Source organism: Symphalangus syndactylus, chromosome 19, assembly GCF_028878055.3.
Source record: "Symphalangus syndactylus isolate Jambi chromosome 19, NHGRI_mSymSyn1-v2.1_pri, whole genome shotgun sequence".
In the NCBI taxonomy this organism is placed as follows: Eukaryota; Metazoa; Chordata; class Mammalia; order Primates; family Hylobatidae; genus Symphalangus; species Symphalangus syndactylus.
Genome location: NC_072434.2, coordinates 45,412,048 through 45,537,618, shown reverse-complemented (window position 1 = coordinate 45,537,618; position 125,571 = coordinate 45,412,048). Strand labels below are relative to the sequence as shown.

At 39.9% G+C, this 125,571-nt stretch overlaps 2 protein-coding genes, 1 long non-coding RNA gene and 2 other non-coding genes across 7 annotated transcripts in view; 2 read left to right on the top strand and 3 right to left on the bottom strand.

Moving 5' to 3' along the window:
* Positions 1–4,418: 4,418 nt before the first annotated feature.
* Positions 4,419–74,214, bottom strand: C19H1orf141 (chromosome 19 C1orf141 homolog). Of its 3 annotated transcripts, none has more exons than XM_063613322.1 (7): positions 64,960–65,034; positions 63,513–63,670; positions 47,496–47,608; positions 12,822–12,891; positions 11,925–11,992; positions 8,313–8,494; positions 4,419–4,476 (listed from the first exon to the last, which is right to left on the bottom strand). In XM_063613322.1, exons 1-6 carry the CDS (start codon positions 65,032–65,034, stop codon positions 8,346–8,348), a joined length of 633 nt encoding a protein of 210 aa, XP_063469392.1. In that variant the 3' UTR covers positions 4,419–4,476; positions 8,313–8,345. The 3 variants fall into 3 exon arrangements, with proteins under 3 accessions (XP_063469392.1, XP_063469391.1, XP_063469390.1); XM_063613321.1 differs by lacking the exons at positions 4,419–4,476; positions 8,313–8,494; positions 64,960–65,034 and adding exons at positions 9,078–10,177; positions 70,386–70,471; positions 74,168–74,214 and having other exon boundaries at positions 11,806–11,992; XM_063613320.1 differs by lacking the exons at positions 4,419–4,476; positions 8,313–8,494 and adding an exon at positions 9,078–10,177 and having other exon boundaries at positions 11,806–11,992.
* Positions 18,999–19,131, bottom strand: LOC129459080 (small nucleolar RNA SNORA31). Its single transcript, XR_008649888.1, has one exon. It is a non-coding gene; the product is annotated as a small nucleolar RNA SNORA31 (small nucleolar RNA).
* Positions 74,215–114,989: 40,775 nt separating the features above from the next.
* Positions 114,990–115,141, bottom strand: LOC129458994 (5.8S ribosomal RNA). The gene has a single exon (XR_008649820.1). It is a non-coding gene; the product is annotated as a 5.8S ribosomal RNA (ribosomal RNA).
* Positions 115,142–120,466: 5,325 nt separating this feature from the next.
* LOC129458826 (cell division cycle protein 27 homolog) lies at positions 120,467–122,011 on the top strand. The gene is given in 2 exon segments (XM_063613582.1): positions 120,467–120,587; positions 120,590–122,011. Coding segments are annotated over 2 exon segments (1,062 nt in total). The 3' UTR covers positions 121,531–122,011.
* A 2,817-nt stretch (positions 122,012–124,828) lies between these two features.
* The window catches only part of LOC134731934 (uncharacterized), a 7,133-nt gene continuing 6,390 nt past the window's right edge, over positions 124,829–125,571 (top strand). Inside the window, exon 1 of the long non-coding RNA XR_010114661.1 lies at positions 124,829–124,935. This is a non-coding gene — a long non-coding RNA (uncharacterized lncRNA). The remainder of the gene's footprint in view (positions 124,936–125,571) is intronic.

Below are 125,571 nucleotides of genomic sequence, written 5' to 3'. Positions count from 1 at the left end.
ACTAAAAGAGTAAGTCTAGGGTCAAATCCTGCTTCAGCCATAAGTTTGTTGTAATAGGCTGACACCTTTACTGTGCTCATTGTTGAGTCATTTGCATATATTCTGTGGTTCTACTGAGCAGTAAACACAGCTGTATGGAAGAAACCATGAACTAAGGGGAGGCCTAGTCTCACTCTTTGGTACCCTGTGTGTTAGCCTAGGAATACAGCAATACAACCATTTGCTTAGACTGATGGCTCTCTAGGGTTGGGCTTTCCTAGGGTGGAGCACTGGACAGGTAGTCAGCTTTCCCACACCATTACATGACGGCAGAAAACAAATCTCTTCTAGTCACTGTTGCATTTTTAGCAGCTAGCCCAGTGATGGAACACAGTAAACACTTACAAACATTTTTTGTTTAAAAGTTGAACAGTAAAGAAGGTAGAACTTTAAAGTTCTAGACCTGAAAAAGATCATCTAAAAACCTTAGAAAAAAAATTATTTAAAAAATTTCCGTTATGCGGTAGGGAATCTGAGGCCTGAAAGATTGAGGGTCTTGCCCAGAAACCATGAGTTATTAACAGGATCCGTTGCAGAACCCTGGCCTCTTGTATCTTCATTCAGTGTGGTTTTTTTTCCTATATTGGGCTTCTCCCCTCAGATCCAAGGAGACAGGTAACCCCAGTATGAATTTCTCACAGCATGGAGAAATTCAGAGATGAACACAATTCTCTATCACCCTGTGGGAACTGAAAATTTTAAGTGAATATCAGAGTTACACAAGGAAGTAATCTCATATAACAGCTGCAACTGTTTTGCTTTGCTCCTATTCTTGGAACTGGTGGGCAGGGTGAGGTCAAGAGTTTGAGCAGAGGAGGAAAGTTTGGAACAGCCACTGTAGAATGTGTGAGGGGAAGACAACAGGAATTGAATATGAAGATTGTTGAAGGCTGGAAGAATGAGGAAGAAGTTGAATAGGATGACTGTCCATGGGCCAGTTACTCAGCATGATAGATTTATTTATTTATTTATTTATTTATGAGACAGTCTTGCTTTGTCACCCAGGCTAGAGTGCAGTGGCATCTTGGTTCACTGCAGCCTTGACCTCCTGGGTTCAAGGTGATACTCCCACGTCAGCCTCCTGAGTAGCTGGGATGACAGGTGACAGGCATGCACCACCGTGACCAGATGGTTTTTTAGTAGTGTTTTTTTTTTTTTTTTTTTTTGAGCGGGCTCTTGCTATGTTGCCCAGGGTGTTTTTGAACTCCTGGCCTGGCCTCAAATTATGCTCCCACCTTGGCCTCTCAAAGTGTGGAATTACAGGCATGAACTACCAGACCCAGCCAGTAGGGGAATTTTAATAAATAATTATCCAGTCCCAACTTTCAAAAATGCTGAGTTTGAGAAATCCTGCCCTGGAAAAATTTTAAGTGTTTAGTAGTCACTTGTGACTAGTAGCTATTAACAGCCTTGATAATAGAACATTTCTAATCGTCATTCCATCAGACAATTCTAGTCTAGAAGATTTTTGAGACTCTTTTTACCTCTGAGGTCCTAAGCAAAACAGTGAAAGAAACAGTAAAAACAGCAAGCTAGTAAGGCTCAATCTTACTATCCTTACTAGATAGACAAAAAAGACAATGAAAAAAATAAGCAAAAAAAAAAAAAAATAGAACTGCGTTTGAGGCATTAATTTCCGATTAAAGCCCTTAAACCTGCATAGTTCTTTACCGAAATAGAAAGCTCATATTTTGATTCTGCATTTATTGTTCCCACAAAAGTGTGGTATTTGGATCAAATGAACTATTGTCTCTCTGTGGGCACGTTGACAGACTAGATGCTGCTTTGTAATCTACTGCTGTGCATTACTTGTCTGACTAATCCTATGCTTCTTTCTTGTTATCCTGCTGTTATAGCTATAAATGCATAGTCTTACCTCTTTTATTGGCAGACACTTTAGAGTGCAATAGAGAGTAAATGGGATTTACACTTACTATTATCCCCTCAGCTTTAATAATGACTGGTTTTAATTCTCCCTTTGAATGCTGAAATAAAACACCTTCCTGCTCATACCACACCTGCATCCAATCCTGGGCACCTGATTTCTGGAGAAAAATGAGATGTCTCTGGTACTTTCAAATATCCGAATAGCTTCCAGGCAGAACAGAAATGTTTTTAAAAATTATCCAGTACTTAGAAATAAGAGAGGTGATTACTGAAGGTCCTTTCAGTGGAATGCTGGGCAATTGTTTGATGGATACTTGATGAATTAAGTTTATAAGTTTGTGCACCTTTTGATCGACTATTTGAAGGAGGTTAACTGGTGGAAAACCAATAGCAGTGCAAATGATTCTTGCCCATAGCAATGCAAATGGAATTTATCTGTAGAGATATAATTGATTTTCCCCTAGTAGAATAGATAATTCTAAAGTTTTCAATTTATCACCTTATAGGGTATTAACCAGTTTTGCATGTATTAGCATATTCACTTTAGTATTGACTGCCTTGACTACATAAATCTGTCTTTATATTTTTCTTCAAACTAGTTTTAACATCTTACTCTTTATTCAGTAATGGGTGGAAAAAAATCTTTGACACATTCATGTTACATTTCTATGACAGTCGTGCTTTTTAACTTTTTGAAAAGTATACTTAGAAGAAATCTAACTTGGTCAGGTATTGCTTCTGGATTAAGTGCTCCTTAATTGTGCCCCGGGTGCCTCTTACCTCCCTAGCCTCACAGTAGTGCCAGCCTTGTCTTAACCCCCAACTTCTGGTCAATTGTAGCCAATGGGAGGTAGTACAGGTTCAAGAGGGCAAGGGGAGAGTGAGGTTCTGGTATCTATCACTCCAGATTCTTCCGTGGGATTTTGCCTTGGACAGGCAACATGCCGCTGTCTATTTTGGGATTCCTGCAATCTCTTCTTTCCTTCAGTGTGGTAGGGCTGGGGTGGTTGCTAGCTACATTATCTCTGTGGTTTTCCCACACAATGGTCCCTTATTAAATTCCACTTTTGTACTACCCAATTCTGTTGCAAGGCCTGCACATAGAATGGGCTGCTTTTAGAAAAGTAACTCCACTCCATTCCAGGGGTGTTCAAGCCAAGGCTAGATGGTCAGAAGACACTAGTGCCATGAAGGAATTCTCTGCTCTGGGAGAAAGCAAAACTGTGCAACTATGATTTCTAAATATGGAGGCTGCATAGGTCTACAAAAAGCTATCTTGCTTGTGTGTGTGTGTGTGTGTGTGCGTGCGCGCATATGTGTTGTGTGCAGGAGTGATGGGGATTGGGAAAGAGAAATGTCAGAAAGGAGAAACATATTGTCGTGTTACTATATATGTAGCCAAGGGAGGTTTGTTGATGGTCTGGAAGAGACATGTAGGTTAGTAAAAGAGAGGGCTGAGGCCGGGCGCGGTGGCTCACCCTTGTAATCCCAGCACTTTGGGAGGCCGAGGCGGGTGGATCACGAGGTCAGCAGATCGAGACCACGGTGAAACCCCGTCTCTACTAAAAAAAAATACAAAAAATTAGCCGGGCGTGGTGGCGGGCGCCTGTAGTCGCAGCTACTCGGAGAGGCTGAGGCAGGAGAATGGCGTGAACCCGGGAGGTGGAGCTTGCAGTGAGCCGAGATTGCGCCACTGCACTCCAGCCTGGGCGAGAGAGCGAGACTCCGTCTCAAAAAAAAAAAAAAAAAAGAGAGGGCTGAAATTGAGGGAGAGATTTTGCTGGATTAAATTGAGAGACAGGACTAGTTGGATTTCCTAGGCCGACTAAGAATTCCTAAGCCTAGCTGGGGAAGGTGACTGCACCCACCTTTAAACACTGGGCTTGTAACTCAGCTCACACCTGACCCATCAGGTAGTAAAGAGGGGTCACTAAAATACAAATTAGGCTAAAAGCAGGAGGTAAAGAAATAGTCAAATCATGTATCACCTGAGAGCACAGGGGGAGGGACAATGATTGGGATATAAACACCAGGCATTCAAGCTGGGAGTGGGCAACCCCCTTTGGGTCCCCTCCCATTGTATGGAAGCTCTATTTTCACTCTATTAAATCTTGCAACTGCACACTCTTCTGGTCTGTGTTTGTTCTGGCTCAAGCTGAGCTTTTGCTCACTGTCCACCACTGCTGTTTGCCGCCGTTGCAGACCAGCCATTGACTTCCACCCTCCAGATCCGGCAGGGTGTCCGCTGGGTTTCTGATCCAGTGAGGCGCCCATTGCCGCTTCTGTTTGGGCTAAAGGCTCGCCATTGTTCCTGTGCAGCTAAGTGCCCGGGTTCATCCTAATCGAGCTGAACACTAGTCACTGGGTTCCACGGTTCTCTTCCAGGACCCACAACTTCTAACAGAGCTATAACACTCACCACATGGCCCAAGGTTCCATTCCTTGGAATCCATGAGGCCAAGAACCCCAGGTCAGAGAACAAGAGGCTTGCTGCCATCTTGGGAGTGGACACCACCATCTTGGGAGCAGCCTGCCACCATCTTGGGTGTTCTAAGAACAAAGATCCACCAGTAACAAAATGTGTCAAAATTGGTGAATGTTTAGATCTGCTTTTAAAAAATGTGACTACCTAACTGTATGCTCCGAGTAAGAGTATACCAGTCTTGTGTTCAGGTATAGATTTAACTTGGATATGCTAAGAACTGAGTACTCTATGTAACAGAAAAAAGTTTCCGGATGTGCTGCCTATAGTATGATCAAGATGGTGAAATGTCATCTCAGATTTAACTGTGCAATATTCTCATAAAAGGCCTTCTTTGTGGTAGAGAACCTGTGTTAAATTTCAGTCCCCATGCTAGAACAAGTAGAGGCCTATGCTCAGCCCTGGCTGTTTTTTTTTAAATTTTTTAAATTTTTTAATTTTTATTTTTGAGACAGAGTCTTGCTCTGTCACCCAGGCTGGAGCGCAGTGGCATGATCTCAGCTCACTGCAACCTCCACCTCCCGAGTTCAAGTGATTCTCCTGCCTCAGCCTCCCGAGTAGCTGGGACTACAGGTGTGCGCCACCATGCCCAGCTGATTTTTCTATTTTTATTAGAGATGGGGTTTCACCATGTGGGCCAGGCTGGTCTTGAACTCCTGACCTCAAGTGATCCACCTGCCTCAGCTCCCCAAAGCCCTGGGATTACAGGTGTGAGCCATTGCACTGGCTGGTGCTTTAAGAGCTGGTATAGGTATGGAAATGGGTGAGGCTGGCCCAGGTTACCAGAATCTCAGTTCCAGGAAAGTGCAGCTCAGCAAGGAAGAGAAGATTGATGACTTGTAAACAGTTTGAATTGCTCTAGTGGTTCTCCCTGCCACCCCATCCACACTCACTGTGGGCTAGTACCTGTGTCAGATGCTGGGGATCCAAAAATCACTAGTAAGACATAGGTTTGCCCTACAAGACTTTCCCACCTCTGACAATATCAACTGAGTGATCTTTTAAATCTTAAATATTATGTAATGAAATCAATATCTTTGACAAGAGGCCTTTTGGGAAAGCACATTGGAAGATATGTGTTGGGGTTTGAGGGGACTAAAAAATAATGCCTGTCTTCACCACCCAAATTTGAAAGCAATTGATAGATGCAGCAGGTAGACTGATTGCAATTATAACATAGTTAAATGTTTGTATAGTATGGCTTAGGTTCAAAGATGAATGGACTTGTTTGGGACACCGTTCTGCCTCCCCATCTCCCAGTATGGAATTGCCCATCCAGTTGGAGATTCAGTAGACCATTTGAGTCTACTGAATGCACACATCAACCAAAGAATGCTGCTCCCTCTAAACTGGGACAAAAAGTGAAGAAAGTAATCAATTCTCTAGTGCTTACAATCTTTTAATAGATTAGTCTTACAGTTCAGAAATGGGCTAATTGCTGTCACCCCAAATCAGATTTCACACTCATCAGTGGGGAAAGGTAAGTAATAGATGGGGTGGAGGTTATGAGTGTTTCTACAGATAAAACTTTCTTCCAATGGGAAACAAGTGGAGTGGGGAAATAAATGTTCATTCTAATTTTCCCCTACCTTTTGATCTTAATCATTAAGTTTATGGTCAATCAGGGTCTATCACCTCTTGGAAAGGAGATGAGCAGCTACGAGGGAAGTCTTGCCCCCACCTTTTGAGATTGCTTCAGTACTGTGCCTTTTTGGCTTCTCCTAGGAGTGTTGGTGAAGAGTGTTAACTTTGTAGCCAGAGGTTCTTATTTCAGATAAATACATTTTAATCTTCATATTAATTAACTCCAAGACCATTATGTGTCAAGATAAAAACATTTGGCTGCTAGGTCCTTTACATGGGTTATTATTTTTTCTAGTTGGCTCAGGGAAGCTCAGCTCTGTTTATTGTAGTACCTTAGTGACCATAGTTCTGTAAGGGGTGGAAGGTAAATGTGTTGCCCACTGTGGGCTGGTACTATAAAAATGTTAAAAGAAAAACTTTAGACAAATTAAATTTCATAGTTTATCTGAACAAAGAACAACTCGTGAATTGGGCAGCACTCAGAACCAGAAGAGGTACGAAGGATTCTGCTTAGCATTGTTAGTAGGAAGCTTTTATGGGCTGAACACAGAAGCAAAATAGAGAAATCACCTGATTGGCTACAGCTAAGTGTCTGCCTTATTTGGGCTTGGTGTGATGAGTTGGCTGCCTATGATTGGCAGAAACCTGGCTGAAATCTGGCTGCTTGTGATCAGATGAAACTCAACTATTTATTATACTCCTAAGTTTCAGTTTGCTTATGTATGAAATTAGGTTGCAGTTTGTTATATAAAAACTCAAAGTACAGAGACAACCTCTGGCAAATGGCCTCCGGCTTATTTAATTTAACAGAAGTAAGCAGACCACAGTCCCCTGATGAGGCATTTGAAAGAAAATTCATGGATCTCTGGTTTCCCAGCTATCTTATAGACATAGTGGCTCCTTTTTGGCATCCTAGGGGCCAATAAGACCAGCAGCATTTACAGAGGGACATAGACAACCTTTACCTAGAGTAATCCACAGATCCCAACTAGTCCAGGAAACAGCACAAACTCCATCCTCTCCCTGGAACAGAGACTGGCCCCCAAGGCCATACTCAGGTCTCAGCATCAGAATAGAAACCAAGTCTGGCCTTGCACTCTGCTGCTTGAAGACCCTAGTAGCTGTTTAGTTTAGGAGATGATAAATTAAAGCTGGAGTAGAGCTTAGGTTGTCATCTTCTCAGAATCCACTGTTCCTTGTTCTTGAGCTGCTTTAATGGAGAATCCTTAGCCAAATGTAATTTTAAAGTTAATTTAGTGCCTTCTTAAAGGATACAGCTCACAAGCTCCAGCAGAAACTCCCAAAAATAACTAATACAGAAATTCTTAGTAGTAGTTTCAGCCCACCTTGGGTTAAAATCTGAATACTGTAGTTTTTAGCATTTAATTTAGAAAAGATTAGAGTGAGAGACTTTTGGGAGTATCTTTTTAGAAATTACACTGGCTGGGCGTGGTGGCTCACTGCTGTAATCCTAGCTCTTTGGGAGGCCAAGGTGGGTGGATCACTTGAGGCCAACATGGTAAAACCCCTGTCTCAACTAAAAATGCAAAAATTAGCCAGGCGTGGTGGCACACACCTGGTGTGTGCCAGCTAACTTGGGAGGCTGAGGCAGGAGAATGGCTTGGACCTGGGATGCAGAGGTTGCAGTGAGCCAAGATCACGCTACTGCTGCGCTCCAGCCTGGGTGACAGAGCGAGACTCCATCTCAAAAAAGAAAAAAAAAAAAGAAGGAAAAGAAATCACACTTACATGAAGAGCAGGCTTACAGGGAAAGGGAGGGAGTAGAAAGGAAATTTCTATTGAATGCTACAAGGCTCAAAGTACTAGATGCTATTTTATTTAATCCTGAGAATAGCAGTGTAATAAATTATTGTTGTCTCCATTTTAAGGTGGAGATACAATTTAACTGAAGAGCAGTTAATTTACATTATTTGCCCCAATTTGCTCCTATCTGCCCTATTCCAAGGCCCAAACTTGTTTCTCTGATACTAAGTATCAACAGAAACTACCATCGTGACTAGTACTAATATTAGGTATATTTTCTAATTCTTGTTATTCTGATTGTTAGTGCTTAAAAAGAGTTTGTGTTTTATGTTCTGAGTTGGCAGTGTAGTTAGGGAAGCTGTTCTGCTTTGCAGTAAGTATGGATGGAGGGAAAACAGGCGGATAATGTATAACAGCAACCAGAAAAGAGTGAAGGGGAAAAGAGAAAGCTTCATGACTTGGAGCTGCAGCAGCTCCTCCTTTTCCCAGCCAGCAATTGGAAGCAAGGGAACCTGGTATGCCCCTCCCCTATCTCCTACAGACCCGAGCCCAACACCTTATCTCAAAGCTTTTTTCTCTCTCTCTTCTCTCATTCACACAATCTCCAGGTACATCTCTCTTCCTCCATCTCCATTTTTCTCTCCTTGTCATTCTGTGTGAGAGTCCAAACCTCCCTCTCGTTGTGAAGACACTCTTGAGTAGTACTGATGATGATGCACAATAAGGAAAATCTCCAGTCTGAAGTAGAAGCAGAGGAACCTAAACCAGTTTACCTCCTCACCCTTAAATGTTCCAAAAGAACCCCGAAAGCCTTTTCTTAACTTAAATGCATTTAATTCAATCTGTTTCTCTTCAAGTAGTAACAGTCAAGATTGAAAAATTCTTTCCTTACTCAGTTTTCTCTTTTAGTTATTGGAATTACAAAATTATTGCTTTTTGCGATTTTCACATGAGCTCTCTGGGATAAAATTTTAAGTAAGCTTTTGTTAGTTAATTTTGGAATGTATTACTTCCAAGATTATTTTTATGTGAAATACATTTCTGAATTCCAAACAAATGGATTACAAATAAACTTTCAAAATGCACCTTGTTTCTAAGTTGAATTCAGCCTTTAAACTGTTTGGGTTAACGAGAAACAGTAAAATAGCAATGTAATAATATACTTTAAAATGTTTAATACCTATAGGATTTGCTACCAAAATTATTTAGATTAAGGATAGTTATTCTTTTATTTAACAATTCAGAGAAAAGTTAAAGTTTGCAAACACATTATATAGTAATGAAGTTCCAACATCTACTAACAACAATAAAAAACTATTCAAAGTTTCACAAAGCCTTTTTAATTGCATAAATTGCCAATGTAATACTATTGATGATGATTTGCTGAAATGCTGATATACAATTAACTCCACAGTCATCAAATTAATGCTAATTTGTCTTATTTGATATTCAATTATAGAACAAGAGTATTGATGTTATTTGGCTCCCAACAGCTCATTTCCAGAGTCAGACTATGCCTTTCTTGGTCCTGAATCAGAGTTTAGTACAGGAAGGCTGATGATTGAGCAATCTAATTGAGATAATAGAAAGTCATGAACTAGATCCTCTTGGTGATAATTATTTCCTAATTTTGTCCTATTATTTTCTAAAAATGTTGATTGTTCTTGAACAGACCACTGCTGACTTGTAATTTTAATGTCTATGCTTTGCTTTCTTATATGATCAATTAGAACATTACTATTTGGATAAGAATTTCTTTTATAATTTTGGAACTTGGATATTTGCTTCTTGTTACTCAAATATTGCTGCATACATGATATTTTATGAGGCATTTAAAATTTCACTTGAGAAGCTTAACAAATTATCCAGTGGTGTTACATTATTTAGTTTATATATATATTTAAAAGGCTTTGAGTAATATTTGACAGGTGAGGCACTGGAAGTGGGTATGCTCATTGGTTTTCCTACAGAAAATGTTCTTTCCAATTTTCCAGTTTGGGTACTCATTTCATGAATAACAGCTTTATCAAGGTAACCCACAAATTGTTTTGTTAGACTAGAAAAATTCTGTGAGAAATTATAGACTGCATTCCAAGATCTGTTTTCTAGTGTCTGCTTATTAGTTTTCTTCTTTAGTTTATCATCTACAGTTGTGTGGCCCGCTTTAAAAGACATGGGAATCTGTATATCTTTTCTCTGTACTGTAGGCGTGGTTTTTTGGGGTTTGAAAAGAGAAATAGATTGATTGCCAATTATAGATTTGAGGATTTCACAATTTCTTTCTAAAACGAAATTTGTTCTTTTATGTGGGTAAATGTTTTCATTTTCCAAAGGATGAGAAGAAAATCTATTTTTTGTCAAAAGTAACATTCGCACATATTCTGTGTCATGGAAAATTATGGGATTTGTGTCCTTTTGTTCCTGTGGATTAAAGTAAAGAGTAATTAGTCGTAAGTTCATCGAGTCAAGAAAGCTCCATATATTTTAAAACATGTAAATAAAATTGTAAAATATTCTAAAAGTCACTACATACAAATATTTAATATGAACAGTAGCATTATTCAAATACATGAAAATACTGTACTTGTATGTAACATACATCCTTCTTATCTTAATATTCTATAGAGATGTTAGTGATAAAACTTGAACTTTTGGCCTTAAATTTTTTTGAAATAAATTGGAATATGAAAAAATTAATATATTTGTTAAATATCTGAGGTACTGCCATTGAGAAATAAGGTAGTTGTTCTGGCATTTCTTAGGTTTCCATGTTCTAGAAATTAAAAAGCATACCAAAAAATGGATTGAGTCAAAGTCCAGAAGAGACATAACTGATTACAGGCCAAAATTACAAATCTGGATATTCTAGTAAATAATTCAAAAAATTAAAAATTATCTCTACAACTGTTATTATTGTACCCTAATACTTAGCACAACATGACACCTAAAAAGTGCTCAATATATATTTGTGGAATAAAATAGCCAAAGTAATAGATTGACTTAAGAATAGATCATTTTTATTGCAGTAATATCCAAGTCTGCTATAGTTACTGAAAAGATGACAAAGATCTAGTTTTGCAATCCACTGGTGATGCCAATATTACCTATTTAGCCATAGTAATGGATCTTTATAATGTTTTTGGTCTGTCCAACACCTTAGGGAATTTTCCACTTGACAAGTCTATGTACCCTTAGGTAGAGGCAAGAACCATGTTTGTCGGCTTGTTTGCGGTTAGGGCACAGGCATTTGCCCTAGGCTCTGCCATTCAGATACACCTATGAAGTCTTCAGTTCAGAGAAAGCAAGCACTGTGAAAAAGTATTGGGAAAACTATTCTAGTGAGGGTGGTAGGAGTTATATCTAGCTTTGAATGACAGCAGTAGCAAATGTCTTAGAGTATTCCCTGCTCAGCATCAGAGTTGTAAACTTTTATCTGTGACAATAGCATGGGCCTCAGTGGGGCAGTCTGGGGCTATATAATTAGATGATTCCTGACTAGACAGCTTTCGAGCCATACTGCCTCTCTAGAGAGCATGAATTACTAAATAGCCTTTAATAAATGCACTTTCTGGTTGAAAAAGCCAAAACAGAATGTTAGAAAAATTGACACATGGTCATGGTCCCATCATTTTAGAACTGGGGTCTTGTTATATTGCCCAGGCTGGATTCAAATGCCTGGGGTCAAGCAGTTCCCCTGCCTCAGACTCCAGAGTAGCGGGGATTACAGGTGCACACCACTGCATTCTGCTAGATTGGTACAGCCATTTTTAAAAAATGCTTTTTATTCTACAGTTCTATTATAATCAAGCAAATTTGATAAAGCCTTCTTCATAAAGAAAAACACTGAATTTTCAGCTGGTGTAAAGGAATCCCTGGTTTGGGGGTTGTGCAAAGTGCATTAAGAACTTAAGTGCTGTTATCACTTTGGAATATGAAACCAAGAGGTAAGAAGGATTTATCAAAGATTCTGGTCACTAAAATATATTGGTGATTCCCGTAAGTCATATGACTACACATATTTACTTAACAATAGATGATATGCTTATTACCATGTGAGAGGTTGCCGTCTTTGTTGGACTAACGTTGATTACCTTGGCATGTGGATTTTTCAATTCATCCTCAAAGCACAATGGGAGCAAGCTTTTCTTTCTTACTGACCTATACTTACTTAATTGATCATTTCTGACTGATTTGTTTTCTTTTATATTAAAATCACTCATCGGTGGAGATTTTTTTCTGAAAATAAACACAGTTCAGGGTAATGTTCATGGGGCTGATTACAGCTTGTCAGTTCTTGTCTGCCTCCTTTTATCCCTGGAAGTCACTGTCAACTTCTGCACCAACCTCTCTCCCACAGACTTTCAAACTGACAAGATCATCCCGTCCTGCCTGGTTTGTGGGAGAAAACAGCAAGAGTAGGAGTGGAAGCAAGAGAGTCATGTATATGCCTCTTTAGATTTTGAGTGGGGACGAGTTGTATTATTACGTAGGTTGAGGAGAACACCAAAGGTAGAGAGGTATTTGTAACATCCTATGTTGAAATTCTGGAAGAAGCTTCACAGGGCAGCTTCATGCTAACATAGGGTGGCCCCAGCTTTGTTAAGAGGATAGAATAGTGTGGTCAGGCAGAGACAGGATATAGTTTTTAAACTGAGTTATACCTAAAGTGGTTGTTCATTATTGATTCAAACAAAGTTTGAAACACACTGTATTAATGATTTTTTTCATTATATAGAGATTGAAGGGTTCATGAGAAAAATGAGAACTTTATCCAAAGAAAGCTACTTTTTCATGTCCATGTTGTCATGTAAGTAAATGTGTGTATTGACTAAAAAAAAAAAATTGTATTCCCTCTATTCATTTTTCCATGCCTTTCTCTCCATTTGACAATCCTCAAGGTCTGGATGTGATATCTAGTGGCTAAGCAGTCTTGGACCATTCATTGGATTGTGCTATGGAACTAAATAATAAGGCAGAATAAATTTATTCTTGTCAATTATAAAATGTTTCCTACTAGAAACATCATTAAACAGAACAAAACATTAAGCATTTTAAAATAAATTACCTTTTATTTCTATCACCTTCTGAGTGACCAACAGAATCCAGTGGTTTCCTAGGTTTTTTTTCAATTTGAGCTGAAATTTTAAAAGATTTTCATAAAAGACACATAGATATTCTGACATTTAGGAAAATATCTTGCACAAAATATTTTACAATTTAAAATAACATATGGAAAGCACCTAGTATAGTGCCTGGTCTGTAGTAGCTACCCAGCAAATATTTCTTGAGTGAACTAGATAGAACTGGAAAAGACTGAGATCAAAGCCCTAGTATTTGGCTAAAACAGATCAAACATAAAAGTGGTGTTGGAGATTTTTTTGTGGAAGAAAGGCATCCCTAAATTTTCAAATCTCTCTGATATGTGGAGTCATTATTAACCAGTAGGAAGCTTCAGACGTTTATCACTTGGTAGGGAGGGAAGACAGTTTGCAGATATCAAGCAGATCTTGCCATGTGGCATGAAGTAAGCATCATCCAAGGTTGATCTCTTCCAAATATGTCTGGTGGCCACTCCAGCATTTTTCTAGATACACATGCTATTAGCAACAGTTTTAGCTTTTTCCTTGTCCTCAAGTAGTTTATATTCTAGTGCAGTACTTCCCAGTCTTTCCCATATAATGGCAAGCATGCTAATTAATATTATTTGTACAGTATACTGGAATAAATGCTTGAGTCTGGGCAGGCTACCATAGGGCCGACTGAGCAGCCTTGATGGCCAAGGAATCAATATTTCAGCACACCTATAACCCCCTCCAAGCACAGCAGGTTACCACAGTACTATTTGAGAAGCTCTGTTCTAGAGGGAGGAAATGGTCAATAAACAAGTAAACAAGGGGCATGGTGGTGTGCCCCTGTAATCTCAGCTACTCAGGAGGCTGAAGTGGGAGGACTGCTTAAGGCCAGGAGTTTGAGGCCAGCTGGGGCAGTATAGTAAGACCCCCATCTCAAAAAAACAAAAACAAAAACAAAAAAAAACCCCGACAGCAACAAAAGCAAGTAAACCCACCAACAAATAAATGTATAATATAATTTCGAATAATTTGGAAGTATTTGCAGAATTCAAGTACTATGGAAGAATATAAACATGGTACTTCACCTAGGGTGGCTATAGAAGGTCTCTTTTAAGAGGGGATATTTGAGCTGAAATCTGAGTAAAGAGAAAGAGGCAGAGGAAACAGCAAGTGTGGAGGTCTCAGTGTGAAGCCAGCATGGAATGCTGAAAAAACAAAGAGGCCAGTGTTGCTTGGGTGTGGTGAATTAGGAGGCAAGAGCAGCAATGGAGTAACCAGTTAGGAGGCTGTTGCTGTTGTCTAGATGAACATGTTGGTGGACTCGATAAGGATTGTAGCAGTGTAAGTGGTGGGAAATCGTTGGCTTCAGTTTCTACTTAGAAGGAGATCCAACTTTTTCCCATTTGCAGAAATGGGATAGGTAAGAGAAAAACAGGCCCACTGACTGAAACAAGGTGCTGGGTTAAGGATGCCTGGCTTGTGAAAGGAGAATAAAAATCACTCCTTTCCATTGCCAATTGGCTAACCCAGAACTAAGTCAAACCACACCAGAGATGCGTGACTGAATCTGCCAATCTGCCATATCCCCAACTGTCACCCTGGCAGAGGAATTCCATTCACAACTCTAAAATCTGGTCTGGCCTGAGGGTCACAAGGTCTGAGTAATGGCAACTGCAAAACTTCTGGAAAGGAAAGAGTGACATATAGTGAGTGGTGAATAAGAGACAGAGAACCTTCTAAAATTCTAAAACCTATGAAAAATATTGCCAGGTGCAGTGGCTCACACCTATAATCTCAGCGCTTTGAGAGGCTGAGGTGGGTGGATCACTTGAGGTCAGGAGTTTGAGACCAGCCTGGCCAACATGGTGAAACCCCATCTCTACTAAAAGTACAAAAATCAGCTGGGCATTGTGGCGAACACCTTTAGTCTCAGCTACTTGGGAGGGTAAGGCAGGAGAATCGCTTGAACCAGAGTTGGAGGTGGCAGTGAGTGGAGATCATGCCATCGCACTCCAGCCTGGGCGACAGGGGGAGACTCAGTTTCAAAAAAAAATTATAATAAAAAATATGAAAAATATAAATTTTAGAAAGGCAGCCAACAAAATCTACAAGAGGGTCAGCAATACAATTAAATAGAAGAATCTAAAGATAACCTGAAAACCCTTGCCATCTTAAGATATACACCTCAATTTTAAGATGTATATTAGCATGTGTCATAGTTTAATTAACAGTGTCAATTGATGACCTTAGATTTGATGAAATATGCTTAGAAATTTCAAAGGTATAAATAAAAAATACTCACAGAGAATAAGCTAGTATTCGATGAAAACAGGTAAAAATAAAAGGTAAAAAAAAAACAGGTCAATATTTTAAAAACCAGAAATCTTGGAAGTAAGAAATATAAATCTAGATTACATGGACAAAGGGAGAAGTAATGAACTGAGAGAAAATGTTGAGGGATTCGCCAGGAATGCATAGAAAGATAAACAAAAAACCTGAAAGAACAGTTCAAAATCATGAAAAACAGACTGCAAGTCTTGGACATTTATCCAATAGCTTTGGAAGAAGAAAATAGAGGAAATGGTAAAGAATCTATGTTTGAAGAGATAATAACCAATAATTCTAACTGACAGAATTGTATTTCAAGGATTGAAGATGACAGACAGAATACATCTATATCCAGATACTTTGTACTAGAAATGCAGATCGTAAAGAATAAAGAGAAAAATCCTAAAACTACCAGAAAGTTAAAAACAGTTTGTCTGTAGAGGAACGACAATTGGACCATGAACAGAATTCTAATCTATGAATGATTCAAGAAGATAATACAGTGATCTGTAAAGTGCTGAGAAACAATAATTTACAGTGTAGAAATTTACATAAACTCAACTGTCATTCAAGAGTGACAGCAAAATAAAGGCACTTCAGATATACAAGGATGAAAAGACTTAACAGCCAACAGGTCACCATTGAAAGAATGACTAACACATGCTCTTCAGGAAAAATGTAATAGAACACAGATGGGGCTGAGTGTGGTGGCTCCCGCCTGTAATCCCAGCACTCTGGGAGGCCAAGGCAGGTGGATCACCTGAGGACAGGAGTTTGAGAGCATCCCGACCAATATGGTGAAACCCCATCTCTACTAAAAATACAAAATAAGCTGGGGGTGGTGGTGCACACCTGTAACCCCAGCTAGTTGGGAGGAGGCAGGAGAATCGCTTGAACCCAGGAGGTGGAGGTTGCAGTGAGCCAGGGTCGTGCCATTGCACTCCAGCCTGGGCAACAAGAGTGAAACTCTGTCTCAAAAGAAATAAATAAATAAACCACAAATGGCAGGATACAGGAGTCAATGATGAGCACAGAATTTGATAAACTAGTATGTATTTAATCGGCACTGTCTTTAAAAACCAACAGTATTTTGTATTTTAAATGAAATATTGTGAATATTTGCTGCACTTGTATAAGCTTTTTGCAGTTATTTTAATCTATTGTATTTTTGGTGTTTTAGACTTCTGTCATGTCAGCCTTTTGTTTTCTTCTTTAACTTTGCTTTACTGAGGTATAATTTACATACAATAAAATACACATATTTTAATGTAATGCACAGTTTGATAAACATTGATAAATATATGCCCCTGTGTAAGTAAAATCAAGATATAGAGTATTTCCATTATTCTCAGATCGTTTTCCCCTGCCCCCCTTTAGTCAATTCATTTGATTTGTTCTGTTCTTTCCTTCAAACACACTGGTTATCTCAGTGTTGGATAACTGTTTTCTTCCCTCAATATACTATCTTGTCTAATGTGGTCATATTTTTGTCTCCTTACACTGCACGCTATATATATTCCTATACCTGCTTTTCAGATTTCAATTCTATTTACTTCAATGTTTATTTTACTCTTTGCTGCTTTTAATATAATTTTAAGTTACCTATTAGCATTACTTCTTTCTTTAAAAATATTTTTAAATTCTGGTAGCATCATTTTATCCTTGATGATTATCTTTTACATTTCCAAATCTTATTTCATAGAATTCTGATTTTCTTTAACTCCTTCAGCATATAGAAGAATTATTGTTTAAGTTTTTTCCTGGTTCATGGGGTACAAATTCTGCCAAAATGTGACCAACAGCTATCTTTTAAATTATGACCTTTCTTTGCCACGGGATTTTTTCATAGGTCCTATGCTTTGTTCTTATTTTTCTTTCTGCTCAACTTTGAATCAGATCACTTAAATCTGGGCTTATTATTTATCCAAAAACAATAGATGTAATTTTTTTTGATGTTCTCCCTGTTTACTTGGGCACTGTGAAACTCTCCCCTTAGAAATTAGCATGTAAATCCGGATGTTGTTACCTTATATTATGAGTTCAGGCACTCAACTACCTGAGTAGGCTGCTAAGGAAGCTGGAGCCCTGGAAGATCATGGAGAAGTTTGTTTCTGGGCACTGTATATTTTGTGAAACCTTTTCATGACACCAGGGTGGTGGTGGTGGTGAGTACTCTGCTTATGTGTGAGGTGTCACTTGGATTTCATTTTTTTATTTCTCTCTTGGGGTAAGCAACTTAGTTTGGTAGTTGGGGGAGGAATTTAGTCAAGTAAGGGCCTCATGGCTCACAGGCTATTTGATGGAATCATGTTTTTTCTTTGCACAGTTATCGTTGGTCACAATCCAAAAATCATTCCTAGAAAACTGTATTTTGTCTCTTCTGTTATCAACCCTCCTTTCAAGTCCCTGCTCCTTCGGTTGGGAGGTTTTTACCCTAGCTCTGGTACATCTAAAGCAATACAAGGAAGCCAGAGAAAAAAAGTGACAAGTTACTATTGTTACATTTCTCTCCAAACATTGCTAACACAGACTTTGAATGCTGCTGACTTACAATGAAGAAAGGAATCCCAAGGGGGAGAATTTCGCATCTTTCTCTGACCTATCATTGATAACAAACTCCGTTTCTTTATGTTGAATGTAAGAGAGTGTGTGTGCGTGTGTACTTGTGTGTGTGTGTGTGTGTGTGTGTGTGTGTGATGGAGTAGGTGGTTATAATAGGGGATTTTTTTTCAGAATATTCTCTACTGGCTCTTTCAATGGTTATTCCTTTCTCCTAAGAAATGGAATTGTGCACTGACTTCTGGAAGATTCTTTCAAGCTGCTTCATATTATAATATGTGGCAGATTTTCTTTGAGTTAGGGATAAAATGTCCCACTTTCAATTTAATAAATTTTTCTTCTCTATTTTCTTTTTGTGTTACTCATTTTGGCCAGGATGAACTGAACTTGTATTTATGTTGACAACTTTCCCAGAAGTCTTACTTTGAGACTTTGATAAGAAGTATAAAATGCTTCTTTAGAGAGGCTTAAGAACTTTTCTAAAGGGAGATTGCTTTGCTGAACTAATAGAACATCCTGTCACTGCTTTCAGGGAACACTTCAGAGAAGATGTGGCATCTGAATGGAACCTTAAAGGATAATGTAGTAAACAGAGGGTTGCCTGCTTCACAGTCCTTTTTTACCCTTCTTTACTAACAGCACTCCAGTCTTATCTCCTTCCAAGCAACCACGTCCTTCAAAGAAGGCTGGGATCTTTCCCGGCTCAATAGAGTACATCTTGAGTAACCTAAGCTGCATTTTTCAAAATGCTGAGCTACAAACCATTCATGTCTTGTGAAATCAATTTAGTGTATCCTGAACAGTATTTTAAAAAATGAAGTAGAATAGAGTATAACACAATGTATCATCTGGATCCTTAGTAATTACTGTACAAAATACAGAAAGACTACAATCAAATTCAACTGACAGAGAGAGAGAGAGAGAGAGAGAATTAGGACTCTAGGAAGCTGAATCTTCTGCTCCATATATATGTGTGTGTGTGTGTGTGTAATATAAAAAGTATTTCTTACTGTGGCCATGTTAAAAGTTGGAAAGTTATCTAAGCCAATGATGATTTATTGGTTTAGATGTGGATGCATGAGGCTATTTGAGCCAAAGAAACATAAGGGGGAGTCGGCTTTGGGAAAACATTTTTTTTTTCATTCTTACCAAGGCATAAAAAGCATTTCCAGTCACACAAGCTATCTTGAATAGTTGTCATCATATTGTACAGCAAGGATAGGAGGACAAGCTACCTGCTAAGACCTTTGAGGAAAGAGAGAGGAACTGGACATTTTTTCCCCCACTGTATTCCTCTATTCAATCTCAGCGACCACGATCAGACAGACAGAAAACTCGAGAATATTTTTTCTTGCATCTGTAGTGGAAACCTTAGCAGCAGACAGTTACTACTCCAGGTCTGTCAAATAGATGCATGGTACTGAATATCTGATGACATTATAAGGCCCCTGAAAGAGCCAACCCTGCAAATGCCTTTCTGATGGACTTCTTGTTTTTTTAGATAATAAATATCTTTACTGTTTAAGCTACAGGCGGTTGGATTTTCTTTTACTTAGGGCTAAAATCTCTTAACTATTAAAGACAATTAGGAATCTATCAGGTGAAAACATATATTTTAAGCATAGACGACAGACAATGAATCAAATCACACAGTAATTTGGTTAACTAAGTAAAACAGCCTATTAAATATGACTAGAGTCAGTGTGGTGTGGATAGGTTTAAGAGTAAGAAAAGAAGGCTGGAGAAAGTTCGTTATGCTGGTGTGATCAAAGACTAATAATCCTTGGTTAAAGATTTTCTTAAGGCTTACACACTAATTTAGTTATTTCAATGTAAACATGCAGTTTGTATACCTGTAAATAAAGTAGAGTCTTTTTACTTTTTATGAGCATTAGACTGAATGTTGAACGTAGGAGAAAAGTCTGTAGTAACCAGTGATCTTCTACATGCTTGTCTATGCTGTGAATATAGAACATTCAAAGGCCCTGCATTTTCCATCTAAACATCAGGAAAAATGGAAAATTATCTTAGAAACTATTTCTTTCCATGTATATTAATAAATAATTTATGATTGAGTATTCACATTTGCAATATTGAATTATGATAACTAACAGCTGTCTGGTTCTTTAAATATTTTCAAGTGTGATTTATTTAATTCTCAAAAAAATCCTACTATGAGATGGGCATTATCAATAAGAAAACAAATATTCAGAAGTTAAAAGATCTGCTTATGCTCACATTTTTTACTAATTTTTATTTTCTTTGTCTATAAAACTTAGCCTTTATATTCACATGAAATTTATCTCTCTAAGTTCAGGGGAAGTCTAAAGTTCAAATGCTGAGAAATAAAGCCTTCTCTGTTTTGACAAACTATTACTCTCTCTAACATAGAGTAGGTAGAGCAGATCAGTTCTGAGTAGAGAAGAAGCTGAAAAACAATGACCCAGCTTTTCCTAAGCTAGAGTATCAGACTGGCAGATTGGGTCCATATATTTTTTATTAAAATGCACATATCTAGGCACTCAAAATATACATATGCACATGTTAATATAAACTGAATACTTTGTGATTCTTTGTTAACAAGCTAAACAAATAAATGTTTAGAATCCATATGTTTCTCACACTAGGCACAGAATATATTTAGTTCTGGATAATATGAAATAAAAATAAGGTATATGACAAAAGTCTAGGCCACAAAGACCTCACATTTTTATGGTATAGATAGGATTTGCATACACAAAACAGTAGGAAATAAATAGAGTAATATTACTAAAAAGCAAACCAATCAATACAATCTACAAATGAGGAAGAATTTAAAAAGGGAGGGATATCAATAAAGACTAGAATAGACAGGAAAGATTTCATAGAGGAAGAAGAAAATGCTAAGATTTAAAAGATGAGGGCATTTCAGGTGAGTCTAACAGCATAAGCCTGGAATGTTCATAAGACAGGCAGAAAAATAGCATATTTATAGCAGGAAGGCATTTATTATTTATTGGGATTAAAAGATAAGTTCAAATTGGTAAGAAGACGAGTTGTGAGAGGGATAGACCACAGATGTCTTGAAAGACAAATAAAGCAACTTTATTCTAAAGAAAAATTAACAAAATTGTCATGAGGAATAGAAAATTGGAGCAAATCAATAATTCTTAAAAGGAATGTAAGGGAGTTTCAAATAACTACCTTTAAAACATAGTTTAAAAGAGTAACCAGCCCCAGATAGATTTACAAGTAAGTTTTTTTAAGCTTTCATGGAACAAACTGTTCTCGTGCAACATAATATCAATTCAATCAAAAAGTAAACAGCTTTTCAGTTCTTTTTATAAGCTGGCATAGTCTTAAAAGCCAAAGTCTGGAAAAATAAAGAATTCTACAAGCTAATCTTACCTATGACTTCAGGATTTTTCACAAATTTAAAATAAAATACCAATCAACACTAGACTAGTACAAGTTTACAACAGCCAAATAAAATCATCAAGAAATAAAGGTTTCTATATGTTATTATAACTCATTACCCATAGGTCAAAGAGGAATAAAATGATGTAATTATTTTAATAGCTGCAATACTGATAAATCTGATAAATTTAACAACTATTATTGATAAGAACTATAATAAAACTACATAGAGATAATACTTTCTTAATGTGAGAAAGAATATTGGCCAGGTACGGTGGCTCATGCCTGTAATCCCAGCACTTTGGGAGGCCGAGGCGGGTGGATCATCTGAGGTCAGGAGTTCAAGACCAGCCTGGCCAACACGGTGAAACCCCGTCTCTACTAAAAATCCACAATAAGCCAGGTGTGGTGGCGCACGCCTGTAGTCCCAACTACTTGGGAAGCTGCAGCAGGAGAATTGCTGGAATCTGGGAGGCAGAGGTTGCAATGCACTGAGATCAAGCCACTGCACTCCAGCCTGAGCAACACAGTGAGACTCTGTCTCAAAAAAAAAATAGAATATTTAAACATAATTTAAAAAATTATATATATGTAAAAGTAACAGCCAACATCATCATTAATGGTAATATATTAGTCTATGACATGTCAACAGTAACATCTATCACCACAATTATTTATAAATTTTTAGGGAGTGCCCAGTAATGCAACAGGAAAAGATAATAAAAGTAGTAAAGACTGGGGAATTCTGATTCAACATAGCTGAGTAATCCTCTATCAGATCTACCCTCCCAAAGATAAAACCCATAGACCCTAGACAAAATGCTCTAGACAAAATACACACACACACACACACACACACACATGCATGCACACACATGACCTTAAGGTCCTGGAGAATAAACAAAAGCAGGTGGCAAAGAAAAAGTATTGACACTTGGTATAACTGACTTGCATGGGGTGGAGTTGCTATTTGTATAGCTTTTAGCTTGAAGGCAGACTGAAGTTGGCATTGCATGGAGCATCTAAAATTCTGCTAGAAAAACCATGTTGTTTCCGGCCAGAAGAACCAGAAGACAAAGTTAGGGCAAACAAAGCTGCTGGAAAGTGAGAAAGGAATGCTGGAAAGAAGAGAGCCAAAGATGGCAGCTCTATTCCCTGCATGAGAGACTCCTATGTGTAAGGGACTACCTATTCAAGTCTCTGGTTAACCCCTAAACCATGCATGTTTAGAAACTCATGCAAGCAGACAGCTAAGGATGAAACAACTGAACTAAAATTTGAGCTGCTGTTCACGAGTCATTTTGTATTTTGAGTACAATCAAGATAATTGACTGCTAGAACAAAAACATCAATAATTTTTGTAGGACGACAAGAGAGTGCAGAGTCTTCACAATACAGTAGTCACAATGCCCAAGATCAATCCACCTTGACCTAAAAGAACCAAGAAAATGAGACCTAGTGTTAACTAAAAGATAACCCAACAAGACCAAGCCTGAAATGACCCAGATATTGGAATTAATAGATTTTATAGCAGCTATTATAACTATGCTTGATGGGTCAGGCATGGCGGCTCACACTTGTAATCCCAGCCCTTTAAGAGGCCGAGGCAGGTGGATCACTTGGGGTCAGGAGTTCGAGACCAGCCTGGCCAACATGGTGAAACCCTACTAAAAAAAAAAAAAAAAAAAAAAAAAAAAATTAGCTGGGAGTGGTGGCACACATCTATAGTCCAGCTACTCAGGAGGTTGAGACAGGAGAATCACTTGAACCCGGGAGGCAGAAGTTGCAGGAAGCTGAGATTGCACCACTGCACTCCAGCCTGGGTGACAGAGCAAGACTTCATCTAAAAAACAAAAACAAAAACCAGCCAAACAAACAAACAAACAAAAACTATGCTTCATGAAAAAAGTAAAATATGTTCAAAGTAAAGGAAAAACATAGGGAATCTTATCAGAGAAACAGAAACTATTTTTTTAAATGGAAATTATAGAATTAAAACATGTAATATCTGTTAACTGGTTGAGCTTAAAACAAAGTGAAAATATCTGAGGGAAGAATCTGAGAACTTAAAGATAGATCAATAGAAATTACTTAATATAAAAAAATAGAGATTCAGGAACCTGTAGGACAATAATGAAAAGTCTGACATGTTTAATAAGAGCCTCAGAGGGAGACCCTTGTCCCCTTTACTTTCTTTAAAACACAACAAATTGCTGAAAGCAAAAATTATTATACTGTCCTGTAGAGTTTATAGTATTACATACAGAAACTATAGTACAAAGGTTTGGGGAAGTAAATGGAGCTATACAATTTAAAGATTTCTACATCTTTATGTGAAGTAGTACAATTTTACTCTAAGTAGACTGTGACAAGTTGATGATGTATACTTTAATCTATATGGAAACCACTAAAAATCCCAAACAAATAAAAAGAGACATAACTAAAAGCCAACAGATATATTAAAGTGAAATTTTGATAAATATTCAAATAATCCAAAGAAAGGCAGGAAAGAAGGAACAGAGAAACAAAAAGCACAGGGACAAACAAACAAAAAAGAATAAAATGATAGACTTAATTTCACCCATATCACCAATTACATTAAACATTAATGAAATAAATATTTCAATTAAAAGAAATTGTCAGAATAGATTTTTTAAAAAGCAAGACTCAAGTATATGCTGCGTATAAAAAATGTACTATAAATATAAGTTGAAAGTAAACTGATGGAAAAATACATGCTATGTAAATGGGATGCATAAGAAGGCTGCAGTGGTTCTATAAACATCAGGTAAGATAGACATCTGGCTGGGCATAGGGGCTCACGCCTGTAATCCCAGCACTTTGGGAGGCTGAGGTGAGTGGATCACCTGAGGTGGGGAGTTCGAGACCAGCCTGACCAACATGGAGAAACACTGTCTCTGCTAAAAATTCAAACAATTAGCCAGGCATGGTGACGCATGCCTGTAATCCCAGCTACTTGGGAGGCTGGGGCAGGAGAATCGCTTGAACCCACGAGGTGGAGGTTGCAGTGAGCCAAGATCGCTAAAACAAAGAGTGCCCTTCTCTTAATAAACTTCCTGCTAGTGTGGGTTTTGGCTTCTGAGAGCAAAATTCTCTTTATGGTAGCATCTGCAACAAAGGCTACCAGGCAAACTGCCTACTCCCTGCCCTCATATCCTAAAGTAAGGTGATTGGGAACTCTGCCATATACACAGAACAGTTAGGTTTTCATTCTGGGGATAGACTTACTTGTAAAATTAGTGGCAGCTTCCTGGAAAAATTAACCCCATCTTCATTCTTAAATATCACAAATAAAAATGTACCAATGTCTTATTCTATTCAAGCTGCTGTAATAAAATCCCTTAAACAGGGTAATAGAAATAATAAAAATTTGCTTCTCACAATTCTCAGGCTGGGAAGTCCAAGATCAAGTCATCAGCAGATTTGGTGTTTCGTAATGGCTCACTCTCAGATTCATAGGTGGTGCCTTATTGCTGTGTCCTCACATGGTAGATGGGGCAAACAGCTCCCTAGAATCTTTTTCATAAGGTCAATAATCCCATTCATGAGGGCTCTGCCCCATGACCTAATCACCTCCTAAAGGCATCACTCCTTAATACCATCACATTGGCTGTTAAACTTCAACATATGAATTTTTGGGGTACATATTCAGGCCATAGCAACCACATATGATAAAAATCAGCAATATCAAAGATACCTATTAACAACCTTAAAGGAAACATAATTTAAGAAACAGAAAAGAACTTAAGAAAATTAACTCTAATATCTTCAGAAAACTTTGAGAACAAATGTGACAGGATTCAATGGGGGGAAAGAAGGGCCACCACCAAGAATAAGAAACATTGGAAATTTAAAATATGGTTAAACAAAATGCAATAAAAGGACTGGAAGAAAAAGTCAAGGAAATTTCCCATAATAAAGAGCAACATTTTAGCTGGGCATAGTGGCTCATACTTGTAATCCCAGCATTTTGGGAGGCAGAGGCAGGTGGATAGCTTGAGCTCAGGAGTTCGAGACCAGCTTGGGCAACATGGCAAAACCCCATCTTTACAAAAAATGCAAAAATTAGCCAAGGATGGTAGCACACACCTGTGGTCCCAGCTACTTAGGAGGCTGACGTGAGAGGATTGCTTGAGCCCAGCAGGAGGTAGAGGCTGCAGTGAGCTGTGATCATGCCACTGTGCTCCAGCCTGGGCAACAGAGACATACACTATCTCAAAAAAAGGGCAAAATGTCAAAGAGACAAAATAAAGAAAAGCAATATAGAAAATCAATCCAAAGGGCCTAAAATTGTGGAGAGGAAATTGGCAAACAAATAATGGACATTTTTTAGAACTAAAGAAAGACATTTAGCTTTAAAGTGGGGTTCACTGAGCACTGAACAGAATAAATTAAAGTAAAACCACCACACCTGGGCACATCCTTGAGACATTTCTTTGTTTTTTGAGATGGAGTCTCACTCGGTTGCTGGAGCACAGGGGTGTGATCTCAGCTCACTGCAACCCCCGCCTCCTGGGTTCAAGAGATTCTCCTGCCTCAGCCTCCTGAGTAGCTGAGATTACAGATGTGTGCCACCACACCGAGCTAATTTTTTTTGTATTTTTATATTTTTAGTAGAGATGGGATTTTGCCATATTGGCCAGGCTGCCTTGATACATTTCAGCACAATGTTGATAAAGTTTCTAAAAAGTTTCCAGAAAAAATAATGTCATAAAGTTCGAGAAATTTTCATAGCAACACAAAATTATATAGGACAGTAGAACAATGTCTTCAAAGGCTAGAAAAAAATGATTTTGAACCTCTAATTCTACACAGCCAAACTATCAATCAAGTATATTGGAAAAATAAATACACTCTCAAATATCCATGCAACATTTCTAGAGACGTTTCTTGAAGATATATTCTAGGAAGAAAATAGAGAAGATGGCAGACAGGAGACACGGCTAATATGCAGCTTCCACTTGGATGGACAGAATAGCATGTGGAGACACACCACCCACTTTTGCTTCAAGAACCACTGAGAGGTGAAGCCTGCTAGACTTACTGGGTCAAGTGGTGACTTGGATAACTTTTCTGTCTAGCTAGAGGATTGTAAATGCACCAATCAGCACTCTGTGTCTAGCTAAAGGATTGTAAATGCACAAATCAGCACTCTGTAAAAATGCACCAATCAGTGCTCTGTGTCTAGCTAAAGGAGTGTAAATGCACCAATCAGCACTCTGTAAAATGGACCAATCAGCACTCTGCAAAACCAATCAGCGCTCTGTAAGATGGACCAATTAGCAGGATGTGGGTGGGGACAAATAAGGGAATAAAAGCTGACCACCCCAGCCAGCAGCTGCAAACCTGCTTGGGTCCCCTTCCATGCTGTGGAAGCTTTGTGTTTTTGCTCTTCACAATAAATCTTGCTTCTGCTCACTCTTTGGTTCCATGCCACCTTTAAGAGCTATAACACTCACTGCGAAGGTCTGCAGCTTCATTCTTAAAGTCAACTAGACCAAGAACCCACCAGAAGGAATCAACTCCGGACACATCCTGGTGACCACAAAGGGACTATTGACAAGCGGTGAGTACCATCAGACCTCTTTTGCTTGTTATTCAGTCCTATTTTTCCTTAGAATTCAAGGGCTAAACACCGGCACCTGTCGGCCAGTTAAAAGCGACTAGAGTGGCTGCTGGACTAAAGACACTGGTGTCAGGCTTTCTGAGAAAGGGCTTTCTAAATGGGGGTGTTGGGTTGCCTGGAACCAGCTTCCACTTTTCCTGTACTTCTGGGCTGAGCCAAGGGCCAACAGAGAGGAAAGCCATTCAGCTCCAGGGTCCCCACAAAAAGTTGGTTGACCCTGTAGCCATGAGCGTAACTCTCAAAGTCACGTTGCCCAAGCGAGACTTGCCCATCTATCCTATCTATCCTGACCCTTGCCTCCTGGGTCGTAATGCCTGTCAGACAAACTTCCTCTCACCTCTCTTCTCTGAGGTTAGTCCTGCTTCTAAAAACCACTCCCTGTCTCTGGTCCTTTTCTGGTTTCTCCTATAAGAATGATGTCTAGTATAAACTTCAGGACTCTGTTCCCTTCCTTAGGCACCCAGGCTCACCAATCAGAAAGACATAATTTTTGCCCAAAGCCCTATCAGTTGAGGGGGACTATCTGGAACTTTAGGATCTCTCCTCAGACTAGCAGGCCTAACAGAAGCTATTCCTGAAGCTAGGATATGGGGAGCTTCAGAAATGTTATGCTTCCTATTCATATGATGAGAAATGAGGACAAAAGGCATCATTCTTCCTTGATATCCCTTCCCTCCCTCAGGGTGTGGCCCTCCACTTCATTTTTGGGGCATAACATCCTTATAGGGTAGGGGTAAGCTCCCAATACTAACAAGAGAATGCTTAGGATTCTAACAAGTTTTCGAGAATGCATTGGTAAGGGCCACTAAATCTGACCTTCCTCGGTCCTCTTTGTGGTCTAAGAGGAAAATTAGGGTTTCTGCTGCTGCATTGGTGAGCACAACTATTCTGATCAGCAGGGTCCAGGGACTGTTGTGGCATGGGGTGGTGGGGAACAAAGAAACCAAAACCACGGGCAGTTTTTTCTTTCAGATGGGAAACACTCAGGCATCAACAGGCTCACCCTTGAAATGCATCCTAAGCCATTGGGACCAATTTGACCCACAAACCCTGAAAAAGGAGCAGCTTATTTTTTTCTGCACTGTGGCCTGGCCCCAATATTCTCTCTCTGATGGGGAAAAATGGCCACTCCAGGGAAGTATAAGTTACAATAGTATCCTTCAGCTTGACCTTTTCTGTAAGAGGGAGGGCAAATGGAGTGAAATACCTTATGTCCAAGCTTTCTTTTCACTGAAGGAGAATCCACAACTATGCAAAGCTTGCAATTTACATCCCACAAGAGGACCTCTCAGCTTACCTCCATATCCTAGCCTGCCTATAGCTCCCCTTCCTATTAATGATAAGCCTTCTCTAATCTCCCCTGCCCAGAAGGAAACAAGCAAAGAAATCTCCAAGGGACCACAAAAACCTCCGGGCTATCAGTTATGTCCCCTTCAAGCTGTAGGGGGAGGGGAATTTGGCCCAACCCAGGTACATGTCCCCTTCTGCCTCTCTGATTTAAAGCAGATCAAGGCAGACCTGGGGAAGTTTTCAGATGATCCTGATAGGTATATAGATGCCCTACAGGGTCTAGGGCAAATCTTCGATCTCACTTGGAGAGATGTTATGCTATTGTTAGATCAAACCCTGGCTTTTAATGAAGAGAATGTGGCTTTAGCTCCAGCCCGAGAGTTTGGAGATACCTGGTATCTTAGTGAAGTAAATGATAGAATGACAGCTGAAGAAAGAGACAAATTCCCTACCAGTCAGCAAGCCATCCCCAATATGGATCCCCACTGGGACCTTGACTCAGATCACGTGGACTGGAGTTGCAAACATCTGCTGACCTGTGTTCTAGAAGGACTAAGGAGAATTAGGAAAAAGCCCATGAATTATTAAATGATGTCCACCATAACTCAGGGAAAGAAAGAAAATCCTTCTGCCTTCCTCGAGTGGCTATGAGAGGTCTTAAGAAAATATACTCCCCTGTCACCTGACTCACTCAAGTGTCAATTGATCCTAAAAGATAAGTTGATTACCCAATCAGCCATAGATATCAGGAGAAAGCTCCAAAAGCGAGCCCTCGGCCCTGAACAAAATCTAGAGGCATTACTAAACCTGGCAACCTTGGTGTTCTATAATAGGTACCAGGAGGAACAGGTCAAAATGGAAAAGTGAGATCAGAGAAAGGCCACAGCCTTAATCATGGCCCTCAGACAAACAAAGGTGGTTCATAGCGGACAGAAAATGGAGCAGGCCAATCACCTGGTAGGGCTTGTTACCAGTGTGGTTTGCAAGGACACTTTAAAAAAGATTCTCCAACAAGAAACAAGCTGTCCCCTCGCCCATGTCCACTATGCCAAGGCAATCACTGGAAGGTGCACTGCCCCAGAGGACAAAGGTTCTCTGGGCCACAACCAGATGATCCAACAACAGGACTGAGGGCCCGGAGCAAGTACCAGCTCATGTCATCACCTTCACTGAGCCCCGGGTACGGTTAATCATTGAGGGCCAGGAAATTGACTTCCTCTTAGATGCTGGCACAGATTTCTCAGTGTTAATCTCCTGTCCCGGACAGGTGTCCTCAAGGTCCGTTACCATCCAAGGAATCCTGGGACAGCCTGTAACCAGGTATTTCTCCTACCTCCTCATTGTAATTGGGAGACTTTGCTCTTTTCACTTGCCTTTCTTGTTATGCCTGAAAGTCCCACACTCTTATTAGGGAGGGACTTTTTAGCCAAAGCTGGAGCTATTATCTACATGAATATGGGGAGCAAGTTATGGATTTGTTGTCCCCTGCTTGAGGAGGGAATAACCCTGAAGTCTGGGCATTGGTAGGTCAATTCAGAAGGGCAAAAAATGCCTGCCCAATCCAAATCAGGTTAAAAGACCCCATCACTTTTCCTTATCAAAGGCAATATCCTTTAAGGCCTGAAGCCATAAACAGTTACAGGATATTGTTAGACATTTAAAAGCTCAAGGCTTAGTAAGAAAATGCAGCAGTCCCTGCAGCACCCAAATTCTAGGAGTACAAAAACCAAATGGTCAGTGCAGATTAGTGAAAGATCTTAGACTCATCAATGAGGCAGTAATTCCTCTATATCCAGTTGTACCCAACTCCCATACCCTGCTTTCTCAAATACCAGAGGAAGCAGAATTGTTCAGTGTTCTGGACCTCAAGGATGCTTTCTTCTGCATTCCCCTGCACTCTGACTCCCAGTTTCCCTTTGCCTTTGAGAATCCCACAGACCACATATCCCAACTTACGTGGACAGTCTTGCCCCAAAGGTTTAGGAATAGCCCTCATCTGTTTGGTCAGGCACTGGCCCAAGATCTAGGCCACTTCTCAAGTCCAGGTACTCTTGTCCTTCAGTATGTGAACGATTTACTTTTGGCTACCAGTTTGGAAGCCTCATGCCAGCAGGCTACTCTAGATCTCTTGAATTTTCTAGCTAATCAAGGGTCCAAGGCATCTAAATCAAAGGCCCAGATCTGCCTACAAGTCAAATATCTAGGCCTAATCTTAGCCAGAGGAACCAGGGCCCTCAGCAAGGAATGAATACAGCCTATACTGGCTTATCCTCACCCTAAGACATTAAAACAGTTGTGGAGGTTCTTTGGAATCACCGGCTTTTGCTGACTGTGGATCCCCGGATAAAGCGAGGTAGCCAGTCCCCTCTATACTCTAATCAAGGAGACCCAGAGGGCAAATACTCATCTAGTAGAATGGGAACCAGAGGCAGAAACAGCCTTCAAAACCTTAAAGGAGGCCCTAGTACAAACTCCAGGCTTAAGCCTTCCCATAGGACAAAATTTCTCTTTATATGTCACAGAGAGAGCAGGAATAGCTCTTGGAGTCCTTACTTGGATTCATGGGACAACCCCACAACCAGTGGCACACCTAAGTAAGGAAATTGATGTAGTAGCAAAAGGCTGGCCCACGGTTTATGGGTAGTTGTGGCAGTGGCCGTCTTAGTGTCAGAGGCTATCAAAATAATACAAGGAAAGGATCTCACTGTCTGGACCACTCATGATTTAAATGACCTACTAGGTGCCAAAGGAAGTTTACGGCTATCAGACAACCACCTGCTTAGATACCAGGTGCCACTCCTTGAGGGACCAGTGCTTCAAATATGCATGTATGCGGTCCTCAACCCTGCCACTTTTCTCCCAGAGGATGGGGAACCAATCAAACATGACTGCCAACAAATTATAGTCCAGACTTATGTCCCCCAAGAGGATCTCTTAGAAGTCCCCTTAGCTAATCCTGACCCTAACCTATATACCGTGGGAAGTTCATTTGTGGAGAATGGGATATGAAGGGCAGGTTATGCCATAGTTTGTGATGTAACAGTACCTGAAAGTAAGCCTCTTTCCCCAGGGACCAGCGCCCAGTTAGCAGAAATAGTGGCACTTACCTGAGCCTTAGAAATGGCAAAGGGAAAAAGAATAAATGTGTATACAGATAGCAAGTATGCTTATCTAATCCTACATGGCCATGCTTCAACATGGAAAGAAAGGAGTTCCTAACCTCTGGGGAAACGCCCATTAAATACCCCAAAGAAATCATGGAGTTATTGCATGCCGTACAAAAACCCAAGGAAGTGGCAGTCTTACACTGCTGAAGCCATCAACAAGTGGCTGGCAGAGGCAAGGAAAGGCCAGCAGAGAAAAAGAGAAAGAGACAGAAAATCAAACAGAAAGGAAGAGAGAGACAGAAAGTCAAAGAGAGAAGGAAAGAAAGAAAGAGAGAGAGAAGTAGTAAAGAAAAAACAGTGTACCCTATTCCTTTAAAAGCCAGGGTAAATTTAAAACCTATAGTTGATAATTGAAGGTCTTCTCTGTGACCCTATAACACTCCAATACCACCTTGTTGTCAGTGTAAACAAGGACATAGCCCAAAAGCACTGAGGCCACTGACAACCCTTAGCCTTCCTATCAAAAATCCTTAACCTGCTGGTTTCCTAACAGGGGATCTAAATCTTAATTAATTACCATACAAAGGTCTGACCATATCTAGGAAGAACTCCCTTCACGACAAGGAGATACATGGTTCCTCCCTGGCTATTAAGGGAAAAAAACATAATGGGTATTCAGTAAGTGATAAGGAAACTCTTGTAGAAAGAGAGTTAGGAAAATTGCCCAATAATTGGTCTGCTCAAACTTGTGAGCTGTTTGCACTCAGCCAAACCTTAAAGTACTTACAGAATCAGGAAGGAGCCATCTATACCAATTCTAAGTTAATATGGACTGAACGAGGTCTTATTAGTAGCAAAGAATAATTAAAATCCCAAACTTACAAGGTTTTCAACAAAAGTAAAGTTTGCTAAACGTTAACAGTGTAACATGTATTATCCTAACTTCTAATCTTGTGGAAATCAGACTCTATCAGTGCCCCTCAAAGATCAAGTCTGTCAGTGCAGGGCCATGCAACTAATACCCTTCCTTATAGGGTTAGGAATGGCCACTGCTACAGAAACTGGAATAGCAGGTTTATCTGCTTCATTATCCTACTACCACACACTCTCAAAAGATTTCTCAGAAGTTTGCAAGAAATAATGAAATCTATCCTTACTCTACAATCCCAAATGGACTCTTTGGTAGCAGTGACTCTCCAAAATCGCTGAGGCCTAGACCTCCTCACTGCCGAGAAAGGATGACTCTGCACCTTCTTAGGGGAAAAGTGTTGTTTTTACACTAACCAGTCAGGGATAGTACAAGATGCCACCTGGCATTTATAGGAAAAGGCTTCTGAAATCAGACAATGCCTTTCAAACTCTTATACCAACCTCTAGATTTGGGCCACAAGGCTTCTCCCCTTTCTAAGTCCCATGACAGCCATCTTGCTTTTACTCGCCTTCGGGCCCTGTATTTTTAACCTCCTTGTCAAATTTGTTTCCTCTAGGATCGAGGCCATCAAGCTACAGATGGTCTTACAAATGGAACTCCAAATGAGCGCTACTAACAACTTCTACTGAGGACCCCTGGGCAAACCTGCTGGCCCTTTGGCCTAAAGTGTTCCCCTCTGGAGGACACTACAACTGCAGGGCCACTTCTTTGCCTCTATCCAGCAGGAAGTAGCTAAGGCAGTCATCACCCAATTCCCAACAGCAGTTGAGGTGTCCTGTTTAGAGGGGGGATTTAGAGGTGAAGCCAGCTGGATCTCCTGGGTCAAGTGGGGACTTGGAGAACTTTTCTGTCTAGCTAGAGGATTGTAAACTCACCAATCAGTGCTCTGTGTCTAGCTAAAGGATTGTAAATGCACCAATCAGCACTCAGTAAAAACACAACAATCAGCGCTCTGTGTCTAGATAAAGGATTGTAAATGCACCAATCAGCACTCTGTGTCTGGCTAAAGGATTGTAAATGCACCAATCAGCACTCTGTAAAATGGACCAATCAGCAGGACGTGGGCAGGGACAAATAAGGGAATAAAAGCCAGCCACTCCAGCCAGCAGCGGGAACCCACTTGGGTCCCCTTCCACACTGTGGAAGCTTTGTTCTTTCGCTCTTCACAATAAATCTTGCTGCTGCTCACTCTTTGGGTCCGTGACACCTTTAAGAGCTGTAACACTTAGAGTGAGGGTCCGCAGCTTCATTCTTGAAGTCAGTGAGACCAAGAATCCACTGGAAGGAACCAACTCTGGACACACCACCACAGGAATGTACCAGGAAAACCAAAGAAATTCAAAGATCCTTTGAAAGAAGCGGCATCCCACTGCAAATTCCACTAGACAGGTGAAAAACTGTGTTTCCAAAATGTGTGTGGGAGGGGGACACCTGCCTCCAAACACACATCCTCAGTGGGGAATCTGAAAATCTAGAACATGGGAGAAGGATTTAACCTTACCTAGAGCTGAAATGGATTTAGGGAACCACTCATAATATAAATATAAAAATATAAGCAGCAGTGAGAAGAGCCTCCCAGTGCCTGGGAGGCACTCCCAGTCTGCAATTTGAGCCCAGGACAGCCATCCCTGACTATATCTCACAGCGTCCCTTGGGGGAAAGCAGCCAGTGGAATTAAGGAAGGTCATAGGATGAAAGAACCCTCCAAGTGAGTTTTGTAAAAATTTCAACTGGGCATGAACTTTTTTGAGCAGAATCCAGGGAATGAACAGGAATTGCTGCAAATATGAACACAGGAGTTGCTACTGACATTGTAGGCAGATGGGGAAGGGCAAGGCCTGAAAGAGAAGCTTACAGCCTGGGGCAAGTTCTGAGTTCTGTGCACAGGCTGCCTGGACTAAACTTGGTGCTATTCGTGAGGCGCTGCAGGAACAAGACCTGCCTCACCAACAGGGTGGAAGCTGGGTGAAGCCTTTCACTACCAACTATCCCCCACTTCCCTGGTAAACTATATGGCACAGCAGAGGCAGCTATAGTCTCCTCTGAAACATAACCCCACTGGCCTGAGAATCATCCCCCACATCCCCAATCCCCTATAGTGGGCAGGGCTTGCCATCGCCACTGTGGGGGATGTGAGCACCACATCAAAGGATCACCCCATGGGACAAAAGAATCTGAACAGAAGTCTTTGTGTTCCAGATTTTTCCACTGAAATAGTCTACCCAAATGAGAAGGAATCATAAAAGTAATTCTGATAATATGACAAAACAAGGTCTATTACACCCCCAAGGATAATCTGAGCTCAGACCTGCCTAACCCTGCCCCAACCTGATGATATTTCTCTACCTGCCCTGATAGACAAACACAAGAGGCATAAACTCTTGGGAGCTTTATAGCCCTACCCATTGCTTGAGAAACTGAAACACTTACCCTGGCTAACTTAGGACAAGCTTTTATCTACTACTCCCTCAGCTGGGGATCTCTTGAAAGCACCACCTCTTGGCTGAAGACCAACCAACTCAGGCCATTACAGAAACTCATGACAGAAAAACCCTGCTCCCAGGAAAGACAAAATGATAGCTAATACTACTGCCTGCAACATCCTGGCTAACCAGAGGTTCTGAGTCTGCCCACATGACAACTTCAATGCTGGTATAACCAGCATTTGAGAAAGCCACCACAGGAAACATATCTACCACCAAGGATTCTCACAGAGTCTACTTCACTCCCCTGCCACCTCTACCAGAACAAGTGCTGGTATCAATAGTTGGGAGACCTAAAGATAGATCACATCACAGAGTTCTCTTTGCAGACATTCCCCAGCACCAGCCTGGAGCCTTGTAGCCCTGCTGGGTGGCTAGACCAAGAAGAGCAATAATAATCACTGCAGTCTGCCTCTTAGGAAGCCCTATCCCTCGAGGAAAGGGGAGAGCACTGCATCAAGGGATCACCCCATGGGACAAAAGAATCTGAAGAGCGGTCCTTGAGTTCCAGATTTTTCCACTGAAAATACCCAAATGAGAAGGAATCAAAATTAATTCTGAAAATACAACAAAACAAGGTCTATTACACCCCCCAAAGACCACTGATTATTAAACGATTATTAAGCTACTTAAGGAGATACCAGAGAAGGGTGAAAACTGACTTAAAGATATTAAAAAAAAAAGATATAAATGAAAAATTCTCCTGAGAAATAAATATCATAAATAAAAAACAATCACAACTTCTGGAAATGAAAGACACACTTAGAGAAATCCAAAATGCACTGGAAAGTTTCTACGATAGACTAGAAGAAAGAACTTCTAACTAGAACTTCAGAGCTTGAAGACGAAGCTTTTGAATTAACCCAATCAGACACAGACAAAGGAGAAATAATTTTAAAAATGAACAAAGCTAAAAAAATGTTGGATTATGTTAAATGGCCAAACCTAAAAATAAATGGTGTTCCTGAGGAAAAAGAGAAATCTGAGTTTGGAAAACTTATTTGAGGGAATAATTGAAGAAAACTTCCATGGCCTTGCTAGAAACCTAGACAGCCAAATACAAGAAGTTCAAAGAACCCCTGGGAAATTAATCACAAAAAGATCATTACCTAGGCACATAGTCATCAAGTTATCTAAAGTCAAGGCAAAGGAAAGAATCTTAAGAGTTGTGAAATAAAAGCATCAGGTAATGTATAAGGGAAAACCTATCAGATTAACAGCAGATTTCTCAGCAGAAATCTTACAAGCCAGAAGGGATTGGGGTTCTACCTTTAGTCTCCTAAAACAGAAGAATTGCCAGCAAAAATTTTGTACCCAGAAAAACTAAGTTTCATAAATGAAGGAGAAATAAAGTCTTTTTCAGACAAACAAATGCTGAAAGAATTTACCATTACCAATGCAGCACTACAAGAAATGCTAAAATAAGTTCTAAATCTTTAAACAAAACCTCAAAATACACCAAAATAAAACCTCCTTAAAGCATAAATCTCAAAGGGCCTATAAAAGAATAACATGATTTAAAAAATAACACAATTTTAAAAAACAAGGTATTTAGGCAACAAAATAGCATGATGAATTGAAAATTACCTCACATTTCAATACTAACAGTGAATGTAAATGGCCTAAATGCTCCACTTAAAAGATACAGAATGGTGGAATGGATAAAAATCCACCAACCAAATATCTGTCATCTTCAAGAGACTCACATCGTGCATAAGGGCTCATGTAAACTTAAGGTAAAGGGTTGGACATAGATATTCCATGCAAATGGACACCAAAAGCAAGCAAGCAGGAGTAGCCATTCTTATATCAGACAAAACAGACTTTAAAGCAACAACAGTTAACAAAGATAAAGAGGGACATTATATAATGATAAAAGGATTAGTCCAAAAGGAAGATATCACAATCCTAAATAAATATGCACCTAACATTGATGCTCCCAAATTAACAATTACTACTAGATTTAAGAAATGAGATAGACACCAACACAATAATAGTGGGGTACTTCAACACTCCACTGACACGAATAGACAGGTCATCAAGACAGAAATTCAACAAAGAAACAATGGACTTAAACTGTACCCTAGAACAAATGGATGTAACAGATATTTACAGAACATTCTACCCAACAGCTGCAGAATATACATTCTTTTCATCAGCACATGGAACATTCTCCATGATAAACCATATAATAGGCGACAAAACAAGTCTCAGTAAATTTAAGAAAATTGAAATTATATCAAGTATCCTCTCAGACCAAAGTGGAATAAAACTGGAAATTAACTCCAAAAAGAACCCTCAAAATCATACAAATACATAGAAATTAAATAATCTGCTCTTGAATGATCCTTGGGTCAACAATGAAATCAAGATGGAAATAAATTCTTTGAACTCAATGATAATAGTGACACAACTTATCAAAACTTCCAGGATACTGCAAAAATGATGCTAAGAGGAAAGTTTATAGCATTAAATGCCTATATCTAAAAGTCTGAAAGAGCACAAATAGACAACCTAAGGTCACATCTCAAGGAACTAGAGAAACAAGAATGAACCAAATCCAAAACCAGCAGAAGAAAAGAAATAACAAAGATCACAGCAGAACTAAACGAAATTGAAAGACATAAAGAATACAAAACATAAATGAAATGAAAAGCTGTTTATTTGAAAAGATAAACAAAATTTATAGACCATTAGTGAGATTATCCAAGAAAAGAAGAGAGAATATCCAAATATGCTCAACAGGAAATGAAATGACAGATACCACAGAAATACAAAAGATTATTCAAGGCTACTATGAATACCTTTATGCATCCAAACTAGAAAATCTAGAGGAGATGGATAAATTCCTAGAAATATATAACCCTTCCAGATTAAATCAAGAAGAAACAAACTCTGAACAGACCAATAGCAAGTAGTGAGATTGAAACAGTGATAAAAAAAATTGCCAACAAAAAAAGTCCAGGACCAGACGGATTCACAACTCAATTCTATCAGACATTCAAAGACGAACTGGTACCAATCTTACTGAAACTATTTCAAAAGATAGAGAAAGAGGGAACCCTCCCTAAATCATTCTATGAAGCCAGTATCACCCTAATACCAAAACGAGGAAAGGACATAACAGAAAAAGGAAACTACAGACCAATATCCCTGATGAACATAGATGCAAAAATCCTCAACAAAATATTAGCTAACTGAATCCAACAGCATATCAAAAAGATAATCTAGCATGATCAGGTAAGTTTCATACCAGGGCTGCAGGGATGGTTTAGAATATCCAAGTCAATAGATGTGATACATCACATAAACAGAATTAAAATAAAAAATTATATGATCATCTCAATAGATGCAGAAAAAGCATTCGATGAAATCCAGCATCGCTTTATGATTAAAACCCTCAGCAAAATTGGCATGGAAGGGATATATCTCAAGGTAATAAAAGCAATCTATGACAAATCCATAGCCATCGTTATTTTGAATGGGGAAAAGTTGAAAGTATTCCCCCTGAGAACTGGAACAAAACAATGATGCCCACTTTCACCACTTCTATTCACACAGTACTAGAAGTCCTGGCCAGAGCAATCAGACAAGAGAAAGAAATAAAGGACCTTTAAATCGGTAAAGAGGACTGGGCATGGTGGCTCACACCTGTAATCCCAGCACTTTGGGAGGCTGAGGCAGGCAGAAAACCTGAGGTCAGGAGTTCGAGATTAGCCTGGCCAACATCTGCAAATCCCGTCTCGACTAAAAATAAGAAAATTAGCCAGACATGGTGGCGCAGGCCTCTAATCTCAGTTACTCAGGAGGCTGAGGCAGGAGAATCACTTGAACCTGGGAGGTGGAGGTTGCAGTAAGCCGAGATCACACCACTGCATTCCAGCCTGGGTGACAGAGCGAGACTCTGTCTCAAAAAAAAAAAAAAAAGGAGCCAGGCGTGGTGGCTCACACCTGTAATCCCAGCACTTTGGGAGGCCGAGGCAGGTGGATCATGAGGTCAGGAGATTGAGACCATCTTGGCTAACATGGTGAAATCCCATCTCTACTAAAAATACAAAAAATTATCTGGGCATGGTGGCAGGCGCCTGTGGTCCCAGCTACTTCGGGAGGCTGAGGCAGGAGAATGGCGTGAACCTGGGAGGCGGAGCTTGCAGTGAGTGGAGATCGTGCCACTGCACTCCAGCCTGGGCGACAGAGCGAGACTCTGTCTCAAAAAACAGAAAAAAAGAAAAAATAAATCAGTAAGGAGGAAGTCAAACTGTCGCTGTTTGCTGATATGATTGTATACCTAGAAAACCCTAAAGACTCACCCAAAAATCTCCTAGATTTGATAAATGAATTCGGTAAAGCTTCAAGATACACAATCAATGTAAACAAATCAGTAGAACTGCTATACACCAACAACCAAGCTGAGAATCAAATCAAGAACACAATCCCTTCTGTAACAGTTTCAGAAAAATAAAATAAAAATGTATAAATATACCTAAACAAGGAGATAAAAGATCTCTACAAGGAAAACTACAAAACAGTGCTGAAATAAATCACAGATGACACAAACAAATGGAAACACATCCCATACTCATGAATGGGTAGAATCAATATTGCGAAAATGACCATACTGCCAAAAGCAATCTACAGATTCAATGCAATTCCCATAAAAATACCACCATCATTCTTCACAGAACTAGAAAAAAAAATCCTAAAATTTGTACGGAAACAAAAAAGAGCCTGCATAGCCAAAGAAAGACTAAGCAAAAAGAACATTACCTTACTTCAAACTCTGCCACAAGGCTATAGTTACCAAAACAGCATGGTACTGGTATAAAAATGGATATGTAGACCAGTGGAACAGAATAAAGAACCTAGAAATAAAGCTAAATACTTACAGCCAACTGATCTTTGACAAATCAAACAAAAACATAAAGTAGAGAAAGGACACCCTATTCAACAAATGTGCAGGGATAATTGGCAAGCCACATGTAGAAAAATAAAACTGGATCCTCACCTCTCACCTTATAAAAAAACCAACTCAAGATAAGTCAAAGGCTTAAATCTTTCTCTTTTTCTTGAGACAGAGTCTTGCTCTGTTGCCTAGGCTGGAGTGCAATGGTGCAAACTTGGTTCACTGCAAGTTCTGCCTCTTGGATTCAAGTTATTCTTGTACCTCAGCCGCCCAAGTAGCTGAGCTTACAGGCACACACCACCATGCCTGGCTAATTTTTGTATTTTTGGTAGAGATGGGGGTTTTTGCCATATTGGCCAGGCTGCTCTCAAAGTCCTGGCCTCAAGTGATCTGCCTGCCTCTGCCTCCCAAAGTATTGGGTTTACAGGGATGAGCCACCATGCCCAGCTCAAAGACTTAAATATAAGACCTGAAACCATTAAAATTTTAGAAGATAACATCCGAAAAACTCTTCTAGACATTGGCTTAGGCAGAGTTAATGACCAAAAATCCAAAAGCAAATGCAACAGAAATGAAAATAGATGAGACCTAATTAAACTAAAAAGCTTCTTCACAGTGGAAGAAATAATCAGCAAACAGACAACCCATAGTTGGGGAGAAAATCTTTGCAATCTATACATCCAACAATAATATCCAGAAATTACGAGGAACTCAAACATATCAGCAAGAAAATACAATTCCAGGCTGGATGTAGTGGCTCATGCTTGTAATCCCAGCACTTTGGGAGGCTGAGGTGGGCAGATCACCTGAGGTCAGGAGTTCAAGACCAGCCTAGCCAACATGGTGAAACCCCATCTCTACTAAAAATACAAAAATTAGCTGGGCATGCTGGTGCATACCTGTAGTCCGAGCTACTCAGGAAGCTGAAGCAGGAGAATCACTTGAACCCAGAAGGTGGAGGTTGCAGTGAGCAGAGATTGTGCCACTGCACTCCAGCCTGGGTGATGGAGTGAGACTCTGTCTCAAAAAAACAAACAAACAACAAAAACCAACAAACAATCCCATCAAAAAGTGGGCAAAGGATATGAATAGATAATTTTCAAAATAAGATATACAAATGAAAAAATGCTCAACACCACTACTTATCAGGGAAATGTAAATTAAAACCACAATGAGATACTGCCTTATTCCTGAAAGAATGGCCAAAATTTAAAAATTAAAAAAAAAATAGATCTTGGCATGGATGTGGTAAAAAGGGAACACTTTTACACTGTTGGTGGGAATGTAAACTAGTATAACCACTATGGCAAACAGTATGCAAATACCTTAAAGAATTAAAAGTAGGCTGGGCGCAGTGGCTCACGCCTGTAATCCCAGCACTTTGGGAGGCCAAGGGGGGCAGATCACGAGGTCGGGAGATCGAGACCATCCTGGCTAACATGGTGAAACCCCGTCTCTACTAAAAATACAAAAAAATTAGCCAGGCATGGTGGCTGATGCCTGTATTCCCAGCTACTCGGGAGGCTGAGGCAGGAGAATGGCCTGAACCCAGGAGGTGGAGCTTGCAGTGAGCCGAGATCGCACCACTGCGCTCCAGCCTGGGCAACAGAGCAAGACTCTGTCTCAAAAAAAAAAAAAAAAAAAGAGTTAAAAGTAAAGCTACTATTTGATCCAGCAAAAACCACAGTACTGGGTATATACCTAGAGGAAAAGAGTCGTAATATGAAAAAGACACTCGCACACGCATGTTTATAGCAGCACAATTTGCAACTGCAAAAATATGGAACTAACTTAAATGCCCGTCAACCAACAACCAACAAGTGGATAAAGAACATGCGATATATTTATATACCATGGAATGCTACCCAGTCATAAAAAAGAATGAAATAATAGCATTTGCAGCAACCTGGATGGAGTTAGAGACCACTATTCTAAGTGAAGTAACTCAGGAATAGAAAACCAAATATCATATGTTCTCACTTACAAGTGGGAGCTAAGCTATGAGGATGCAAAGATGTAAGAATGATACAATGGACTGTGGGGACTTGGGGGAAGGGTGGGAGGGGAATGAGGGATAAAAGACTACACACTGGGTACAGTGTACACAGCTCAGGTGATCAGTGCACCAAAATCTCGGAAATCACCACTAAAGGACTTATCCATGTAACCAAAAGCCGCCTGTTACCCCAAAACTATGGACATAAAATTTTAAAAATAAATAAAATATATTCTAGGAAAATAAAGATGAAATCCAAAAAGAAATAAGAAGGCCGGGCATGGTGGCTCAAGCCTGTAATCCCAGAACTTTGGAAGGCCGAGGCAGGTAGATCACGAGGTCAGCAGATTGAGACCATCCTGGCTAGGACAGTGAAAGCCCATCTCTACTAAAAATAGAAAAATTAGCCAGGTGTGGTGGCAGACGCCTGTAGTCCCAGGAGAATGGCGTGAACCTGGGAGGCAGAGCTTGCAGTGAGCCGAGATTGCACCACTGCACTCCAGCCTGGGTGACAGAGCAAGACTCCATCTCAAAAAAAAAAAAAAAAAAAAGAATAAGAAGACATGGGATACTAGAATCTGAGGAACTGAGCCAAGGAATGGAATGACAACGTAAAAGTAGGCTTATAGGTAACAGGTCAAATTTAGAACAAGAAGTCACTGGGCTTCATGAACAATTTCTCCAAGAAATTGGAATGAATTCCACACAATAGAAAGAATGAGTAAAAAACTTGATCATTTTCACATATAAGAAAGTTACATGCTTCTTTTTTGAAGGCTGCAGATCTCAGTGACAATGAGTATGAATCAAACTGCTGAGTTCTTCCTGGTTCTGTCATATACTATTTGATCCCAGGCAAGTTGCTTATCTTCCTTGTGCCTCTTTTTTCTCAGGATAGTATTTACGTCATTGGGTTGTTAAGGATGTAATTTTTCTTTGAATAGTGCTTGAGGCACATATGCAATTACGTGTTTGATATTATTATCATCATTTCCCAGAGGAAAAAAGAAAGGCCATTGGAAATTCCAAGAAAAAACATAAAAGTGTACTAGACAGTTAAGGTCTAAATATGAGGGAAACCAAAACATGGCATTTTTTTAGTAATAGATAGAGAAAAGAGTCCATTGTTGTTAAATTGTACCCACTGAGAAGCAAGGTAATCCAAGCACATTACTTTGTTCGGTAATGATTATTGCAGAGATATTACTATAATGTAAATGAAATGATTATTTATAATATAATAATATAAATGCTGTTAATAGTATTTTGAGTTTTAGAATTAACCTACAAACAAAACATAAAGGCTTAATCAGAGTTCAAAGCTGACTATAATAGTTGACCTCAAAAATGTAAAAGTAAATATATACTTGACCTAGGGAAGAAGTGTGGAAGACAGTTGGAAGACAGGATAAAACTGTTAAGATCTTCGTTGTATATAAAGGGGAATCAGGAGTTAGTGATTAAAAATAATGGGAAAATGTTAGATATATTATTTCAAGTTGCAAAAATTAACAATAGAAGAAACGAAAAAAGTAACTATCAAAGATCCAGAAGAGGAAAATGGGGAGTGGCAGGATGCAGAGTGGTATAAACAATCTTTGTTATTGATTTTCAGTAGACAATGTTTAAAGTTAATAAATTAAAATCAGCAGCAGAAACTCATTCTTTAGAAATATGGAGTTAATCTTATAAGGTACTGAAACCCAAAAAGGTTAAACTTGGTTGCCTCTGAGAAGAGGAAATTAGAAGAGGAAGCAGAGAATGAAAGGGGTGTGTGTTCTTATTAGTGTTTCTCTACTATTTGCATTTAAAATATCACATGTATATTTTTATTTTTAAAAAACTCAGATTTTACAATTTTTACATAAGATGCTAGCAAATGTATTATGATGAGTAACCTGATTGTGATGTTATGTTGTAATATACATCTTGGGAGACTTTTATTAACCATGAACCTAAATAAAACACGAAATTAAATAAACCATGTAGATGAAGATAAAACTGATAATCCTTTTAATATTTTTTAAATTATAAAATGTGGGAATATGCAACAAAAATTTGTTATTAATTATGGCCCTAAGTCTGTATTTCTCCATATTTCTTTATATATTTATAATATATATAATACAAAAATTAATACCTAAGAGACTCTCTAAAGTGATTTTCCCTTGCTAATTCTCTGATTTAATTTATCTCTATAGTTCCCTATATAAAAACTACTGAATGATGTCCAAGGCACACTGAATGCTCAGGACTAGTCACTCTTCAGCCTGCCCAGCATAATCACTTCTGCTTAAGTGATTATCAGGAGTCAATAGTGTTGGTTCCAAACCTGTTTGTGGTAGTTGCTATTGCAATTATGTAATTTGATGAACCACCATACATAGCATGCTCAAAAAAAGGTCTTGGTTACACATTAAAAGATTAACAAATTGATATATATTTTATTTGATAAATTTGAATGTTTAAGTTATACATGTATGTTTTTTATGATGCTCTGTCTTAACTGACTTTGTAAGTGCTAGTCCTTACCATGTTCAATAATCTCTACTGTATTGAAATATCTCCAACAAAGAATATATTACCTTCTCTACTGTCGCCATACATAAAACTTTACATATTATCAGAGATGAAATCACTTTAACATATTATCATTTTGAATCCTAAAATTCACTTGAATTTTGGATTTGTAGGAGCATATATAAAATTATTAGGACTAATTTGAATTTCTATTAAGTAATTATAGAGTATAAAAATCACACCTACCTCAGTTGTATTCTTAAGATAAAGATAGGGTCTAATAGATCTTGATTTTAGATGTTCTTCTACTGGCTCTAAAGAAACAAACATAAGTATTTCCATGCTATTAAGTTACCTCTAATTAAACCCAATCAACCATTTTCTCCACTGCAGTAAACTTTTAAGAAATGTAAATGAATAATTTTATTTACTTACATATGCATTGCTTGTACATGGTTAGAGCTAAATCTATTTTAGAATAATTTGCCCTAAAAGTGAATTTCTATTAACAGACTATAACTTTCAATTATTTACTATTATACAATAAAGCTATATTGTCTTGGAAAATGATGGATTTCTAAATAAAATAGAATCATATGTGTTATTCAAAAAATATTTTGGTTAATTCCTTTGAAAAGAGAAATAGAAATAGTCCCTTCTGCCTGCACTTCTCTCATATTCAGTTATGAGTTTTGTTAACCTGAATTATCATCCAATGGATATTCTTAAAGTCAGTATGGTGCAGGGGTCAGGCATACAGACTTTGGACTTAGATAGCCTGGGTCCAAATTGCACCTTTTTGTGTGAGTTACATAGCCATAGCCATAGGAAAGTTACTTAACATCTATGAGTCTTACTTTCCTCATTTGTTAACTGGAAACAATAGCACTTATAGAAATACTTTCAGAGTTAAATGAGATAATAGATGTAACAAATTTAATATGGAGTCTGGTAGTCATTAAATCAATAGTTATTTGTTGATCAACTACTATATTCCAGACACTGATGGACTCTGGAATTGTGACTCCTGCCCAATGATGCATACATTTTAGTGGGTAATATGGAAAATAAACAACAACAACAACAAAAAAAACAAGACATTGGACTGGTGCAGTGGCTTACACCTATAACGCCAGCATTTTGGGAGGCCAGGCTAGGTGGATCACTGGAGCCCAGGAGTTTGAGACTAGCCTGGGCAACATGGTGAAACCCTGTCTCTAAAAAAAAAGTACAAAAATTAGCTGAGTGTGGTGGTGTGCCTGTAGTCTCAGCTACTCAAGAGGCTGAGGTGGAAGGATTACTGAGCCCAGGGAGGTCGAAGCTGCAGTGAGCCATGATCACACCACTGCATTCCAGCCTGGACAACAGAGTGAGACTGTGTCAGAAAAAGAAAACCACCAAAAAAACAAAAAACCAAGGGGTGAATAATTGAAATTTATTCTGTAACAGAAATAAACACACTTTGGTGAGGAAGAACCATAAAAGAGTTATATTGTTGATAGGGTAGTCAGAGGAGGCCTCTCTGAGCAGATGACATTTAACCAAAATATGCAAATGAGCTGTAAGCTGCATAAGTAGAGTATCAGTGTGTCTAGGCAGAGGGGAAAATATATATTCCTCTCAGGCAATCTGGCAGTTGCCTCAGCCTCTCAAGTAGCTGGGATGACAGGTGTGTACTACCACACTCAGCTAATTTTGTATTTTGTATTTTTAGTACAGACAGGGTTTCACCATGTTGGTCAGGCTGGTCTCAAACTCTTGACCTCAAGTGATCCACTTGCCTTGGCCTCTCAAAGTGCTGGGATTACAGCCATGAGCCACTGTGCCTGGCCAGGTCTTTGTAAGGAGTACAAGTTTCATACTAAGTACAGTGAGAATCCACTGAAGAGGCTTTAATCAGGATCAGCCTACAAAGATCAGTATATGATTTAAGGAAAGAAAACGGATTACAGATTTTTGCTACCATTATGGAAGGCCAGGTAATGAGTACTAGCACTTCTGCTGAAAACATCTTAAAAGCCTAGATGGAATATTTTTTAAAGTCTAAAGAGAATCATTGACTTAAAAGATGATAAGGGACCCCTGGTCTTAAATTTAGGAGAAGATAAGAACTCAGATAAGGAAGCCCAACATGCCAAGCCACTTTTTCCCTGAGAGTATTTGTGATGTGAAAGTAAGATCAAGTTTTGGAAGCTTCATGGCTTGAGACAGAAAAAAACAAAAAGCTGACCAAAGGTCCAAAGTTTTGATATTTAAATGTTCTCCACTTCCCTTCCCCCCCACACAAAAAAACCCCGCACCTATTCATTTTACCTGGGACCCAAAAGGGTGAACTAGAATAGTTAAGCTTGCCACCTGGATGTTTTAGGGGAAGTGAAGCCTTGAATGCTTTGGTATGTTCTGACAAGTACTGCCTCCAGATACCTGGCATAAACAGTAAAAAAAAAAAAAAAAAAAAAAAAAAATCTTTTCTGGAGTAAGGTATCATCACCCTAGTTCTCAAATTGTTCCTATAAATAATTTTCCAAATAGTGTCCAGCACACATTCAAAGATAATAAGACACATAAGGAAATATGACATTATGAAAGTGAATCATGAGAAATAAAATAACAATGTGTATAACAAATCCTTTGAGAAATCAGGTTATGAAGCATAATAGGGAAATTAAGCAATATGGGGTGATGTGGAGTCAAGAAACCTCAGTTAAGAAGGTTGGTGAGAATTACACAATTGAATGATTGTTTGATAATGGAGAGAGAGAGAGAAACGAAGGCAACATGAAACGCTCAAATTCTCTGAGAACTGATAATGCTGATTCCTAGCTCACAGATTCCTATAATTTCTTTTTTATTTTGAGGAGTCTCGCTCTTGTCGCCCAGGCTAGAGTCCAGTGGCACGATCTCAGCTCATTGCAGCCTCTGCCTCCTGGGTTCAAGCGATTCTTCTGCCTAGTCTCCTGAGTAGCTGGGATTACAGGCATGTGCCACCACACCTGGCTAATTTTTGTATTTTTAATAGAGATGGGGTTTCGCCATATTGGCCAGGCTGGTCTCGAACTCCTGACCTCAGGGGATCCACCTGCTTCAGCCTCCCAAAGTGCTAGGATTACAGGCATGAGCCATGGCACCCACCTAGCCAGATTCCTAAAATTTCTAACTTGAAAGTAAGTTTCTATTAAGCAAGCTGTTCGTACTTGACTTTTAAAAAACAATAACAAGGAAATTCTCAGCATTGAGCTGAAAGGAAACTCAGAGATTTTCTTTCTAGAAGAAAAAAACACTTAACACTATAAACATAAAAATATATTCCTATTTTGTGAATTGTATAAATCATCCATTCTGATATTTAACATTTCTTCTTAGTAAGTTCTTTTTTATAGTTCATGGAAATGCTTTTGACAGAGATCAAATTATCAAGAACTTTTAAGACACACATCAGTAAATAATAAAATAAATAAAGCACCCATTAATAAATCAAAGAATTAAATATGTTACACAAACCATTACCTGTTGACTCACTTTCTTTATTTTTTACATTTGTTTGAACAAAGAATGATCTTAAATTTGACTTTTCAAAATTAATCTTTCTAGGTTCAGGCTCACATTTGAAAGAGACATGCCTGGAATAAATAAAAATTAATTTAAATTAAAATAATGAGAAAAATTACAAAATAAATCTAAAAAATAAATTTGGAGAAATGTGAAGTCCTAGTTATACAGATGTGGATGTTATGTTAATGTTGTCATAGTACAAAGTGTGAAACATTGGACTGATTAAATAGGAGCTGAAAATATTAGTTTTAGTCATTTAAAGTAGAGGGGGACAGAAAACTATTTGCTGTTGTGATAGGATTGAGGGCACTCCAAGAAACTATTATTCACAAGCTGATTAACCCTTTCAGAAAAATATGCTGGAAATCACTTCAATGAGACATTGAGGACATTACTGGACCTGAATCAAAGTGGTGGGACATAGAGTTAGGGAATTCAGATACTAGGAAGGATCACAGCATTTATTTATTGTAAAGACAAATTATCCTCCTCTAAATTCCTTAACTGGCTAGTTATGGTATATTAGAAAATTAATAGTATTACATAATTGATGCTCTTTCCGACCTCTAAATGCTAGAACAACCCATGACTCAACCCTCAGATCTCAGATACTCACCTTAGTTGGTATAAGCCAGTCCCACACTGTAACTGTTGTCTATAGGCCAGTGTCCCAGATTTGTAGTCCAGACTCTAACTTCTTCTCTGAACTTCAGGTTTATATATCCAACTGCCCACATGACTCCTGCACTTAGCTTAATTATAAGTATCTCAAACTTAACATATTCAAAACCAAATTATTGATTCCACCACCCCCTTCCTGATCTTCTCCTCACCCAGGTTTCCCCATCTCCAGTCAACCAGAGGCTTAGGCCAAAAAGTTTGCAGACATCTTTTATTTCTCTTTCTCTCTTTTTTCACTCCCAACCTATCAACAAATACTGTGTCTTTCTTTGAAATAGATTCCAAATCCAGACACCTCTTTCCTCATTGCTCCCATCCAAATCCAAGACCCCTTTATTTTTCATCTGAATCACTTCCATATGTCTCTAGCCTTCTTCTGTTTGCTCTCCCTGCTATTACACTCGTCCTCAACATTCTCTTCGCAATACAGCCATAGCAACACTTGTAAAATACAAATGTGACTATCATTTCCTTCAACTGTTTCCTATCAGACTTGATGAAAATTCAAAATGCTCCCTAACAGACAGAAACTTTTCCCCCAGTTCTCATTTCTAAGTAGCAGAATTTCCACTGAATGCCACTCCAGGCCACTCTCTGCATACCCCTTCACCTCTCAGCTCCACAAGAATGCTGAGCAAATTTTCTAGCTGTTTGGTTCAGGGAAAGGAATTTAGGCTCCACTTAAGGACCTTGCTCTTTCCTCTGCCTGTAGGATTCTCCCCACAAGGGGTTGATGTGGCCTACTCTTTCATTTCAGTCTCCACTCACATTTCCACCTCTTCGGAAAGATCTTTCCAGCCCACCCCACTTCCCCCATCTAAAATAGTAATCCCTGTGGATTTTAATTCCCTCAATTTACTATATTTTCCTTCATAGCATTCATCACTGGTAAAATTTATATTATATATTGATTTGTTTATTTAGTTTATTATCTCTCTCCCCATCTTATCCTAGATTGTAAACTCCGAGGGCACACTATTTATGTGTTTTATTCACTGTGGTATTTTAGCACCTATAGCATGACTGGTACATAGTATATGTTTAATATTCATTGAATGCCTAATAGGCTGGGCACGGTGGCTAATGCCTGTAATCCCAACACTTTGAGAGGCTGAGGCGGGTGGATTACCTGAGGTCAGTAGTTCAAGACCAGCCTGGCCAACACGGAGAAACCCCATCTCTAGTAAAAATACAAAAATTAGCTGGGTGTGGTGGCATGCGCCTGTAGTCCCAGCTACTCTGGAGGCTGAGGCAGGAGAATTGCTTGAATCCAGGAGGCAGAGGTTGCAGTGAGCTGAGATCGTGCCACTGCACTCCAGCCTGGGTGACAGAGAGATATTCTGTCTCAAAAGAAAAAAAAATTATTGAATGCATAAGATTTTTGGTAAATTCTTATCGAACATTCTTATCATCTTATACTTTTTAATGGGTTTTCAGTTTATTCTCTCTTTTAATAAATAATTATGTAATCTCCCTAAAATAATTTATTTGTTCCTTTCAAAAAATGTATCTTATGTTCTTATTTAATATCACTGGGGAGGACTTCTAGAAGAGTGTAGTATACTAATGAGAATGGGCATTGTTCTGTTTCTAACTTGAATGAGAATGAGTCAAGGGTTTCTAAGGATGATGCTGGCTATATAGTCTTGTTAAGGAGGTAATATTTTATCCTTATCTTAAAAATACTTATGTTGCTATTTTTTTCAAATTCATTTGCAGAGTATATAAAGATATTCAGATATGAATTTCCTTGTGGTGAACCAAAGAGCATAGGCTTTGAAGTTAGACCTTACTTTGCATCTTGACTCTATGTGAACTTCCATAGAATATTGAATACTCTGAATCTCAGTCCTTCATATGTCAAATAAGGTTAATAGTTACCTCAAGGGATCGTTGTAAGAATTATGTAAAATAAACTTTAGAAAGTGATCAACAAAATGTCATAGAGATAAATGAGGATACTCTTTCTTATTCCTGAAATTTACTCCACTTAGTCATAGTGGAGTAATATTTATTTAATACAGTGTTGGATTTCATTTTGTTAAAATAAGTTGTTGAGTGGCAATTATTCCGTTGCCTTAGAATTGGTGACCAGGTGACTTTTTACTCCACAGCTGAGTAAAAACGAGCAATACATACTCTGTATTCTACAAAGGTCCACCAATACTTGGAGCAAGAGATTATTTTAGGCTTCAAATAAAAGAAAACTGGTGAGGGAAAAAAGAAAAATATCAGAATTGTGAGTCATTGACCTGTTAGGGTCTGCTGTGGCTTTTTCCTCTTTTCTCAATGTGGGAGGGGCAGGGATGCTTCCTCCACAAAACTGATGAGGGAATTCCCAAAGAATCACTCATAGAGACTGGCGTCTTTTTCCTCAGTTGCACATCTGTTAGACACCACACTTGCTGATTTGCCCCATGTCAAATTTGGAGTGAGTCGAATAAGCAAGTAAAGTAGGCACCCTGCACCACACTGTTTGGCATGGCCAGGATACTTGAGTTTCTGGGAAATGCTAGGGACTGAATGTTTGTATCCCCCTCAAATTCAAATGCTGAAGCTTAAATCTCTAATGTTATGGTATTTGGAAGTGCAAGCTTTGGGAGATAATTAGGTTATGAGGGTATAGCCTCATGAAAAAGATTTGTGTTCTTCTAAGAAGAGTTGGTCTAACTCCTTCTCCCCCTCTCTCTCTATTTGCCTTTCTCTCTATCTCCTCATGACATGAAGATACAAAGAAACAGCTGTCTGCAAACCAGGAAGAATACCCTCACCAGACACCCAATCTGCTGGAACTTTGATCTTGGACTTCCTGGCCTCGACAACTGTGAGAAACAAATTTCTGTTGTTTAAGCCACCCAGGCTATGGTGTACTGTTGTAGCAGCCCATACTAAGACAGAAATTAGTAATGAGCAGTGGGGTGCTGCTGTAACAAATACTTGAAAATGTGGCAGTGGCTTTGGAATTTGTTAATGGGTAGAGGCTGGAAGAGTTTGGAAGTGCATGCTAGAAAATGCTGACATTGCCATGAAGGAGATACTAAAGGTGACTTTGGTGAGGGCTCAAAAAGAAAAGAGAAAAGCTTCCATTTTCTTAGAGAATCCATAAATAATTATGAACAAAATGTTGGTAGAAATATGGACGGTAAGGGCCATTCTGATGAGCTCTCAGATGGAAATAAATAACATGTTATTGGAAACTGGAGGAAAGGTGGTCCTTGTTATAAAATGGCAAAGAACTTGGCTTAATTGTGTTTGTGTTTTAGCATTTTGTGGAATGTAGAACTTGCAGGCAATGAAATTGGATAGTTAGCTGAGGTTAGTTCTAAGCAAAGTGTTGAGGAGTGATTTGGTTCCTACTGATGTTTATAGTAAAATGCAAGAGGAAAGAAATGAATTGAAGATGAAATTGTTAAGGAAAAAGGAACCAGAAGTTAAAGATTTGAAAAATGTTCAGCCTGCCCATATTACAAAAAAAAATGAAAAAGTATGCTTAGGAGAGAACACTAAAGGTATAGTAACTTGACTGTTCGATAGGGAGGTCAGGGTGGATGTGTACCAAGGACCAAATCAGCCATCTCAAGAGAAGCCAGGAATAGAGATGGGATTATACCCGCAGAAACACTGCCAGCTGGGACTAAGGGAAACAGAGAAAGTGGGACAAAATGAAAGAAAACTGTTGAACTTCTTAAATTCTACAGGACCAGATCATAGAGCTACTGTATGCAGCTGTTCAGCTATAACTGTGCACTATTTTTCAAGACAAGGGAAGAAGGACCTCAAAAGCAATTCAAAGATGATGAGGGATGCCACTCCCACAACAGGCCCAGAGGGCATGTGCTCAGGGGACAGGGCTGCCTCCACTTCTATTTCAAAGGGTAAGACCCCTGCCCCGTGGAGCCATGGGTGTGCAACTCCCACCAGGCAGAGCTTCAGAGGTGAGACCACTGCCTGAGTGGGTTCTGGAGGCAGGACCACTAGTCTAGTGAATCTAGAAGGCAGAGCTTTGAACCAAAGGAGATTATTCTCAAGCCTTAGGATCTCATAGAGTTTGCTTGCATGGTTTTAGAATTACTTAGGACCTATCATTTCTCCCTTCTTTTTTATCTCTCCCTTTTGGAATGAGAATGTCTATCCTACACCTATCCCATCAATGTAGCTTGGAAACAAACAACTTGTTTGCCTTCACAGGTTCACAACTGGAGAGAAATTTTGTCTCAGGATACTCTTACCTCAAGTTTCATCCATATCTGATTTAGATGATATTTAGATGAGAGTTTGGACTTTAGAGTTGATGCTGAACCAGTTAAGACTTTTGGATCTATTGGGATGGGATGAATGTATTTTCCATGTGAGAAAGATGTAAATTTAGGGGGGACAGGGGTGGAATTCTACAGACTGAATATGTGCATCCCCCTTTCAAATTCATATATTGAAGTCTAAATCCCCAAAGTTATGGTTTTGGGAGGTGTGGCCTTTAAGAGGTAATTAGGTCATGAGGGTGTAGCCTCATGATTTGGATTAGTGCCCTTATAAGACATGAGAGAGGTGCTATCTGTCTCTTTCTCTCTGCCATATGAAGATACAAGAAGACAGCTGTCTGCAAAGCAGGAAGAGTGTCCTCACCAGACACTGATCTTGGACTTCCTAGCCTTTAGAACTATGACAAATAAGTTTCTGCTATTTAATCACCCAGGGTATGGTATTCTTTATAGCAGTTTGAACTGACTAATGTAGGGGGTCAAATGGATACTGAGGTAGTAACTGTGTTTGGGTCAATTTGCTGATACTCTACCCAGATTGCTGACTGCAAGCCTGGGGATCCTTTGCAGAAGAAATTGTGGAGTATATTGGAGAGTATAGGAGTTGATGGAGAATTTGAAGAGTTGTAGCTGCTCTCCTTGGTTGGAGAATGGGTTCCTCTGAGGATCTCTCATATGTGCTCTGTATGACTAAAGTTGGCCAGAAAATGATTGATGACTAAGGGAAAAGTTGGAAACAGTGTCCAGAAAGAAATAAGAAATTTTGTCTTCTTCTCTCTCCCTCCTCCTTTACTCCTATACAGGAGGATGTGCTGGTAAATTTTTAATAACCTTGCCTTTGGGTGTAGTTCTAATGTGGATTTTACTCATTCATCAATGGAATAAGCTACTTCTTTGCTGAATCAAATAATAGTTTTTGAATATTTCCTTATTTTTCATGCTATTCAAAGCATAACGGCTATAGGTAAGGCATACTTTTTTTGGTAAGACTTACTTTTAAGTTTAATCTTCATCATTAACATTTTCTTCCTCACTTTCTTAAATCTAGACAGACAACGACTCAAGCCTTGATTTGTAGTGTTTGCCAATTGCTGTGGTGTAAATACTCCCGTCGTCAATTTCTACCAATGTGATATAATTAAATGTGAAATTTGGAAGAGATGTGTAGTAGCATACTATTATACAAATTTCTACCATATGGATATAGTAGATGTAAATAACTTCAAAACCATGGATAGTAGTAAAATGTACAATAATTAGGAAGTGATGAGTTTTGAGTGTTATCTTTATTTTTAGTACGCCATTGAATTTTCAGTTTACATAATTTAATTTTTAATGGTGAGTGTTTAATAAACATCTCACAAAATTGCTGAAAATTCAACAAGCAGCTCTAATGAATTGGTAGGAGCTGGCTTTAGCACACCACTGTACCGATATAAGAGAAAAAAGAAATTAGAAGAAGAGTGAGGAGGAGTCGTGCTAGAAGAAGGCCATGTCAACCTCCTACTCTCAGTTGAGGGAACAGGAATAATCAAATTGTTGACGATACCCCTCTCCATTTCAGCTCCCCCAGTGTCATTAGACTTGCTTGTATAGGGATGGGAAAGCCATGATGAGGGGTGAGATCAAAATACTAAGTTGGACAGACTTTTCATAACCAAAGTGATCAGGATGAAATTAGAGAAATATAAAACTGCTATATTATTATTACTATTTTTGAGATGGAGTTTCACTCTTGGTGCCCAGGCTGGAGTGCAATGGTGCAATCTTGGCTCACTGCAACCTCCACCTCCAAGGTTTAAGCTATTCTCCTGCCCCAGCCTCCCGAGTAGCTGGGATTACAGGAGCCTGCCACCATGCCTGGCTAACTTTTGTATATTTAGTAGAGATGGGGTTTCACCATGTTGGCCAGGCTGGCCTTGAACTCCTGACCTCAGGTGATCAGGCCACCTTGGCCTCCCAAAGTGCTGGGATTACAGATGTGAGCCACCATGCCTGGCCTGCTTTATGTTTTTATATCCCTGAATCAATAATAAGCAATGAAATAGTTAAAACTAACATTTTATTTTATATTTCTTTAAAAATCTATATTTGCTTTCTATTCTTGTGGTCAGACTTAAGGATCAAATCTACCTTTGCAAAAAAGAACTGAGAACTGTTCCACCTTTGTCTGTGTTCCAAAACTATTTAAATAGTTCTTTGAAACTACAAAGAAACTCACCCTTGACACAGCTTCCAAGTGGTACTTTTGTAAAAGAATTCTTTGACTGCTTCCTCAAATTTTTCTACAGTTAGTGATCTATTTATGTTTTCTTTTTTGTTGAGATTTTTCCCTTTCATATTTTCCCAAAAGTTCATCCATTATTACACCCATGTGTCAAAGCAATGTAGTTACACAAAGCATTCATTATAATTATTTTAATGTCTTCCATATCCATGGCTATAGCTTCTTCTTCATTACCAATATTGTCCCTTTAGGTTGCCATTGTTTTCTCTTCAATTTTGCAAACTGTGGTCATTTTAACATTCTTTTGGGAGATGTTAAACATACTAAGTTTCCCAAGTACTCTTAAAAGTTCAGTGTGCTAGGCCGGGTGCAGTGGCTCAAGCCTGTAATTCCAGCACTTTGGCAGGCCAAGGCGGGTGGATCACCTGAGGTCAGGAGTTCGAGACCAGCCTGGCCAACATGGTGAAACCTCATCTCTACTAAAAATACAAAACATTAGCCAGGTGTGGTGGCACTTGCCTGTAGTCCCAGCTACTCAGGAGGCTGAGGCAGGAGAATTGCTTGAATCTGGGAGAGGGAGGTTGCAGTGAGTTGAGATCATACCACTGCACTCCAGCCTGGATGACAACAGAGCAAGACTCTACCTCAAAAAAAAAAAAAAGTTCAGTTCGCTTATGAGAGGAAAGCCAAAGTTTGGTGAACATACTGGGAGATTGATAGCTTTTCTTTTTTTTAGTCCTCCAACAAATGCATACTTAACATGGTTTATAAGCAATGTATTGAATTAAAAACTAAGCATTAAACATTTGATTTATAAGATTAATGATACACAAATCCTGTCCTCAATTGATCTTGACTTTCTTTTCTAGTTTATATAGTCCCTTGTCATATTTTTTAAAGTTTCCATTTTATTATATAGATTAAGTTTTTTTATTTGGCTGAGGTATAACTAAATTATAAATTCTGCTATCTAGAAGCAGATAGAATTGTAGGATAGATAAAATGGATATAAATTTTCCTTCTAGGCTGACAGGGACATGGATAAGGGTGTTCTATAACTCACTGAGGACAGAGCTACAATTACTTTTACCACAGTTTTTAAGGAGGATTCAAGTATCAGTTATTCTACTCCTAAGCTTCCCTAGAAGTAGGTGTTAAAAACCACTAAGAGTCTGAGATTTGACCCTACTCATGAGCTAACAAGTTTGCCTGCCACAGTTTCATCAATGCTGGCAGAAGATACGAGGCTCTTGGATCAGAGACAAAGGACTATTAATTACTCAACAACAAGAGTATCCATATTGACCAGTCATGGTGGCTCATGCCTGTAATCCCAGCACTTTGGTAGGCTAAGGAGAGTGTACCACTTAAGGACAGGAGTTCGAGATCAGCCTGGCCAACATGGCAAAACCCCATCTCTATGAAAAATATAAACAATTATCCAGGCGCAGGGGTAAACACCTGTAATCCCAGCTACTCTGGAAGTTGAGGCAGGATAATCTCTTGAACCCAGGAAAGGGAGGTTGCAGTGAGCCGGGATTGCGCCACTGCACTCCAACCTGGGCGACAGAGCAGGACTCTGTCTCAGAAAAAAAAAGAAAAAAAGGAGCAGACAGATTATCATCTTCTGCACCAGTTCTCTGAGCTAGGAATAAAAATTTTGTCCCTAAAACCAAACATCATATGTTCTCACTGATATGTGGAAGCTAAGCTATGAGGACGCAAAGGCATAAGAATGTTGCGATGGACTTTGGGGACTTGTGGGAAAGGGTGGGAAGGGGATGAGGGATAAAAGACTGCAAATAGGGTGCAATGTATACTGCTGAGGTGATGGGTGCACCAAAATCTCAGAAATAACCACTGAAGAACTTACTCTTGTAAACAAATACCACCTGTGCCCCAATAACCTATGGGAAAAAAATGTTCCTAGCTCTAGGTTCTCATAGAAAATGAGAAATAGAATTTGGAATTATAAATTTGGTGGGCTCACCAGTATAAGATCATAAATTTGTTTTTTGTGAATTTTATTGGTTTGTCCTTTTGCATTAAAAAAATTCATCCCCTCTTCCCTCTGCCCGTTTTTGTTCTTACATTTAAAAAAAATCCCTGTGAAATTACACCCTGTCTTAGTTGAACTAAGAGAAATATAGATAAAGGCCTTGATTTTGAGTTGCATAGGCTGGAGTTATAGGAAGGTGACTGCTTATCACTGGGACAGGTCATTAAACACCAAATGTTCTCACTCATAAGTGGGAATTGAACAATGAGAACACATGGACACAGGAAGGGGAACATCACACTGTTGTGGGGTGGGGGGGAGGGACTGTTGTGGGGTGGGGGGAGGGGGGAGGGACAGCATTAGGAGATATACCTAATGCTAAATGACGAGTTAATGGGTGCAGCACACCAACATGGCACATGGATACATATGTAATAAACCTGCATATTGTGCACATGTACCCTAAAACCTAAAGTATAATAATAATAATAATAATAAAAAAGAAATGGCACCTTCATGCAAAGGGAAGAAACCCACCGGAAGGGTAAAGCTCAGATGGAAGCATGGGGTTGCTCTGAAAGCTCCCCCTTCCCAACTGGTAATTGCTTATGGATTACTTCACTGGAAATTCTTTGGAATGTTTTATGTTTTTATAGGAAAGCTGCTTTGAGAAAGAATCCCAGAGCTTTCACTGTGGCACCACAGAATAATTTTAAAAATATTTTTTCTGTAATAAGATACCCAGCTTGGGATCTCTATTTTATTCATATTTAATTTTAATTTGGGAAAATACTCTTCCCTGTAATTTTCTCAGAAAAAAAGAAATACATAGGTAGATTACTTTCTAAAACCTTTCATGTCCAAAAAAAATCTCTTTTGTTCTCATACATAAATGATGTTTCATACAAACAGAGAATTCTTCAATTGCCATGCTGTTCAAAATTTGAAAATAATTTACTGTTGTCTAGCCTCGGAGATGCAGAGAGATCTATAAAACTGATTTTATTTCCTTTCCTTTGTAATGAACTTATTTTTTCGGAATTAAGTAATTTTACCATAAGTTTAGCACTTGATGACCTTTTTGATCTGAAACTTCAAGTCTATCTTCAAACTATGGGCATTTTTTTTTTTCTAATATTACTTTATTTCCTAACCATCTGTTTCTCTCTCTTCTAATTTATGTATTAAGTACATACTTACATATTGAGTATCCCAAAACCATACTAAATGTTTCTTTTTTTTTTTTTTTTTTCAATATGACTTCCTTTTTTTTGTATTTTTGCTAGATTGTGCTTCTATTTGGTCTTCTACATTATTGACCCAGTTTTTGCCAATATTCTATTTTTTTTAAAGTTTTCTTTTTTTCTTCTCTTTTTTTTTTTTTTTTTTGAGACAGGGTCTTACTCTGTCACCCAGGCTGGGGTGCAGTGGTGTAATCATAGCTCACTGCAGCCTTTAAGTGCTGGTCTCAAGCAGTCCTCCTGACTCAGCCTCCTGAGTAGCTGGGATTACAGGTGTAAGCCACCATACTCAGCTTGTATTCTATTTTTAATTTTTCTTTGTAGTTTTTGATTCAGAAATGCTTATTTTTAATGTCCTTTTTCTTCCCCTGATTATTTCTATCCTTAAGAGACATACTGTCTAAAGTTTTCTTCTGTTCTTTCCATGAAGTCAGACTCATTAGGAGCCACCTGTTCTGATTGTTTGGCTTCATCTCCCTCCTTCAAATAAGAGTCCCCTTCAATGATCTGTGATTTCTCTGACTACTCTTTATGGCAAGCGTAGGTTCCTTCCACATCTCAGAAGCTCATGCTATTTCGGTCTCAGGTAATATCAGACAGTGACAGAGACGATCCATTTGTAGTGAATGAGTGGCAAATAGGCTGTCATATTGGGATCTCTTGATTGAGGGAGTGAGAAATAAAGAGGCCTGTAGTAGTGCTTCTTAAACCACTAGCTGTGTATTAAAATCACATGGAGTGCTTTGAAAAAACATCTGCAGGCTGGGCGTGGTGGCTCACGCCTGTAATCCCAGCACTTTGGGAGGCCGAGGCAAGCGGATCACGAGGTCAGGAGATTGAGACCATCCTGGCTAACATGATGAAACCCCGTCTCTACTAAAAATTCAAAAAAATTAGCCGAGTGGTGGCGGGTGCCTGTGGTCCCAGCTACTCAGGAGGCTGAGGCAGGAGAATGGCATGGAGAATGGCTGAGGCAGGAGAATGGCATGGGAAGCAGAGCTTGCAGTGAGCCGGGATCATGCCACTGCACTCCAACCTGGGCGACAGATAGAGAGACTCCATCTCAAAAAAAAAAAGAAAAGAAAAGAAAAGAAAACACATCTGTACCCAGACCAAAATTCAGCATACTCAAATCCCACAGTTGGCCCTATGGAACCCCTGAATAATAAAATTTGGCCCTCCACATATACGTGGTTTCTTAACCTGCAAATACTGTATTTTTAGTGTGTGTTTGGTTGTAGATGCAGAACCTACTGATATGGAGGCCTGAATGTATTTATTGAAAAAAACCCACATATAAATGGAACCAATTAGTTCAAACCTGTGTTGTTCAAGGGTCAACTCTATTACACTAAATAGCAGTTTGGGTTCCACTTCTGGAGATAGAAGCTGGTGGTTTGGACTAGCTATCCCGCTGAGAACAACTAGAAAAGCTGGACAAAATATCAAAATATTTGAGTATACCCGAGAGCTCCCAAAGCAGTAAGGATTTGAGGAGCCAAGAGCTGTAAGAAGAGTGAAGCTCAGGTAAGAATGGCATTTGGACGTGAATGTTTGTCAATTCCAAATCAGCAGGAGAGATCAAAAAGCCCTGTGTTGCTTTTAGCAAACTTATAGGCCTATGGGAACAAAACTGAAATTCAGCACCCACTGAAGAAAGGTCCTAGAATACCCTTTGGACTTGGGTTGGGACCCCAAAGGTTTATAGTTCTTTACCTATTTAATGGAGAGCAATACACAGACAAGCCCTCTAAAGAATAGAAGTCTAGTTTTGAATGATCTCTACCCGATCTAGGATTGCTGATGCCCCTAGCCTAGTCATTTGCCAAAAGCTGGCACAAATTTTCTCTGGAGAAGAAACCATCTAGAGCTTCAAATATCTATACTTTTACAATGGCATTGTCTCATTCTCAATAAAAAATAACCAGGCATGTGAGGAGATAATACAATAAGCTTCTAAACAACAAAAAAAGGTAATAGACAGAGACCCACAGGGGACTACATAAAATAACAATGATTGATATGTCCAGAGAATTAAACAGCAATTTACAACATCTGTTATATTTCTTCATTTTTGCATAAATTAATTGGGTTCTTATATTTTTAAATATAGCAAGTAATTACTGTGTTTTGCTATTTTAAAGAGTTGTATTTAGGGTTTTTTTTTTTAGACAGAGTCTTGCTGTGTTGCCCAGGCTAGAGTGCAGTGGTGTGATCATAGCTCACTGTAGCCTCGAACTCCTGGGCTCAAGCAATCCTCCTGCCTCAGTCTCACAAGTAGCTGGAACTATAAATGTGCACCACCACACCTGGCTAATTAAAAAAAAATTGTTTTCAGTAGAGACAGGATCTTACTATGTTGCCCAAGCTGGTCTCAAACTCCTGGGCTCAAGCAATCCTCCCTTCTCATCCTCCCAAAGTGCTGGGATTACAGGTGTGAGCCACAGCCACCCAGCCAAGTGTTCTATTTTATTAAACAAAAATTATACAGGGAGTGTTAAAACTATGAGTGTTACTAGGAACTGCATCTTTTGGTTGAATTCACCAATATCTAAGGAAGTTTGTTTCAGTCTGAGGAATAGTACAAAACTGCTGCATGAGGAAAGCTACTGAGAGACAGGCAGGTAGTAGATAGGAGTGGTCTTAGATGCAGATGCCACAGTTTAGATAGGCTGCTGCTTGGACTTAGCTACATATTCAAGATCATTGTCTCAATTATTTCAAACAAATTTTATTTCCTTTGGCTAGAGTTATACCCTACTTCTTGTGTAAATTCTTGAATGTTTTATGCACTTTTTTTTTCTGGTGTTGGACACATGGTTTTTGCTGGTGTCGGACATACGAATATTGATCAAACAGAATTTACTTGGTCTTTGAATCTTAGAAATATGTGCCTGTTTGTTTTTTATACTTAAGACTCTGACTTTGCCTCTAGCCCAAAACATCCCAGTCATCCTGGTTACACTTAAAAGGAGCATTACTCAGTTATTGATGGGTTATACTGTCAGTAATACAAGATAATGATGCCTGTATAAGTTATTTAGAAAATAATCCTATCAGGCAGGAAAGGGATAGCAACAGTATCATCCTGGGAAATACTGCCATAAAACATTGTATGTTACCTTTAAATGTGTCTAATGAGTCATTAGCCATATACTATACTGCTACAAAAAGGCATACATAATATGTAAATATAAAATATAAAAATCATAATATGACATACATTTTCCCTTCTCCATATTCTCAGCTTCCATTTTATGCAATGTTTTTCTGTGTATTTCTAAAATATTCCATTTCACTATGGATAGTTCTATAAATTATTTGGAAGCAGAATTATTGGCTGTGTCTACATAAGAAATAAAGTAGTAATGTAAGAAGTTTGTGATAAAGCTAAATTATATAAACTACTGATATATATTTACTTGTGCTAGAAACAAACTCTTTTTCTTATTTTACAGTTCTACATGGAAACATGTTCTGATATCCTGGTAAATCATAAATAACAAAAAGCTGAGTGAGTTGTATTTTGTGCCATAATCAGAATACTTACATGAAAATGACAGATATTAGCTACACAAATAATGGTTTTTTTACTTTAGATTTAGACTTGTTTGTCCAGCTTTCTTCCAGATATCCCTACCTGAATGTTTAGATGCCTATGGGCATCTAAAACTTAACATCTATGAAATAAATCCCAGCCCTTCTCACTTTGATCCTCTTATCCACCCCAATCTCCTTTTCTTCACTTGGTCTCTGCCTAAGTACAAAGCACTACAATGCACCTAGTTACCAAGACCCAAAGCTTGCAGGCATCCTATTGAATGGGGTACAGTAGTGGTGAAGAACACAGGCTCTGAAATCAGACTTCTAAGGTTCAAATCCAGCCTTGCAATTTGTTAGCTGTGTGACCTTGTGCAAATTGTTTAACCTCACCCAGACTTAGTTTTTTCATCTGTAAAACTGCACTACAACATTGGGCTAAAAAAGTTTGTTTCACTCTGAGCAGTAGCACAAAACTGCTGCATGAAGAAAGCTACTTCGAGACAATCAGGTGGTAGGCCTTAATCAGAATACTTACATGAAAATGTAAGAAAGTAGGAGTGGTCTTAGATGCAAATGTCATAGTTTGTTTGTTTGTTTGTTTTTTGAGATGGAGTCTTGCTCTGTTGCCCAGGCTGGAGTGCAGTGGCATGATCTCAGCTCACAGCAACCTCTGCCTCCCGAGTTCAAGCAATTCTCATGCCTCAGCCTCCCAAGTAGCTGGGACTACAGGCATGCACCACCAAGCCCAGATAATTTTTTTTAAATATATTTAGTAGAGACAGGGTTTCACCACGTTGCCCAAACTCCTGACCTCAGGCAATTTGCCCACCCCAGCCTCCCAATGTGTTAGGATTACAGGCGTGAGCCACCATGCCTGGCCCACAAATGTCATAGTGCTCATGTGGGCTGCCTAGTGCATAGTGTCATAGCTGCTGCCTATCTAAACTATGTGTGAAAATCAAGGTCACATAGCTAACAAGTGGCAAGGCTGGATTTAAGCCTTAGCAGTCTGATTTCAGAGCCTGTGTTCTTCATCACTATATACCCCATTCAATAGGATGACTGTGAGCTTTTGGGCTTGGTAACTGGGTGCACAGTAGTGCTTTGTACTTAGGCAGAGAACAAGTGAGGAAAACTTGTTACCTAGAATAAATGAGATAAGGACAGTATCCACACTACCACCAATGTCCAATTAATTTGAAGTTCTGTTGATTCCACATCTTTGTACTTCTTTTTTCTGAATGCTCCTTTACAATTCTGATGTGCTTGGAAAAATTTTATAGCATTATGCATGCACTAAATGACAGTGAAAGACCAATTATGACATATTTAGACTATCCCTTTTAAGTGTGCAGAGAAATTGCCTTACTTAGTTTTCTAGGCAGACTTTTTCTTAAGCATATCAGTTAAAGTTTGCAATAAATCCTGACATTAATTTGGGGCAATATAATTGAGCTCAAGTAAAGCCTTCCTTTAAAAATTCACAATTGTAATTACCATCTACACTAGTAAAATATTATACATAATAAATATTTTATAAACTAGGAATATTCAGAAAGCTAATCTAGTATATTTTAACTCATAACCCTTATAAGATATGCCATAAAACTTTCATTTAATATACATTGCATAATCTAAGACAGATATAAAGTAATGTTTTAAAACTCTGAACTGGACCAGGTGAGGTGGCTCATGCCTGTAAGTAATCCCAGTACTTTGGGAATCCTAGGTGGGTGGATCTCTTGAGGCCAGAAGTTCAAGACCAGCCTGGGCAACATGGGAAAACCCTATCTCTATTAAAAATACAAAAAATTAGCCGGGCATGGTGGTGCATGCCTGTAGTCCCAGCTACTCTGGAGGCCAAGGTGGGAGAATCACCTAAACCTGGGAAGTTGAGGCTGCAGTGAGCCATGTTTTCACCACTGCACTCTAGCCTAGGCAATGAGTGAGTCCTTGTTTCACAAACAAACAAACAAACAAACAAATTCTGAACCGAAAATTTAAGGTGGTTATGATAGTTACATTTTTGATTTTGTAATGCTGGGTGACTTGTCTTCTTTGATCTTTGATATTGCCTTAGATGTGGATGTAGCAAGAGCCTCTTCAAATTCCAACTGAAAATCAAATGTCAGGGGTATAGCCATAGTCGTTTTTCTTCCTTCACTCTGAAGCCTGTTTATCTGCAGCAAAGCCAAAGTGGAAAAAAAAAAAAAGAGTACTTTTTATATGGGGAAAATCTTAGGTGGAAAGAAAAAAAAATCTCACTTTACACACACACACACACACACACACACAGAATTTAGGTGGCAGGCAATAATGGAAAAATAGTACAGATTGAAAATTGGAGGTCTAGTGCACCAACTGTTTTTATGCCTTTGCTGTATGACCTGAGTCGTTCTTTTCCCATCTGTAAAATGTGGGGGTAGGACTTGAGGATTATTAAGGCTCTCTCCTAATTCTAAAGTACAGAATTTAAGGAAAGACCTACATATTTAGATACATAGAGTTCTTGGAACCACAGTAGGCATGTCCCTCCAGTCTGCTCCTCTTCCTGTAGCCACACACATGATGAATCACACCAATCTTCCTCTAGTCGTGAGAGCCAGAAATAGAGTGAAGAAAGTAATCAAAATAGGACTTTGTTAAAATCCTTATACAAATGTATTGAATAAGAAAAAGGATCCAGCTGAAAGGTAAGTAAAGGAGCCGAAAGTTTTCTCTAAAAAATTGTCTCAGAGCTTAGCACAAAAGAATAAAGAGATGAAAACCCTGAAAGCAAAATTAAAGGATATGGGGGACTTCTGCTTCTGCCAATAGATGAAGCACTATGGGAATTAATCTCCTGCTCTCAACAACTAGGAGCTCAGGCAAAATATATGAAGACAACTGCCCCCAGCTATTAGAAAACAGAGTAGGACAGATTGCTGAAAGAAGGGAAATAACTGAGGTCCACCCTCCAATAGCCCAGCTTACTTCCTGGAGGTGGTTTTGGGGCTGAGGTGCAGGGAGGAGAAACCCACTGGACTGGGGGAACTCAAACCAAATCTTGCGGCTTTGATCTTGCTAAAGCTAAGAGAAAGATCGCACCAGCAATCACACTCTTAGGCATTTACCTCAGAGAAATGGAAACTCATGTTCATATAAACCTGGATGCAAATGTCCATAGCAGCTTTATTTTATTTTTTAAGCAGCTTTATTTTTACTAGTAAAATCGTGAAAACAATCCAAAAGCCCTTCATTGGATGATTCGTTGAAACTTTGTACATCTATATAATGGAATACTACTCAGCAATAAAATTTTAAATTTTTATATTTGTATACATTACCTTTTCAACCAGTATAATTAGCTGCTTTTTACAAATTAGTTTATATCATATTAATGTATCATTAGCTAAAAAGTAAAATTATTCAAATTTGAAATGTTAGCCTGATAATGATTAAACTGAATTGTAGCTTATACTTCACAAACCTTTGTTCTTCTGGCCAAGATTATCTCTGCTTGCTTATCAAGGACATCTAACTTCTCTAAGATTTTTTCTGCCATTGTCGATCACTAAATTCCTGTTTTACAATAAAGAGGAAGAAGAGCAAATCAATTCAAATTTAAATATATAACTAGGCATAAGTTTTCAAAAGACTCACTTTTACAGTACTGTTTTAGGTAAATAATAGAATTGTTTTAATCATACAGTAAAACATAGAATTGTAAATGTACTCAAGTTTTTTCAATTGAAGGCCATATGATCAGAACTGCCAGATGTGTATAGGCCCCATGAATTTTTAAATTTATGATAAAGATGAGGGGGAGAAAGTTCACGACTACCATGAGAACCATATGTGACTTATACTTGAAGCAAGACCATGTGGCTTGACTTATATCTATTTTCTTTTTAAATTTTTTTAATTAAAAATATATCAAGCTAGGAGTAGGACTTAATTTTGTTGTTCTTATTGTTGTTGTTGTTGAGACAGAGTCTTGCTCTGTCACCCAGGCTGGAGTACAGTGGTGTGATCTTGGCTCACTGCAACCTCCGCCTCCTGGGTTCAAGTGATTTTCCTGCCTAAGCCTCCTGAGTAGCTGGGATTACAGGTGTGCACCACCACACCCAGCTAATTTTTGTGTTTTTAGTAGAGACAGGGTTTCACCATGTTGGCCAGGCTGGTCTCAAACTCCTGACCTCAAGTGATCCACCTGTCTCAGCCTCCCAAAATGCTAGGATTACAGGTGTGAGCCACCATGCCAGGCCAGGAGTAGAACTTTGGACATATCTATTTTCTTTTTGTCATGATATAATTTTAATGAAAGTAAACACAAGGAACTCATATTTATATAATTAATTGCTTCAAATTAAATTGGTCAATGATCCAAGACTGTTAACAGATGTAGCAGGCAATTAGTCACACATAAGTAGCAGCAACTAAGCTGGTTAGGTCCCATTGCCATAATAGTTCATATTTCCTAGTTAATTAATATTGCTAACAGTCTCATCTGAGGTCAGGCAGTCCATATTAAGCTTAGGGAGCTGTATGAGATATCAGAACCTGGTCTAATTTATTACATCTTCAGATGAGAAAACTGAAGGCCACAGAGTACCCTATTAGTGTAACAGAAATAGGGCAGAGTGGAGGCAAGAATCCAGGAATATCAACCCAAAGCTCCCTTTATTTATTTATTTATTTATTTTAAAAATTTGAGTAGATGGGTCAGGCACAGTGGCTCATGCCTGTAATCCCAGCACTCTGGGAGGCTGAGGCGGGCAGATCACTTGAGGTCAGGAGTTCAAGACCAGCCTGACCAACATAGTGAAACCCTGTCTCTACTAAAAATACAAAAATAGCTGGGCGTGGTGCCACATGCTTGTAATCCCAGTGATTTGGGAGGCTGAGGATGGATCGCTTGAACCCAGGAGGCAGACGTTGCAGTGAGCCAAGATGGCGTGCCACTGTGCTCCAGCCTGGGTGACAGAGTAAGACTCTGTCTCAAAAAGAAAAAAAAATTGTGTAGATGACCATGCAGTCAGTATATTTTTGCTCACTGAATTAAATGGGCTCCAGTGGCATTTAAGTGTAAAAGTTATATGGTTCACAGAAAGCACAGAATCATCAATGTTTTCAATGAACTTTAATGTTAATACTAAGGTTCTTTCCAGCTCAAAAGAATCTATGATATTTCTCCTATATTGTATATTATTCCAGCAATGCCACATGGAGACAACAGTTCATGAAAGGAGAAAGATTCAGGATACTATGCCAAAAGTTTACATTATTTTGTAATTGGTTTCTTTCAGCTTTTTTTTTTACTTTTTTCCTTCACCATACATTGCCCTGAGTATGAATTCTTCATGCACTGAGTGACATCCCATCCCAGCATGCCCTGTATCACGTCACTACATCCAGATTTTCCCTCCATCACATGATGTAGTCCAGTGTGATATACAGACATACTGCGTGTGGTGGTGTATGCCTATAATCCCAGCTACTTGGGAGGCTGATGCAGGAGGATTTCTTGACCCTAGGAGTTTGAGACCACTCCGGGCAACATAGCAAGACCTCATCTCAAGAAGAAAAAAAAAAAAGTAGCCGGGCACAGTAGCACGCATCTATAGTCCCAGCTGCTGGGGAGGCTGAGGTGGGAGAATCAAAAGAATCATTTGAGTCCAGGAGTTTGAGGCTGCAGTGAGCTATGATCATGCTACTGCACCCCGGCTTGGGTGATAGAGAGAGCAAGACCCCATTTCTTTAAAAAAAATTACATAGAGGAAATTCTGGGCCATGGGGGTGCAAGCAGATAGCATGCCTTGTGACGAACCACACAACCTCAGGTTGCACGCTTGGAAGGGGAGATCCAGGATTGTGAAAGCTGATCATATGAAATGGGTCACTCTTGTGGTACCTAACTAAAACACAGTGAGAAGCCAGGGTAAGAGAAAACACTCAGGGCACAGAACATCGCTCCAAAAATGCAGTCCCTCTGCAAGTCTGGCAGCTGAAATTGACTGCTGTAACCTAAACCAGTTGTATCTAATAGCTACTGAAAAGACCTGTGGCAACTCTAAACCAATTTTGCCCCCAGCCTTCACTTACCAGTCTTGTCAGTGCCTCAAAACCTCACTGGTGCCAATTTGTAACATTTCCTGGTTTTATAAAATCTCTAACCTATTCTTTGTTCTTCAGAATATACTGAAGACTACTGCTCTGTGTGTATGCCCTGATTGCAATTATTTCCTCCCAAATAAACATTTTGATTTTAGAGATTAGTCTCTATATTTTACTTGACATTGACAGGGTAAAGGCATTAGCATAATGTGAATGCTGATGACTTTCTGGGTTTCTTACAGGACAATAGGGGAAAGATTTTGAAAGAGAATATAGATTGTGATTATGTGGACATATTTTCTTTTCAGATCCAAGAACCATCCCTCTTATAAAACTAAACTAAACTAAAACTCTCTGAGGAGTTTTAGCTTTTGTGTTTCCCTTAAACATAATATGAGTTCAAGGGGATGGAGAAGGCTGTCATATTCCCCACCTAAGTTTATTTTACTGGAGACAAAGATTTCTATTTTTCAGCAAGACACAGGTAAATAACTGGAAGAATCAATGTATTGAAGTGAATGAGCTTCCCAGTTTGGGAAAGGTATAAACTACATGAGGTCTTGGCTAACACAGTGAAACTCCGTCTCTACTAAAAATACAAAAAATTAGCCGGGCGTGGTGGCGGGCACCTGTAGTCCCAGCTACTCGGGAGGCTGAGGCAGGAGAATGGCATGAACCCGGGAGGCGGAGCTTGCAGTGAGCCGAGATTGCGCCACCGCAGTCCGGCCTGGGCGACAGAGCGAGACTCTGTTGCAAAAAAAAAAAAAAAAAAAAAACTACATGAGGGCCAGGTGAAACAATGCTGCTTACTTGTAAGACAGAACAGAAAGCAGATCTTTTTAGAGTAAGGTGTCCTGCAACTCTCACTTTTAGTCAACCCATCTTCAACACCACATAGGACATTTTAAGAGGCAAAATGTCATCCCATTATACACATACACACACACACACGCACGCACATGCACACACAGCTGTATTTTTCTATATTGAAATAATTTCTATATATGAAATAATTTTATGTTTTTCCTTTAAAAATATTTTGCTAAGAGTAAATTATTTGGCTATGAATGATTTCTGGAAAATCACTGTGCAGATCATGAATTTTTTTGAAGTGAGCAAAACTAACCAATTATTTTCAAGGGTCAACCACAGTTTTATGAATACTAAATTTGACAGTTAATGAAATTGACTGACTGTTAGTTTTGTAGTATTAATTTCATATTTTGAAACTAATACAATTTTTTCAGTTTACAAATTCTTTTTGCCCATCGGTCTTTGGCAATGTGCCAATGGTGCCTAATGGATAAATGGCCCTGGGAAAAAGTGGAGGTGAGGGAACACTTTAGATTAACTCGCTTGCTTTCATCATTATATTTCATAAGTTCATCAAGGGCCTATTTTGTATCTCCTCAAATAAATGCTGAGAGCAAAGGAACATCAGTACTAATATGATGGTGTTCCCCAACTACTTTGCATAAACTAACTACTAATCTTTTAATGCAAAATGAATCAAGACGATATTAAATGGGCTGGGTGCAGTGGCTCACACCTGTAATCCCAGCACTTTGGGAGGCTGAGGCAGGTGGATCACTTGAGTTCAGGAGTTTGAGATCAGCCTGGCCAACACGGCAAAACCCTGTCTCTACTAAAAATACAACAAGTTAGCCAGGCTAGGTGGTGCGTGCCTGTGGTCCCAGCTACTCGGGAGGCTGAGGTGGGAGAATTGCTTGAACTTGGGAGGCGGAGGTTGCAGTGAGCTGAGATTGCACCACTGCACTCCAGCCTGGGTGAAAAGCAAGACACTGTCTCAAAAAAAAAAAAAAATATATATATATATAAAATGTTCCTCAGTGTGATCTATGTTTGTGTTCTTTATTATATCTTTTTAATTTTAATATATACTTTGGTGTTCCTACTTTATACTTCTTTTTCTATGATCATGTATTATTATTTGATGATAAGCATTTATTTGTTCATTTGGTCACTGGCTACCTAAATGTATTACATGAAGACATTGTGCTAGGTATTCTATCAAATTTACTGAGGAAGTTGGCACCTGGTAAACATTTTTCCTTGTAATCCCCATCTTCCTAGGCAACGGAGATGCCCTCTCCTATTTCACTAAGAAAATAGAGACCATCAAGTAAGAGCTTCTTCAGCTCCTACCTCTCATACCAAAGTATTATTCATTCTCAACCCTTTTGCACTTCAATTTTAACAGAAGTGTTGGCTTTCCCACCCAAAGCTAATCCCTCCTGATGTACTCTAGACTCCATTACCTCCAGTCTCCTGAACGAATTATCTCTATTAGTTATCCCCTTTCTCCTGCACCTTTTATCTCTTTCCTTCATCGATTTATTTCTTCCTCTTAGCATGCTCAAATTTATTTGCAAAACAGAAAAAAATTTCTTCTCCTGACCCTACTAGTTATCATCTCTCTCATCTTCTGAAGCATTCTACTTAGTGTTGGAGGAAGTGCTCTCATCTGGAATATAGGGTTCTGATGTGGTCACAGAAGCCTAACTCATAGAATCTCAGAGGTGGACATGGATCAGTGGTCTCTCACAGAATTCTTTGAACAGTGGGGCAACATTAACATCAAGAAGACAGACCTTTCTTATCCTTGCTTTGATTTCCATTGCCATTGTCCTTCTTCAAACATTCAGGTTGTCACTTTCCCTCCTTTGGGTTACTGCACTATACACCCCCCTAATTTGCCTGCCCCAAACCTTCCTCCTCATTACTCAAATATTGATTCTTTGAAATGCCATCAGGCTGGGCATGGTGGCTGGCTCACACCTGTAATCCCAGCACTTTGGGAGGCCAAGGCAGGCGGATCACTTGAGGTCAGGAGTTTGAGACCAGGCTGGCCAACATGATGAAATCTATTAAAAAAAGAAAAATACAAAAAAAAAAAAAAAGAAAATTAGCTGGGCATGGTGGTGCATGTTTGTAATCCTAGCTACCCTGGAGGCTGAGGCAGGAGAATCATATGAACCCAGGAAGTGGAGATTGCAGTGAGCCAAGATCACACTACTGCACTCCAGCCTAGGTGACAGAGCAAGACTCCTTTTCAAAAAACAAAAAACAAACAAACACAATGCCATCAGAGCTGTCTTTCTTAAACAGGTCACTGATCAGGACCAGTTCCAGCCCACAATCCTTGGCTTGCTCTCATAACCTGAAGAATACCCAAACTCTTCAGATGACATATGAGACCATTCAAGAAAAGATAGTCCAGGATCTGGCTCAGCCCACCTTTCTAGTTTATTCATCCTACCCCTTTCTGTTCCACCATTTTCTACCATTCTTACTTCCTGGACACGTCCTGCCCTTTTCCCAAGCACACCCTTCACTCATGCGTTTCCTTCTACTCAGAATGTTCTCCCACATGTCTTCCAGTCAAAAGCCTACTCTTTATCAAATATGGTATGAAGACTGCCTCTTCTTTTTTTTTTTTTTTTTTTTTTGAGATGGAGTCTTGCAGTCTAGGCTGGAGTGCAGTGGCGCAATCTTGGCTCACTGCAACCTCCGCCTCCCAGGTTCAAGTGATTCTCCTGCCTCAGCCTCCTGAGTAGCTGGGATTACAGGTGCCCGCCACCACACCCAGCTAATTTTTGTATTTTTGGTAGAGATGGGGTTTCACCGTATTGGCCAGGCTGCTCTCAAACTCCTGACCTTGTGATCCGCCCATCTCGGCCTCCCAAAGTGCTGGGATTATAGTGCCCAGCCAAGGCTACCTCTTCTATGGAACTTTCCTTGGCATTGTCTCATTCCTTGTCTCGGTGACAGTCTATTTGTTGTGTGCTCCTGGCCTCAAGCAATCCTCCAGCCTCTCAGCCTCCTGAGTAGCTGGGATTACAGGCAAGAGCCACCACACCAGGTTTTAAGAGGTTTACTCGCTGGGTGCGGCGGCTCACGCCTGTAATCCCAGCACTTCGGGAAGCTGAGGCAGGCAGATCACGTCAAGTCAGGAGTCGAGACCTGCCTGGCCAACATGGTGAAACCCTGTGTCTACTAAAAATACAAAAAAAAATTAGCTGCGCGTGGTGGCGCACGTCTGTAATCCCAGCTACTTTGGAGGTTGACGCAGGAGAATAACCTGAACCCAGGTGGCGGAGTTTGCAGTGAGCTGTGATCATGCCACTGCACTCCAGCCTGGGTGACGAGCGAGTCTCCATCTCAAAAAAAAAAAGAGGTTTACTCTTTGACAGATCTCTTCCTCACTGGGTTGAAAGCTCATTTAAAGCAAGAATTGACTTACCCATCTCCGACTCTCAGCCTCAGGCAAAGCGTTTTACATTTAATGGGGATTTGAAAACTACAATTTAATTTGGAGATGTCTCTGAATATAAATTTGTAGGAAGAGTAATCCTAGTTTATCTGTAATAAATGATGTTACTTCATAATGATTTACTGGAAGATGAAATAAAAAGTTGAGTAAATTATTATAAAATGGGGTTATTGCCAATCTCAACTTGGTAAAATTGTTTTGAAAGGAAACTTGGATTTATATCCTTAATTTGTAGCTCAGTAGTGACAGTTTTTTTTTGTTGTTTGTTTGTTTGTTTTTAAAGAACACAATGAAATAGAGGCCATGCCAATTGGGGCAGAATGAATTCCCAATTACTCTCACAGTGAATCATCTACAGGCCTCAGTGCAAAGACTTGCTCACAACAAAAATTGTAGGTCAATATTATTAGCGTATCAGAGACTAAGTCATATCTAAAATAAAAATGTCTTAAATATTTTAAGAGAACAATTTTATTTTAACAGCACCTTTGGGACTAAAAACAAACAAGAAATAACAAAACCCAGTGTTGTCAATATAATAGGCTCAGCTGAGAGGGGTTCTTCAGCAAGTTCTAAACAACTCAGGAAAACTAAGAATCTCTAAAGTCACAAACTAAAGGCCTGAGAAAGTATCTAGAAAATGCAGGCTTAAATTAAAATTCACTTCCATTATGTGGCTTTATCAGTTCAAATGCTTACTCCTTGAGGACAAGGCCACTTCTTACACTTTTGTCTGACACAGTCCACTATTGAGACCACAGTAAGGACGCACTTCGTCTGTTAAATGATTAATGTTTACTCAATAATTAGATAACTGGCTATCTCCATCTCACATTCCAAGGATAGACTTAAGGAATCTTTTTTCTTTAAATCTAAAATGTTGATAAATGGCCCATATTATAGGCTGAATTATGTTGCCTCTAAATTCATATGTTGAAGTCCTAGGCCCCAGGATCTCAGACTGTGATTGTATTTGGACATACAGCCTTTAAAGAGTAAAGTTAAAATGGGGTTGTTAGGGTAGGCCTCTGGCCAGTATGACTGGTGTCATATAAGAAGAGGAGATTGGGACACCGAGGATACACAGAGGAAAGTCGTTGTGAAGATTCAGTGAGAAGGCAGCCACCACCCCAAGCCAAGGAGCGAGGCCTCTGAAGAAAACCACCCTGCCCACTCCTTCATTTCCAACTTTTAGTGTCTAGAACTGTAAGAAAACAAATTTCTGTTGTTTAGCCACTCCGTCTGTGATGTTTTGTCATGGTAGTCCCAGCAAGCTAGTACAGCCCAGGCACTGAGAACTAATTTAAAAACCCGACCTAGGTGCTTAGTTCCGCATTATGAATTTTCTTGTCCCTTATTTATTTATTTTTATTTTCGAGATGGTCTCACCGACTCTGTCACCCAGGCTGGAGTGCAGTGGCTGCGATCTCAGCTCACTGCAACCTCTGCCTCCCAGGTTCAAGCGATTCTCCTGCCTCAGCCTGCCGAGTAGCTGGGACTACAGGCGCCCACCACCATGCCCGGCTAATTTTTGTATTTTTAGTAGAGACTGGGTTTCGCCACTGTGGCCAGGCTGGTCTCTAACTCCTGACCTCAAGGGATCCGCCCGCCTTGGCCTCCCAAAGTGCTGGGCTTCCAGGCGTGAGCCACCGCGCCGGCCTGGAAGGGAAGTTTATAAGAAAAACTATTAAGGAATTTTAAAACTATGATGTACGTGGACTGTGGAGTATTATTGTGGGCGACTAATCAGATAATGATTGGAAGAATTGATTAGCCAGCTCGAAATCCCAGCACAATTACCGCAGGGGTGATCAGCTTCCACCATCCATTCCAGGAGGTTGGGAGTTGTCGGTTTGGAAATGTATCAATTAAGCGGCCCCCAGCGCCCCTCGCATCTCTTGCCCCGCCCCGAGTCACCTTCCCCCAGGCGCCTCCATCTCGCTGGAAACATAGGCAGCCCGACTCAAACGCTCTATGCCTATGGTCGTTTCATGGGAAAGCAAAATTAAGGGCAACATTGAGGAAGCTCATTAATATTTAGTTTAGAAGATGCAGAGGGTTCTTTAGCGAACCTGGAAGAGCCCCCCGGGCCCGCCTCCCGCCGCGGCCCCACACTTGCCCGACCTCACCCACACTCTCCCGGTCCAGGCCCCGCTGGAGAACGTCCCATCGACTCCAGGGACAGAAAGGCCGTTTACGTAAAACGATGTTTTTCCTATTTCTCCTCCCACCCTCGTACAAATTTTGATTTTCAGCTTTTCCAGCGCTTCCGCACCCTGAAACAAACCTCATCTCCTTTCCTCCCTCTTCTGGCTCCGCGGGTTACTCGCCCCGCCCCCACCCTTCGGTCCCTTAGCAACGCGTCCTCGGTCCGTAGAAACCGGTTGCCGAGCTCTGCCTACCTGAAAGGCAGAGAGCAGAGTTCTCTTCTCAGAGGAGCTTCGCCCACAGACTTTTGTCACTAAAAGCCCAGGTGACTCCCAGATGCTTACGGATATTAAAACCGATTATGCTCAAGTAGTGGAAGGAGAGTCAAGTAAAGGAAGAAGATCAAGTAAAAAGAACTGGGGAACAGTGACTTTGTTTCCCCTTTCTCCTTTTGTGCTTTCCTGGAAACATCGAATTTCAAAAAGAAGCTTACAAAGTCCACCATACAGCTTGCAGGTCTGAATGAAGTCAACAGTTTACATTTGAATATTTGATGGAAGATTGCTTTCATGGCTTATGATATTAAAAACAACAAAAACAACAAAAAGCCATTCTTATTTCCAAGGCCAAGAAACCTCTCGTGTGGTTAGTAAAATCACCACTGTATTACGCAAGTTGTATAGCAGACTTGGCTGCACACACACATACCACTTAGCATTTTTATGAGACATAATGGAGATATACTGACATACATTCTCCTGTGTTTACTGTATCCTAAGGAACCATTTGTCCTTATTGCTCACTTGCGTGAGCAGAAAATGCACTAAGGCCATGGGAATCATTTATTTTTAGAGCCATAATCTAAAAATGACTGACTTGAAAACAGCTTGTATTTAATTTAAAATGATGGGGAATTTCACAACATTGGTTAAATTTTAAGTCAGGGGTTGTTCATCATTCCAAGAATGTACCTTATCTGATGCATCAAAATAGGGGAAAAGCTTTAAAAAACAGCATTTCAACATCTGTGAGAAGAAGAGGAAAAAAAACACCAGCATTAATAATCACAAGTCCATGCTAGTGGCAATGGCAAAACTGCAAAAAAAAAAAAAAAAAAAAAAAAGTATAGTTATGTAGCAATCCAAATTTTCCTAGAAATTGATACTAATAGTCAATGCATGAAAACACTGGAATCAATTTATTTCAAATATTTAAAAAACAAAAATACAATAATTAAAAGTAGAAGGTAGTTTGATTCTTTTCTGTTGCCCAGACTGGAGCACAGTGGTGTGATCATAGCCCACTGCAGCCTCAGCCTCCTGTGCTCAAGTGGTTCTCCCAACTCAGCCTCCCTAGTAGCTAGGACTACAGGTGCGTGCCACTATGCCAGGCTAATTTTTTTATTTTTATTTTTTTGTAAGGACAGGGGTCTCACTATGTTGCCCAGGCTAGTCTTGAACTTCTGGCCTCAAGTGATCCTCTTGCCTTGTTCTCCCAAAATGATGGGATTACAGATGTGAGTAGCCACTGCGACTGGCCAAGGTAGCTTGATTCTATTATATTTTTTAAGCCATATACATTCAAGAACAATGATTTGTATGGAATTGATAACTGGAATCTAGTTGATAGTGGTGATTTGTCTAAGATTGTTATAATACCTTCAGCTCAAAAATTTGCACAGAGGTGAAAATTAGCTTCTTAAGTAAAGAATTGAGCTCAGAAACGTTAGCTACTCATTAATCTTCAGTCAATAAAATTTATAAAGCATGAATCTTATGAAATTCTTAGAATATTATCATTATCTCAGTTAATATTTATGGAACATGTTCTGCATGCCAGGTACTAGGCTACAACTTTAAAATAGTTCTAATTTCATCCTTTACTTTTCATTCTTAAACCTTAATTCGTATCTATGGAAAGGGTATTATCTTTGATTTTAGAAAAGACCTGACTGAAATTCAAAGAAACTGTGTGATTTGCCCAACATCTTATAATTAGTAATACAATTATTAATATAACACAAAGTACAAAGTATTTTCTCTTTAATAACAAATGTTTGGTAAATGTACACAAAAAAGAATTCAAGTGGATTTTTTCCTAACTACTTTAATTGCTCTCAGTTAAATTCAGTATTTACTGAATGAGTTCGTGAACCTATTGTAGATAAATACTGGGTAAAGGAGCCTAATGCATGTTATATTTTAAAAGTATACAGACTTCTTAAAATATAAACTGTATACTATGAGAAAGCAAAGAAAATAAAATCTGCAGACTTTTTCCTACTTCCTTTGAAGTAGGCCAACTACAAAGTTAGAAGGCCCACTCCCCTAAACTGCCCTTACTTCTGACACCAAATTCAGGGGGCCATCAAAACCTTGAATAGAACCCTCAGGTTCGATAATTTGCTAGAAAGACTCACAGACCTCACTGAAAGCTATTGTATTTAGGGTTACAGTTTATTACAGGGAAAGGTTACAGATTACAACTAGCCAAGGAAAGAAGTTCACAGGGCAGAGTCAGTCCTGAAATAACAAATGTGGAGCTTTTATTGTCCTCTTCCTGTGGAGTCAGGACAGGTTACTCCCCAGTATTGTTGAATGACAATGCACACATGGAGATCTGCCACCCAGGGAAGCTCAACCTTATCATCGTGTTCAGAGTTTGTAGTGGGGCTTCATCACACAGGCATAATCGGTTGATTAACCACATGGTTAATCTCTCTCTCCAAGTTGACGGATACCACATGACCCAAAGCCCTTGCCTTAAGTCACATTGTTGATCTTTCTGGAGTGGCCAGTCCCTACTCTAAGACTATGCAGGTGTGGCCACCTCCCCATCTTAAATCACATTGTTAGACTATCCCATATGACTCAAGGTCTCCAGGCAAATAAAGCTCTATCAGGCATAACATTCCTACGGCCCAGAGATTATGTCTCAGAAGGTCAGGGCAAAGGCCAGACTTTCTTTTCTTTGGGCAAGAGAGTCTTTCCTATAAATTCTTTACTATACACCTACTAGGTTTAGAAAGTATCAAAATTTGTACTTAATCATCCCCAAATGGTGAAAAGCCTGTGATTCCCCATCCCTGCCTTCTGTCCTCTCTTGAGAAAAGAGCATTTTTTTTTTCCCTTGCCCTACACAAACCATGAAGCCTGGGAGAAGTGTCAGTATTCTTCACCATTCCTAATGTTCCTTTCACAGTTTTAAGTTTCTTCTGCCTTAGGAAAAGCTGCCTCTTCTGAGGTTCATGACAACTATCTCCCCATACATATTTACTAACAAATCCCCATGCATTTCTCACTTTTACACATTTGGGGACTTTCTCAATGTTCCTGTCCATATTAAATCCATTAAGACAATAGTTTTGCCTCAAAACTCATTATCTTTCCAGATTAAAGCTATCTTTACTTCATTATCCTCTGATTCTGAAATATTAATCTCTAACAGGTCCTCTCTGATCACTACCTGTTATCCCTTCTGCCCATTACCTCTCTTATTCTAGATAATGTGCTAGTTGGTCACTTAATGACCTTCTATCTCTTTTATTTGTGAATCCAATGGACATCTTTCAGGTCCTATATTACTTGACAATTCTTCTGAATTGGACACGTTTTACTAGTGACTCTTAGAAACATTCCCTTCCCTTGGCTTCAATTACACGACTCTCTCCTAATTTTCTTCCTCTGCCTGCTATAAATATCATTGTACCCTGGTATTCTTTCTTGTTTGTGTGTGTTTTTTTTTCTCCCCTTGTTTGCTTCCTAGGCTTGACATTCCCTTCAAAATTCAGTCAAAACCATGCAGCATAGAATATAGAACTTCTACCATCTGAGCCCATTCTATGTTGAACTGAGTTCTGATTGTCTTTCCAGCTTTATCTGAGCAAACCCATGGTACAGAAAGTGACTACCTTGTAACTTAATGGGAATTTTTACAAAGTTTTGGGCTTTTTATATCTGTGTCTTTTCATGCCATTCCCTCAGCACAGGGACTTCAGAACTTTTGCAGCCCCCTGGTTCTAAGGATGGAGAAAGTTATCTGTGTTAGGCCAATGAGATCACAACACCCTGACCACAGTGACTGGCTCAAGGAGAAGCAGGTGACTAACGGGAGGCCAGTTAGGGCCCAGAAAATTTTATTCCAGGACTTTGAGCCCTCAGAGAAGACTTCTTCTTCTAGTCTGCCTGTTATGACAATTTGAGCCTTATGCTATGGGAGCCACTATGAAGATCCTGAGAGTGGAGTCAATCCAGGGGAAGAATGGACCTGGGCAGTATCATTTGAGCCCAGCGTCAAGCTATCACTGAACCTAGAGCTACTTCTAGACCTTTTCAGCTAACATGATCCAATAAGTTCTCCTTGTATATAAACCAGTCTGATTTATTTTTCTATAGAAGCCTAGAGACTGATGATATGCTCAACAAATATTTGTCAAATGAATGGAAACCATAAAATGGATAGATTAACTATATCAGATGGCTGGTCTGAGAGTAAATGATTTACCAATCATTTACTTTTGCTAGGCCAAGCACAGTGCCTAGCAAAAAGCAGGTACATGAAACGTTCATTATGTTTCTATGCCTCCAGCACTCTCCCTGTCACCACACAGCCCACACAGCATAGCTCAAAAACTGCTACCTGAACTTGATTATAAGTTCTAAGAAAACTCATATTCACAAAAATTTGACTCCTTCAGTCCTAGGCTTTTTCCCCATAAGTCTTTTTCTTCTATTAAAGACCACAACTTAATATTTACTTACGTTTTTAAAGATCACAACAGTAAACATATTCATTTATATGGTATCTGCTACAGTTTGAATATTTGTCCCCTCTCAAAGTCATGTTGAACTTTAATCTCCAGTGTGGCAGTATTGAGAGGTGAGGCCTTAATTTATATTATTTAAAATAAAGATAAAGTCTTGCTACGTTGCCCAGGCTAGTTTCAAACTCCTGGACTCAAGGCACCCTCTACCTCAGCCTCTCCAGTAGCTGTCCTACAGGCAAGACCCACTACATCCAGCTTGGTGGGGCCTTTAAAAGGTTCTTGGGTCATAAGGGCAAAGCTCTTATGAATGGATTAATGAATTATGGGTTAACAGATTAATGGATTAACATGGGAGTGAGATTGGTGGTTTTATAAGAAAAGGAAGAGAAACCAAAGTGAGCAAGTGTAACGCCCTCACCATGTGGTGCCCTGTGCCACTGTGGGACTCTGCAGAGACCTCCTGGCAGCAAGAAGGCCCTCACCAGATGTGGCCCTCAACCTTGCACTTCTCAGTCTCCATAACTGTGAGAAATAATTCCGTTTCTTTATAAATTTTCAGAAGCTTCTGTCTAGTTTTTATGTGAAGATATTTCGTTTTCCATCATAGGCCTCAAAGTGCTCCAAATGTCCACTTGCAGATTCTCCAAAAGAGTGTTTCAAAACTGCTCTATCAAAAGTAAGGTTCAACTCTGTGAGATAAATGCACACATCACAAAGAAGTTTTTCAGAATGCTTCTGTCTAGTTTTTATGTGAAGATATTTCCCTTCCCACCATATGTCTCAAAGTGCTCCAAATGTACACTTGCAGATTCTACAAAAAGAGGATTTCAAAACTGCTCTATCAAAAGTAAGGTTGAACTCTGTGTGATGAATGCACACATCACAAAGAAGTTTGTCAGAATGCTTCTGTCTAATTTTTATGTGAAGATTTTTCCTTTTCCACCATAGGCCTCGAAGCACTCCAAATGTCCCCTTGTAGATACTACAAAAAGAGTGTGTCAAAAGTGCTCAATGAAAAGTAAGGTTCAACTCTGTGAGATGAATGCACACATCACAAAGAGTTCGTCAGAATGCTTCTGTCTAGTTTTTATGTGAAGATATTTCCTTTTCCACCATAGGCCTCGAAGTGCTGTAAATGTACATTTGCAGATACTACAAAAAGAGTGTTTCAAAACTGCTCTATGAAAAGTAAGGTTTAACTCTATGAGATTAATGCACACCTCACAAAGAAGTTCATCAGAATGCTTCTGTCTAGTTTTTATGTGAAGCTATTTCCTTTTCCACTATAGGCTGGGAAGCACTCAAAGTATCCCCTTGCAGATAGTACCAAAAGAGTGTTTCAAAACTGCTGAATCAAAAGAAAGGTTCAACTCTGTAAGATGAATGCACCCATCACAAAGAAGATTGTCACAATGCTTCTGTCTAGTTTTTATGTGAAGATATTTCCTTTTAAACCATAGTCCTCGAAGAGCTCCAAATGTTCACTTGCAGATTCTACAAAAAGAGTGTTTCAAAACTGCTCTATCAAAGGTAAGGTTCAAATCTGTGAGATGAAGGCACACATCACAAATAAGTTTGTCAGAATGCTTCTATCTAATTTTTATGTGAAGATATTTCCTTTTCCACCACAGGTGTCGAAGCGCTCAAATTGTCCCCTTGCAGATACTACAAAAAGAGTGTTTCAAAACTGCTCAATCAAAAAAAAGGTTCCACTCTGTGGGAAGAATGCACACATCACAAAGAAGTTTCTCAGAATGCTTCTGTCTAGCTTTTATGTGACGATATTTCCTTTTCCAACATAGGCCTCGAAGCCCTCAAAATGTGCAATTGCAGATTCTACAAAAAGAGTGTTTCAAAACTGCTCTATCAAAAGTAATGTTCAACTCTGTAAGAAGAATGCACACAAGACAAAGAAGTTTCTGAGAATGCTTCTGTCTAGTTTTTATGTGAAGATATTTCCTTTTCTACAATATGCCTTGAAGCCCTCCAAATGTACACTTACAGCATCTACAAAAAGAGTGTTTCAAAACTGCTCTATCAAAAGTAAGGTTGAACTCTGTGAGATTAATGCACACATCACAAAGAAGTTTGTCAGAGTGCTTCTGTCTAGTTTTTATGTGAAGATATTTCCTTTTCCACCATAGGCCTCGAAGCGCTCCAAATGTCCATTTGCGGATTCTACTAAAAGAGTGTTTCAAAAATTCTCTATCCAAAGTCACATTCCAATCTGTGAGAAGAATGCACACAACACAAAGAAGTTTCTCAGAATGCTTCTGTGTAGTTTTTATGTGAAGATATTTCGTTTTCCACCATAGGCCTCAAAGCGCTCCAAATGTACACTTGCAGATTCCTAAAAAAGAGTGTTTCAAAACTGCTCTATCAATAGTAAGGTTCAACTCTTTGAGATGAATGAACACATCACCAAGAAGTTTGTCAGAATGCTTCTGTTTAGTTTTTATGTTAAGATATTTCCATTTCCACCATAGACCTTGAAGTGCTCCAAATGTCCACTTGCGGATTCTACAAAAAGAGTGTTTCAAAACTGCTCTGTCAAAAGTACGGTTAAACATTGTGAGATGAATATAAACATCACAAAGAAGTTTGTCAGAATGCTTCTGGATATTTTTTATGTGAACATATTTCCTTTTTCGAGATAAGCCTCAGAGTGCTCAAAATATCCCCTTGTAGATACTACCAAAGGAGTGTTTCAAAACTGCTCAATCTAAAGAAACGTTGAACTCTGTGAGAAGAATGCACACATCAAAAGAAGTTTCTCAGAATGCTTCTGTCTAGTTTTTAAGTGAAGATATTTCATTTTCCAACATAGGCCTCAAAGCGCTCCAAATTTCCACTTGCAGATTCTCCAAAAGTGTTTCAAAACTGCTCTATAAAAGTAAGGTTCAACTCTGTGAGGTGAATGCACACATCATAAAGAAGTTTTTCAGAATGCTTCTGACTAGTTTTAATGAACGTATTTCCTTTTCAACCATAGACCTCAACGCACTCCAAATATCCCCTTGCAGATACTACAAAAAGTGTATTTAAAAACTGCTCAAACAAAAGAAATGTTCAACTCTGTGAGATGAATGCACACATCACGAAGAACTTTGCCAGAATGATTCTGTCTAGTTTTTATGCGAAGATATTTCGTTTTCCACCATAGTCCTCTAAGTGCTCAAAATGTCCACTTGCAGATTCTACAAAAAGAGTGTTTCAAAACTGCTCTATCATAAGTAAGGTTCAACTCTGTGAGATTCATGCACACATCACAAAGAAGTTTGTCAGAATTGTTCTGTCTAGTTTTTATTTGAAGATACTTCCTTTTCCATCATAGGCCTCGAAGCACACAAAATGTCCACCAGCAGATTCTACAAAAAGAGTGTTTCAAAACTGCTCTATCAAAAGTAAGGTTCAACTCTGTGAGATGAATGCACCCATCACAAATATGTTTGTCAGAATGATTCTGTGTAGTTTTTATGTGAAGATATTTCCCTTCCCACCATAGGCCTCAAAGCACTCCAAATGTCCCCTTGCAGACACTACAAAAAGTGTGTTTCAAAACTGCTCAATCAAAAGAAAGGTTCAATTCTGTGAGATTAATGCACACATTACAAAGAAGTTTGTCAGAATACTTCTGTCTAGTTTTTATGTGAAGATATTTCCTTTTCCAACATTGGCCTCAAAGCGCTCCAAATGTCCCCTGGCAGATACTACAAAAAGAGTGTTTCAAAACTGCTCTATCAAAAGTAAGGTTCAACTCTGTGAGATCAATGCACACATCACAAAGAAATTTGTCAGAATGCTTCTGTCTAGTTTTTATGTGAAGTTATTTCCTTTTATAAGATAGGCCTCAAAGCTCCCCAAATGTCTCCTTGTATTTACTATAAAAACAGTGTTTCAAAACTACCCAATCAGCAGAAAGGTTCAACTCTGGGAGAAAAATGCACTCATCACAAAGAAGCTTCTCAGAATGCTTCTGTCTAGTTTTTATGTGAACATATTTCGTTTTCCACCATAGGCCTACAAGCGCTCCAAATGTCCACTTGCAGATTCTTCAAAAGGAGTGTTTCAAAACTGTTCTATCAAAACTAAGTTTCAATTCTGTTACATGAATGCACACATCACAAAGAAGTTTGTCAGAATGCTTCTGTCTAGTTTTTATGTGAAGATATTTCCTTTTCCACCACAGACCTCGAAGCACTCCAAATGTCCACTTGCAGATTCTACAAAAAGAGTGTTTCAAAACTGCTCTATCAAAAGTAACGTTCAATTCTGTGAGATCAATGCACACATCACAAAGAAGTTCGTCAGAATGCTTCTGTCTAGTTTTGATGTGAAGATATTTCCTTTTCCACTACAGGCCTTGAAGCGATCGAAATGTCCACATGCAGATTCTAAAAAAAGAGTGTTTCAAAACTGCTCTATCAAAAGTAAGGTTCAACTCTGTGAGATGAATGCACACATCACAAAGATGTTTGTCAGAAGCTTCTGTCTAGTTTTTTTGTGAATATATTTCCTTTTCTAAGATGGGCATCAAAGCTCTCCAAATGTCCAATTGCAGATACTCCAAAAACAGAGTTTCAAAACTGCTCAATCAACAGAAAGGTTCAACTCTGTGAGAAGAATATACACATCACAAAGAGGTTTCTCAGAATGCTTTTGTCTAGCTTTTATGTGAAGATATTTCATTTTCCACTATATGCCTCGAAGCGCTCAAAATGTACACTTGCAGATTCTACAAAAAGAGTATTTCAAAACTGCTGAATCAAAGGTAAGGTTCAACTATGTGAGATGAATGCACACATCACAAAGAAGTTTGTGACAGTTCTTCTGTCTAGTTTTTATGTGATGATATTTCCTTTTCCACCATAGACTTCTAAGCGCTCCAAGTGTCCACTTGCAGATTCTACAAAAAGAGTGTTTCAAAACTTCTCTATGAAAGGTAAGCTTCAACTCTGTGAGATGAATGTACACATCATAAAGAAGTTTGTCAGAATGCTACTGTCTAGATTTTATGTGAAGATATTTCCTTTTCAACCATAAGTCTGGAAGCACTCCAAATTTCCCCTTGCAATTACATCTGAAAGAATGATTCAAAACTGCTAAATAAAAAGCAAGGTTCAACTCTGTGAGTTGAATGCACACATCACAAAGAAATTTGCCAGAATGCTGCTCTTTAGTTTTGTTTTTTTTTCCCAGCCACAAATTTTTTATTTGTAAATAATTTTAAGCTCACAGAAAAGTGCAAGAATAAAAACAGTGCAAAACACAACTTTGTATTCTACCCAAATTCATTAACATCTTGCTACATTTGCTTTATCATTCCTCACCCCTCCCGCCACATAAGTACACATACACAGATATGTGTGTGTATACATAATTTTTCCCTCTGAACCTTTCAATAGTAAACTATATATATCATGGCTCTTGACCCAAAATACTTCAGTATGTATTTTCTGAGAATAGTGATAGTCTTAAGAGTCTTAAGGTACAGTTTTTACCTTCAATATATTTGACATTGTACAATGTTTTAATCTACTGTTTGTGTTTCATTCTGTCAGTTGACCTGCAGTGTCCTTTGTGTAATTTTCAACGTGCAGTACAGGATCTAGTCTAGGGTTAGATATTGCATCTGATTGCCACGCTTTAGTCTAGAACAGAGGTCAACAAACGTTTTCTCTACAGGGCCTGATAGTAAATATTTTTGGCTTTGTCTGTGTCATAGATCTCTGTCACATCTAATCGCCTCTGCTGTTGTAGAGAGAAGCAGCCATTGACTATAAGTATGTGAAAGGATAAAGCTGTGTTTCAGGAAAACTTCATCTATATAAGCAGACATCAGGCCTGATTTGACCTGGCAACTGTAGTTTGCCTGTCCCTGATTTAGAATATTTGTGCTGCCTTTCTTTTTCTTTTTGTTTTGTAATGATATTGACATTCTTTGATTAATACATTTCCCCTCTTTTAATCCAGTTCCTTATTTTGCATTTGTTTTGTTTTCCCATCATTAGATTCAAGTTAAGAATCCTTCACCTGCATAGGTGAAGGGGTGTTCTTCTTAGATCTGGAGGCGTACGTTGCCCATCTGTCTGCTTTTTTTTATATACTTTAGGTATTAGGGTACATGTGCACAATGTGCAGGTTTGTTACATATGTATCCATGTGCCATGTTGTTTTGCTGCACCAATTAACTCGTCATTTAGCATTAGGTATATCTCCTAATGCTGTCCCTACCACCACCCCACAACAATCCCCAGAGTGTGATGTTCCCCTTCCTGTGTCCATGAGTTCTCATTGTTCAATTCCCACCTATGAGTGAGAACATGCGGTGTTTGGTTTTTGTCCTTGTGATAGTTTACTGAGAATGATGTTTTCCAGTTTCATCCATGTCTCTACAAAGGACATGAACTCATTATTTTTATGGCTGCATAGTATTCCATGGTGTATATGTGCCACATTTTCTTAATCCAGTCTATCATTGTTGGACATTTGGGTTGGTTCCAAGTCTTTGCTATTGTGAATAGTGCCGCAATAAACATACGTGTGCATGTGTCTTTATAGCAGCATGATTTATAGTCCTTTGGGTATATACCCAGTAATGGGATGGCTGGGTGAAATGGTATTTCTAGTTCTAGATCCCTGAGGAATCATCACACTGACTTCCACAATGGTTGAACTAGTTTACAGTCCCACCAACAGTGTAAAAGTGTTCCTACTTCTCCACATCCTCTCCAGCACCTGTTGTTTCCTGACTTTTTAATGATGGCCATTCTAACTGGTGTGAGATGGTATCTCACTGTGGTTTTGATTTGCATTTCTCTGATGGCCAGTGATGATGAGCATTTTTTCATGTGTTTTTTGGCTGCATAAATGTCTTCTTTTGAGAAGTGTCTGTTCGTGTCCTTGGCTCACTTTTTGATGGAGCTGTTTGGTTTTTTCTTGTAAATTTGTCTGAGTTCATTGTAGATTCTGGATATTAGCCCTTTGTCGGATGAGTAGGTTGCAAAAATTTTCTCCCATTCTGTAGGTTGCCTGTTCACGCTGATGGTAGTTTCTTTTGCTGTGCAGAAGCTCTTTAGTTTAATTAGATCCCATTTGTCAATTTTGGCTTTTGTTGCCATTGCTTATGGTGTTTTATACATGAAGTCCTTGCCCACGCCTATCTCCTGAATGGTATTGCCTAGGTTTTCTTGTAGGATTTTAATGGTTTTAGGTCTAATATTTAAGTCTTTAATCCATCTTGAATTAATTTTTATATAAGGTGTAAGGAAGGGATCCAGTTTCAGCTTTCTACATATGGCTAGCCAGTTTTCCCAGCACCATTTATTAAATAGGGAATCCTTTCCCCATTGCTTGTTTTTGTCAGGTTTTTCAAAGATCAGAAAGTTGTAGATAAGCGGCATTATTTCTGAGGGCCCTGTTCTGTTCCGCTGATCTATGGCTCTGTTGTGGTGCAAGTACCATGCTGTTTTGGTTACTGTAGCCTTGTAGTATAGTTTGAAGTCAGGTAGCGTGATGACTCCAGCTTTGTTCTTTTGCCTTAGGATTGACTTGGCGATGCGGGCTCTTTTTTGGTTCCATATGAACCTTAAAGTAGTTTTTTCCAATTCTGTGAAGAAAGTCATTGGTAGCTTGATGGGGATGGCATTGAATCTACAAATTACCTTGGGCAGTATGGCCATTTTCACGATATTGATTCTTCCTACCCATGAGCATGGAATGTTCTTCCATTTGTTTGTATCCTCTTTTATTTCATTGAGCAGTGGTTTATAGTTCTCCTTGAAGAGGTCCTTCACATCCGTTGTAAATTGAATTCCTAGGTATTTGATTCTCTTTGAAGCAATTGTGAATGGGAGTTCATTCATGATTTGGCTCCCTGTTTGTCTGTGACTGGTGTACAAGAATGCTTGTGATTTTTGTACATTGATTTTGTATCCTGAGACTTTGCTGAAGTTGCTAATCAGCTTAAGGAGACTTTGGGCTGAGACAATGGGATTTTCTAGATATACAATCATGTCATCTGCAAACAGGGACAATTTGACTTCCTCTTTTCCTAATTGAATACCCTTCATTTCCTTCTCCTGCCTGATTGCCCTGGCCAGAACTTCCAGCACTATGTTGAATAGGAGTGGTGAGAGATGACATCCCTGTCTTGTGCCAGTTTTCAAAGGGAATACTTCCAGTTTTTGCCCATTCAGTATGATATTGGCTGTGGGTTTGTCATAGATAGCTCTTATTATTTTGAGATACGTCCCATCAATACCTAATTTATTGAGAGTTTTTAGCATGAAGCATTGTTGAATTTTGTCAAAGGCCTTTTCTGCATCTATTGAGATAATCATGTGGTTTTTGTCTTTGGTTCTGTTTATATGCTGGATTACATTTATTGATTTGTGTATGTTGAACCAGCCTTGCATCCCAGGAATGAAGCCCAGTTGATCATGTTGTGTAAGCTTTTGGATGTGCTGCTGGATTCGGTTTGCCAGTATTTTATTGAGGATTTTTGCATCAATGTTCATCAAGGATATTGGTCTGAAATTCTCTTTTTTGGTTATGTCTCTGCCAGGCTTTGGTATCAGGATGATGCTGGCTTCATAAAATGTGTTAGGGAGGATTCCCTGTTTTTCTATTGATTGGAATAGTTTCAGAAGGAATGGTACCAGTTCCTCCTTGTACCTCTGGTAGAATTCGGCTGTGAATCCATCAGGTCCTGGACTCTTTTTGGTTGGTTAGCTATTGATTATTGCCACAATTTCAGAGCCTGTTATTGGTCTATTCAGAGATTCAACTTCTTCCTGGTTTAGTCTTGGGAGGGTATATTTGTTAAGGGATTTATCCATTTCTTCTAGATTTTCTAGTTTATTTGCATAGAGGTGTTTGTAGTATTCTCTGATGGTAGATTGTATTTCTGTGGGATCGGTGTTGATAACCCCTTTTTCATTTTTTATTGCATCTATTTGATTCTTCTCTCTCTTCTTCTTTATTAGTCTTGCTAGCGGTCTATCAATTTTGTTGATGTTTTCAAAAAACCAGCTCCTGGATTCATTAATTTTTTGAAGGGTTTTTTGTGTCTCCTCAGTTCTGCTCTGATTTTAGTTATTTCTAGCCTTCTGCTAGCTTCTGAATGTGTTTGCTCTTGCTTTTCTAGTTCTTTCAATTGTGATGTTAGAGTGTCAATTTTGGATCTTTCCTGCTTTCTCTTGTGGGCATTTAGTGCTATAAATTTCCCTCCACTCTGCTTTGAATGTGTCCCAGAAATTCTGGTATGTTTTGTCTTTGTTCTCGTTGGTTTCAAAGAACATCTTTATTTCTGCCTTCATTTCATTATGTACCCAGTAGTCATTCAGGAGCAGGTTGTTCAGTTTCCATGTAGTTGAGCGGTTTTGACTGAGTTTCTTAATCCTGAGTTGTAGTTTGATTGCACTGTGGTCTGAGAGAGAGTTTGTTATAATTTCTGTTCTTCTACATTTGCTGAGGAGAGCTTTACTTCCAACTATGTGGTCAATTTTGGAATAGGTGTGGTGTGGTGCTGAAAAACATGTATATTCTGTTGATTTGGGGTGGAGAGTTCCGTAGATGTCTATTAGGTTCACTTTGTGCAGAGCTGAGTTCAATTCCTGGAAATCCTTGTTAACTTTCTGTCTTGTTGATCTGTCTAATGTTGACAGTAGGGTGTTACAATCTCCCATTATTATTGTGTAGGAGTTTAAGTCCCTTTGTAGGTCACTCAGGACTTGCTTTATGAATCTGGGTGCTCCTGTGTTGGGTGCATATATATTTAGGATAGTTAGCTCTTCTTGTTGAATTGATCCCTTTACCATTATGTAGTGGCCTTCTTTGTCTCTTTTCATCTTTGTTGGTTTAAAGTCTATTTTATCAGAGACTAGGATTGCTACCCCTGCCTTTTTTTGTTTTCCATTTGCTTGATAGATCTTCCTCCATCCCTTTATTTTGAGTCTATGTGTGTCTCTGCACGTGAGATGGGTTTCCTGAATACAGCACACTGATGGGTCTTGACTCCTTATCCAGTTTGCCAGTCTGTGTCTTTTAATTGGAGCATTTAGCCCATTTACATTTAAAGTTAATATTGTTATGTGTGAATTTGATCTTGTCATTATGATGTTAGCTGGTTATTTTGCTCATTAGTTGATGCAGTTTCTTCCTAGCCTCGATGGTCTTTACAATTTGGCATGTTTTTGCAGTGGCTGGTACCGGTTGTTCCTTTCCATGTTTAGTCCTTTCTTCAGGAGCTCTTTTAGGGCAGGCCTGGTGGTGACAATATCACTCAGCGTTTGCTTGTCTGTAAAGTATTTTATTTCTCCTTCACTTATGAAGCTTAGTTTGTCTGTATATGAAATTCTAGGTTGAAAATTCTTTTCTTTAAGAATGTTGAATATCGGCCCCCACTCTCTTCTGGCTTGTAGAGTTTCTGCCGAGAGATCAGCTGTTAGTCTGATGGGCTTCCCTTTGTGGGTAACCCGACCTTTCTCTCTGGCCGCCCTTGACATTTTTTCCTTCATTTCAACTTTGGTGAATCTGACAATTATGTGTCTTGGAGTTGCTCTTCTCGAGGAGTATCTTTGTGGCATTCTCTGTATTTCCTGAATCTGAATGCTGGCCTGCCTTGCTAGATTGGGGAAGTTCTCCTGGATAATATCATGCAGAGTGTTTTCCAACTTGGTTCCATTCTCCCCGTCATTTTCAGGTACACCAGTCACACGTAGATTTGGTCTTTTCACATAGTCCCAAATTTCTTGGAGTCTTTGTTCATTTCTTTTTATTATTTTTTCTCTAAACTTCCCTTCTCGCTTCATTTCATGGATTTCATCTTCCATCACTGATACACTTTCTTCCAGTTGATCGCATTGGCTCCCGAGGCTTCTGCAATCTTCGCGTAGTTCTTGAAACTTGGCTTTCAGCTCCATCAGCTCCTTTAAGCCCTTCTCTCCATTGGTTATTCTAGTTATCCATTTGTCTAATTTTTTTTCAAGGTTTTTAACTTCTTTGCTATTGTTTTGAATTTCCTCCCATAGCTCAGAGTAGTTTGATCGTCTGAGGCCTTCTTCTCTCAACTCATCCAAGTCATTCTCCACCCAGCTTTGTTCCATTGCTGGTGAGGAACTGCGTTCCTTTGGAGGAGGAGAGGTGCTCTGCTTTTTAGAGTTTCCAGTTTTTCTGCTCTGTTTTTCCCCCGTCTTTGTGGTTTCATCTACTTTCGGTCTTTGATGATGGTGATGTACAGATGGGTTTTTGGTGTGGATGTCCTTTCTGTTTGTTAGTTTTCCTTCTACCAGACAGGACCCTCAGATGCAGGTCTATTGGAGTTTGCTCCTCGGTCCACTCCAGACCCTGTTTGGCTGAGTGTCAGCAGCAGTGGCTGCAGAACAGTGGATTTTTGTAAGACCATAAATTCAGCTGTCTGATAGTTCCTCTGGAAGTTTTGTCTCAGAGGAGTACCTGGCTGAGTGAGGTGTCAGTCTTTCACCACTGGGGGGTGCCTCCCACTTAGGCTGCTTGGGGGTGAGGGACCCACTTTAGGAGGCAGTCTGTCCATTCTCAGATCTCTAGCTGCATGCTGAGAGAACCACTACTCTATTCAAAGCTGTCAGACAGGGACATTTAAGTCTGCAGAAGTTCCTGCTGAATTTTTGTTTGTCTGTGCCCTGCCCCCGGAGGTGGAGCCTACAAAGGCAGGCAGACCTCCTTGAGCTGTGGTGGGCTCCACCCAATTCGAGCTTCCTGGCTGCTTTGTTTACCTAAGCAAGCCTGGGAAATGGTGGGCACCCCTACCCCAGCCTCGCTGCCGCCTTGCAGTTTGATGTCAGACTGCTGTGCTAGCAATCAGTGAGATTCCATGGGCATAGGACCCTCCGAGCCAGGTGCGGGACACAATCTCCTGGTGTGCCATTTTCCAAGCCTATTGGAAAAGCGCAGTATTAGGGTGGGACTGACCCGATTTTCCAGGTGCTGTCTGTTACCTCTTTCTTTGACTAGGAAAGGGAACTCTCTGACCCCTTGCACTTCCCGAGTGAGGCAATGCCTTAACCTGCTTTGGCTCATGCACAGTGCTCTGCACCAACTGTCCTGCACCCACTGTTTGGCACTCCTTAGTGAGATGAACCTGGTACCTCAAATGGAAATACAGAAATCACCCGTCTTCTGTGCCACTCACGCTAGGAGCTGTAGACCGGAGCTGATCCTATTCGGCCATCTTGGCTCCACCCACCAGACATTTGTTTTGATTGAGCAGTTTTGAAACACTCCTTTTGTAGAATCTGCAAGTGGGCATTTGGAGCGCCTTGAGGCCTATGGTGAAAAAGGAAGTATCTTCACATAAAAACTAGACAGGAGAATTCTGAGAAACTGCTTTGTGATAAGTGCATTCATCTCACAGAGTTGAACCTTTCTTTTGATTGAGCAGTTTTGAAACACTGTTTGTAGAATCTGCAAGTGGATATTTGGAGAGCTTTAACGCCCATGGTGGAATGAAAAATATCTTCACATAAAAACTAGACAGAAGCATTCTGAAAAACTTCTTTGTGATGAGTGCATTCTTCTTACAGAGTTGAAGCTTTCTTTTCATTGAGCAGTTTGGAAACACTCTTTTTGTAGAATCTGCAGGTGGACATATGGACCGCAGAGTGGCCTATGGTAGAAAAGGAAATATCTTCACATAAAAACCGGACAGAAGCATTCTGAGAGACTTCTTTGTGATGAGTGCATTCATCTCATGGAGTTGAATTTTTCTTTTGATCGAGCAGTTTTAAAACACACTTTTTGTAGAATCTGCAAGAAGACATTTGAAGAGCTTTGGGGCCTATGCTGGAAAAGGAAATATATTCAGATCAAACTAAACAGAAACATTCTGAGAAACTTCTTTGTGATGTGTAAATTCATCACCTAGAGTTGAACCTTTCTTTTGATTGAGCAGTTTTGAAACACTCTTTTTGTGGAATCTGCAAGTGGACATTTGGAGCGCTTTGAGACCTATTGTGGAAAAGGAAATATCTTCGCATTAAACATAGACAGAATAATTCTGTGAAACTTCTTTGTGATGTGTGTGTTCATCCCACAGAGTTGAACATTACTTTTCATGGAGCAGTTTTGAAACACCCTTTTTGGTAGGATCCTCAAGTGTACATTTGGAGTGCTTTGAGGCCTGTGGTGGAAAAGGGAATATCTTCACATAAAAACTACACAGAAGTGGCCAGGCATGGTGTTTCACGCCTGTAATCCCAGCACTTTGGGAGGCCAAGGCGGGTGGATCACAAGGTCAGGAGATCGAGACCATCCTGGCTAACATGGTGAAACCCCGTCTCTACTAAAAAATACAAAAAAAAATTAGCCAGGCGAGGTGGTGGGCACCTGTAGTCCCAGCTACTCTGAAGGCTGAGGCAGGAGAATGGCATGAACCCCAGGGGACAGAGCTTGTAGTGAGCCGAAATCGTGCCACTGCACTCCAGCCTGGGTGACAGTGAGACTCCGTCTCAAAAAAAAAAAAAAAACTACACAGAAGCATACTGAGAAACTTCTTTGTGATGAGTGAATTCATCTCACAGAATTCAACTTTTATTTTGATTTAGCAGTTTTGAAACACTCTTTTTGTAGAATCTGCAAGTGGATATTTGCAGAGCTTTGAGGCCTTTGTGGAAAAGGAAATATCTTCACATAAACACTAGACAGAAGCATTCTCAGAAACTTCTTTGTGATGTGTGCATTCATCTCCCAGAGTTGAACCTTTCTTTGGATTGAGCAGTTTTGAAACACTCTTTTTGTAGAATCTGCAAGTGGACATTTGGGGTGCTTTGAGGCCTATGGTGGTAAAGGAAAGATGTTCACATAAAAACTAGAAAGAAGCATTCTGAGAAACTCCTTTGTGATGTGTACTTTCATCTCACAGCATTGAACGTTTCTTATGATTGAGCAGTTTTGAAATACTCTTTTAGAGGAATCTGCAAGTGGGCATTTAGAGCTCTTTACGGCCTATCGTGGAAAAGGAAATATCTTCACGTAAAAACTAGACAGAAGCATTCTGAGAAACTTCTTTGTGTTGTGTGCATTCATCTCTCAGAGGTGAACCTTTCTTTTGATTTAGCAGTTTTGAAACAATCTTTTTCAGATTCTGCAGGTGGATATTGGAGGGCTTTTTGTCCCATACGGGAAAAGGAAATATCTTCCCATAAAAACTAGGCAGAAGCATTCTGACAAACTTATTAGTGATGTCTGCATTCATCTCACAGAGTTGAATATTCCTTTTGATTGAGCAGTTTTGAAACACCCTTTTTGTATAATCTGCAAGTGGACATTTGGAGAGCTTTAACGCCTATGATGGAAAAGGAAATATCTTCACATGAAAACTAGACAGAAGCATTCTGAGAAACTTCTTTGTGATCTGTGCATTCATCGCACAGAGTTGAACCTTTCTTTGGATTGAGTTGTATTGAAACACTCTTTTTGTAGAATCTGCAAGTGGATATTTGGAGAGCTTTAATGCCCATGGTGGAAAGAAAAATATCTTCACATAAAAACTAGACAGAAGCATCCTGAGAAACTTCTTTGTGATGAGTGCATTCTTCTTACAGAGTTGAAGCTTTCTTTTCATTGAGCAGTTTGGAAAGACACTTTTTGTAGAATAAGCAGGTGGACATATGGACCACAGAGTGGCCTATGGTGGAAAAGGAAATATCTTCACATAAAAACTAGAAAGAAGCATTCTGAGAAACTCCTTCATGATGTGTGCATTCATCTCACAGGGTTGAACGTTTCTTTTGATTGAGCAGTTTTGAAATACTCTTTTAGAAGAATCTGCAAGTGGGCATTTAGAGCTGTTTATGGTCAATCGTGGAAAAGGAAATATCTTCACGTAAAAACTAGACAGAAGCATTCTGAGAAACTTCTTTGTGTTGTGTGCATTCATCTCTCAGAGGTGAACTTTTCTTTTGATTTAGCAGTTTTGAAACAGTCTTTTCCAGATTTTGCAAGTGGATATCAGAGGGCTTTTCATCCCATACAGGAAAAGGAAATATCTTCCCACAAAAACTAGACAGAAGAATTCTGACAAACTTCTTAGTGATGTCTGCGTTCATCTCACAGATTTGAACATTCCTTTTGATTGAGCAGTTCTGAAACACCCTTTTTGTATAATCTGCAAGTGGATATTTGGAGAGCTTTAATGCTTATAATGGAAAAGGAAATATCTTCACATAAAAACTAGACAGAAGCATTCTGAGAAACTTCTTTGTGATGAGTGCGTTCATCCCACAGGGTTGAACCTCTCTTTTGATTGGGCAGTTTCGAAACAGTCTTTTCGTTGTATCTGCAAGTGGACACTTGGAACGCTTTGAGGCCTATGGTGGAAAATTAAATATCTCACATAAAAACTAGACAGAAGAATTCTGAGAAACTTCTTTGTGATGGGTGCATTTATCTCACAGAGTTGAACCTTTCTTTTGATTGAGCAGTTTTGAAACACTCCTTTTGTGGAATCTGCAGGTGGACATTTGGAGCTCTTTGTGGCCTATGGTGGAAAAGGAAATATCTTCACATAAAATCTAGACAGAAGCTTTCTGAGAAACTTTTTTTTATTATTATACTTTAGGTTTTAGGGTACATGTGCACAATGCACAGGTTTGTTACATATGTATCCATGTGCCATGTTGGTTTGCTGCTCCCATTAATCCCTCATTTAGCATTAGGTATATCTCCTCATGCTGTCCCTTCCCCCTCCCCCAACCCCACAACAGTCCCCAGAGCGTGATGTTCCCCTTCCTTTGTCCAAGAGTTCTCATTGTTCAATTCCCACCTATGAGTGAGAACATGCGGTGTTTGGTTTTTGTCCTTGCGATAGTTTACTGAGAATGATGTTTTCCAGTTTCATCCATGTCCCTACAAAGGACATGAACTCATCATTTTTTATGGCTGCATAGTATTCCATGGTGTATATGTGTCATATTTTCTTAATCAAGTCTATTGTTGTTGGACATTTGGGTTGGTTCCAAGTCTTTGCTATTGTGGATAGTGCTGCAATAAACATACATGTGCATGTGTCTTTATAGCAGCATGATTTATAGTCCTTTGGGTATATACCCAGTAATGGGATGGCTGGGTCAAATGGTATTTCTAGTTCTAGATCCCTGAGGAATCATCACACTGACTTCCACAATGGTTGAACTAGTTTACAGTCCCACCAACAGTGTAAAAGTGTTCCTATTTCTCCACATCCTCTCCAGCACCTGTTGTTTCCTGACTTTCTGAGAAACATTTTTATGATGTGTGCATTAATCTCTCTGAGTTGAAACTTTGTTTTGATTGAGTAGCTTTGAAACACTCCTTTTGTAGTATCTGAAAGTGGACATTTGGAGCACTTAGAGGCCTATGGTTGGAAAAGAAATATCTTCACATAAAAACTAGAGAGAAGCATTCTGACAGTCTTCTTTGTGATCAGTGCATCCTTTTCACAGTGTGGAACCTTTCATTTGATTGAGTAGTTTGGAAACACTCTTTTTGTAGAGTCTGCAAGTGGACATTTGTAGAGTCTGCAAGTGGACATTAAGGCCTATGGTGGAAAAGGAAATATCTTCACATAAAAACTAAACAGAAGCATTCTGGGAATTGCCTTTGTGATGAGTGCATTCATCTCACAGCATTGAAGCTTTCTTTTGATTGAGCATTTTTGAAACACTCTTTTTGTAGTATCCGCAAGTGAACATTTGCAGAACTTGGAGGACTATGGTGGAAAAGAAAATGTCTTCACATAAAAAGTAGACAGAAGCATTCTGAGAAACTTCTTTTCGATGTGTGCACTCATCACCCAGAGTTCAACCTTTCTTTTGATGGAGCAGTTTTGAAACACTCTTTTTGTAGAATCTGCAATTGGACAGTTGGAACTCTCTGAGGCTTATAGTGGAAAATGAAATATCTTCATATAAAAACTAGACAGAATAATTGTGAGAAACTTCTTTGTGTTGTGTGCATTTATCTCAAAGAGTTGAACCTTTCTTTTGATTGAGCAGTTTTGAAACACTCTTTTTGTAGAATCTGCAATTGGACATTTTGAGTGCTATGCATTCTAAGGTGGAAAAGAAAATATCTTCACATAAAATCTAGAAGGAAATATTCTGAGAAACTTCTTTGTGATGTGTGCATTCATCTCACAGAGTTAAACCTTTCCTTTGACTGAGCAGTTTTGAAACACTCTCTTTGTAGAATCTGCAAGTGGACATTTGCAGAGGTTTGAGGACTATTGTGGAAAAGAAAATATCTTCACATAAAATGTAGACAGAAGCATTCCGAGTAACTTCTTTGGGATGTGTGCATTCATCTCCGAGAGTTGAACGTTTCCTTTGATTGAGCAGTTTTGAATCACTTTTTTGTAGTATCTGCAAGTGGACATTTGGAGCACTTTGGGGCCTGTGGTGGAAAAGGAAATATCAGATATCTTCTGTGTACTCTTTAAGTGAAAGTATTTCTTTTTCACCATAGGCCTAAAACCGCCTGCATATATCCCTTTGAAGATTCTACAAAAAGACTGTTTCCCACTGCTGATTCTAAAGAAAACTTCAAATGTGTGAGATGAATGCACACGTCACAAAGAAGTTTCTCTGAAATCTTCTGTCTAATTTTTTTTGAAGATATTTCCTTTTTCACAACGGGCCTCAAAGCGCAAACAAATGTCCCTTCGAAGATTCTACCAAAGGCTGTTTAAAAACTGCTCAGAGCAATGGCTTAACTCAGTGAGATGAATGTACACACTCTTCTGTTTAGTTTCTATGTGAAGATATATCCCTTCTCACCATAAGCCTCAAGGCGTTCACAATTATCACTTTGCTGATTCCACAAAAAACTGTTTCTGAACTGCTCAATTCAAAGAGAGATTCGACTCTGGGAGAGGAATGCACACATCACAAAGATGTTTCTCAGAAAGCTTCTGTCTAGATTTTATTTGTGGATATTTCCTATTTCACCATAGGCCTTAAAATGCTCACAAATATCCCTTTGCAGACTCTCCAAAAAGCTGTTTCCAAACTGCTCAATTAAAAGAAAGGTTCACCTCTGTGATATGAATGCACACATCACAGGGAGTTTCTCAGAAAGTTGCTGTTGAATTTTTTTGTGAATGTTTCCTTTTTCACCATAGGCCTCAAAGGGCTCACAAATATCCCTATGCAGAATCTACAAAAAAACCATTTCCAAATTGCTCAAACAAAAGGAAACTTCAATCCTGTGAGATGAATGCACACATCACAAGAAGTTTCACAGAAAACTTCTGTCGAGTTTTTATGTGAAGATATTTCCCTTTTAGTCATAGGCCTCAAAGGGCTGACAAATATCCCATTGGGGATTCTACAAAAAGACTGTTACCATACTGCTCAATCAAAAGAGGTGTTCAACTCTGTGAGTTGAATGCACTCATCAAAAAGAAGTTTCTCAGAATGCTTCTGTCTAGTTTTTATGTGAAGATATTTCCTTTTTCACCACAGGCCTCAAAGTGCTCCAAATATCCATATGCAGATTCTACAAAAAGTCTTTTTCCAAACAGCTACATGAAAAGAAAAGTTCAACTCTGTGAGATAAATGCACACATGAAAAAGAAGTTTCTCAGAATTCTTCTGTCTAGTTTTTTTTTTTTTTTTTTTTTTGAGACGGAGTCTTGCTCTGTCGCCCAGGCTGGAGTGCAGTGGCGCAATCTCGGCTCACTGCAAGCTCCACCTCCCAGGTTCATGCCATTCTCCTGCCTCAGCCTCTCCGAGTAGCTGGGACTACAGGCGCCCACCACCATGCCCGGCTAATTTTTTGTATTTTTAGTAGAGACGGGGTTTCACCGTGGTCTCGATCTCCTGACCTCGTGATCCGCCCGCCTCGGCCTCCCAAAGTGCTGGGATTACAAGCGTGAGCCACTGTGCCCGGCCTCTTCTGTCTAGTTTTATCTGACATATTTCTTTTTCACCATAGGCCTCAAACCATTCAGAAATATCCCTTTGCATACTGTACAAAAATAACATTTCCAAACTGTCAAATGAAAAGAAAGGTTCAACTCTGTGAGATGAATGCAAACATCTCAAAGAGTTTTCTCAAATGTCTTCTGTCTAGTTTTTATGGGAAGATATTTCCTTTTTCACCATAGGCCTCAGACCATTCATAAATATCTGTTTGCAGATTCTTCAAAAGGAATGTTTGCAAACTGCTCCAAGAAAAGCAAAGTTCAACTCTGTGAGATAAAAGCACACATCACAAAGAAGTTTCTCAGAAACATTCTGACTAGATTTTATGTGAAGATATTTAGTTTTTCACATCAAGCCACAAAGCACTTCAAATATCCATTTGCAGATTCTTCAAAAAGAGTGTTTCCAAACAGCTCAATCAAAAGAAAGTTTGAACTCTGTGAGATGAATGCACACATCACAAAGCTGTTTCTCAGAATGCTTCTTATGTGAAGATATTTCCTTTTTCACCGTAGACCGCAAAGCATTCCAAACATCCATTTGCACATCCTTCAAAAAGAATGTTTCCCAACTGCTCAATGAAAAGTAAGGTTCAAGTCTGTGAGATGAAAGCACAACTCACAAAGAAGTTTCTCATAATGCTTCTGTCTAGTTTTTATGTGAAGATATTTCCTATTTTACCATAGGCCTCAAAGGGCTCAAAAATATCCTTTTGCAGACTCTACAAAAAGGCTGTTTTCAAACTGCTCCATGGAAAGAAAAGTTCAACTCTGTGAGAGGAGTGCACATATTAAAAGGAAGTTTCTCCAAATGCTTTTGTCTAATTTTTATGTGAAGATATTTCTTTTTCACCATAGGCATCAAACCATTCAGAAATATCCCTTTGTAGATTTTACAAAATGACTGTTTCCAAACTGCTTAATCAAAAGAAAGGTTCAACACTGTGAGATGAATGCACACATCACAAAGAAGTTTCTCAGAAAACTTCTCTCTAGTTTTTATGTGAAGATATTTCCTTTCTAACCGTAGGCCTCAAAGCCCTCCAAATATCCATTTGCAGATTTTACAAAAAGACTGTTTACAAACTGCTCAATCAAAAGAAAGTTTCAGCTCTGTGGTATGAATGCACGCATTCATGTCTGAATATCTGAAGATATTTCCTTTTTCACCATAGGCCTCCAAGCACTCCAAATGTGCATTTGCAGATTCTACAAAAAGACTGTTTCCAAACTGCTCAATGAAAAGAAATGTTCAACTCTGTGAGATAAAAGCACACATCACAAAGAAGTTTCTCTGAATGTTTCTTTCTAGTTTTTTTCTGAAGATATTTCCTTTTTCACTATAGGCCTCCAAACACTCCAAACATCCATTTGCAGATTCCACAAAAAGACTGCTTACAAACTGCTCAATCAAAAGAATGTTTCAATGCTGTGAGATTAAAGCACTCCTCAAAAAGTAGTTTCTCAGAATGCTTCTGTTTAGTTTTGATGTGAAGATATTTCCTTTTTCATCATAGGCCTCAAATCACTCCAATTATCCATTTGCAGTTTCTGGAAAAAGAGTGTTCCCAAACTGCTCAATCAAAAGAAACGTTCAATTCTGTGAGACGAAAGCACTCATTAAAAAGAAGTTTATCAGAAAGCTTCTGTCTAGCTTTTATTTGAAGATATTTCCTATATCACCAAAGGCCTCAATGGGCTCAGAAATATCTGTTTGGGGATTCTACAAAAGGACTGTTTCAAAACTCCTCTAGCAAAAGAAAGGTTCAACTCTGTGAGATGAATGCACACATCATAAAGAAGTTTCTCAGAATGCTTCTGTGTAGTTTTTATGTGAAGATATTTCCTACCTCACCATAGGCCTCAAAAGGCTCACAATTATCCCTTTGCAGATTCTACAAAAAGACTGTTTCCAAATCTTTAATCAAAGAAATGTTCAACTCTATGAGATGAATGCAAACATCACAAAGAAGTTTCTCAGAATGCTTCCATCTAATTTTTATGTGAAGATATTTGCTTTTTCATCATAGGCCTCAAAGTGCTCCAAATATCCATTTGCAGGTTGTACAAAAGGACTGTTTCCAATCTGTTCAATCAAAGGAAACGTTCAACTCTGTGAGATGAAGGCACACATCACAGAGAAGTTTCTCAGAAAGCTTCTGTCTAGTTTTTATGTGAAGATAATTCCTTTTTCACCATAGGCTGTAAAGTGCACACATTGCAGATGCTACAAAAATACAGTTACCAAACTGCTCAATCAAGAGAAAGTTTCAACTCTGTGACTTGAATTGACACATCACAAAACAGTTTCTCAGAATGCTTCTGTCTAGTTTTTATGTGTAGATACTTCTTTTTCATCATAGGCCTCAAATGGCTTAGAAATATCTCCTTGCAAGTTGTACAAAAGACTGTTTCCAACCTGCTCAATCAAAAGAAATATTCAACTCTGTGAGACAAATGCAAACATCACTAAGAGGTTTCTCAAAATGCTTCTGTCTAGTTTTTACGTGAAGCCATTTCCTTTTTCACCATATGCCTCAATCGGTTCACCAATATCCATTTGCAGATTCTACAAAAAGACTGTTTCCAAACTAATCAATCAAAAGAAAAGTTCAATTCTGTGAGATGAATGCAAACATCACAACGAGGTTTCTCAGAAAGCTTCTGTCTAGTTTTTATGTGATGGTATTTCCTTTTTCACCATAGGCTTCAAAGCACTCCAAATATCCATTTGCATGTTCTACAAAAAGACTGTTTCCAAACTGATCAATCAAAAGAAAGGCTCAACTCTGTGAGATGAAATCAGACATCACAAAGAAGTTTCTCAGAAAGCTTCTGTTTAGTTTTTATGTGAAGATATTTCCTTTTCACCATGAGCCTCAAAGCCCTCCAAATACCCATTTGCATTTTCTACAAAATGAGTGTTTCCAAACTGCTCAATCAAACCAAAGGTTCAACTCCGTGAGATGAAAGCACACATCATAAAGAAGTTTCTTAGAAAACTTCTCTGTAGTTTTTAGGTGAAGATATTTCATATTTCACCATAGGCCTCAATGGGCTCAGAAATATACCTTTGCAGATTCTACAAAAGGATTGTTTCCAAACTGCTCAATCCAAAGAAAAGTTCAACACTGTGAGATGAATGCACACATCACAAAGAAGTTTCTGAGAAAGCTTCTGTCTAGTTTTTATGTGAAGATATTTCTTTTTCCACCATAGGCCTCAAACCCCTCACAAACATCCCTCTGCAGATACTACAAAAAGACTCCATACTGCTCAATCAAAAGAAAACTTCAACTCTGTGTGATAAATGCACATGTCACAAAGAAGTTTCTCAGAATGCTTCTGTCTAGTTTTTATGTGAAGATATTTCCTTTCTCACCATAGGCCTCAAAGTGCTCCAAATATCCATTTACAGATACTACAAAAAGATGGTTTCCAAACTGCTCAATGAATAGAAAGGTTAAGCTCATTGAGATGAAAGCACACATCATAAAGAAGTTTCAGACAATATTTCTTTCTAGTTTTTATGTGAAGATATTTCCTTTTTCACCATAGTCCTCAAAGCACTCCAAATATCCATTTGCAGATTCTACAAAAAGAGTGTTTCCAAACTGCTCAATCAAAAGAAAGGTTCAACTCTGTGAGATGAAAGCACACACCACAAAGTAGTTTCTCAGAAAGCTTCTGACTAGTTTTTATGTGAAGATATTACCTATTTCACCATAGGCCTCAATGGGCTCACAAATATCCATTTGCAGATTCTACAAAAGGACTCTTTCCAAACTGCTCAATCAGAAGAAAGGTTCAACTATGTGTGATGAATGCACACATCACAAGGAAGTTTCTCATTATGCTTCTGTCTAGTTTTTATGTGAAGATATTTCCTTTTTCACCACCGGCCACAAAGCACTCCAAATATCCATTTGCATATTCTTCAAAAAGACTGTTTCCAAACTGCTCATTAAAAGGAGAGGTTCAACTCCGTGAGACGAAAGCGCACATCACAAAGATGTTTCTCAGAAAGCTTCTGTGTAATTTTTATGTGAAGATATTTCCTATTTCACCTTAGCCCATAAATGGCTCACAAATATCCCTTTGCAGATGCTAGAAAAGGACTCTTTCCAAACTGCCCCATCAAAAGAAAGGTTCAAATCTGTGAGATTAATGCACACATCACAAAGAAGTTTCTCAGACTCCTTCTGTCCAGCTTTTATGTGAAGATATTTCCGTTTTCACCATACTTATCAAAGTGCTCAAAATATCCCTTTGCAGATTCTCTGAAAAGTATGTTTCCAAACTGCTCAATCAAAAGACTGGTTCATCTCCATGAGATTAATGCACATATCACAAAGAAGTTTCTCAGAAATCTTCTGTCTAGTTTTTATGTGAAGATATTTCCTTTTTCACCATAGGCCTCAATCCTCTCACAAATATCCATTTGCAGTTTCTACAAGTACAGAGTTTCCAGACTCATCAAAGAATAGAAACTTTTATCTCTGTAAGATGAATGCAAACTTCACCAAACAGCTTTTCAGCAACATTCTTTATAGTTTTTATTGAAGATATTTCCTTTTTCACCGTAGGCCTCATAGAGCTGACAAATATCCCTTTGCAGATTCTACAAAAAGTCTGTTTCCAAACTGCTCAATCAAAAGACTGGTTCAACTCTGTGAGATGAATGCACACATCACAAAGTGGTTTCTCAGAAAGCATCTGTCTAATTTTTATGTGAAAATATTTCCTTTCTCATCATAGGCCTCAAAGCACTCACAAATATCCCTTTGTAGATTCTACAAATAGACTGTTTTCAAACTGCTCAGTCAAAAGACCGGTTCATCTTTGTGAGATGAATGCACACATCACAGGGAGCTTTCTCAGAATACTTCTGTTTATTTTTTATGTGAAGCTATTTCCTTTTTCACCAAAGGCCTCAAAGCACTCACAAATATCTCCTTTCAGATTCTACAAGAACAGAGTATCCAAACTGATTAATCAAAAGAATGCTTCACATGAAAACCCTAGAAGAAAACCTAGGCAATACCATTCAGGACATAAGCATGGGCAAGGTCTTCATGTCAAAACAACAAAAGCAATGGCAACAAAATCCACAATTGACAAATGGGATCTAATTAAACTAAGGAGCTTCTGCACAGCAAAAGAAACCACCATCAGAGTGAACAGGCCTCCTACAGAATGGGAGAAAATTTTTGCAACCTACTCATCTGACAAAGGGCTAATATCCAGAATCTACAATGAGCTCAGAAAAATTTAAAAGAAAAAAAGAACAACCCCATAAAAAAGTGGGTGAAGGATATAAACAGACACTTCTCAAAAGAAGACATTTATGCAGCCAATGAACAAATGAAAAAATGCTCAACATCACTGGCCTTGAGAGGAATGCTTATCAAAACCACAATGAGATACCATCTCACACGAGTTAGTATGATGATCATTAAAATATCAGGAAACAACTGGTGCTGGAGAGGATGTGAGAAATAGGAACACTTTTGTACTGTTGGTGGGACCATAAACTAGTTCACCCATTGTGGAAGTCAGTGTGGCGATTCCTCAGGGATCTAGAACTAGAAATACCATTTGACCCAGCCATCCCATGACTGGGTATGTACCGAAAGGATTATAAATCATGCTACTATAAAGACACATAAACACATATGTTTATAGTGGCACTTTTCACAATAGCAAAGACTTGGAACCAATCTAAATGTCCAACAATGATAGACAGGATGAAGAAAATGTGGCACATATATGTCATGAAATACTATACGACCATAAAAAATGATGAGTTCATGTCATTTGTAGGGACATGGATGAAGCTGGAAACCATCATTCTCGGCAAACTATCACAAGGACAAAAAATCAAACACCACATCTTCTCACTCATAGTTGGAAATTGAACAATGAGAACACATGGACACAAGAAGGGAAACATCACACACCACACACCGGGGACTGTTGTCAGGTGGGGAAAGGGGGGAGGGATAGCATTAGGAGATATACCTAATGCTAAATGATGAGGTCATGGGTGCAGCACACAAACATGGCACATGTATACATATGAAACAAACCTGCACGTTGTACTCATGTACCCTAAAACATAAAGTACAATAATAATAATAATAAATAAATAAGTAAATAAACCCAGAGCTCCAAAAAAAAAAAAAAAAATGGTTCAACTCTATGAGATGAAAGCACACATCATATATAGGTTTCTCAGAAAGCTTCTGTCTACATTTTATATGAAGTTATTTCAGGAGCCAAGATGGCCAAATAGGAACAGCTCTGGTCTACAGCTCCCAGCATGAGCAACACAGAAGACGGGTGATTTCTGCATTTCCATTTGAGGTACTGGGTTCATCTCACTAGGGAGTGCCAAACAGTGGGTGCAGGACAGTCAGTGCAGCGCACTGTGTGCGAGCTGAAGCAGGGTGAAGCATTGCCTTACTCAGGAAGCACAAGGGGTCAGGGAGTTCCCTTTCCTAGTCAAAAAAAGGGGTAACAGATGGCACCTGGAAAGTCAGGTCAGTCCCACCCTAATACTGTGCTTTTCCAATGGGCTTGGAAAATGGCACACCAGGAGATTGTGTCCCGCACCTGGATTGGAGGATCCTATGCCCACGGAGTCTTGCTGATTGCTAGCACAGCAGTCTGAGATCAAACTCCAGGGCAGCAGCGAGGCTAGGGGAGGGGCATCTGCCATTGCCCAGGCTTGCTTAGGTAAACAAAGCAGCCAGGAAGCTCAAACTTGGTGGAGCCCACCACAGCTCAAGGAGGCCTGCCTGCCTCTATAGGCTCCACCTCTGGGGGCAGGGCACAGACATACAGTCAGCAGGAACCTCTGCAGACTTAAATGTCCCTGTCTGACAGCTTTGAAGAGAGTAGTCGTCCTCCCAGCACGCAGCTGGAGATCTGAGAACGGGTAGACTGCCTCCTAAAGTGGGTCCCTGAACCCCGAGCAGCCTAATTGGAAGGCACCCCCCAGTAGGGACAGACTGACACCTCACTTGGCCACACACTCCTCTGAGACAAAACTTCCAGAGGAACTATCAGACAGCTGAATTTGTGGTCTCATGAAAATCAGCTGTTCTGCAGCCACTGCTGCTGACACCCAGCCAAACAGCATCTGGAGTGGACCTCTAGCACACTCCAACAGACCTGCAGCTGAGGGTCCTGTCTGGTAGAAGGAAAACTAACAAACAGAAAGGACATCAACACCAAAAACCCATCTGTAGATCACCATCATCAAAGACCAGAAGTAGATAAAACCACAAAGATGGGGAAAAAAACAGCAGAAAATCTGTAAACGCTAAAAAGCAGAGCCCCTCTCCTCCTCCAAAGGAACGCAGTTCCTCACCAGCAATGGAACAAAGCTGGATGGAGAATGACTTTGACGACTTGAGAGAAGAAGTCTTCAGATGATCAAACTACTCTGAGCTATGGGAGGAAATTCAAAACAATAGCAAAGAAGTTAAAAACTTTGAAAAACATACATGTGCATGTGTCTTTATAGCAGCATGATTTATAGTCCTTTGGGTATATACCCAGTAATGGGTTGGCTGGGTCAAATGGTATTTCTAGCTCTAGATCCCTGAGGAATCGCCACACTGACTTCCACAATGGTTGAACTAGTTTACAGTCCCACCAACAGTGTAAAAGTGTTCCTATTTCTCCACATCCTCTCCAGCACCTGTTGTCTCATGACTTTTTAATGATGGCCATTCTAACTGGTGTGAGATGGTATCTCATTGTGGTTTTGATTTGCATTTCTCTGATGCTATTCACAATAGCAAAGAGTTGAAACCAACCCAAATATCCAACAATGATAGACTGGATTAAGAAAATGTTGCATATATACATCATGGAATACTATGCAGCCATAAAAAATGATGAGTTCATGTCATTTGTAGAGACATGGATGAAACTGGAAAACATCATTCTCAGTAAACTATCACAAGGACAAAAAACGAAACACCGCATGTTCTCACTCATAGGTGGGAATTGAACAATGAGAACTCATGGACACAGGAAGAGGAACATCACCCCCCGGGGACAGTTGTGGGGTTGGGGGAGGGGGGAGGGACAGCATTAGGAGATATACCTAATGCTAAATGACGAGTTAATGGGTGCAGCAAAACAACATGGCACATGGATACATATGTAACAAACCTGCACACTGTGCACATGTACCCTAAAACCTAAAGCATAATACTAAAAAAAAAGGAAAACAAGAGATCATTCAAAAATAAAAAAATAAAAATAAAAAAAACTTTGAAAAAAAATTAGATGAACAGATAACTAGAATAACCAATGGAGAGAAGGGCCTAAAGGAGCTGATGGAGTTGAAAGCCAAGTTTCGAGAACTACGTGAAGATTGCAGAAGCCTCAGTAGCCGATGCTATCAACCGGAAGACAGGGTATCAATGATGGAAGATGAAATGAATGAAATGAAGTGAGAAGGGAAGTTTAGAGAAAAAAGAATAAAAAGAAATGAACAAAGACTCCAAGAAATTTGGGACTATGTGAAAACAACAAACCTACCTCTGATTGGTGTACCTGAAAGTGATGGGGAGAATACAATCAAGTTGGAAAACACTCTACAAGATATTATCCAGGAGAACTTCCCCAATCTAGCAAGGCGGGTCAACATTCAGATTCAGGAAACACAGAGAACGCCACAAAGATACTCCTCGAGAAGAGCAACTCCAAGACACATAATTGTCAGATTCACCAAAGTTGAAATGAAGGAAAAAATGTCAAGGGCAGCCAGAGAGAAAGGTCGGGTTACCCACAAAGGGAAGCCCATCAGACTAACAGCTGATCTCTCGGCAGAAACTCTACAAGCCAGAAGAGAGTGGGGGCCGATATTCAACATTCTTAAAGAAAAGAATTTTCAACCTAGAATTTCATATACAGACAAACTAAGCTTCATAAGTGAAGGAGAAATAAAATACTTTACAGACAAGCAAACGCTGAGTGATATTGTCACCACCAGGCCTGCCCTAAAAGAGCTCCTGAAGAAAGGACTAAACATGGAAAGGAACAACCGGTACCAGCCACTGCAAAAACATGCCAAATTGTAAAGACCATCGAGGCTAGGAAGAAACTGCATCAACTAATGAGCAAAATAACCAGCTAACATCATAATGACAAGATCAAATTCACACATAACAATATTAACTTTAAATGTAAATGGGCTAAATGCTCCAATTAAAAGACACAGACTGGCAAACTGGATAAGGAGTCAAGACCCATCAGTGTGCTGTATTCAGGAAACCCATCTCACGTGCAGAGACACACATAGACTCAAAATAAAGGGATGGAGGAAGATCTATCAAGCAAATGGAAAACAAAAAAAGGCAGGGGTAGCAATCCTAGTCTCTGATAAAATAGACTTTAAACCAACAAAGATGAAAAGAGACAAAGAAGGCCATTACATAATGGTAAAGGGATCAATTCAACAAGAAGAGCTAACTATCCTAAATATATATGCACCCAACACAGGAGCACCCAGATTCATAAAGCAAGTCCTGAGTGACCTACAAAGGGACTTAAACTCCTACACAATAATAATGGGAGATTGTAACACCCTACTGTCAACATTAGACAGATCAACAAGACAGAAAGTTAACAAGGATTTCCAGGAATTGAACTCAGCTCTGCACAAAGTGAACCTAATAGACATCTACGGAACTCTCCACCCCAAATCAACAGAATATACATGTTTTTCAGCACCACACCACACCTATTCCAAAATTGACCACATAGTTGGAAGTAAAGCTCTCCTCAGCAAATGTAAAAGAACAGAAATTATAACAAACTGTCTCTCAGACCACAGTGCAATCAAACTAGAACTCAGGATTAAGAAACTCAGTCAAAACCGCTCAACTACATGGAAACTGAACAACCTGCTCCTGAATGACTACTGGGTACATAATGAAATGAAGGCAGAAATAAAGATGTTCTTTGAAACCAACGAGAACAAAGACAAAACATACCAGAATTTCTGGGACACATTCAAAGCAGTGAGTGGAGGGAAATTTATAGCACTAAATGCCCACAAGAGAAAGCAGGAAAGATCCAAAAATGACACCCTAACATCACAATTAAGAGAACTAGAAAAGCAACAACAAACACATTCAAAAGCTCGCAGAAGGCTAGAAATAACTAAAATCAGAGCAGAACTGAAGGAAATAGAGACACAAAAAGCACTTCAAAAAATTAATGAATCCAGGAGCTGGTTTTTTGAAAAGATCAACAAAATTGATAGACCGCTACCAAGACTAACAAAGAAGAAAAGAGAGAAGAATCAAATAGATACAATAAAAAATGAAAAAGGGGATATCACCACCGATCCTACAGAAATACAATCTACCATCAGAGAATACTCCAAACACCTCTACACAAATATGCTAGAAAATCTAAAAGAAATGGATAAATTCCTCGACAAATATACCCTCCCAAGACTAAACCAGGAAGAAGTTGAATCTCTGAATAGACCAATAACAGGTTCTGAAATTGTGGCAATAATCAATAGCTTACCAACCAAAAAGAGTCCAGGACCTGATGGATTCACAGCCGAATTCTACCAGAGGTACAAGGAGGAACTGGTACCATTCCTTCTGAAACTATTCCAATCGATAGAAAAAGAGGGAATCCTCCCTAACACATTTTATGAAGTCAGCATCGTCCTGATACCAAAGCCTGGCAGAGACATAACCAAAAAAGAGAATTTCAGACCAATATGCTTGATGAACATTGATGCAAAAATCCTCAATAAAATACTGGCAAACTGAATCCAGCAGCACATCAAAAAGCTTACACACCATGATCAAGTGGGCTTCCCTGGGATGCAAGGCTGGTTCAACATACGCAAATCAATAAATGTAATCCAGCATGTAAACAGAACCAAAGACAAAAACCACATGATTATCTCAATAGATGCAGAAAAGGCCTTTGACAAAATTCAACAACGCTTCATGCTAAAAACTCTCAATAAATTAGGTATTGATGGGGTGTATCTCAAAATAATAAGAGCTATCTATGACAAACCCACAGCCAATATCATACTGAATGGGCAAAAACTGGAAGCATTCCCTTTGAAAACTGGCACAAGACAGGGATGCCCTCTCTCTCTCACCACGCCTATTCAACATAGTGCTGGAAGTTCTGGCCAGGGCAATCAGGCAGGAGAAGGAAATGAAGGGTATTCAATTAGGAAAAGAGGAAGTCAAATTGTCCCTGTTTGCAGATGACATGATTGTATATCTAGAAAACCCCATTGTCTCAGCCCAAAATCTCCTAAAGCTGATTAGCAACTTCAGCAAAGTCTCAGGATACAAAGTCAAGGTACAAAAGTCACAAGCATTCTTGTACACCAATCACAGACAAACAGAGAGCCAAATCATGAGTGAACTCCCATTCACAATTGCTTCAAAGAGAATCAAATACCTAGGAATCCAACTTAGAAGGGTTGTGAAGGACCTCTTCAAGGAGAACTATAAACCACTGCTCAATGAAATAAAAGAGGATACAAACAAATGGAAGAACATTCCATGCTCATGGGTTGGAAGAATCAATATCGTGAAAATGGCCATACTGCCCAAGGTAATTTATAGATTCAATGCCATCCCCATCAAGCTACCAATGACTTTCTTCACAGAATTGGAAAAAACTACTTTAAAGTTCATACGGAACCAAAAAGAGCCCGCACCACCAAGTCAATCCTAAGCCAAAAGAACAAAGCTGGGGGCATCACGCTACCTGACTTCAAACTATACAACAAGGCTACAGTAACCAAAACAGCATGGTACTGGTACCACAACAGAGACATCGATCAATGGAACTGAACAGAGCCCCCAGAAATAATGCCACATATCTATAACTATCTGATCTTTGAAAAACCTGACAAAAACAAGCAATGGGGAAAGGATTCCCTATTTAATAAATGGTGCTGGGAAAACTGGCTAGCCATATGTAGAAAGCTGAAACTGGATCCCTTCCTTACACCTTATACAAAAATTAATTCAAGATGGATTAAAGACTTAAATGTTAGACCTAAAACCATGAAAACCCTAGAAGAAAACCTAGGCAATACCATTCAGGAGATAGGCGTGGGCAAGGACTTCATGTATAAAACACCATAAGCAATGGCAACAAAAGCCAAAATTGACAAATGGGATCCAATTAAACTAAAGAGCTTCTGCACAGCAAAAGAAACTACCATCAGAGTGAACAGGCAACCTAGAGAATGGGAGAAATTTTTCGCAATCTACTCATCTGACAAAGGGCTAATATCCAGAATCTACAATGAACTCAAACAAATTTGCAAAAAAAACCAAACGACCCTATCAAAAAGTGGGTGAAGGATATGAACAGACACTTCTCAAAAGAAGACATTTATGCAGCCAACAGACACATGAAAAAATGCTCATCATCACTGGCCATCAGAGAAATGCAAATCAAAACCACAATGAGATATCGTCTCACACCAGTTAGAATGGCCATCATTAAAAAGTCAGGAAACAACAGGTGCTGGAGAGGATGTGGAGAAATAGGAACACTTTTACACTGTTGGTGGGACTGTAATCTAGTTCAACCATTGTGGAAGTCAGTGTGGTGATTCCTCAGGGATCTAGAACTAGAAATACCATTTGACTCAGTCATCCCATTACTGGGTATATACGCAAAGGACTATAAATCATGCTGCTATAAAGACACATGCACACGTACGTTTATTGCGGCACTATTCACAAGAGCAAAGAGTTGGAACCAACCCAAATGTCCAACAACTATAGACTGGATTAAGAAAATGTGGCACATATACACCATGGAATACTATGCAGCCATAAAAAATGATGAGTTCATGTCCTTTGCAGGGACATGGAAGAAACTGGAAACCATCATTCTCAGTAAACTATCACAAGGACAAAAAACGAAACACAGCATGTTCTCACTCATAGGTGGGAATTGAACAGTGAGAACTCATGGACACAGGAAGGGGAACATCACCCTCCGGGGACTGTTGTGGGTTGGTGGGAGGGGGGAGGGACAGCATTAGAAAATGTACCTAATGTTAAATGACTAGTTAATGGATGCAGCAAACCAACATGGCACATGGATACATATGTAACAAACCTGCATATTGTGCACATGTACCCTAAAACCTAAAGTATAATAATAAAAAAAAGAAGATATTTCCTTTTTCACCATAGGCCTCAAAGTGCTCACAAATATCCCTTTGCAGATTCCACAGGAAAAGAGTTTCCTATCTGCTCAGAGAAAATAAATGTTTACCTCTGTGTGATGAATGCACACATTACAAAGCAGTTTCTCAGAAACCTTCTGTCTAGTTTTTATGTGAATATATTTCCTTTTTCCCCATAGGCCTCAAAGTGCTCACAAATATCCCTTTGCAGATTCTACAAAAAGACTTTTTCCAAACTGCTCAATCAAAAGAATGGTTCAATTCTGTGAGATGAGTGCACACATCACAAAGAAGTGTCTCAGAAAGCTTCTGTCTAGTTTTCATGTGAAGTATTTCCTTTTTCACCACAGGCTTCAAAGTGCTCACAAATATCCCTTTGCAGATTCTACAAAAAGACTGTTTCCAAAATGGTCAATCAATAGAAAGTTTTAACTCTGTGAGATGAATTCACACATCACAAGGTAGTTTCTCAGAATCCTTCTTTCTAGTTTTTATGTGAAGATATTTCCTTTTTCACCATAGGCTTCAAAGCGCTCACAAATATCCCTTTGCAGATTTTACAAAAGGACTGTTACCAAACTGCTCAATCAAAAGAATGGTTCAACTCTGTGAGATGAATGCACACATCACAAAAAAGTTTCTCAGAAAGCTTCTGTCTAGTTTTAATGTGATGATATTTCCTTTTCCACCATTAGCCTCCAAGCGCTCACAAATATTCCTTTGCACATTCTACAAAAATACTGTTTCCAAACTGCTCAATCAAAAGAATGGTTCAACTCTGTGAGATGAATGCACACATAACCAGGAAGTTTCTCAGAGACTTCTGTCAAGTTTTTATGTGATGATATTTCCTTTTTCACCATAGTCCTCAAACTGCTCACAAATATCCCTTTGCGGATCCTACCAGAACAGAGTTTCCAATCTGCTCAATGAAAAGAAACATTTACCGCTGTGAGATGAACACATACACCACAAAGCAGTTTCTCATAAACCTTCTTTCTAGTTTTTATGTGAAGATACTTCCTTTTTCACCATAGGCCTCAAATCATTCATAAATATCACTTTGCAGATTTTACAAGAACAGAGTTTCCAGACTGATCAAAGGAATGAAACGTTTAACTCTGTGAGATGAATGCACACATCACAAAGCAGTTTCTTAGAAACCTTTTTTATAGTTTTTATGTGAAGGTATTTCCTTTTTCACCATGGCCTCAAAGCACTCACAAACATCCCTTTGCAGAATCTACAACAACAGAATTTCCAAACTGCTCATAATTCGTTTTAGGACAAATATCAGCATTTAGACACACTGCTTGTGGTGCAGCACACATGTATTATCCACACTGAAATTAGGAATTCAACTGAAGTTCATGTACAGCCTAAAGTGTGAATATTTGGGGGACCTTGTAGACGATCTAGTCACTTTATTTTGTAGGAAAGAAAACAGATTCAGGGAAAGGGCATGCATTGCCTAAGGTGATTCAGCAGCTTTGGCACAGAAACACAACCCACCTAAGGTGATTAATCAGGTTTGGGGCAGAAACGCAATACAATCTCTGTTCTTTTGCTTCTCAGATCCAGAATTGTTTCACAATTCTGAACTACTTATGTTTCTGATTCCTTATTTTTTATTTTTTAAATTTTGCCAGTATTGTCTTACAAAGATCCTATTCTTTACCCTAAATATTTAAATTCATTACCACTATTGTCTCTTTATAAGTAAAAGTACTAGTTGTCATTATAAATGATTATTCAATCACTTTTCATTTTTGGGGGGTCCAGTACAAAGTTAGTAATAAATAAACACTATCAGCCTTGGCAATCCAAGAGGAGCTCAGGTCCTCCAGGGCACGTCAGGAAAAGCCTAAATGACAGCTTTGCTGTGAGTGGATAGAATACAGCTCTCATACAGACTATTGAGTATTTGATGTTCTTCAACAATTTCATTAATCTTCAGTTGTTTTCCTCTTTGAAGTGAAAGTCTGCTACGACTTTCAAGTTTCTTTTGAAATAATTATAGATTCACAGGAAGTTGCAAAAGATACAGGGATGTCTTAGGTACTCTTCACTAATTCCAGTGGTGACATCTCACATAGCCATAGAGCATTATCAAAACCTGGAAACTGACATAGGTACAATTCAGAAAGCTTACTCAGATCGCAACCGTTTTGTATGCATTCATTTTTGTATGTGTGTATGTGTGTGCGTATGTTCTGTGCATTTTTATGTGGTGTAGATCTCTGTAACTACCACTTTGATAGCAAGATACAGAATGGTAGCTTCACCACCAGGCTCCAACTTGTGATCTTTGCGAACACTCTGACACGTTTTCCTCCACCCCTTCCCTTGGCAATCCCATAGTCTGTTCTCCATCTTTACAATTTTATTTCAATAATTTATATAAATGTAATTGTACAAAATCGTATTTGTAAAGGAAAGAAACAAGTCACAGATTGTTTTGTTAGCACTGTAAAATAGGCTTTAACATTCATTTGTTTTATGTTCTATTTGTCTCAAAAAATGCGCTTTGTTCTTTCTCATACTTTCTGATATCAGGATAGGAAATCAATACAAAACAAAACAATTCCATTCATTTTTTTTCCACAGCTTTGTTTTCACTGTTGTTTCCTAACACTTATTGTTCCATTTACTCTTTCTCTCTGTTTTCCATCACATAAAAGTAACTTTGTGTTCTTTATCTCTTCTAGGAAAACTTGGTAATGAGTCTTTAAGGTGAATCCCGGACCACCCTTGTTTTGATTTTGTGTTATGGGTGTTCTTTTGTGTGATCATTCTCACGGAGAGTCCTTGTGAAGCTGGGCTTTTCCAGTGGTTTGTCAAAATGGAAATAGATATTTAATAAACCAAACACAAAATGACCTTGCTCCAGGAATGCATCATTTCTGAGAAAACACTACCTCTTCCAACTAGAGATTGTGAATATTACTCGTATTATCCTTTACTCCCTTTTATTAAAACTGTATTTTTTTTACACATTTGTATAACTCAGATAATGCAATGTGAAACTGATTGCCTACCAATTACAATTGATGTTAACGATGCTACTGGGAGGCTGCCCCTACAGTGGCTGTGCCATGTCTAGGGACTTGCTAGCTTTGCTAAGTTACATGGGATTGCCTACGTACTAAATGGAGGTGGGGGATGGGTCCAAGGACACAGCGGCACCACCCCGCCCCGACGTGGAAGCCCCAGAGGGGGCCCCAGGCACCGCACCTGCGAGCCAGAGGTGGGCGAGTGATGGCGGACGACACTGCAGCATCCAGCGGGTCACTGACAGGGGCATGTGAACCCCAGGACCGTGGCAACAAGCACTGCCAGACGGGCCGTGGGGTGGGCTTCCGGCCCCGGACATGCCGCGACGCGAGCCGGACGGGCGGGGGGCGGGCGGGCGAGCAGGACGGTGCCGGTGCCTCGGAGGGGTGTTGGGGAGGAGGGGCACTGGAGCCGCGGTTGGCCGGACGTCGGGCCGCCACCAGGGGCGGAAGGTGAACCACGGCGACCGGGACACACTCACCCACCCTCTCCCCGGTGGACCCTTCCTACTTGCCTTCCTCCCCCCCCAACAAGCCCCCACCATCGATGACGTGTGACGATGACGATGGCACGGGGCCTTCCACCCCACCAGGGCCAACGAACCCTGCACCACGAGCTGCGTGAGGCACGAGGGAGCCCCTGAGGGAACCCCCAAGGGAAGAACCCAGATTGCAGTGGTGGCCACAGGAAGTCGGACCCAGCCGGCTCTCTTCCCTCTCTGTTTTTGTGGGTGGCGGCGCCACCTTCTCTCTCTTCCTCACAGCCGGGAGCCCCTCTTCCCCACACCACCCAACGCATGACCACACAGGGCCTGCGGGTGGAGGGGGAAGGGTCGGTCGGGCATGGCAGAAGAGGAGGGTGGACGTCTCCCGTCTGCACTTGAGGGGACAGAGGGCCCTGGCGGGCCCTGCCAGGGAACCCCTAGCCATGCACGCCGAGGAGCCCAGAGGCACCCCCAGGGGCTATTGATCGGCAAGCGATGCTCAGACAGGCATAGCCCTGGGAGGAACTCGGGCTGCAAGTGCGTTGGAAGGGTCGATGATCAGTGTGTCCTGCAATTCACATTAATTCTCACAGTTAGCTGCGTTCTTCATTGACATAGGAGCTGAGTGATCCACCACTAAAAGTCATACAAGGTCGATTTGGCGAGGGTGCGCCCAACACCGGGAGGCCCTCCTGGCACGGCACGTCCCCCAGAGGGGTTACCTCAGGCCAGCCAGTCAGACAGCAACGGGACTAGACTCCAGAGAGGGGTCGGAAGGTTTCACAACACAGGGAGGCGGTGCTGACCACGGGGGGCAAACGCAGACACCACCCCTGGGCGCCCGGGGTTTACCGCCCCCATGGCACGGGGCACACGCCACACATGCGGCATGCGCGCGATGGCACGACAGCGGTCGGGTAAAGCCCCCAACCGCATCAGCGGCGACATGCTAGTGCAGCATGGCCCCGTACGGCCGGGCGGGTGGAGTCTGTGGGGGAGGCGAGGGAGGGGCCAGGCCCCACTCAAAAGGACTCCGCCACGGGCCCAACGCACCCGACCCACGGAGAGATGGGCGACCTCCCAAGGGGTCCTTAAACCTCCACGCCAGAACGTGCTAGGTACCTGGACGGTGGGGGTGGACGAGGAGGGCGGACAGGTGTCCCGCCCCCGACCCTCGAGACGCCCTAGTGGGAAGGCTGGGGAGAGCAAGCGGGCGGGGCCAGGCCAGGTGGCACAGTGTGGCAGAGGCGACGATGGCGGCAGTGGCAGCGATGGCAATCCGGCCGGCCCCGACCAGAGGCAGCGGGATGGGGCGGAGCCGGCGGGACAGGGCGGGACGACGTCCCCAGCTTGCACCAAGATCCCCACTCTGCCGTGACATCGAGAACCACCCCTGCACCCACCGACACACACGTTGGGGCCAAGGCAGGGGACCGCACCCTGCTGTTCACCAGGCCGGCGAGCCATCCAGCCCACCCCACGACATGCACACACGCTTTCGTCCGCGCAAGCATGTCTCTCTCTCCCTCCTCTCTCTCTCGGCTCTCGGGCCGGCAGGGCCGTGCAACAAACAAAAGGCATGACCCCGCCCACGCATGCGCCACAGGAGGAACACGTCGGCCAAGGAGGAAGGACGAGGCGGCGCCACCCCGGCTTCGCTCTTCTCCGTTAATGATCATGCCACAGGTTCGCCTATGGAAACTTTTTTTTTTTTTTGAGACGGACTCTTGCTCTGTCACCCAGGCTGGAGTACAGTGGCGTGATCTCGGCTCACTGCAAGTTCCGCCTCCCGGGTTCACGCCATTCTCCTGCCTCAGCCTCTCCGAGTAGCTGGGACTACAGGCGCCCGCCACCACGCCTGGCTAATTTTTTTGTATTTTTAGTAGAGACGGGGTTTCATCGTGGCCTCAATCTCCTGACCTCGTGATCCACCCACCTCGGCCTCCCAAAGTGCTGGGATTACAAGCGTGAGCCACCGTGCCTGGCCTCACCTACGGAAACTTCTGTTACTACTTTTAGTCCCGCTAGATAGTCAAGTTCAACTGTCTTCTGAGAGCTCCGTCAGGGCCGTGGGCTGACCCCGCGGGGCCAATCCGAGGGCCTCACTAAACCATCCAATCAGTAGTAGCGATGGGCGATGTGTACAAAGGGCAGGGACTTCACTCAAGCTTATGACCCGCACTTACTGGGAATTCCTCATTCATGGGAAATAATTGCAATCCCCGATCCCCATCACAAATGGGGTTCAACCGGTTACCCATGTCTGCCACGTAGGGTAGGCACACGCTGAGCCAGTCAGTGTAGCGCGCATGCAGCCCTGGACATCTAAGGGCATCACAGACCTGTTATTGCTCAATCTCGGGTGGCTGAATGCCACTTGTCCCTCTAAGAAGCTGGGGGATGCCGACTGCTCAGGGGTCACATAACTAGTTAGCATGCCAGAGTCTCGTTCGTTATCGGAATTAACCAGACAAATCACTCCACCAGCTAAGGCCATGCACCATCACCCATGGGCTGGGTGAGTTTTCCCATGTTGAGTCAAATTAAGCCGAACTCACCACTCCTTGTGGTGCCCTTCCATCAATTCCTTTAAGTTTCAGCTTTGCAACCATATTCCTCCCGGAACCCCAAAATCCAAAGACTTTGGTTTCTTGGAAGCTGCCCAGCAGGTCATGGGAATAACGTTGCCACATTGCCAGTCGGCTTCATTTACGGTCGGAACTGTGACGGTATCTGATCATCTTTGAACCTCCGACTTTCGTTCTTGATTAATAAAAACATTCTTTTTTTTTTTTTCTTTTTTTTACTTTTTTTTTTTTTATTATACTTTAGGGTTTTAGGGTACATGTGCACAATGTGCAGGTTTGTTACATATGTATCCATGTGCCATGTTGATTTCCTGCACCCATTAACTCGTCATTTAGCATTAGGTGTATCTCCTAATGCTGTCCCTCCCCCCTCCCCCCACCCCACAACAGTCCCCAGAGCATGATGTTCCCCTTCCTGTGTCCATGAGTTCTCATTGTTCAATTCCCACCTATGAGTGAGAACATGCGGTGTTTGGTTTTTTGTCCTTGCGATAGTTTACTGAGAATGATGTTTTCCAGTTTCATCCATGTCCCTACAAAGGACACGAACTCATCATTTTTTATGGCTGCATAGTATTCCATGGTGTATATGTGCCACATTTTCTTAATCCAGTCTATCGTTGTTGGACACTTGGGTTGGTTCCAACTCTTTGCTATTGTGAATAGTGCCGCAATAAACATACGTGTGCATGTGTCTTTATAGCAGCATGATTTATAGTCCTTTGGGTATATACCCAGTAATGGGATGGCTGGGTCAAATGGTATTTCTAGTTCGAGATCCCTGAGGAATCGCCACACTGACTTCCACAATGGTTGAACTAGTTTACAGTCCCACCAACAGTGTAAAAGTGTTCCTATTTCTCCACATCCTCTCCAGCACCTGTTGTTTCCTGATTTTTTAATGATGGCCATTCTAACTGGTGTGAGATGGTATCTCACTGTGGTTTTGATTTGCATTTCTCTGATGGCCAGTGATGAGGAGCATTTCTTCATGTGTTTTTTGGCTGCATAAATGTCTTCTTTTGAGAAGTGTCTGTTCATGTCCTCTGCCCACTTTTTGATGGGGTTGTTTGTTTTTTTCTTGTAAATTTGTTTGAGTTCATTGTAGATTCTGGATATTAGCCCTTTGTCAGATGAGTAGGTTGCAAAAATTTTCTCCCATTGTGTAGGTTGCCTGTTCACTCTGATGATAGTTTCTTTTGCTGTGCAGAAGCTCTTTAGTTTAATGAGATCCCATTTGTCGATTTTGGCTTTTGTTGCCATTGCTTTTGGTGTTTTAGACATGAAGTCCTTGCCCACGCCTATGTCCTGAATGGTATTGCCTAGGTTTTCTTGTAGAATTTTAATGGTTTTAGGTCTAACATATAAGTCTTTAATCCATCTTGAATTAATTTTTGTATAAGGTGTAAGGAAGAGATCCAGTTTCAGCTTTCTACATATGGCTAGCCAGTTTTCCCAGCACCATTTATTAAATAGGGAATCCTTTCCCCATTTCTTGTTTTTGTCAGGTTTGTCAAAGATCAGATAGTTGTAGCTATGCGGCATCATTTCTGAGGGCTCTGTTCTGTTCCATTGATCTATGTCTCTGTTGTGGTACCAGTACCATGCTGTTTTGGTTACTGTAGCCTTGTAGTATAGTTTAAAGTCAGGTAGCGTGATGCCTCCAGCTTTGTTCTTTTGGCTTAGGATTGACTTGGCGATGCGGGCTCTTTTTTGGTTCCATATGAACTTTAAAGTAGTTTTTTCCAATTCTGTGAAGAAAGTCATTGGTAGCTTGATGGGGATGGCATTGAATCTATAAATTACCTTGGGCAGTATGGCCATTTTCACGATATTGATTCTTCCAACCCATGAGCATGGAATGTTCTTCCATTTGTTTGTATCCTCTTTTATTTCATTGAGCAGTGGTTTGTAGTTCTCCTTGAAGAGGTCCTTCACATCCCTTGTAAGTTGGATTCCTAGGTATTTTATTCTCTTTGAAGCAATTGTGAATGGGAGTTCACTCATGATTTGGCTCTCTGTCTGTTATTGGTGTACAAGAATGCTTGTGATTTTTGTACATTAATTTTGTATCCTGAGACTTTGCTGAAGTTGCTAATCAGCTTAAGGAGATTTTGGGCTGAGACAATGGGGTTTTCTAGATATACAATCATGTCATCTGCAAACAGGGACAATTTGACTTCCTCTTTTCCTAATTGAATACCCTTTATTTCCTTCTCCTGCCTGATTGCTCTGGCCAGAACTTCCAGCACTATGTTGAATAGGAGCGGTGAGAGAGGGCATCCCTGTCTTGTGCCAGTTTTCAGAGGGAATGCTTCCAGTTTTTGCCCATTCAGTATGATATTGGCTGTGGGTTTGTTGTAGATAGCTCTTATTATTTTGAGATACGTCCCATCAATACCTAATTTATTGAGAGTTTTTAGCATGAAGGGTTGTTGAATTTTGTCAAAGGCCTTTTCTGCATCTATTGAGATAATCATGTGGTTTTTGTCTTTGGTTCTGTTTATATGCTGGATTACATTTATTGATTTGCGTATGTTGAACCAGCCTTGCATCCCAGGGATGAAGCCCACTTGATCATGGTGGATAAGCTTTTTGATGTGCTGCTGGATTCGGTTTGCCAGTATTTTATTGAGGATTTTTGCATCAATGTTCATCAAGGATATTGGTCTGAAATTCTCTTTTTTGGTTATGTCTCTGCCAGGTTTTGGTATCAGGACGATGCTGGCTTCGTAAAATGTGTTAGGGAGGATTCCCTCTTTTTCTATCGATTGGAATAGTTTCAGAAGGAATGGTACCAGTTCCTCCTTGTACCTCTGGTAGAATTCAGCTGTGAATCCATCAGGTCCTGGACTCTTTTTGGTTGGTAAGCTATTGATTATTGCCACAATTTCAGAACCTGTTATTGGTCTATTCAGAGATTCAACTTCTTCCTGGTTTAGTCTTGGGAGGGTGTATTTGTCGAGGAATTTATCCATTTCTTCTAGATTTTCTAGTTTATTTGCATAGAGGTGTTTGTAGTATTCTCTGATGGTAGATTGTATTTCTGTGGGATCGGTGGTGATATCCCCTTTTTCGTTTTTTATTGCATCTATTTGATTCTTCTCTCTTTTCTTCTTTATTAGTCTTGCTAGCGGTCTATCAATAAAAACATTCTTAGCAAATGCTTTCACTCTGGTCCGTCCTGCGCCGGTCCAAGAATTTCACCTCTAGCGGCACAATACAAATGCCCCCAGCCATCCCTCTTAATTATGCCTCCCCCATCCCCTGGTAACTGTTGAGTTTAAAGGAGCCGAGGCTGGCAGGGCTGGAGCTGCTGAGGGGCGGAGGGGGGTGGGGGGGGTGCCTGAGGCACTGCAGAAAGTGGGCCTGAGCCTGGAGGATGACGGTGCTGCAGGAACCCGTCCAGGCTGCTATATGGCAAGCACTAAACCACTATGCTTACCGATATGCCGTTCTCCTCACAGAAAGTCTTTATGCAGAAGTACACTCAGAAGAACCCTTGGTTTACTGGGGACCTGTTATTACCACCCAGGAAAGGCCTATAAAGCATATAGACTCTTGAAAGGACACAGTTGTCCTACACCGCAATGCAGATATCTGCTTGCAAAATGTTGTTTTGATGTCAGCAAGTTTGCAGAAGGGGAACAAATCTTATCGGGTGGAGTGTTTAATAGGCAGGAAAGCCATGATGGCATTGTTATTGAGTTTGGTGATTCAGCTTGCTTTCCCTTTCCATTGTTGGGACATGTATATTGCAAGACAGATCGGCTTGCCAAAGGATCAGAGTGTTACCAAAAGAGCCTTAGTTTAAAGCCTTTCCTCTGGCATCCCTTTGAATCATTATGTGAAATAGGTGAAAAGCCAGATCCTGACCAAACATTTAAATTCACATCTTTACAGAACTTTAGCAACTGTCTGCCCAACTCTTGCACAACACAAGTACCTAATCATAGTTTATGTCACAGACAGGCTGAGGCTGTTCTTACGGAAACACCCCAGGACACAAATGAATTAAACAGATTGAATTTAGAATCTTCCAATTCAAAGTACTCCTTGAATACAGATTCCCCAGTGTCTATTGATTCAGCTGTAATTTCACCTGATACTGTCCCACTTGGAACAGGAACTTCCATATTATCTAAACAGGTTCAAAATAAACCAAAAACTGGTCGAAATTTATTATTAGGAGGACCAGCATCTGTTAGTCCATTAACCCCGAGTTTTGGGATTTTGCCATTAGATACCCCAAGTCCTGGAGATGGATCCTATTTACAAAACTACACTAATACACCTTCTGTAATTGATGTGCCATCCACCGGAGCCTCTTCAAAAAAGTCTGTTGCCAGAATTGGCCAAACTGGAGCAAAGTCTGTCTTCACACAGAGTGGAAATAGCCGAGAGGTAACTCCAATTCTTGCACAAACAGAAAGTTCTGGTCCATAAATAAGTACAACATCTCAGGTATTGAGCCCCACTATGACATCTCCCCCAAATGCACTGCCTCGAAGAAGTTCACCACTCTTTACTAGTGACAGTTCCACAACCAAGGAGAATAGGAAAAAACTAAAAATGAAGTGTCCACCTAAAATCCCAAGCAGAAAAACAAAAAGTAAAACTAACGAAGGATGAATAACTCAACCTAACACAAACGGCGGCCTGGAAATGACAAAATTGGACTCTTCCATCATTTCAGAAGGGAAAATATCCAAAACCACACCTCAGATTCAGGCTTCTAATCTACAAAAAGCAGCAGCAGAAGGCTTGATGAACCTTCTTCGTGAAAGGGGGAAAGGTTCTTTAGCTTTGTGTTCTTAACACTGCAAACAAGCTATCAATATTTTGAGCCATCTACCTTCTGACCACTACAACACTGGTTGGGTACTGTGCCAAATTGGAAAGGCCTATTTTGAACTTTCAGAGTACATGCAAGCTAAAAGAAGATTCTCAGAGGTTAGAAGCATCGATAATTATAGAGTCGAAGCCATGGAGATCAACTCTACAACACTTTGCCATCTTCAAAATGATGTTGCTCTTTCAGCTCTGTCAAAAGACTTAAGAGACATGGATAAAAATTCGCCAGAGGCTTGCTGTGCTGCAGGGAACTGTTTGAGTCTGCAAGGGGAACACGATATTGCAGTTAAATTCTTCCAGAGAACTATCCAAGTGGATTCAAATTATGCTTATGCCTATACTCTATTAGGGCATGAGTTTGTCTTAACTGAAGAATTGGACAAAGCATTAGCTTGTTTTTGAAATGCTATCAGAGTCAATCCTGAACATTATAATGCATGGTTAGTGGTAATGAAGTGTAAAGACAAAATCTTGATGGTGCTGGTAGTCACTAATTTTTCTTGTTAGATAGCTCTTTATTGTCATGAATTTGGTTACTAATACTTAGGGATGGTACATACTGGTCAGTAACTTCAAACTAACATGTTTTCTTATGAAATGTATGTCTTTAACAAACTCTTAAGTTAATTCATGATAATAGAATACCAGATCCTTATACTCAACAGTTTCAGTCTTCTACCAAACTTTTGCAGATACTGTAGTTGCGTTTTGTTCGTGTGTTTAGTTTTTTTACTTGATTTGTTACTTTTTTTTCGAACACAGAAATGGTGATTGGGACAAAAAGTGCTTGGGAAATTGGAAAGGAATAGCATAATTCACTTATTGGATAATAGAAAAAAACACTGAGAAAATTCACTAGTTGCTGCTTTTTGACAGTGTTCCAGTTTATTGAGTTACTATTAAGAACTTAGTCTACCCTTTCATTTAGCAGTATCTCTGTTTTACTTTTTTGTACTTGTGTATAAATAGACACATAGGAAGTTACTACCCAGGTCATATTGTTATCAACTGAATAACATATGACAAAGTTCGGTCCTACTTCTGCCTCAACACCGTACTTACTGTTGACATTTATTGTATTTTTCTGGACTGACTTAAAAGTTTAAATATCAAGAGAAGGCCAGGCACGGTGGCTCATGCCTGTCATCCCAGCACTTTGGGAGGCCGAGGTGGGTAGATCACAAGGTCAAGAGATTGAGACCATTCTGGCCAACATGGTGAAACCCCGTCTCTATTAAAAGTATAAAAGTTAGCTGGGCATGGTGGCGGGCACCTGCAGTCCCAGCTACTCGGGAGGCTGAGGCAGGAGAATCACTTGAACCCGGGAGGTGGAGGTTGCAGTGAGCCAAGATTACACCACTGCACTCCAGCCTGGGCGACAGAGCGAGACACTGTCTCAAGAAAAAAATAAAATAAAATAATATAAGATAAATAAATTAATATCAAGAGAAAGTATAATTCTGAATTTTATCTTTAGGGTTAATTATTATAGCGGTTGAGTTTTATCACTTGATTTGCTTCTAAATCTGAAGCATTATATTACTAAAACATTTTTTGATTTTTGAATGTGTTGTTTGATGGATTATATCTCATTTTGCAGTAGTAGTTGCAATGCCTGAAAGATGGCCAAAAACATAGTCCTAGCTTTTGCTGACCAATGTAACAATCAACTTGCCAATACTGCCTTCTCTTCCGATAGCTATGTTCTCTGTCATATTTTAAGAACTCAGTTCTTCATAAGACTTGTATTGTTTTTGATTATTTCCCAAGTCTGGTTGATCCTTGTGTGTGTGTTTTTTTTAAAATGTGTATTGTCTGTTCAGCTGTTTTGCAGGAGGCACATTCTTAAAAAACTTAACCATATCAAAAATTGTGTTTAAAGGAGGATTATTCAGATTGGCAAGCTTTTACTAAGAGGAGTTTAAATGCTGACGTATTTAGGTAACTCTAAATACTGAGCAATTTTATTCCAACTACAAAATAGATAGCCTTTCTTTTGTTTTCACTTTTACTATCGTCAGCACCATGTTTAATACCTTTTCTTCATCTATAACACAATTTTAATGATATATAAAGCCACTCAAAGCAGATATATTGTGCTGTAAAAAAAAAAAAAAGTCATTATGTGGCACAGAATGAGGTGTGGCTCGAATCTAGACTCTCCAGTGAAAACCAATGAAATAGGGTGAAACCCCGTGTCTACTAAAAATAAAAAAATGAGCGGGGCATGGTGGCGCTGAGGCAGGAGAATCACTTGAACCCAGGAGGCAGAGTTTGCAGTGAGCTGAGATCACGCCACTGCACTCCAGTCGGCGGGGACAGAGCAAGACTCCATCTCAGAAGCAAACACACAAAGCCAATAAAGGTGTTTAACTCAACGTGTCAGGCTCAGGTCTCTTGACAGGATATATCCAGCACCCTGGAAAACGTCGAGGGGTGGGGTGGAATCTATTTTGGGGCCTCAAGGAAGGGTTTGAGATATAGTCCCGCAAACGTGATGGCCTAAGGAAGCCCCTCCGCCCAAGAAGCGATATTCATTTCTAGCCTGTAGCCACCCAAGAGGGAGAATCGGGCTCTCTACAGACCCCCCAACCCACGCCTCATGAAATGAGCTCTCGCTCCGTCAGGCTCTATTCATGCCGTGTGGTTTTGTAACCTACAGCGTGTGTGTGTGGGTTGCGGGGTGGGGTGGGGGCGGCTGTGGACAGAGGAGGGGATAAAGCGGCGGTGTCCCACGGGTGCCTGGGACGTGGGACGTGGGACGTGGGTGGGGTGGCCAGAGTCTAGGGAACTCATCGCCTGTCAGGACGTCTCCCCTACTGGTCCCCTCTCTGACCTACGCTCCACATCTTCGCAGTTCAGTGGGGACCTTGTGGGTGGAAGTCACCATCCCTTTGGACTTTAGCCGAGGAAGACCGGGCTCCCAAGAGTCTCCCAGGAGTCGGGGCCTTGGGCAGGCTCACAAGGATGCTGACGGTGATGGTTGGTGACGGCGATGTAAGTTGGAGGCCTCGGGCCAATGCAGAGGTATCCATTTGACCCCGGTGGGACAGGTCACCTTTGCGGAGTCCCGTGCGTCCTTCCAGAGACTCATCCAGCACTAGCAAGCATGGTCCCGAGGATCCCAGCTCCCAGCAGGCACTTTTGTTCACACAGAATCCTGGGCAGGCAAGTTCTCAGCAGGCTTAGGCCTCCTAGCCAAAAAGCCAAAGCCACTTCTGGGATTTTTTTCAAAGAGCCAGTGGTTCCACAATGGGCCGTGGGTAGTTGTGGAAATGGAGAGAAGTGTTTGCAGATATATATTTGAGACAGAACGGACAGGGCTCGGTCACAGGTCATGTAGGACACGAGCAGGTGCACATTGAGAAAACCCTCCCAGCATCCTAGGTGAACAGAGGTATGATTTTTTGAGACAGTCGAGGGAGATGCAACCCCAGATTTTAGGGTTGGATCTTTATTAATATGTAGTATCTATGAGGTATCCAAGTCCAGAAATCAACTCGCCAGTTCTGTACAGCATTCTGTAGGGAGATCAAATCTGGGATGTCTAAAGTTAAGAATTCAGGCCGTGGTAATGGATTAGATTAGATGTACTTGAACTTATTTTGCAAAGAAAGAGAGGGCAGGAGATAG

What these genes read in the sequence shown, in the direction of transcription:
- C19H1orf141 (XM_063613320.1), bottom strand. Translation starts at nt 65,034, where the DNA reads ATGGCAGAAAAAATCTTAGAGAAGTTAGATGTCCTTGATAAGCAAGCA. An exon ending in AGCATTACAAAATCAAAAAT is followed by an intron (nt 47,609 to 63,512) that starts GTAACTATCATA and finishes TATTTATTCCAG; the next exon opens with GCATGTCTCTTTCAAATGTG. An exon ending in TAAAGAAAGTGAGTCAACAG is followed by an intron (nt 12,892 to 47,495) that starts GTAATGGTTTGT and finishes TTAAAATTTCAG; the next exon opens with CTCAAATTGAAAAAAAACCT.